Consider the following 102060-nt stretch of genomic DNA (forward strand, 5'->3'; position numbering starts at 1 on the left):
TGGTCTTTGTATCTATCAACTGTAGCTTCTGTGGAAAAAGAAAAAAAAAGAGGCATTACTTTTGGAACAGCCTGCATAGGACAGAACTCTGAGGTCAATGAACACGAGGAGATTGTGTCTCTGAAGAGATAGTGGAGTGGTTGTTCGGTAATTCTGGAAGAGTGGGATAAGTTCATACAAGACAGAACTGATTACGGTAGGTAAATGCTACCTCTGCAAGTTAGAGTATATTACGTAAGAAGGCAAGCACAGCCTCAGACTTCTCTACAATTCTCACAAGAAGAAACAGAAATAGTTGGGAGAAGCCAGTTATCTTCCAATTTTAAATGAGCAGTGACCTTCTTTCTTAACTGATCTGTATTTCTATCAGGCCATCATAAAAATAAGAGTACATCTCACCTTTGTGCTTTTCCAATAAGCTGTTTAGCATGTTAAATTTCAGACAGGTTAGTTTATCTCTTAATGCTGCCAGGATTTTTTCCTAGAAAGTCATTTCACACATTTTGAGGCTCATTTCTTTGTAGCCATTTACTGGCTTTTAGAGAATTTCTGAGAATTTCTACGGCTGCTCTATTAAGAATAGAGAGGAAGGTGGCTGGGAGGAAAAACAAAACAAAGGTAATTTTGAAATAAATAATAAAGTAAAAGCCAGAAGAGGGAGGGAGGACTTTTCCATGTGCACAAATGCATCACACTTTACAGAACTGTCTGCTTACACTGACATCAATACAGTGTTTTGCCTCACTGTTCCCTCAGAACTCTAACTTGTGTGGTAATTGTTTTGCAGTGAAAGAAAAGCTTTTCCAAGCTCAGTAGCGTATCTCTGTGTATTGATTTGAATGCATTAAGCTGCTGTCTCAAAATGAGCATTCTAGAAGGTGAAAATTCTGCTTAGAGTAGCGTGTGCTACTGGAGATTACTGTAAATCTATGGAAAGGATTCCATGTTAATCATTACTTTGCTCCAGTAGTTGCCAGGTGGGGGCTGCAAATTCCCAGGGTATTATGATAAAGCTGTATTTGAATTTCTGAGAGGCTGTTTGCATTTGTTCTATTGATCATCTCATAACCCATGCTCACTTGATTCCCATTGGCAATGGCCTTCATACGCCTACAGAGTTTTAAAAGGTATTTCTTACACTGAAATATTCAATATCCATAAATTCATCTCAAGCGCAGGACCAAAATTGGAATAAAATGAGTTTAGAAGACAAGGTTTTATTTTCCTGTGCTGTTTTTAAAAGTTAATTATCATCCCATGATCAAAGCTGTTGGGCAGCATCAGCTCAGCTATGCTTAAAGCAGTGTATCATCATCCTCATTCCATGGATTTGTCTTTGGCATTGCCAGTAACCAAATATAAAGGATGCAGTAGGAGTAATGTTTTAAACTAAGCTGATATTACTGGATTTTTCTGAGATTTGCTTGATTTTTTCCTCCACCATGCACTAACTTTATCTGGGGGTTCATTTCATTTGTATCAGATTGCAAGGCATGCACTTCATATACACTGTGTTTGTGAATCTGACAGTGTAATTGCTTGTGTCATTTTTCATATCATACTTCTTTCAAAAGAAGAAATTAACTTAATAGTTTTCTCTTCCGCATCCGAGGCGCCAACTCATGCATCAGATCTATTTCTTACAGTGCAAAGGTATTTTTAATTTATCCTTGCTCTTCTCTCAATTTATTTGTTGCTGACTTTATAAGCAGAGGTTATTAATTATATGCCATAAGCACAGATGTTATACATAATCATGCGTTCAGCAGAAATTTTCCTACTTGTAGGTGTACTGTGAAGAAGAAATTACTACTTCAATACAGCAGAACCAATCCCTGGCTAATTCCTCCTGTCATCACTTACAGCAGCAAACCATGTTCTTTTCACACTGCTGCTGCCATCACTGTCTTCAAGATCTGCTGTCTTTCATAATACAGCAGAGATGCAATCGTACAATGATAAAGAAATTGAAGCTTTCACTTTGAAGTTCCCTATTCACAGAATCAGTCCCTTTGGGCTATTTGTGATGTATTTTTGGTTTTTTTTTGTTTTTTTTTTTCTGGAACTCTGGTTTCACTTGGTCCTTTTTTATCACACAGAGTAATTTAACAGACTTTTTAGAACAGAGTTGTCACTTGTGTACATGAGTTATGTGGCTGTTCTTTTGTCAGTCCTTATCCTCACTACCTATAGTGTCAATTCTCTATTTGCAGTACATCTTCATAATTCAGAGTGATTCTCATATTAATGAGGAACACACAGTCTTGTAAATGTCTTTGCCTGGTTTTGGGAGGTTGGGTTTTTTTTTGTTTTTTTGGTTTTTTTTTTTAATCGTTTTTTATGTTTTGCCAAATAAGAATAGTTCAAGGAAGTGTCAAAGGAGTGAGTAGGGGCACTGTTCTTCACCTCTTATTTCTGAGACCTTTGAGAAGAATTCTTGTGGGGTAACTCTCTGAGTTCCAGACCAGTCATTAAGTCATTATTTAACTCATCATTCCACTTTCTTGTGACTAACTTGAATTACTTGCAGATGTTTTGCTTGTTTTCCTATTCATCTTTTCAAATCCCATGCTTACATATCATCTTCTGGTGATGGGTTTCACATGCTTTTGGATTTTCAGAATCCAGATTGAAATGGAAGAGCTGAATTTCATTATGAGAAAGAAAGCTTGGCTTGTTTGAACTACATGGAATCCCACCCACTAACATTTGACAACATTTAGAAAGCTGAAGTGTTAACAGTATGCCTCAAGTCTGTCTAAAATGATTGTTTGTTTGTTTGTTTTTTTATCTGGGGCTGAGTTCAGTGCAGCTTGGTGTTTGTTCAGCCATGGCACAGCCTACTGCCATACCAGACACTACCAAGGCTGCCACGGGAGCTGGCACTGTGCTCAGCAGCACCATGCCAGGGATGAACTGAGCTGGCTGCCTGTCCAAAGAGGCTGCAACTATTTGCTTGTGCTTTTTAAGTGCTTCTTAGCTTTTTGCTCTGGAATTACTGGTACTTACATCAGACAATACAAAATATACCAGCTGCAGTGGTCTGAATATGGTGCCTCTGTATTCTGTGCTTGATTTCCTGTCCTTGCTTAATAAGGTTTGCCAGAAATTGGTAAGTGGAGGTGAACAATAAGCATAAAATGTACGTTTATTACCAAACTTATAGTGATAGTTGGTCAACTGTGAGTCATTTTTATCGCTCCTATTATCTTCCTTTTTTAGGTTTCACTTGCTTATGATCTTTATTGTATGAACGTATTGCTATCCTACAAATGCTGTCTTAGAGCTTTTTATCAGTAGTAGCTAGCAGAGATTTTTTTCCCATAGCTTATCAAACCTAGAAGTAGCGCTATAAAACTATCAGAGAAGTATTACTTAAATCAGAGCTTCATTACAATTACTGAATATTACTTGAACAAAGCATATAAATGAAGATCTCTCGTATTGTTGTATGCTGATACGTGCTGGGTATTGTATAGAATGTCCATTCTACTCACTGAAGAACAGGCTTTCTTTCCTCCATCTGCTGCTTTTTCAAATCGGTGGCTTGTGAAGAAAGAGACAGAAAACAGAAATATATGTTGGCAACTTGAATACAACAACAAAAAAAGTTGATTTCATTTGTATTTTGTTTGTTTTGTTTGTTTTTGTTTGCTTGGGTTTTTTTGGTGGAGTTTCTGTGTGTATGCTGGGTTTATTTGTGTTGGTTGGTATGTTTGTTGGTCATGTTCCCAAGCACAGAATGGCTTTGGTTGAAGCAAACTAGAAAACAAGAACTAAAGGACAATGTTGTAGTTTGTTACCATTCCTTACCTTCAGTATTAGATGCAGCCAGCAGCAGCTATTTAGTTTTAGCAAATGTCTGTTTTTTTCTGCAAGATATACGGATGTACATCAGAAAATGTATTTGATAAAGAGATTATCCATACATTTTATCTGCAGTGTTTTGTATACTTAAAGCTATTCAAAACTATGTCAGTTCTTCCTGATACCTTCGGAATCTACCAGAGATTGTTAGGATGTGTTATGAAGTTACTGATAGAATTGAATGGTTAATATCAGTTAATATCCTTTCACAGAATGATTTGCGAAGAGGAGAGAGTGGTGCTGTGCCTGTCCATTCAACACTCAAGTGGCTGTGGCATTTGCTGGTGATGGGGGAACTGGCATTCAAGTTTCCTGAGGGCAGAACTTGAACTTGGATTGCCTGTCGACCACAAGCTCCTAAATCCAGGGTTTGCAATGGACAGAGAGAGGAATCCTGGGCCTCTCACACTGAAGGTAAGAGAAATGTGAAGCAAAGCCAGCTCGGATCTCTCACTGTTGTGAATGGTGTTTGAGGTCTAGCTTTTAGTTGCTGTGGGTTAAATGTGTTCAAATGGAACACAAGCTTTCTTTCTGCTTCAGAGTGAATCAGAGCCTTCTCTTCCCTCATCTCAAGAAAATAAAGCAATGTATGCTGCACTTTTAGCTGGATTTTATCTCTGTCTTTGTTTTATAAAAATTGTCTAATTGGCTAAACCAAAATACTTACCATGCTCAGTGGTCCTGCCTGAAGCCTTCTCCTTTGCTTGGAAGAGGTGTAACCTAAGCAGAGGGCAGGAGGAGGCTGGAAATGGGAAATCGTTATGCAAATTGTGATAACTCTAATAACTAAAGTACTGTCATTCTTCATGTCTCGGTGTGAAATCCTGCAGAGCAATGTGCAAAAATAAGAAAAACAATGAGCCAGGAAGATACTGCTGGCAGAAAATACAGGGAATGCTATAAAAGTCATCATGGTAAATTGTTCCAGATATTACCTAGCACCAATTTACTTTTTATTACTGGACTCAGAAAATGACATGTGTTCTTTGTAATGTCAATGTAATATTCTTCCAGCTGTGTTTAGCTGCTTATATAGTAACCTAAACCCCAGACAAGGCCTTGTCTGACCTCTGTACCATTAAAGTAATGATTTTCTCCAGGCAAACTACCTTTTCTCTGGGAAGGTCAGTGGCTGACCCACAATCTGGACAGCCCCTAGGTAGAACAAGATGAGAACTTTCAGTATCCCAGACACTATTGCCTTTCCCATCAGGTGTGGAATTTATTTCTTGATGCCCAGTTTATTTGTGAACATCTTGAGTGAGAACAAGAGACTTTATTGCCAATAGTTTACTGCCTCTTTTTGGTATTTCAATCAGCATCCCATCCATAGCAATTTTGTGTGAAGAAACGCAATTTAAGGCACTTGAAAATTTCTGCTTCTATAACATACGGAGAGATTTATAAATGTAATTTTTTTAGTGGGTGTTTGCAGAAGCTGCACAAACCAGTTGATGCTTATGAATGTTTTCTGGGCCATTTCTTCTGAAAACTCATTCTGGCTTGCTTCTAATTACAGAAGGAAGCATAGTTCTCTTTGGTATGTATTTATTGCTTGTTGGGAGAAAAACCTTTGTCCTTCAAGTGCTAGAGGAGGGCATGCCTATGGAATTCTGGAATTATTTTCATCACAAGAACAGAGAATTTTCTTGAAATCATGTACAGTATGAAAGCCAAACTGAATTTCCTGACTCGTGGTTCGCTGTTCTAATTATTAGCTGCTTTTCTCATGCATATAAATGTAATAGAGGCGGCTTTGAAAAGTACTGGGTTAGAAAGAAAGAAAAACCATTTGGAGTCTCTGTGAAATGTAGTATTTTTAACATGCTTTCTTAGCTGAAAGTAACCCATTTTGATTATAAAGCAGCTCTGCAGAGATAGATGTTGAGAACGCTGTGTTGCCTGCATTTTGAAACATAGAGTCCTTTATAAAGCCAAAGAGAAACTGCCATTCATTACAGCAGCCTCTGGATGAGTCCCATATTTGCCAACTTGTAAAAATGCTGTCAATATAGAATTTAAGTTTTGACTGAAGAAATTTCATTTTGACAACTCAATTGGCAAAGTCTTTAATACAACTGTCTGTGCACTTGCTAATTTACAAAATGTGTTCCCCAAACTCAACAATTTGATCATTCGTTACTTATTGATGAAAATCCTAACTTTCTGTATACGACTGTAGTCTGAATGATGAGGTGTTTTCAAGGCTGTAATTCCCAGTATTATTCCCTGTATCAAACTTGAATGTTTTGCAAGCGTTATATCCAAAGCTGGGAGCATGCCAGAAACACAAGAGGCAATTTTGTCTGAATATTCCTAAACTGTCTTGTTAGTAAGTTACTTCTTACAATACCCTTAAAGCAAAAGTACCAAGTTTTAATTGAGGAGCTATTTGTTTTCAGATGCCAGAAGATAAACAGTGTTCTGTGGGATCTTCCCCTTGCCTTTAAGTACTATTAGTATTGTGATTCTTTTTTCAAGGGACCTCTTGTTCTTTAATGAAATGATTTTGTAAACAGAAGTAAAATAGGTGGAAATGCTCTTGTAACTCTCCAGTCTAAGGGTAGAGATAATAGCTTCAGGTACATGGTGGCTCTGTGGAGAAAAATCATGATAATAGGAACAACAACAACAACAACAAAACTATGAGTAACTGTATGTCCATTTCCCCTGGTATTTTTACAGCATGTATTTATTTAATCTGTGCTATTCATTAATAATTGATTGTCCCATTAGATCGCTGCTATAGTTCTATGTTTGGAATCAATTGTGCCTGATCACTCACTTTCTGATTCCACTCATTCCTGGCGAGATTCTCCCTGAGCTGAGTTTGTCCATTTCTAACACCTTCCCTCACTGTCTTCTGTGTAATCCTTCTGAGGATGAGGCTACTGCAGGTTCTAGAAACCTACCCTGGAGGCAACAACATGCATAGGAATAACATCTTCCAGAAGTGTTGACTGCCTCTGGGTCTTTAAAGGTGTTTTTGTTTTTTTTTTTATCAGACAGACTTAGTAAAGTAAGTCAGTGTCCTCTACAGTTTCTGCAAGTATGTGTTTGCACTGGGATCTGGAATCTGCACTGGATCATCATCATTTTGTGAATGCTTCTAAAATTAAAAAAAGAAAAGACTTTTCCACTCTGGGGTGGTTGGTTGGTTTGGATTCTTTTGGTATTTGTTCTAGAATAGTTGCTTTGTTGTCCACTGATCACTTAGTTACTTCCCCTGGTTCTATTTATTTCTTTTATATAGGAGGGAAGGTGATTTTTGAATCGTTGTAGAAATTCTGCTTAACTCTGAGATTTGTGTATTACAAACACTGAACTGCTGATAAAACTTCCCCAAAGTGCACTTGTACCCCTGACACCCCACATACAGGTGGATTTATGCCCATGCACAGGTGGTCAGGTCCATCACAGGAGCTTTCTCCCAGCAGATGGCCATGCCTCCAGTCACTGCCCCACGAGTTGCTCCTTTGGCAGCTCTGCCACATTTCTCAGCACCTTCCCTTCATTCTCTGACCAGGCGGGAGCTGGCTCATGCTCTGGGTGGGATTGGCAGCTGGAGGAAGAACCTCCTGTGCTGGGCATGTCAGCCTGTACTCGGGCTGGATGACCCTAGAGAGATGGGCCAGAGCTGCTTGGCAGTCACAGAGTGTGCTGCAGGCAAGCCGGAGGGCTATTTTGGACTTAACTTGAACACATTTCCAGAGATAATATTCCCACTGTCATGGCTTTATTGCATAAGTTTATCTTAATGGCTTGTGAGGCAGCTTGGAAAATGAATGTGAAGCAAGCCAGTTTTCAGGTTCTTCTTTCTTAAAATATCTAGCTCTGTGAGTTTAGACTTGTGTTAGGCTTGACTGGCAGTGACAGCCCTGAGATTACCATGATTAAAGCACACTTCTCCAAGGCCACTCAGCAGCATTCACATCTTGCAGACACTGAGCTTTGTAATCCCACAGAATCATGGAGGTTTGAAAAGACCACTAAGATCATCAGATCCAAGCATCAAGTATAAGCCAAAGAGGAAGAGAAAGGCAGACAATGTGAAACAGCCTTTTCTCTGTCTGTTCCCAAGTCCTGCGTCATTCCTGGTTCTGCAGCACCCCAAGTGATGACAGGACTCAGCAGAATAAAAAAGCCACGTCATCTGTCAGGTGCTGAGGGAAACAACAGATGTAAAAATTCACCAACTGGAAATAGCCCATCTTCCACATCAGCAGCAGCACATGGTAAGTGCCTGCTCATCCCTCATTTGCTGCTTTATGGATGACGAGTGATGAGTCAGCCCCTTGAGCTGAGGCAGCATTTCATGCAGACTGTAAGGTCTCAGGTAGAGCATTAAGTGTGCAAGATTTCATCAGCAAGGTCTGTCCTATTTTCCTAAGGCCACCCATTGCATCAGGCTTGCTAATCCAGCTGGTCTGACAGCTGTTTGCTTGATGCTGAATTTCTGTTTACTTAGACCTTTTCTAAGCTCCACAAATGTCCTTTATAGCCCAGGCAGGGATCTAATCTCTCTCCTACTTTTTCAGGCTTTCTTCAGGATCAGTGTTAGAAAAATCACATCGTGAGGTAATGAAAATCCATCTTTCTGACATCTGCTCCCATCTGCTCTGGGGGAAAATAAGTTCATGCAGAGACTAAATTCAGAACTGACACATGTGTGATAAGTCAGGATTAAATTATTTGCAAAATGATACCCCACTTCAGATTGAGGATTTGATACCCTTTGCTGTTCTGGGTGAGGAGTGCCCACAGGCTGCTGCCAAGTCCTTCTTTCCAGCAACCACTTGCTGGATGCAGGCATGTCAACTAATGCTGCTAAGGCATCTTACTTAAAACTGACCTAACAGGCCCCTGGTATTTTGGCAGTGACAACTGGTTGTCTCTAATGCTTCCACTAGCAGCTAGCATCTACAGGAACAGAAATACAAATCTGGATTGGAATTTAAGTCCTTTCCCACTATGAGTAAAAAAGCACATTTGTGGGTGCTTTAACAGCCTGACGTATATTCATGCCATATGGAGCTGTTTTGTATCCTTTAAGATTTAAGACATTATTAATAGGCATACATATAAAGACACAAAATTGCATTTGCCACCTTGCAATACTTCACTAAAAAGGGTGAACTAAAACATTCAGTTATAATGAGAACACTGAATTCTGTTGAAGGTGAGCTCTCTCTCATTTGAATATGAAACTCCTAATTTGCAGAAGGCAACAATTTTCCTGATAATGCTTATGTAGGATCCAAATGCTTTCTTAAGCTTTCTGCAGAATTCTATAGCAGGAATATATATGTTCAGATGAAAAGCAGAACTGAAATTCTTAGGGAAAATAATCCATAGACTTTTAGCTATAATTTCTTTGGTGTTTAATTTCTGTTGAATTCTGCAGCCGTGCACAGCCCTGAGGGTGTGGGCAGCAGAGTTCCTGAGACGTGCCTTTGCACAGGGCTCCATGGCTCCTCTCCACTTCCTTCTGTGTTTGGCACCAACAGTTAATTCCCTGAGCTACATCACTTGCTTGTGGCGTTCCTTTTGTAACACCAAACACTGATTTTTACAGTTCTGCTTTGAAAGCTGATAGCTTTGCCCTGAGAATAATGGTATGTTGTCATTTTTTCCCTCAAATGATGCCTGCCTGCAACAAGACCAGAAGTTATCAATCCTAAAGTAAATCAGGCCATCTCTTCAGGGCTTCGGTTTCCCAGTACGAGGCAGTGGGAGCTGTGCAAGGTTTTGGCACAAGCTCTGAACACTGGAGGGCCCCAGCGAGAAGAGAGCTATTGATTATGGAGCGGTTGGGTAACCCCGCTAGAATTTACCTTCCTTAGAAACCTTACTTCTGTCTGTAGATTACAATTGCTATTAGGAAGCATATGTATCTGAAAGGAATGACAGTACTTTGAGCTAAATTAACGGAATTCTGGATTTAGAGCAAATACAGCTGAGCTTTCAGCTAGAGTGAAAGTGTTTCGGTGCCAGAATAAAAACACTCTTGTTTTCCTTCAGCATTTCTTTGCCTGCACACACGTAACTGCCAACTTCTGCTGGCTGCATTCACATACTTCTTACAAATACAGATAGAATTCAGTCAGTGATAATAGACTCTTTATATGGTTGTTGCACGTTTCTCTCCATCTATAGCTCAGTTTACTCCCAACAATTTTCCCTCTTGACAATTGTCACTGAACGTTGCTTTTTTTCTCCTGGGCTAGGACTATCAGAAGCTCAGTGTTTATATTGTCTTTGTCCAGGTCAACAGAGGGAAAGGGAAACAGTCATGGAAAAAGTGGAACAAAGCCAGGTAAGAAAGCATGAGGGAATAGTAGCATAATGTGAGCAGTGCTAGTGGCTGTCACCAGCAGATTCTGCTGGCAGTAATTGGCTCAGTTACTTTCCCCTGACCATATCAGTGTAGTCCCTGCCCAGAATGAATGCAAGCCATGATAAGGTTAAGAAAGATGTATACACGTATCTGCCATTTGTTGGATTTTCTATTTTAACAGATCTAAAGACTACAGAGATTTCCAAAATTAGAATGTGAGCGATTAACTGGTATGATATGCTTTTAATCTTCAAATCTTTTTGACCTGTCTTAGTTACTCTAGAAAAAAAATGTGTTGTTACTTTCCTTTTTCAGGTATATTTCAGATTATTATTATTATGTAAGCTGAATTCCACTGAAAACCTGGACGCGTTCCTGTAGCTCACAATCATTTTCTAAATTCAAGAGAAATTAGTCAGGAAGAGAAAGAAAATAATTTACTGGCCAAAGAAAATAACTAAAATTCTCTGGATTGAGATAACTTCCTTTTGTGGTAAGCTCTACCTTGCCCTGTTTTATTTTGGAGGGTAGAACAAGCAAGTACTTTGTGTGCGTAGTGGGAAAGTGATGTCAATATCTCTATTGTTTTTTGTTGTGGTGGTTTTCTGCTGTAAACCAGATTTATCTCAGGAGATTAATTTGTTTCTCCATAGGAAACATTTGAGGAGAGTTAATAGCATGATGTCCTGAATCTGTAATAGCCAGTATTATAATACTGGAAGTTTTGTAACTAGCTTCAAAGTTTGTTATTCCTGTCAGATCAAGGTGTTGATGTGCCAGTAGTGTTGCTGTCATTTTTACTAATTTGCCTTCTGTCTACTGCTAATTTCTTATTGCAGTAGCCCTTCTTTCTCTTCAGTAACCTCAATAATAGCCAACCTGCCTGGTAAGAGGCAGTCAAGTTTGCATTGTATGACATCCCACTGCTATAGCGCTGGCACTACTGCCAGGATCATTAGCAACACCATAACACCCTGTTCATAATCATGGGATCAGAATTCCCTAAGCAGAGCTTAACAGAGCTGAAAAATGATGCTGGCTGAGGTAGGAGAGGGCAGGCGGGGTTGGGAGTGTCTGGGGGAAAGGTCTTGAAACTGCATCAGCAGAGGATGGCTAAAACCAGGGAAGGCTCTGGCTCTGGGTGCAGCCCCTGCTCAGCTGAGCTCAATAGGATTTTCTCCACTTGCAATGTGCTCTGGCTTTCTGTGCTTTCCAGAGCCTGGTTGGCTAGGGGAAAGGGAGGAGAGAGACAACAGCTTTGACAACCAGAAGTGATGTGTATGCAGGTTGACTTGGGTTTCTCCACCTACTGAAAAACCCCAGAACTCAATGTAGTTGGACACTGAGCTCTGGAGTGGGCAGGGAGGAGCTGAGATAAGAAGGCTGCCCAGCGTACAGGTCATCCAGTCAAAAGGAGGATGATTCCCTCACAGTTTGAAGGTTTTTTCCCCATGGCTGTTTCTGCATCTGCCCAAAATGCCCTGAGCCATTGCTCCTTTCCTGTGGATTATACCTGTAACAGCATCAGGCTTCCTCAGGGAAAGAGAAAAAGTGAAAAGGAGCCACAGCAAGAGTACAGACAGCAAATATCAGCCAAAGGAGTGACGTTTCGACACCACAGGTATGGCACATCCTGGCTGGCTTTTCTGTGACTGAAACAGCTGAATGTGTGTCCCAGCACTGTCCTTCCCTTTCCCTCAGACATATCCATTTATCTCACATCAAAGCATGCAAAATAGCTGATCTAGATAACATAAGCCTCATCAGCTTGTTATCTTTTCAACATGGTAAATTAATTCCAAAGCAGCATTATACCAGATGAGGATTTTGGCCTCTTAAATAAAAGTACCTCATACGGTCTTCTTATTAATAGAATCATAGAATCGTTTGAATTAAAAGGGACCTTTTAAAGATCATCTAGTCCAACTCCCCTGCAATGAACAGGGACACCTGCAGCTCAATCACGTTGTTCAAAGCCCTATCCATTCTGACCTTGAATGACCTTATTGAGCTTTCTCTTCTCCTGGCTGAACAGTCCCAGCTCTCCCAGCCTGTCCTCGTAGGGGAGGTGTTCCATCTCTTGGATCATTTTTGTGGCCCTCCTCTGGATGTGCTCCAACAGGTCCATGTCTCTCCTGTACTAACCCTGCTGACCACACTTTTTTCATTGCAGCCAAGGGTACGGTTGGCTTTTTGGGCTGTGAGGGCACACTGCTGACTCATGTCCAGCTCTCCATCTGCCGGTACCCCCAGGAACTTTTCAACAGGGTTGTGCTCTACCCTTATATCCTTCTGCTTGTACTGATAATAGAGATTTCAATGACCCAGGTGGAAGACCTTGCACTTGAATTTGTTGAACCTTGCGAGGTTCACCTGGTTCCACTGCTCAGCCTGTCTAGGTCTCTCTGAATGGCATCCTGTCCCTTGGGTGTGTTGACTGCACCACACAGCTTGGTTTTGTCTGCAAACTTGCTGAGGGTGCACTGTATCCCACTGTCCATGTCATTGATGAATGTGTTAAAGAGCACCAGTCAGCACTGATCCCTGAGCACTTACTACTCATCACTGGTCTCCGTCTGGACACTGAGCCATTTGACCACCACCCTCTGGTTACAGTCCAGTTTCTCATCCATTGAACAGTCCATCCATCTTCCCATCTTTCATCTGTATCTTCCCAATTTGAAGAGAATGATATTATGGGGGACTGTCAAAGGTCTTACTGAAGACCAGATAGAAAACAGCAGTGGCTCTTCCCATGTCCACAGTTTTACCATAATGAAAAGCAGCAAGATTGTTCAGGCAAGATCTGCCCTTCATGAACCCATGCTGGTCACCCCATATCACCTCTCTTTCTCTTGTATGTGCCTTAGCATAGATTCCAGGAGGATCTGCTCCATGATCTTCCCCAGCACAGAGGTGAGGCTGACAGGTTGGTAGTTCCCTGGGTCATCCTTTCTACCCTTCTTAAAAATGGGTGTGACACTGCCTTTTTCCAGTCAACAGGGACTTCACCTGACTGCCGCAGCATTTCAAGTATCTTTGAGAGTGGAGTGGCTTGGCGACTAAACCAGCCGATTGCTTCAGGACTCTGGGACGCATTTCACTGGGACTCATAGACCCATAGGATGTTCATGTTTCTCAGGTGACTGCAAACACACATATTTGTAAGCAAAATCTCTTTTTCTGTTTTCAGATTGGAAAAACGGCGCAAATTCTCATGAAAAAGAAAGGAGCATGCAGCCTTCTGTAAGTTAATGAGTCCTAGGATATTTTTCATAGTCCTTAGTAGATATGGAGAGAGAATGAAGGCCACAATGCTTTTGACAATCTGCCTTTTGAACAAGTTTAAATATGTGTTCAGAGGTACAACAAAATGCTTGGAGAGGCAGGAGTGCAAGGGAAGGTCTCTGATTCATGTTGCTGTTTTAGCTTATTAAACTGCAGCGTGTTTACATGGTCGCTTGTTAAATGTAAGAATAGCATGACTATCTCAGCTGATAGTGGCATCTGGGAAAATGTATTGAAATACAAAATAAACAAGAAGAGCAAAAGGATGTTTTTTTTATGCTGCTGTGGAAATTTCTTGATATTTTGTGGAAGACATTAGCAGCAGAATATATTTTTAAATTAGATGAAAAAAAAAAGCATAAGGCTGGTGATTGGATACCACCTTTAGTAACAGGTTTTATGTTGTCCATAAGTGACACACAATTTTGGCGGGAGTGGTGCTTCCCACATAACCAGGAAAGTGATCTCTGCTTCTTACTACAGCAATGCTGATGCTGCAGAGGCCACAACGAAGGCTTGTGCTTTTATTACCATTTCCTCACATGCCTACATTACATGTTTAGGAGTCACATTACAAAATCAAAGTTTACACATATTACTGTGCAGGGCAGGTTGAAACAGTATGATTGCTGACATGCTGTTGCAGTTTGGACCATTTTACTGCAAGCAGAGTCTTCTCAGCATTCTGGAAGTGTGCATTGTGGCACCTCAGGAGCAGAAAAAAGAGGCTGAAATCACTGCAATGAAGTGAGCACTTATTTATCCTAAGAAGCACATTGTGGAACCTGCAAATCCGTATACTACATTAAAAAAAAAAAAAAAAAGAAAGAAAGAAAGAAAGAAAAAAAAGTAATAGCAAAGCTATCTGCTGTTGACTGTCCTCTGAATTTAATGATAATTGGATTAAAATGTGGTAATACTTTGCTAATAGGATAGCAGGAGAAATGTGTGTCATGTACAGGGTGTGTGGATCAGGACAGATCTGAAATTAGCACCGGCAACCAGTAACCTTTTACAGTTTTGGCACTGAAAGAAAACCTGCCAGGGGCTTCTATTTCCAGAAGGCTAATCTAAAGCCATATCTTCCTAAAGTGAAGTACAAAACAGCAGTGACATGTCTCAGTTACCCAAGGTGGTCAGAAATTGTGAGGAAAAGTGCAGGACCTCAGTGGCATGCAGCAGAGAACTGCTCATTTCCTTAAGCAGAAGGAGCAGCCTTCACAATTTAGGAAGCCCTGCTACAGCCGAGGAGAAGTGGTTCTCTTGGTCGTCTAGACAAATCCTTCCCTAATCTGTGTGCTGAGACATGCTAAACTGAGTGGATAGAAAAGATTTACCAGGTGTTTGTTTTCACCTTGCTAGCTGTAAAGAAAGTAATGCACAGTGCACAGCCAGGCTCCCATTCAACACAGGACTTCCTAAAGCAGATATCTGCAACTCAGCATGGACTAACATTCTCTGCTGCAGAGTAGTATATGTCTGCCTACATCTGGGCTATGCAGTGCTTTCAGTGTAAGATGCTTATGTGAGCAACTGTACTATTTACTGAGGAGGGCGGGAGAAAAGGGACATGAGCTCCAGTGAGCACATCTGATCATTTTTTGCAAGCAATCTTCATAAGTTTATTGTAAGAGTGCTGGAGCAGTGGTAATAACAAAAAACTGATTTTGGCATGAAGTGCCGACTAAATGAGAGAAGATTCTGCTTTTGATAGCTCCCTTCCGTCCTGAGATCTCCAACTTAGCCCATCAGACAGTTATTCATTAACATCATGCTAGAGTAAATATCTTTATTTAGTAAAACATAAAAAGGCATTAGGCAATCCCTGCTCTATGTCAACACTGTAGACATACCATCGGGGTAGACTTCTGGCTGAAGTTCTGTGAATTTTTTTAAAACAGACAGAAGGACAGAAACATGCAGCGACTCAGATTCAAGAGCCGTATTTCATCACGTTCAAGGCAGACGTTATCAAACAGGATCATTTGTCTTGGCAGTCCTTCAAGGGGTACCTTTTGCCTGTGCTCAAATCAGGTTACTTGCACAGAGAACTCCTACTTTATTTTGGAGTGGCTTCAGGATTTGTAGTAAAACAGGAAAAAAAGGCAGCAATTACATTTTAACTAGTGTTTAAGTTTCTTTCTGCTGTATTAAACTCACTTAACCCATGTTTGGTTTTAGCCACCTGCATGGTAGTAAATTCATTGAGGTTGATCAAGATAGACCCAGTGCTCTGGGTTTTGAGTGCAGCTTTTTCATAGAATAACTAACTAACTAACTAAACTGGAATTATTTCATCTTTGGGCTGTAAGAGGGTTTGTGCCACTGCTCACTAGGAATTTTTCAATTGAGTTTTAACAAATCAGCAAACTTTTGAAATAATTTTTTTCTTCTTTTAGTCCTTAAATTAGCAATTCAGGGGTTGTTCCTGTGGGCATCTGCCCCTTCATGGGGACGGATCTGTCCTGGAAGCCTGTGGTCTGTCTGGGTGCAGGTTTCTGGGCAGCGTGATCAAGTGGAAGGACAGTGTTGGGTATAATACAGGTGTCACCTTCTATATTCTTCAAGAGGAATAATGTGCTGAAGGGAAAAGAAAAAAATTTATTATTGTCATGAAAGACACTTCAACTCAGCTCTAAAATTCTGCTGATACAGTCAAAAGTGCTTGGTGTGTTTAGCCAGTTAATTTTCCTTCATTTTAGAATTATATGGCATGTATTTCATTGAATCAGAATGGTTTGGGTCGAAAGGGACCTTTGAGATCATCTCGTTCCAAACCCCCTGCTGTAGGCAGGGACACCTCCCACAAGACCAGATTGCTCACAGCCCCATCCAGCCTGGCCATGAATGCTTCCAGGGAGGGGAAGAGGTGACTCTGTAAATCTTTCCCTCACATCTCCAGTCTTCCTTCCTTGGCAGTAATTTTCTGAACCATATCACTTTGTTACTAGGGGAAGGTTATTTATTCTAAACATGTTCTCTTTGTGTTGGAAAGGATTTGGGCTGGCTGTGACTATCCTTGGTGTGCCACGTGGCTGCCGCTGCCCCGGTGTGTCACAGGAGATGCTGAGGAGCTGCAGTGCCCTCAGTCCTTAAAACTACCAGACTCAAAGGGAGGAATAGATGGAATATTCATCTTTTTGAAAAACTTGGGCATGCGTGTTCCTGAGCGCTATCATGTATGTGAGTGGCTTCTGCCAGCATGCTCTAGCTGGGAAAAAAAAGGCCACACAGACGTTTAGCAGCCTGTCTTTGTACGATCTACAAAACAAATATTTGAGCCAAAGCAGGTTTCTCAAGGGACTCTGATCATGTGCAGAACGCTGCATGCTCCGACTGCTGTCCCAGTGACACAGTGAGCAAAAAGAATATGTTGTTCAGGTGTACGTGCCTTTGTGTTCTGGGCTGAACACATTCTGAATGTTTTGGTAACCTGCCCATGATAAATGGTCATCCTCTGTAGTCAGAAGGGGTGAGATTTCATGCATATTCTCCATAAATTTACAAGTATTACTGAAGTTTGGCAACCCTGTTATGGTTATACTTGATGAGATTAAATATTTTCTTCATTCTTAAAAAGTTCTTAGAGCCACAACCTAGATGTTGCATCAGCTGAGATCTTTTCCCTGTGAAGAGACGTACTGCAGGGCACCCCAGGGAGAAATATGGGATGCACTGGGCTCTTTTGTAATGCATTTTCATTTTCAAATGTGTGTTCATGTATTAAAAGGCAGGTCTATGGAGCTATTATGTCAGCTGGTCCTTCTCACTGTGACAATGCTATTTAAATATGTTTTTTGTTGTTTTGTTTTTGTTGGGGTTTTTTTGTTTGTTTGTTTGTTTTTTCAGTTTTCTGAGGCCAAAATTATATAAAAACCTAGAAGGTACACCAAGGTACTTCAATTGACCAGATGATAGGCTTCATTCAGCAATATAAACCAAAGACCATTTGTTAAAAGAAACCTAACTTAAAAATATTGCAGCTGAGACTAGAGGCTTTCCTGAATTAGCTCCTACTTCAGTGACATGGTGCTGTTTAGAATATAATCTAATTTCATTTTAAAATTGTTGTTAATGGAGAATTGGCTCTAGCAGATTGTCCCAACAATTCAGATCTTGCTACACAGATAAGGTTATGGTCCTCCTGTTCTCATATTTATGATGTCCATGTGGGCACTGACAGGCTGCAGTCACTGTACCGTGGGATCACAGACAGATGGGGACAGTGGGACCTCACCCAAGTCCTGTGCTCAAAGCAGGGTCACCCCAAGCAGGTTGCCCAGGGCTGTGTCCAGGCTGGGTTTGAATGTCTCCAGGGGTGGAGACTCCAAAATTCTCAGGGCCACTGTTTGATTACTGTATGGTGGAAAAACGTATGTCTCGGATTTTATATATATATATATTTTTAATATTTAAAGGGAATTTTATGTGTTCCAGGATTTGCCCTTTGCTTCTTGTCCTGTCAGTGTCCTGCCACCGCAGAGAGGAGTGTGGCTCATTCTCTTTTGCTCCCCCTGACCACCACCAGGTATCTTTAAACATTCATTTTCATCACTCCTTATGGTCCCATATTATTTATAGAACTCATTTCTTCCCTCTTAAGTGGTTACAAGCTGTCTGCTTCCATTTTGGAAAGCATAATTCCATTTGCAAATATGCATTACATTAATCATTCATCTTGCCAGTTCATATAGGTTAATTCGTAGCAGTAGATTGGACACTTCATCAGTTCTCAGCATTCATTGTGAATTTTCTTAGTAACTTTAGATCACTTGTTTATGTGGAAGACCATAGTGAATTCACTCTTGCTCTGAAGGCAGTAATCCCACACAGTATAACAAGGGAAAACATAGGGGTTGGAAGAGGTAGACAGGAAGGGGTACTGTTTGAATGTCTTAATTGTGTCAGATTTGGAAGTTCATAGCAATTTGCAGCTGATCACTATTCTTATTTTTTACTTCTCTCTCTAACAGAGGCAAGAGTAGATTTTACTTGCAAGATCTGGCAAATGGTTGGTTACTACTTATTAATAGAACTTCCTTATTCATATGAGAGATTAAGATAGAAACAAATTAACAGTCTACCCACAGTTGCACTTTGCAGTTCATAATGTAGTACATGAACAGGAACAATTTATTCTATAGACTTGTTCAGGTTCCGTAGCTCTGTAGATCACGAATAGTCAGGCCAGTGACTCAAAGCAATCCTGCTAAAAGATAGAAGCTGTAGCTGTGGCTCACAAAAGCCCACTAAAGTCATGACCAAAGTATGAATCACTGAAGTGACTCTTCATCCATGTACTGCACCTTCCTGACTGATTTTCTATCAGGCCCTTTAAAGGGCCTCCTATCCCAGGAGAAGTTAGGTATCTCTCATCTACACTGCGAGCTGCTAATATGCAACCATAGGTCGTTGAACTCCACCTGAACCTTATTTATTTTTACTTCTGCAGAGATGACATGAGTTATCCTTCTGACACTGGATCTGAGTAAGTAGATGCACTCCATGTGATCAAATTACTTCTATTGCAGGAGGCAGATGTAGACTTCAGCACTTCCTCTCAGCATATATCAGTCTGTACCTATATATATCACTGCATGGCATGGATAATATCCTTGCAAAGGCCATCATAGTCATGTAAGGAATGGATCATATCACTTGAGAATAAGTGCTTAGAGGTGAATTACCTTCAGAGAGTAGAGAGCCCACACGGATTCACGGTTGAGCAAAGCTTGCAAGTATTACCTGAAAAAATTGTATGAGTTGTATGTGGACTTTTATACATGAATTGCAGCATATGGGGTCCAAAAAAGCCAAATATTTTGATTCAGACATAAACAGAAGGGAGACTTTACAGACAGGAATCTCATTCAGACACAGGTAATGTGCTGATACTGCTTCTAGCCATCCTGTGTGCCTGACTGAGTTTGACTGCCGTTCTAAAGATTCAGGGGTTGGCTTCCTTGGTGCTTCCTTGGTGCCAAGGAGGATCCATTGGTAACTTGAAGCCTGCTCACTGGGGTTTTGAGGCATGCTGTCTGATACTGCAGTTCTGTAGTTGGTGCCTTGTCTTGTGCTTTTAATCCCCAGCAGAATTTGATGGAAAGGAATGGGGCTACTCTTTTTTTCCTGTCCAAAAAGCAGCAGTGTGCAGTTTGTTTTTGTGGTGGCAGCTATATGTTGAGTAAATGAGGGAACTGAAACTTTCTTGGTAGTCAGTATAAAGGCTTCATACAACGTGCTGCAACTGTACTAATTTAGCCAGCTGTCAGGGAAGACCTTATTATCTGCTGTAATGTACTTCAATTAGTAGTGTATCTCAGCAAAGAAGTGTTCTTTAGAGTACAGGGCTGGTTCTCATGACTTAAGGGGCAGCTCTTGTTGCTGTGTTTTAACCAGGCATACATAAATTTTTCTTTGCAGTAATTACTGGAAGGATGGCAGCTCAGAAGGTGACAACAGGGAGGACATTTCAGAGAGTTTTTATGGCTCTGGCCTGGAAGAGGGGCAGCAAACTCATGGTGTATTCACTGTCATTGAACAAGTCCCAGTGTTGTTAGGGGGTGCTCAGTATCTGCATCTTATCTCACTGATTTGTTTCCTCAAAGCCTGCACGACCACTGAGACAGTCAGTTGCTCTATGTAACATCTTTGGTGACTAAGGAACAGGGATAAAATGAAAGAAGAGCAGAAAGAAAATGCACTGTACCCAGAGTAGTAGTGACTGAATATGACTGAGTGCAAGGAAACAGCAAGAATTGATCTCCAGAATACAGAAGGGTCTTATTCAGGCCTGAATGATTTATTTGCCATTTTTACCATTTCCCTGAGTAGCTACTAGCTTTTTGTTTCATAATTGCTTTTGCAATGTCACAGGAGGGAGATTTCAGTCCTGCTCTCAGTGCTGGCCATGGTCAGCTCAGTAACAGCTGCTTCTTAGTTGTGCTTTCTCTGTAGTTGCACAATTTTCTGCTGCGGTTCATAAGAGATTTGCTGATATTTGTCCCACCTTAAGTAAATAATCTGAGCCAGTCCATGTACAAAAAATAAATCCAGAATTCTCCATGTCTTCTGGCAGCTTTGAGACTCGATTCATTTAGTTCTGCTGCGGGCTGCAGAAAAATAAATTGATCTCTGAAAGAAGGCAAAATTGAGCTTTATTTATTTGGTCAAGGTTCAACTTCACCTGCAGCACAATGCAGCCCTTCTCTCCAGGGCTGACTAATATCCACTTAATAACAAGCAGCCTCACAGAGAGCTGTGCAGCAGCACAGTGACACCAGCAATTCTTGGCAGGGTCAACTACTAAGTAAAGAGAAACATATGAAATGCAGTTTGTGGTAAAAGAAGCTGCAAGAAATCAGAGGGAGAAAAGCAGAAGTTTAATATAGTCAGAAACACATGGAAACTGTATGGCAACCCAAATATCCAGCAAGTTAGCAAAGGGTGTACCAAATTAGCTGTGTACATAAAGCCTCTGCCAGAGGAGGAAGAGCAGAATGCAGTGTTCTTTCTGGTCAGATTCAGTCTGGAATGGTATTGCAGCAGCACACGGACAAAGAAATTTGGGCGAGATCCAGTGGCTGCAAAGAGAATACTGAGTGATGAGCAGGAATTCATTTTATCACTGAGGTTTAAGAGGCTCGGCAACATTCTCTGTGCAGTTTGTAATTGCCGTCTGCAGAAAATGGCACAAAGTGAATCTTGGGAACCTGAAGCATGTGGGATTCATTTGGCTTTGATAAAACGGTAACTGATAGCAGACCAGAATCTGGACGGCTGCAGGGTCTTTTATTTATAGTCTAATCATTTGATTTACAGTGTTTGAACTGTAATTAAAGACACACCTTTTACACAACTCCAGCAAAACACACAACTCATTTATCAGTCATTTTGTTAATGGCAATTAGGCTCATAGCTTTTCCAAACATCCTGGAACAAACTTTCTTCAGAAATAATGAGCAGTATACTGAGAAACAGACCTGTGAAACACAGCTGTGCATGTCACCAGTAACGTTTCAAGTGAGCTAAGATCTGCAGTCACTTTCATTACTAATATGACGAGACTAAGAATTAAAATGCCAAAAGTAATTTACTTTTGGGGGGAAAAAAATCCACCAGGCAGAAAGACAAGAAAAGATTTGCCAGGCTAATTTTAGCAATCCTGGATTACTTATTAAGAGATAGGCACTCTGGGCATGGCTGAGCAAAGCATTTTCTATGGCAGCTCTGTGAAGCCCTCACCCTCTCCCATCCAGTCAATGGTTACGGCCACTTCTAGGCAAATTTCAGTTTTTGGGCTGTAGAAACTACAGTGCTTATGTTTGTTACCTGGACGTGCCCTACCCAACATGGCTTAATATACGTAATTTTAAATAATTACAGGGTGCTTTATGAATGTATAGTTAATAAACTGAGAATAAAGAAGGGTGTGTTTCCCATATAGTGAAACTGATGTGCTTACAGACTGCTTACACATAGGCGATGTGATTAAGCAGGGGGGACAGGTGACATTTCTGTGTAATTTTACCACACAAGCACTGAACCGAGTAGTTTGCAAGTGCTGCACACATACAGCAGTAATTCTGTATTTCTGTTTTGACATATTCGTGTGTACGTGTAATCACATCCATAAGGGCATACAAGCTATTGCTGAGTATCTGGAGCATGTTCTTGCCAAGGCATTTAAAAACAGACTAGAAAGAAAAACAAACTATAGTGCTTTTATACATTCTGACATGATCACCTACTAAGTACGGACAATTTCAGGCAGCCTACCATTCTCTGTACAGTGCAGTCTCCTGTCACAAAATTCAGAAAGATTCAAAAACAATGGCATTTTGAAGCAGAGGGAAATGCAAAATGAACTCAGTATCCTTCAGAGAAAACACATGCCCCTCTTTTCCCTGTTAGAGATCTGCTAGAGTTCCTTTTGCCTTACACACACTTGGTGTGTATGGTGCATACCACTAGAAGCAAAGAGCCTATATCAAGGTGTTGTTTGTTAGAGTACATGCAGTAGATGTATGACATGGAAACTTTAATTCCAAGTAAAATGAAGTTCCTGCTTTGTTTTATACCTGCAGTGTTGATTCAAGAACCTTCAACTGGCAGAACAGAAGATGTTATCCCCTTTCACAGCTCTACATTATGCCCAGGAAAAAGTGCCAACAAGTTCAGCTGCAGAAGCACCAGCCTTGCCAGTGGTAAGCAAGTCTAGTCCTAAGTGATGTTATGATCTGTCTCAGGAAAGCTCTGTTTTAAAAACTCTAGAATGATGAATTGTAAGATTTAAAACTGAAAACAAACAAAGTCCCAGACAGTTCTAGAGCTGATCACTGAACTTAAAGAGTGCTCTGTGCAAGAAAGCTGTTTACACCTAAGTGCATTATTTAGTTATTTGTCTGTGTTTTCAGAGACAGCTATGCCATAACAGATGCTCTTTAACTATAATACGTCCTGTGGAAATCTATTGTTTCTCCAAATGTTTTGGAACACTTGCCATATTCATGGTGATGTCTTCCCACTGCAACTGAATGCAAATAGGCAATGTTCAAGAAGCAGATTCAGTATTAAATAAGAACATTTTGCCTTTTGTTTATTAGCCAGCATTGTAGCACTGTTTCAATGGGTTTCAATGTTGCATCTGTTTCCCTTTTAAAAAACAAACCTGAATATTTATCACTGAAGCTCTTGGGAGCTATGTTAAATAATTGTGCAGTTTATATAAATCACTTTTAGCATTAGCATTCTAGTGTTACAATAAGTATTTATACCAGATAGAACATAAAAAGTACCTTAGACACTAGTTTCACTTTATATAAACACATCTTAACTTAGAAAATATTAATTTGATAGACTGAGACAGCCCTAAGCAATAAATACATGTTTGAGAGAACTGCTGTACAGTCTCCCATAATCAAGCTCACAGCTTGGTTATGCATGTGTGTACAGCACACAGCATTTGTTCCTAAATAAATCTGCTTGTAAGTTCCCCCAAACACCAGTATTATTTATCTAACATCTCCTGTCCTGCAGTAGAAGATGCGAATCAGGTTGACTGAAAATCTTGTTAATGAGAATTTACTTTCCATGTAATGTTAAGATGGCAGAACATCTTATACACTTGCATTACTCTTTTTTTTTTTTTTTTTTTTTTGATGGGGGAGGAAATTCCTGATATTTGAAGCAATTTCACAGAGAATTACAAGGCTCAGTGGGAGGAGTAGCAGCTGAGGGCTCTGGATACCCAAATACCAATACTGCATCTAGTTTTATTGACACAGGTTTTGGGAAAGGGCTGCTCTTTTAGAAGGACTTTCACATTTTTTTTGATAAGGGCAGTGACTGATCTACAGTAAGACTGGTATTTTCTTCCTGATATTCTGATATCCAAATTAAGCTGAATTGACCTTGGTCGTGTTCTGTGCCTCTGTATAATAATAGTTTAACAACAGTCTTAGCAAATTTACTTAGTTAGCCCAGATAAACCCAAACTCCTGAGAAAGCATTGGGTTTGTTGGTTCGCTGAATCTGTGTTTTTATCAGAATGTTTATTTTGGTACTTTTCCCATCTGCTAGCCTGCTCCTAATAGTTTTTAACTTCATTGCTCATTTGCTACTGCTCTGCACATAAATCAATGATGGCACTGTATTCTTGAGACTGTGACTTTTCTAAATATATCTGGTCTATATGGGATAAATTCAAGCCAGTACTGCAACCTGTTCACCCCTTCCCTCCGCCTACAAGTGGGACGTGACAATAATGAATTCTTAAGGGAACTACCCAGAGAAATGTTTCTCAAGAAACAAGTCATACCAACACAATTCACTGAATGCTGCTGTCTCACAGGATATTTCTCAAATTTCCAGAGAGTAAATGTTTCTAGTAGAGTAGCATTCACAGGAGTTCATTCCCTTAATAAAAGCAACAAAGCAGAACACCAAAGTGGTACATCTGGGATTCATTGAACTTGGAGATTGGAGATTTGTGTAGTGATGTTAGGGATGCTCAGGGTGTTTTTTCAGAAGAGGAGCATAGAGGAGAACCAGAGCTCACACACTGTCTATGGTGGATTCCAAAATTCTGCCTTCCCACAGAAATTTACTAATGACTTCTATGTGTTACAGTCTCCTGCAAAAAAGGTCTGTGACTTTCACTGACAACTTATTCCCAGACTCAGTCTGCTCAACTGACAGCTTTTTCATCTGAGCTGAGCAACACTAACTTGTGATGATGAGATAGTTACCTAGGGTGGGTAGTCTGTATGCAGCTGGGCTTGATATGGTGAAGAAAGATGGCAGCCTAGTCCATTTAGTGCAGGTTTTGCTCTCTGAGGTCTTCCAGGTAGCACTATCCCAAGGCAGATGGTTTGCAGGTAGAAATCAAGTCACCTGTTAGCCAAACGAAAGGATGCCTGCCAGCACTAGGAATGGGATTGTGAGGTTGAGCTCTGACATGGGATATGTGGAGTCCCGTCTCCTCATGGATGTGAAGCTGAGGACAGAGTGTTTCTAATGCAGCTCCAGCAAGGAAACCTCCCACTGAGCTCAGCTCCTGGGCTGGAGGTAGGCAAGGTGTCTGACACCTCTGATAATTCATCTCAGCTCTTAAACTGTGTTGGTGGTGTTTTTGGGTCAGGTTTGTTGAAAACTCTTCTCAGCAATTCTGAGAGCACAAAGGGCAGGCTGCAAGGCCTCAAGCCCATCGTTTTGACAAGATTTACAGCTAGAAATGTATTTGCCTTCTGACTTTGCAAACTGTAGTTGCTCTTCTTGCTCTTCATATCTCTACTTTCAAACCCACAACCTGACCCCACATATTTTGGATGCTCGTGTTTTTTGTGCTATAAAGGGACCTGGCAAAAGGCCTGCACCCCACTTCCTTCTCTATTTGTGAACTCTGGGCAGCCTTGCATAGCAACGGTGCATAATACTTTCAGCTGATGTGCTCTACTGTGTAAGCCCAGCCTGAGTAAGGCTGGGGTTCTGGCTGAGTTAGGAAAGGTCTAGAGGACAGGCTAGAAGGTCCAAAACATCCCCAGAGTGCTTTATGCACCAACTTCAGAGCAGCCTACTCTGCTGCTCAAAGCAGTTTCTCACCTATCTGAGTTCTTATACCGGGGACAAATCTGGAAGGCACAGTGCTGATATAGTCTATGCCTATCTCTCTTCAGCCCCCCTGAAAACTGCTGGGAAGCTCTGCAGGGTACAGACAGAGATATTTCTTCCTCATAATCTCCAGTTCTTGTAAGCTTGGTGCTCAATTATCCAGCATAAGAATAAGGGGAGGGGATAACATAGAGAAAGTAAAATAATCATAATAAAAAACACTTCCATTAGTCTATAAGAAGATTCTGAGTGTGTTCACCTTTGATATCAGATCCCTATAGAGAAGAGGAAGAGCTTCATGAAAGTAGGTAGAGCTGTCTGAGGTGAGCATAAAACATTTTCTATTGTGAGCTCTATAATATAGGCATTAGAGCTGGGTGAGCTTATATACCTTTTAGATTATGCCCCATTTTTAAATTAGAAAGCAAACACCATTCACTGAAAATGAAGCTGGGACATTGCTTCATAATGAAGTGTAGGGCTCCTGTGGGATCCTCCTGGAAATTTCATAGGTGTGTCCTTATGGTACTACTCAGGGAAGTGAGTTTGTGAATAAGTATTTTGCTACATCAGTATCACCACAATCAGGATAATATATGGCTACGTTTTGCTTCTTATTAGAGAAACTGCTTTTGTAGTATCTTGACTATATTTATAACAAGGTATTTGACTTGAATAAGTGTTAAGCTGTCGATTCTATTCTGGTCACTGTTAAATAGTCGCTGAAATTATACATACTTGAACAAAACATCTTTTTACATTGAACAACTATTTAAGATCTCTGTACTGTTTAAGAACTGTTTAAGGAAATCATCTGTTTGCATTTCAGAGAGCAATTTTGCCATTTTCTCCATGGAAATCAGTATCCTCTGAGTACATACAAGTTATCTATGAATCACCTCTATCTCTTTAGCTGCTACCTCAAGTATTATCTGAGGTATACAGTAATCTTATTATCAATTCACATTTTGAAAATGAAGAGGTCCAACCACAGGTCAAATGACAGATCTCTTGTTGAGATCTATTGGGAGCTTCACTGCACCGAGGTCCAGCTCCAGAAACGAGTTTTAGTATCAAAATCTCTCTGCTCCTAATTTATGTAGCTGCTGCTTAGTTCTGCAGGCAGGTGTAATCCACAGCAACTGCAGCTTCATTGTTAATACTTACCAATTGTTTAAAATTATGGGACTATATGGGTCCAGAAGTACAACAGTTGGGAAAAACTCCAGCAACCATGTACCTACTTCAAACTCATTTCTGTTCCAGTTGAATGGAGGAATACATTAGCCTGGGATTGCTTCAGGAATTACTTCTGCATGTTACCCAGTGACAATTTAATATAGAAATATATGTGCTTATAGGATGAGGCCAGTCAGGTGAATACTTAAAACAAAAGCATAGAGGCATTTGGCAGTGTTGCATTGAGTGATTTTTTTTTAAAGGTTAAATTAAGTAAAGTACTAAATAAGTTACTGAGAGGAGCAAAACATGACACATTTTCACACTGGATAACTTGAACAGTTTCCATAACCATGTAGAATTTACAGAGACAGATTTGAAATGCCTTTAACAAAGCATGAGCTGACTCTCATGACGCAGATATAAGCTCAGGAGGCATCAGATCTGCTGTCCCATTCGACTTCCTCAGCACAGTCACTGCAGGTATTGTGCTCCTTTCTTTCCCTGTTCAGCATTCAGATGGTCTCTTCAGTTTACACTAAAAATCCAACACTTCCTTTTTCACAGGCCTTTACAAAACTGTCAGCATTAAAGAAGGTATTTGCACAATGTATCATCTTTAAACTAAGTAAACAAATAATAAATTGCAATTCTGCAGAATTAGAACATCCATAAAAAATGCTGTCCTTATTAGCTGCTGTGAGTGTTGTTCAGGGTGTTACATCAAACATATTTAGGAGATAAGGAAAGATTATCCACTTGGCCTTATAAAGCAGTGAGAGGACAGTATGTCATTGCTGTAAAATGCTTGATAGGCAAAAGGTGTTGAGCATCTCATTCTTTAAACAGACAACAAACTGGAATGGGTTTCCTGGTTTCATGCTGGCTCTTAACTGATTTGCCCATACAAAATATTGCACAATCAGTAGGCTTTGTTGTGGAAGGTGGGCCAGGTGAGGCATGGGCAGAGCAGGTCAGTGTACCCACGTACAGCAGAACAGCCTCCCTGTGCACACAGTAGTGTTCTGCCCTCAGCCTCATAAATAGCTACCCACCTCCATACCGGTTTAAAAAGAAATTAAAAGCAGTTAAATCTTGGAATAACAGTCTTTGACTTTGGTTTACGTTGCTAATTACTGTAATTTATAACAAACATCAACTAAACCAACCACACAATTAGCTATGCTGGTTCCTTTTACAATACTGGTATCCAGTGCAGTTTTGCTCTTGTTTTAATAGATGTGGCAGCTTTAACCCCACAGTGGACTCGCTTTATATGTTCAGTCTGTTTTGTTCAGATGGCAGATTTTAACTGCAGTTAGACCGACTTCAGCACGGCATGACTCTGATACCTTCTTGGCCATCTGCCTCTGTCTCCTGAGCAAGTAATAAGCCAGAAACACATGAGAACTGGCAGTGATTAGAAATGCAGAACAACTGGAGAATGAGGTTTAATTGCTAGTATCTCAGTGTGCCAGGATAATACTATGAGCACTGACTCATCAGAATAAACTGATTTTTGATTTCAGTGCTGTGTTTTTTGAGAACTGAGAGAAGAATGGTTGACAGGATAGGCAAATGTGAAATTGCTCACAGCATTTAGGCATCAACTTTGCCATTTTTTAGTGTTTTGATTTGCAGTCTGTAAGTATTAAGGGGTAGCATATTTCAGGCTACTACAGAAAGCCTTTAGGGACAGCTCTATTACACTATGGCCTCTGATTGTGCAGCCTGGAGCTGATGACTAAGGTGTGATGACTGCCGGTATGATATTGCTAATGAAGTGTTTTGCTGAATCACCTTCAACTCCATCCCTAGCATCTTTCCAACAGATGGAGTATAATTACTGCTGACTCACAGCAGCACATACAGCCTATGCATTTCAGGCAGGATGTAAGGTGAGAACAGCTCTGCTGCAAGTTCGAGAATTCAGGAAGTGTAAGGGAAATATCGTGCAGTGCTCAAGAATGGAAGCAAGAAAGGTGGCAGAACTGCTATGGTGAATGTCACTGGGTACCATTTTTTCCACTTGGAGGAATTCAGTGACAAACCCTTGTTTCACACACACTTTCATGTCATCTACCATTGTGTCGGACTGCTTGTCTGCTGCCATCTGTCACATGGCAACAACATGTAAAGGAATAGTGTCAGAAAGGTTCACTTCTACTGCCATACCACCAGCATCCACCTCTGACATTGTAGGCCAACATGATAAAATAGGTAGCATTAATTTCAGAGCAGCCTCTGTATTTGGACACATCTGAAGTAAGGTAGGCAATCCAGCTGGTTAGTTCAGGCATGAAAATCAAAAGTGGGTCCTCCTGCTCCAGAAGCAGTCTCTGTACTGAAAACATATTTGCTAATTATGTTTGAAATATTCACCTGGCCTGCAAAAATGTGAGGATGGGTGAAATGGTTTAGGTTGGCCAAACAGTTGTTTTAGATCAGCCAAACCTTCACGTCTCCACCTTCTACTCCATTTCTTGCTAAATTAAATTTAAATCTGATTTGTAGCTCTGGCATTTGCTGAATGAAAGGAGTAAAAACTCTGTGAAAATAGGGAGGGATAAAAATACATGTATTTCTCAGTTATGTTTCCAAATCAGTAAAATTAGCCGGAGGCTTTCAGCACTCATCTCCCCGTCACTGGTCCATCTGTCAAATGTAGGAGTAAAATAGCTGTTTAAGAGGAAGCAGATGCTGTCAGCACAACTATTTCAGTATGTCGTTAGAGCAGAGGAACATTTCCTTTAGCAGACGGGGCTTCAGTACAGCCCTCACTGACCCAGCCATCCCCTAACTCTTGTCTGGTGCTTGGCAGCCAGCGTGGGAAGCAAGGAACTCATGGCAAGTGTTAAGGTCCGGATGGTGGAAGACATCCAGGGACTCCAGTCCACATTCTTTTTCCCTGTTGTACAGCTTGTCACTTAGAGAGGCAGTCACACACAAACCCAGTTTACTGAAGGATGGAGACAATTTGAACTGTTATGTGGAAGGAAACCCATGCTGTCCAGGGAAACCATGTGGGCTTATAGTGTCGAAAAGGAATGCCCTTTGGAGAACAACAGCTTAGGGAAGATGCTTGAACAGAATGGCTGGAGTCCCTCCTGCATGGCTGGCAGTGGTTCAAGAGGAACCACCCTGCAGTGGGCTCTCCAGCAGTGTCAGACCAAGCCTTCTGTGTAGTCCCAGAACAGGCAGACTTACAGCAGCATCAACGATGAGCTGCAGGAGGCTGTGATTTGAAAAAATAATTGAAAAGAATATGTTGCAAACAACTGTGCAAAGGAGCACAGATACACAAAATGCTGCAGAGGATCCCTTGCTGTCATGCACAGACTTGTGACTCAGAGAAGGAAAAGCAAGAAACAGCTCTGACAAAAACTGAAACCATCAATGAAATACAGCCATTGCTGTCTCAAAATTATTTCAAACCTGAGACAAATGTACTTCTGGTACCTAAACCATGGGTTCTGTGCCTGTGAACTACACTGCTCTATTTACCAAGAGAGCGCTATGAAAATAAAGGTAAAATATTAGGAATTCATTCTGGTTTTCAGTCTCGCAGGACAGGTGGTAGCCCTGCTGTCTGAGCAGAGCTCCAAAAGTGGGATGGGAGAGCATTTCTGAAAGTACAGCTTTGCCTGGAGGGTTTAAAAAACACTCGGTAAAAAAAGAGGAAATTGAAAACCGGTAGAATGGTGTCTGGAAAGTATCCATCAGCCATTCAGAAAGTGACAGCAGGAGCTGTTAATGATGTTGCTTTAGGAGCAGAGAAAATGCACTTCCCATTCTCTCAGTAGTTTTTTAGAATCTTAGCTTTGTGCTTCAGAATGATCCAGTGAATACCTGTTATTTTACTTTCTTTTGTCAAACTGTTTTGACTGTTAAGGAGTGCAGTTAACCATCAATCTATAATCTAGTCCTTTTTTTTGGCCAAAAGGACTACAGATAAAAGTACTTTCCCCTTTTCTCTTGAAATGCTCCAGTAGGCTTCTGTGCCAGATAAAACAAGGCAATGAGAATTTTTCATTGTAGCTGGTAGTTCTAGCTGCAACTTGACCAAATTAGGCTCTTTGGTCAAGCTGCATGTGGAACTTGGAATGGAGGCTCTGTTTCCATGCATGGTGCCCCATTGCTCACTTTTCTGACAGAATGTGATCTGTAGGTACATAGGAACACCTCACACCTGCACTGACTCTTGCATTCTCTAACAAGATCTGTGCTGCTCTCAGTGCTGTCCCAGGGATTTCCTACAAGCTCTTGCCCATTAACATCCAAGCTGCCATGAGTGGGAAGTGAATATCACTCTGCCAGTCTCTTGTCTTCTGCAAGCAAAGGTATGAATTAAGCATTTTTTTTAGAGGATGGGTTTTCATCTACCTTGTTCGTTTTCTACAAGCAAGGGCAGCAAGTGCTACTGGGACATCTCTAAGATATCCATCAATCAAAATCAGCATTTTCTCTGCTGATTTCTCCACTGGTGCCTTGGACTTACAGTTTCAATGGTCCCAGTGCAGCTAGAGTGCTGAGATAAGGGCCTATGAAACCTCCCTGTTATTTTTCTCAGCAGAGGAGAGGTTTGATTTGGAGGCCTATAAATGCCATACAGTTATTCAGCAGATAATTACCATGTGTGCCATACAATCAGCATTTGTTACTCCTGTTTTCTCAGCTGCTGCTAATGCAGGACTTAGCACTAACCCATCATTCCCAGGCTGACAGAAGGCCCACAGAAGACTAACTTCAGCAGTAACACCTATCCCTTATGCATCATTTTCATCTACTGGTGGCAGTGGTTTTTTTGGCTCTTGTTCTGAAGACCTACGGGGAGTCCTAATTTCTGTCAGCTTAATTTCTGGGTCTCCTTTCCACCAGCAGATGGTTCCTCTGTGGTGGGATTACACATCTGCCCTACTATCCTTCCTGAGGGAGTTGATGACAGACCTCTGAAAGTGACACAGTCCAGCAATTTGGATGCTCACAGTCCTCCAGAAGACAACACCAGGTAAGAAAGGCTATAGCCTGAAACTCAAGGGCTAGAGAAAATGGCTTGGAAGTTAGTGGTTCCTGACTTTCCTATGCAGAGCAAAACATAAATGGTTTTACCGCTGTGGTTCAGAGGTAGTAGCTAGAGTCAGGGAGATCGTGTGCTGGTCTTGATTATGCATCTTTGAGGGCAAAAGGATGCTGGAATTCTTTCAAGGGAACAATGAAATTGGGCAGAATATTTGACAAGCTTTTGTGTCCCTCACCTTTGCTATGCTAGATGGAGTGTTTGAAGGGTATTGATATTCAGTATCTGATTGTCACCTGAACGCAGAATTACCTTTAGTTGTAACCACTGAACTCTGCAGCTCCTGCCTGTTCTTGCGGTGTGTGTCCTCAACAAATGGGAGGGATGGATCAATCAGTGGCTATGGCTGTTCAGAGCAGTGATGGGCTGAGCCGCTCTCCCAAGATCAGTGGGTTCACTTCAGAGGTCACAGCAAAGTCAAAGAGGTCTGTGTAATGTATCTTGACTTGACCTGACCCAACTGTAATGAGGTATGTAATTAGTTGAGGAATAGAGCTGTTTTTTTGTTTGTTTCAGTTTTGCTGTTTTTGTATTTCTGCATAAATATTTGTTTTCTAACTGTAAAGTAGCTGGATGCTTTCAGAGCCTGTCTCCTGGTTATACATTGAATTAGTTCCAGGCACATTAGCCTGCTCTTCTGAGGCCAAGGAAACTGTAGGGAGATTGAGAGTGGGAAGGCAGGAGACAAAAGGATCTTGCAAAGAAAAAACTTTAAAACTAACATTTAAAAATGAAAAGCCTTTACCCCTGAACTTTCCTTTATTCTGGTTGATGACACTTGCTGTGCGTTATAAATTCTCCCTCTATTTTAAAAGACATTTTCTCAAAGGAGGATCAGTAAGACATGTTATTTTAAAAAAAAAAAAAAGCAGCTATTTGCTCTTGACATTGCTGTGTCCTGGAATTGACCTCGTGGTTAACTATAGCTGTAACTGGGGGAAGAGGAGCTTGCCTATGGCAACAGGTGTGTGGTGTGTAGCAGGAGAGGGGAATTGCCGTGTAGGTTCTATTCCCACTGAGAATGTAGAAGTACCACTGTCGTGTTCCAGTGCAAGGTGCAAAATGCTTCAGGGCTGACAGCATCTGAAACGCTACAGTGGCCTGAACCATGAAGAGAAAGCAAAAGCATTTCTCCAGTAACCCTTTTGAAGTAATTGATTTAGTTTCTCAAAGGGTTTTACTCATCCTCATTTATTGATTTTTTTATAGTATAGTAAACTGTAGACCAACTTTTTCTGTTACAGACTTCTACTTTCTGGTGTTTATTTAAGTACTGGTTACTTTCTCCTGAATCAGCTCTGGTTCCTGACTAACCTCTTGTAACCGTAACCTTCCTGTTAGAAAGCCCTATCCTGAGCCTCATATGTTCCACTGTGATCAAAGTAAGCTGAGGATTTAATGCACGTGCAAGTAGATTACTCTGCTTTCAGTGCTTAGCATATTGCAAAGTTGGACCCCAGTGCTGCACTCCTGCTTTGCCTCAGCATAATTAACCATGGTATTTTATACATTACTCATTGGGCCACTTGCAGCAAACATTGCATAAATAGAAGTCAGTTTACCTATTTGGCATGAACTTTCTCCCGAAAGCAAACAATGCCATTCTTGGCACAGAAAACATGAAGGCTTACCATTTTGGTGACTGATCCAGAAGGGAGATGAGCAGAGAGACTGGAGAGTTAGAAACAGTCTGTAACACAGGGAAGAGGTGCACAAAAAGATGAATGTTTTTAATGGAGATTATGACATCCTTAAATAAAATGCCCAGTCAACTGTATCACTGATTCAATCTGCCCAGCTGTCATAGGCTTCAGGGATGGTCTGTCAAGCGCTGCAGAAGTGATGTATGTTCCCAAGTCTTACTGCACAGGATTTGTGAAGTCAGTTGAGCAATGAATAGATGGGTTCCAGGCAGCACTATATTTTCACTGCTGAAACTGAGGACCACGCAGCCAGACTTTCACCAGAGCTAACTGACAGTGATATTTCTGCCTTAAGGAAGGTCCAAAAGTCAGGCAGGTTCCTATCCAAATGTAGATTATAAAATGAAATACTCAATTTTTTCATGAAATGAAACTTATTCTAGAGAAGGGAAGTGGGGAGAGGAAAGAAAACTGTTACTCATTCTCAAGAACTTACAGGCTACTGCAAAAAGACAGCAGTAGTTTCCTCTTCTTGTCTATGTAGAATACAAGTAATCAGGAGCTCAATTTTAATTAGGCTATGGCCTTAGGAGCCTCTTTTAAGATAAGAAAAGAATAATTAGAAAGATGTGAAGCCTCCATCATTGGAGGGCTGTAAGAGCAGATTAAGCAAATACCAGTCAGGGAATGGCTACAGTACAGCTGATTCTTGAAATAGGAGGAGAGAAATCTCAAGAGAAGATTGAGGGCAGCCTTACCTCATTTTTATTTTGGCCTCACTGAAACCTTTTGCTCTTTACAATGTTTCATTTTAAAGCTTATAACTGTCTGAAAGGGATAACAATTTATGCTTTTTATATATATAATTACCTTAAAATTTACCATATAGCCATTAATTTACCAAATACACCATATAAATTACGGTAATTCATTTAGGTATAATTAAAGAAGATAACATTCATTAATTGCCTGTGTAAATTCTAATTATGTTCTCAGGAAATGTTGAGATGCAGCAAAAGCACTGCCTGTCCGCTGGGCAAATATGATCTCGCAAGGCATCTTTACACAGAAGTTGTTTTAAAGCTAAACCTTGTTTAAAAGAAACTCTTTTCTGGTATTTTACGGTGATTTATGTCTCAGTCAAGAGAAGAACAAGTAAGCATTTTGAGTTGTGACGGCTGGTCACAAAACTGGCTGGAGGACAAGAAGTGCTGCTTTTCCTCATAGCAGAAGGCTTCTGCTCTACCCAGTGGCTTTGCTTTTGTTTTGCTTGAGTGCAGTCCCACATTGAGACAGAGGAGCCTTGGAGCCATTTGTTACAAATCTCTCACTAGTTCACTTTTTATCCAAGAGCAGGGTGGTGCGGTATGTGTCATGGCCCAAGAGCTCCAGCACAGAAAGACGACGAGTTATTTATAAAGCACTATTTTGTTTTAGTAGAGCTTAAGGCTGGTAGATGGACAGAGTTCTGCATCCACTGCAGGCTTTGTAATGTGGAAACCCTATGCTCACTCCCCCCATTCAGAAACTTGCTGTTAAAGCTGTCTCTTGTCTTTTTGGAACTGCTTTTTCATAATTAAAACCAGCTCTCTTGCTGACTTTGTATGAATTGAACTAGATTGCATCTTGTCACTGAATATTCTTAATGAGTTAGGAAATCCCATGTATCTGGTGTATGACCAGTGCTGGCTGGGCTGTTCCAGCTCTGTGCTGGTCTGAATTGGCACCTAGCAGAAGCAGGGATGTGTCAGACTCCTTTGTAGACTTAGGGCACTGGAGTTATTAACTGCTTTCTCCACCATAAATAATTAAAAGTGTGGGTCCACAGAACAGTGTAAAAGGTGAAAGACTAGCTCAAAGACAGACACTTTTCTCCACTGAGTTGTTTGGTACCAATGGCAGTTGAGCTGGCTCCTAGGCATAAGGAGAAACAAAACCTCCCCCTCCCCTGAATAGCAGCAATGGCTTTAGGGACAGCATAATAAGCTAAGTACCAAGTAAAAGTGAGCCAGAATACATTAAGTACTATTGTCTAGGTGCAGCCAGGCACACATCTCATATGCTATAGTTCAGCAGGAAACTGGCCACCAGACTGGGACAGAAGTACCCCTGAAAAAGGAAAAGCCATAGAAGAATGTGTCAAACTAAAATATGGGTGAGACAGAGGGGGGTTTTGTTTGTTTAAGTGACAATTTATGAGGCTAACGCTTAATAACTTCTGATTTAGTGAAGAGATTGGATTTCATTTTCAGGATAACATCAGAAGTGCTGAGATACCATACCATATTCAGCTTTAGCAATAGCTGGTGGCACAGAGCAAACCAGCTATGCCTCATGCTCCTGTTGGAGTTGCAGTTGTTTAAAGAAGGAATGGAATGAGCAGATTGAGTTGACTCAATAAGAACCAGATGTATTAAAATACAATTTATTCTTAAAATAGCTAGTTGACACTTAACAGCATGGGTTACACAGAAAAGAAAAAAAAAAAAGTGCAATTAGTGGAAGAAACTTACTTCATCTTAGCATTTATCTTCTCATTGCATTACAAGTAGCTTCAGATTCAGGCTATTATACAAGTCACATGTATTTTGATGTTAACATCACTTCTGTACAGTTAGAAGGTATGCCAATATTTACACCTGCTGAGTATGTGCTGGACAATTTCCCACAAGTCTTACACAAAACACAGACCATGCTTACAGTTTGACAGCTCAGGAAGCTAAATTACAAGCATATGATATAAAATATACACTAGTTTAAAAAAACAAACAAAACAAACTTCTAAAATGAGGTACAATGAAACTGAGCAGTTTCTGTTTATGTGCAAGCCTATATTCATTCTAGAAAAAACTAGCAGCAATTCTGCTTTTTAAAAGAAGTTGCTTTCACCAACTGCAGCTAATTCACTGTCTTCAATATGAAGGACCTTTCCTATATTATACACTTTTCAAAAGTTATCTCTGACTCTGCAATAGGGAGCAGGATACTTAACCATTAGGTGCTGTAAGACTAGATCAGGCAATGAGTGAAATCACCTAATGCTGCCACAGACCAAGACATTTACAGACCACTCAGTGTAGTCTATACACTAACCTTGGCTTCAGCCTTTACTTTTGGCATGTACAGTGACTTTGTTTTTTTAAAGGCACATTTTTCTTTTAACATTAGAAGGTAACCATCAGCCTGACAAGCGAGTAGAATGATGAAGGCAGAATTCGAGGTTAGATTTGATCTTAATGCAAGATATCCATTTTTCCCGAGGCCAGTGAGGTCAGAGATGCCTTCCCAAAGTCACTTCCACCACTCGCTTTGCATTATTTTCTGTATTCTTTTTAATTTCATAAACTTTTCCTTTATTTAGAAAGCCAGCTTTGAAGACAACATCAACACACTGTCTATCTCCAAGTTAGGCAGCACATCTTACCTCTTCCCCTTCTCCTACTTTTCCATTATCCTCTCCAAATTTCCTAACCTTTATTGAAACCACAAATCTTAGCCATGCAGTCTTACCTGCTACTGCTAAAGCACATAGGTCACTGCAAGCTTTAGTCCTGAGAGCACTGCCTCAGCTCTGCTGCGCTAACAGGCACAAAATGGACTTTGATGTTCTGCTCCTGTGACAGTTCTGTGCACACACACTCACACACAGTTGCTACAGCTTGCTAAAACACTGTCACCTTCCACAGTCTCCTGCCTAATGACTCAGGAGAGACAACAGCAGAAAGCACACAGCATATACTTAAGATACAGGCATGCTATTTCTAGTAGGTGGTATACACACGGGTTTTATCTCGTTTGTCTTTCTTTCCAAGGATAAGTTTTGGCTAAGAACTTCAAGAACATAATATGGCTTAACGAGACTGCTGAGTTTGGAGTTGTAAAGGCAGCCACACCTGCCGGGTGGTTTTGTTATATAGTTCTGTGAACCAGAAAGCTAACACTGGTTTGCTGCCAAGTGGAATAATATTTCCAAGCTAGTGTCTATCACCAATATGGTGATGAATTTTCAATCCCACCTGAGCTCTGCCACTGGGGGAAGAGGCCACTGGACAGCCTTGGGCTGCCGAGCTGATCGGGCTCTCTCTCTTGCCCTTTCCTTGGAGCTGGAACATCAAAACAGTCCTTTGTGGCAGATGGTATCCGAACACCATCAGATTTCCACTCTGCATGGAGAATCTTGTAGTTCTGCCCCTCATTATTGTCCCAGAAGGTACGCTCGCCACTTTGGTAGGAAATGCAGAACTCAATTTTCTCTTGAGAAGGAATGGCAGGAGGCAAGTCAATAGTAAATGAGAAGGTATCATTTTCAGAATCACCATAAACATTGTTCATGTACACACACTCAATGTCCGTGTAAGTCTTCCACGTATCAAAGGTGATTCGAACCTGAACCTTCTTCTCAAAGCTCACATTTTTTACTTTCACAGTGCCTGACAACACCTTCTCTTGTAGGCTGCAGTTCTCCAGGCAGACCAAGTTCCTCTGCAGGCGGTTCCTGAAGTCCAGGTAGTCAGCTGAGGGACGAGGGAAATCCAGAATCAAGTTTTTCTCCTCGTGAAGCTTCAGGTTAGACGTTATGTTTTCGAGACTTATAAGATCAAACTGGAGATCCCAGCCAGGGTGCTCCTGGAACTCTGAGAAGGTGTGTATTGCCGTCAGGGAGAGCCCCTTTGAGTCTGCAAACACAACTCGCTTCTTGGCTCGGGCTGCTGAGTGGTTCCAGTCACTCTTCTGTGCTTCAGAATCACGTTTCACATGGAGACAGGGTCTGAGAGGTTTGAATTTGTTCACAAAGTTATTTCTCTGGCAGCCCTCAAGGGGGCTGAGGAAGCTCTTCAGTGGAGGTGAATGAGCTAAGCAGATTCTCATGGCCACATCCACAGGCATGATGGAATTTGGCAAGGGTCTCGGATCTAAGATCTGAATCATTCTGAAAGGAGCAGAAAGACAGCATATTATTATTTGATACATTGGGGAAAAGCTTGTTAAGAATGCATATGTGCTTCATCTGCTGTCTTAATTATTCACAACCTGGTCTTTGCACAGCTTTAAATAATGCAGCCTAAATTAATATTGACAGTTCAAGAGAGGAAAAAGAATGAACATACTGTCATTTCTTTACAATTCTGCAGTCTTTCAATACGAATGTAATTTGCTTTTTCCAAACCTCTGAAACATGGATTTTAGAAACAGCTAATAAAGCACATCCTAATGTACCAGTACAAACAGATCCACCTGCAGTGAAAGTGCTCATCCACTTCAATTTCTTTCAGTGACTGTGAGCCTAGTCTTAAAAATCTAACAGGGTGGATCAGCTGCTGCACCCGAGCAGACAGCACTAGAGTAATCAAGTTACCTGTCCCAGCTTGGCTTTGGTTAAATCAGTTTTGAGCTATTAACCCAGGTCTAGTTAAAAAAGCTGGTTTGCATTGTGAGCATTGCTGAGTAAGTGGGGGAAAGAATAAAGGAGCTGAAGGAGAATTGTCTTCATCTTGTGTTTTGAGTAACGTATTAAAAACATTCCATTCCTTATATTCCCCAAAGTCCATACCTAATGCAAGCATTTCATAAGAATGCTACAGCTTTCTTTGTTTAGATTTGTTCCTAAACCTGACTCTCAGACGATGAAAACCACGATTATTTTACAAAATGCTCTCAGAAATATGACTGGGGTTTTGGATGGTCCTACAAGGAGCCCACAGTTGGACTCTGTGGTCCTTGCAGTTCACTTCCAACTTGATGTACTCTGTAATTCTATGACTCTGAAACCACGGTCGGTTAGCAGTATTTGCAGAAGGGGCTCCTACTGCAGTGCATCTCTTCTGGTAAAGATCCAATCCTTGCTGGAAATATGGAGTTCTGTTGAGTCATGGGAAGAAAGAGCACTTGCTTTGTCACTTAAATAAATGGCATTCTTCTTCCCAGTGTTCTCACTGGTATTCCAGAGCACTGCCAAAAAAAGCAGAATCTGCACTGACCTCTTCGTTCTTCTTGCTTTTTTTCCCCCCCTTTCTTAAGCTATGGCAGCATTTACCATAATAGGTAGTGGAGTACTGGCATCAAATTTATCAAGTTTTGTTTGGCTTTTAGCAGCATCAGTATTGTATTCTCTCTAGTTTCCATGACGAGCTCCATAGGCTGCTGCTCATAACGTTATACAACATTAAAAACAAAACAAAAATAAAGGGCTACGCTGCTAGGAGAGGCAAAAATCTGCCAGCAAAAGATGATAGAGTTGAGCAGCATTCACAAGGCACTATGCAAGCGCTAAACGCTTCTACAAGCCTGATAAAAATCAAAGTAGCGCAGTGCAAAAGTACATTCCCCCAAAGGATGAAGATTTTATTCCCCCCTCCCCTTTACTTACTTCCTTCTGCGGGGCTGGAAGCGCACGCTAGAACCGAACCGACCCGAGGGAGAGCAGCCGCAGCGCGGGCAGCGGAGCCAGCAGCGCTCACCTGCGGCCGATGGCGAGCAGTGCGGGGCGGTTACTCCGCAGCCCCCTCGCTCCGCTCCCTTTATGCTCCGGGCTCGGTCCTGCCCCGGGGCGCGGCGCGGCGGGGCTGTGCGTGCCGGGGGGCCGCGTGGGGGGGGGGGAGGCCGCTGTTTCTCCACGTGGTCACGGCTGTGGGGCGGGCGGTGCCGAGTGCCGCCCCCTGGGGCTTCGGTGGTTGTTATTGTTCGGTCGGTGCGATGCTCGGCGCGTGGTGCTGCCGTGCCGTTGCTTCCTGCTGCATCCAGGGCTCTCCTCTCCCCATGCCCACCCCTCCCCCCCCCGCACATCCCGCAGAGTCGTTTCCAAAACTGCTGTGCTTTAAATAACTTGGATATTCTTGCCCCTGAGAGCCCGAGCTTTGCTGTGTTGGCTGTACGCGGTCGACAGTGCCGGCTGCTTGTCTCACAGCGGTCTTTGCAATGGGGAGCTCTCCTTTGTCCCGATCAGCCTGTCTGCACCTCTTGCATCCCTTATGGGGGTGACGTGGCCTCGGTACGGCTCGGGGGTGGCTGGAGCTTCAGATGGGGCTCAGAGGTAGTGGGCCTTTGCCAGAGCTAGAAAAGCAAATGGGTTTGCTCTACAAGACTTCCAAGAGAACACTTTAACGTGTCAATGTGGGGCTTCTTCCTGCTGCTGCTTTAGCAGGACACTACCTAACAGAACAAGAGTAACACCAGCTTGAAACTGCAGACTCAGATTTGACTAAAAAGAGCTGGATACTTGTGTTGCCAGGGCCTGAAGTCTGTCATCCTGGGCTATACTTGGCCTTGACTGAACTGACAAAACTGGAGGTTTCTTTTGCATGGTACTATTGGCTGTTCAGCTCCACACACAGCAGTGTGAGGGTACTGGAGGTCCTGCTGTACTTCCCACGTTGTAGCTGTTAGCTATTTCTAGAGCAAAGGGGCAGAAAGCAGTAGCACGCGGTCTCTGCAGTGTGACGACAGTCACACCATCACTGCCTGCCCCCACAACTGTGTGAGCCTGGTGTGGCTGCATGGTTTCACTGTCACCTTCCTGCCCACTCTCTCCCAAGTGCAGCCCTGCACTCATGATACTGAGTATGTGAGCTATTCTGAGCTTTTATCAGTAGATGAGTTCTGTGCACAATGCATGACAGGAAGCACTATGCTCTACATGGAACAAAAGGGACTTATGGTGAAGAAGAATAGAAGATAATAGGATTTCTCTGGCTCATCCAAATTGTTTTTCTTTACATGGTTTGTGAATGAAAGGCTCTATTGCTGTGCATGAGAGGTTGTTAGGAGACAGCACTTAAGCACAGGCCAAGGCATGGCAGGCGAAAAGATGCCTTCCTCTTGGATTAAGGCTGTGTAGTAGCAGAGAAACAAACAGCCCTGAAAGTGCTGGAGGGAGAAGTCTCCTCTAGTGACTGAAGTGTGGCACACAGACCCATACACTGCCTCTGTGTGTATAATGAAGGCATTCATAGGGCAGAAAGGCTTCAATTTCTTAGCAAGACTCTTGGTGACTGAAGTTCCTGCCCTTTCTGCCAGTAGGTGACATTAAACATCACCTAGATGGAGCCTGAAGCACTACCTGGCAGCAAAGGCAAGGACTGGAAAGGTTCTGGCCTGTTCCCTGGTGCTATCAATTCAGGATGACCTTCCCTAATCCTCTGCTCCACATATCACATCTCTCCATTTCCTTATCTTTTTATGACTGCTGGCTCCCTCTCAGTGACAGATGATATTTCCTCATTGTTTGCTTAGGGAATGTACCAAAAAACTGTTCTTCAAGCCCTGCTAGTTGCAGAGTGTGTTTGTGTTGTTGTTTTTTTTTTCTTTTGAGCTACAGATGCTTTTTCCAGGGGTTGAAATTGAGACCCAAGACCCCCAAGGGTCATAAATGAGTGCACGGTTGGCACTTACTAAATATTCTGCATTTTAAAGCATGAGTGAGCAACTCAGGAGAGGTGTTGTGAGCCTGTGCTACTGAAGTTGTGGTCCCATAGAACCACGGGGCCAAGTGGGACCATGTCCACCTGCACCACCCACAGCTGGGCTGTGCTTTCCATGTGCAGGCCACAGATAGGACCTGGGCAGCTGTTTTATTCCAGGCTGATTCACACTTGAAGCCTGCACACGAGCAGTTGTACCAAGTACCCCTTGCTGCACATTTCTACTGCTTGCTGTACTTTTGCCATTTTAAAATGTTTTGTTCCTATTTGGTTTAAATACTCATTTTTTCCTGCCTTATAAAACATTATCAAAGATTATTTAAGGTGATATGCTTAGAAAAAAACAAAGAAGAAAAAACAAACAAACAAACAGAAGAAAAAAAACAGCCAACCCAACAGTAGTGAGATGCAGAACTTTTCATGGACATGCTGTTGCCCAAGTTAGTAAATATGGACTGCACACAGCAGCTCAGTGGCTACTCGGTGACCCTAAGCCCCGTTCATGGCCACAAAGTACTGCCCCAGTTTCTGGTTGTAAGCAGAGAAGGCTGTGCAGAGCCAGAGCTGCTCTTTCCTCACCTGAAGAGATGTCCCTGCTCTAGGCACACAGCTGGGGTTGCCTGAGGTAGTAGAACAGTTTGCACTGCCAGTGATGTTCTTCTGTCTGCACAGAGGACTCAGGTTTCTGGTTATTTTGGTTCAGCGGCTCTCCTGTCATCAGAAGCTTAAAAATGTAGATTTGTCTGCCCATCTCCCCTATCATACAGGGCTGCTAAAATAGGAGCTACTCCAGAGGAAAAAAAAAATCATTGTCTCACTGTGTTGGACGGCACTTGGTGTCATAGCCACTTTCCTGACACTTGTAGGAACACACAGAAGAATAGAGAGAAAAGCACTGCTGGGAGAGGCAAGGGGGTCATGTAAGAGGCAGCTGTACCTCACTGACTCTGTTGCAAGTAAACCAAAACTGACCTCTTGTGCTGCTTCTGTCCCTTTTTCTGAAAAACACTGCATTTTAAGTGTAAAAGCCTAACTGCAATAAATGAACTGTAGTAAATTGTCATTGTAGTTTCAGAAAACTGAAAATGTATGTTTTTTCAAAATCGTTTGCAGTCTGCATTATTCCTAGTCTAGGTAGCATGCAGGCTGGCTCCCCGGTGGGCCCATGGAGGTCACTCTGTGGCAGGCAGGTTTGAGGTATTCTGCTCAACGACCAACAGCATTAGCTCTCTTGTGAATGCTTGTTTATGCAGACAGCAATGCAGGTCTTGCTGTTCTTCTCCTGCCTGAACCAGCCAGCTCCTTTTTCAATGAGTGGCTTTCTAAGCAGGTAATAAATGACTTTGGTTTCTGTCAGCTATCCAACAGCTTGGTCATTCGTTTGTTGGCTCTGGTCATTTCATGGCAGAGGAGAATGAAAGAGCTGCTTCGCTCAATCCGTTTTCCAAAACTGAGTAATTAAGCAAGTTTCAGTGGTTTACTCTTTCGCTTTATTACTTTAGGTTGCAGTTGTGAGTATGGAAGAAGTTGAACGGTCTTAGTGTTTAACTGAAGTCTTCGTAAGCAAAGATAAGAAAGCATTTCCTGAGAGCATATTTTGGTCATAACCACATTTGTAGAATAAACCTCAGAGAGAAGAAATTATACATCTCCATTTACTTGCATAACAATATATCCCTTGAAAAATTGCTGCTGTTTGCAGGGTCAGAGAGTAATGCTAGCTCAGTGCAGTAATACTATACAATTTAACAGGGACGTTCTTGATTTGATTTTAGGCTTGAGGTTAAAATCAATTGCTATTCTGAGGCAAAATACTGTGGTTGCTAGAAAATAGAAAATACCCATCAGATTTTGTCTGGCACATACTTGATTCCCACAGCATCACTCAACACACATTAATAAAGAATAAAGAGTAATAAATACTCTTTTTATGAAAGAGTATCTGTGGTAGCATAGTCATGGCCCATCAGCTCAGGGGACAATGCAGTCACACAAGGCTTCCACCAGCCATTTATTAAATTGAGCTCTTATGTTCAGTATCAGCTCTCATCTACCAAAAATAATCTTTGTAAATGGCTATTATCTATGAAGTTGGGCAGCAGGTTTCTATGACCATGGTTGTGATGCAAGTAATTATTCAGTTATGCACCAAGGCTAGGGAATGAATGAGCCAGGTGGAGAAAATAACTGTGCTGAATATCAATCTTTTGTAAAAAATAAACCCAGCAGGTGAAGCTGTGCTTTGTGCAATTTGGTTTCTGTGTGACTCCGTGTGACTGAGCAAATACTGATTGAATGGACACTGTTTGGCAGTTACATGGGAAGGCTTTTGTTCATCACAGTCTTTCAAGCAGATAGGTGACCTCTTTATCCAGGTGTGAAAAATCCCTTACAACCTTGCGTGAGACATGATTTTTCAGTATGATTCCCATTCTTGTAAGATTTATGTTGAACAACGTTCTGAAAACCCTCATCCTGAGTGAGCATTGCTGTATTTAATAGCAGTCCGGCTGACATCTGCAATATGTTCACACAGTGTTTGGAAGTCTTTGAATAATGCTACTTTTCTTATTCTGCCACTGAAGAGAAATGATCCGTTTCTATATTTTAGGTTCTCTTACAAGGTTTTTTTTGTCTCGTGTATCACAAGGGAAGAGCAGTGCCTGAAAGTTAATACAGTGCAATTCTGTGTTGAGTTTTTCTAGGATTTTCCCTGTTGGGGGAAAAAGCTCCCCTATGCTATAGGTCTGAGGGATGAATGAACCCTTTTTCTTGAAGGTTTAGTCTGACTAATAATCAATTCAGCCTTAAAATAGGAGTTTCCTAGGATGTGACCTAGTTATTTCAGCATTCTTTTTGGATGCATAATACAAACATGCATCTACATATATTTGTTCAGTTTCACAGGGATCAAACTTCATGCAGAGATTAGTTTCATCTTTAGATTTACTGGAAAGAATGAAGCCTCTCAAAGGACTGTAACAGCACCAGTCTTGTTTCATCCCGCAATGGGTTGGGACATTGAGCCCCTCAGTGTAGAACGATCTACAGCCTAAATATCATATTTGCAATAAATTAGCTTCCTCGGGTTATTCTTGGATACTGCTTCCCAGAACACAGAGAGTCTGCTGTCAAAATGTGCTTGCTCCACATATGCAATAATGCTTACAGTATGTTTTGCAATCTTTAAAATTTATTTAATCAGTGAGAAAAATCTTGCATCTTTCCCTGGAGAGCTACAGTCATAGAATGACTGGGACAGACAGGGATCTCTGGAGGTCATCTGTTCCAGTCTTGTCTTCAAAACAAGGCTAGCTTCATAGTTAAATCTGGCTGATTAAGTTACTTGACCAGCTGAACTCAGGTTGCTTGTTCAACTGACCTGCAGGGATTGAGAGTCCACAGCTTCTCTAGACAACTTTTACCAGTACTTAACCACTCTTGTAATATTTTTCCATTTATAACTGGAATGTCTTTGCTGCAACATCTGACTAGCCTTTTTTCTTCTTGCTGCACATCCTTGGTGAAAGGTCTGGCTCCATCTTCTCTATCATACCTCTTTCGGTAGGTGAAGGCTGTGCTGTGATCCATCATTACTCAGCCTTTCCCCCTGCAAAACAACCACAGCAGGGCAGTCTTGCTGCCTGTAGCACATTCCAATCCCCTGACCCTCTTGGTGACCTTCCACTGGTTTCACCCCTCCTTGTTAATCCACAAGGCTCTTTTACTGAGGGAACCAAAACTGGACACAGTACTGCAGGAGCAACTTCAGAAGTACCCAGTGAAGGGGAGTAATCACTTCGCTTAGTATTCATTTCAGGATTTTAAATAAAATTAATGGTGTTCTCAGCAGAACAAAGGCAAAGCTTTGTTTGCTGTGCCAGACTCTAAATTTAAGGTTTGGTACGTTGACATTTGTGTCATTTCTTCAGTGCACTTTGATTTGTTTTGGAAACAGCAGTTATCTGTATTTTGGCATACAATAAGTTACATTTTATTTGTGCTTTGGGAGGCCTCTGAAAATCCTTCTCTTGTATATGATCTCAGTTGTCAGTAGAAAGAGTGGAAGAGGCAATGGAAACAGACTTGCAGCTATTCTCTCAGGCTTTCACAACTTTTGGTTTAACATCTGCCACCATTTCCAAATTACACCTATCCATGCCCATCTACAAAACTGTTGTTCAGCCCTCCCGAATGCTGATATACAAGCTATTTATTTTCCTTTCTGCATCAGTCATGGATATAGGCTCCCTTCAAATCTCTTCAGAAGCTTTTGCTTTGGCACTACATTTTTATTTTCCTGTGAGTTGCTGTCATCTTCTAATCTCCTCTGCTTCCCTTTGGCTGTGTTGTTTCTAGTGCTTTCAGTTTACGTTTCACCTTCTTCTCAGCCCTTCTGGCTCCAAGTCTTCATTGAATTGTTCTACCACACTTCCACTTTCTGTCCCATAAACTTTTACCCAAAGCTTACTGCCCTCTTAGCTTAGCTGAAGCCACTAAAATTTTCAGTACCTCATTTAAACATTCTGGCTGGCAACCTTTCAGGTTTTTCTCTCTGAAGCTCTTTCTGAACCATGCTGCTCCTATGCCAACAAATGTTTGCCTCAGACCACTTAAGGTTGCTCAAATGCTTGTCTAACCCGCACACATCCCTTCTGGCAAGTTCTTTAACCATTCTTTGTTAATGAGTTTTTTAAAAACTTCCCCTCTCTCTTTAGCAAGGAGTTCTACCAAGGATCCTTTCTTAGAGAATGAGGGAGGATATAGAATAAAACACAGTACGGGTGGTATAGAACTCACGTTGTTCTCCTGGACTATAGAAAACCCGTTCTTAAATCTCATTTCACATGTTCCTGTATAGGTGTGTTTCAGTGCAGTGGACAAGAACAGGCTATCCCTGAATGAGCAAGTGCCCAGCCATACAGACCTATTACAGGTGAGGCAGTTGTGATTATGTCCTTTTAGGAGCAAAGATGGAAAGTAAAATATTAAACAGTAAAGCATATGAATTCTGTTTCCAACCAATGCTATCTTTTTAAAACTCTCTGTTCCCAAAGGAAAGGGAACATCATCCCATTCATAGCTTTTTTCTCGTGGTAATCTCATGGTGAGCATGAGAGAAAATAAATTCTCTCTCTATGTAAGAGTGGTAGCGTAGAAATGCTGTATTCATTTTATCACTACCAATATACACTGCATGTTTGGTTTCTCCAGATAATAGCCATAATTCATACTGACTGTATTTGAACATCCCATGAAGAAGGTATTTAAGGAGAAACTTCTCAGCTAGTCATAGCACGCAGTGTTGAGAGCAGGTCAGGGTGTTGGTCATTGGAATGTCTCTGTCTTAGAAAAGACACCTTATCATCCGTGCTGTTACCTCTGAAATCAGGTTGTGAACGCCCTGCAGGTATACCAGAAAATGAAATAGCATGCCTGTCCCTTTTTATGCAACATATCGTAGGTACAGATAGAGGATGAAAAGTGATGATTCATTATCTGTTCATCCAGAAAACAAGATGCTGATTCATGTGCTACATACTAAAATTTCTCAAGTCTAAACGTATTTTTGACTATAGGAAAATCACTTCAGAAAAAATAATGCTATGTACAGGAGTGTGCCTGTGCTTTCTGTTATTAATCTTATTCTAAATCAAAAGATCTAGGTCAGCCTTACACTCATTGATACATGGAGTCTTTTCTAGTCTGCCCTGGTTCCGGTCTCCTTTGTCAAATGTTTTATAGGTAATACTGCATTAGTTTTACTTTTTGTCTTTTTAAATGGCACGTAGAACTTTAAAAATACATGATACATTATAGCTTTGTCAACCACATTCCTTGTTTGTTGCTGTTATTAGTACAGTCATGCACAAAAATGAAGGCAGATGTGTCCCTCTTGAAGGTAAAAGTCATTCTGTCTAAAGCAGGGAACTCTGATTTTTTTACATTAGTTTTGAAACCTGGAACTAGAGGAAGACTTACTAGCAAGAAGAAGGAAAGGAGACTAATAAATATGCTTCTGCATAAATGCCAGACTGCTGTAAACTTCTTTGAGCCACTGCTGTGTAATGTAGTGTTTTAACTATTGAGTCAGCATACTTTCAGCATGGTAAGAGTACCGAAGCACATTGTGACTGCATTGCTGATACACAGCATCATACCTAAAAACAGTTTTCTTCCTTTTAAATTCCTAAGCAGATTAGTCCAATTATGCTCTAAAACTTCATTACTGCAGGTAACTGACTATTCATCCACCTTAAGTTTGTGATAGCCTGGCACAGATGGCAAGTTGCGTATGTCAAGATTTAGAGTGGGTAAAAGAGATATGGGCATATATTCTGAGTGATGCTTAGTTTGCTTTGTTTTTAGTCTGAAAAATGGGTCGCTTTTGAATAAGAATATCTAGAACTATCTATTGAATCAAGTCTAGGAGCAGGAGGAAATGGTGATGGAAAGAACGCCAGGCTAGGAGATGAGTTGAGTTGGAGGCTCCTTGTCCAGAGGCTGCCCCAGAATGGCTGCTGATGCAGCACTTCACTGCACTGCCTTTGGTTTTCTTCAGAGGGGAACTGGAAGACAGTTCCCAGCTTTGACAGTTCACGTCGGTCACTTCCTCCCACTGCATATTTTGCAATTTAAATGTGATATGTGCCAAGAAGGATGTACGCAGAAACCTTTTTATTTAGATTTGGTATCTGAATATGAAGGAAAATTTCATGTGTTCAAGAATTGTGGTTTCGCTACAGCACAGTGTTTTGTAGGCACACTTGGATTATATTCAACTGTCACTACTCTAGCAGAACTCTTGGTTTTCATTAAAAAAGTCATTCTCCTTGAGAATTCTCCTGATCCTAATTCAGAGGTGATGCTAGCTACTTGCCTCACTCCAATCTCTTCAAGCTTGTGCCTAAAGTAATGTAATAGTCATGTTAAGAAAAGGTGAGAGCTAAAATGGTCATGACATTTTAAGAGGCACATTTTCATGCTGTTCTGTTCCTCCTCCTACTGCTCTTTTTTTGGTCCCCAGTTAGAGGAGCTATGCCAGTCATATGTCTAGCTGCTGTGTGTGCCAGTACAGTACTCCTCACTGGGAAAACTTACAACAGGTACTCACCCTGCCATCCTTAGCCTGTGCTCGTGATGGGAAGGGATCAGATCCATTTGTACTTCTCATCTGTTGCTAACTGATCAGTGAATCTTTCTAATTCATTCTAGGTCATGTCAAAGAGTTTTGCTGAAACTGCAGCAGGAGTTCAGATGAACTTCTTTGCCATGAAAACAACTAAAAGCAGTCATGTTCTCAGCTGCAGCTGAGCAGCAGCTGAAAAGTTATTAGCTTGTCAGCACCAAAGCAGTGCCAAACTGCAACTGTGCAATTAGACTCACCATATGCTAACGTCAGATGCAAAAACTAAGTTTGCGTGTCAGTGGGTCTGCTGAGAACGAGCTCCAATTCAGGAGCTCAAATGCACATTTGCAAACATATCTTTAAAAAGAAAGGACCTTGATCAAACTTAGAAGCAATTTAAAAACAGGAGGACGTTATTTTCATATAGACCAATGTGTGAGAGTCATAAAAGATAGTAAAAGACATAACAAAGGAAAAGAACATACAAATAATGCCAGGTGTAAGTCCCTGCAGGTCACCAAGGTCATTCTGAATTCAGCCTAATGTGTCAGTACCCATTTCAAGTTGGTCTGAATTGTGGGTCAGCAGAAACAGCACAGCCTGCCCAACCTAAGCTACAAACAGGAACCAGTTACCAGGAAATTATGAAAGGTCTTTCTCTGCCCTGTGATCACGCCCAGGAAGATGTATTATTGTTTGTCATTTTACAAGCATACTTTTTCCTGTAAGAGAAGCAACATAAATTTTATAATGAAGCACAAAGTACAGATAGTTGTCACAAGCCTGTGAAATATTCCTCCACCTTGACAAAGGTTTTCTTTTCTTTTCCAATATTCACTGTTCTTTTCGTTGTTGTTGTATTTGAGGGGAGAGTAGTTAACGTTTATACTGCTTTAGTATTTATTAATTTGATGTGTTCCAGTGTTTGGCATAAGATACAAAATAACCAGCACAGAGCATTAGAAGATCATTTCTTAACACTATATTTTGGGCCGATGTTATCAAAACAAATACAATTTTGGTGTGAAACTTCAAGGCTTTTCACAGCTTGTGGACACATACTGCACGTAGTGTCTGCGCAGTGTGTCTCTTCACTCAGCTTTGAGCAGTGAATAGAAGGCAGGATTTCCAAGAGGCACAGACAGCTCCAGGAGGAATCGGAATGACTGGCATCAGTAATAAAAAAAAGAGCTGAATTTTCCAGTACTCACAGTAACCATATATCTTAGGTGCTTTACACAATTCCCAGTATAGGCACAGAGGTGCTATTTCAAGCTCTTAACACATTGTGAGTTTGGAAGTTCTGTCTGGGGTGTATGAAGTCACCTAAGCCTTTGCATTTGTGCTGGGATCAGCTGGAGCAGAAGCATGAGTTTAAAAGAGGACACTGGCACTTAGCCTAAGAAAAAACAACTGGCAATAAATCCTTGCTCTAAAGTACTTGGACAACTTGTAGCTCAGAGATTAAAAAAGTCAGTAAAAAACGCAAACACAATCTTGGATTCCCTGTGTGGGTTTTGTTATACTTTAAAGAAGAAATATATTTCTGCAGTAGTTCAGTAACTAAAGGATGTATCTGCCTATTTAGGCTTCTCTGTCCCACAGTTTGAACTTCAGTGGTGTCCAAACCTGACTTGTATGCACATATTGTAGCAGAAATGCTGAAGCAGTGATTGAGCACCTGGTGGGAAGGCAGGGCCAACCCAGGGGAGCTCAGGTGCATGCAATGTAGCTGAGTGACTGTGAGGGATGGAGCCAGGATCCACCCCTTCCCAGATCTTGCTTAAGGGCTGGCATTGGAGGCAAGGGCATCTTTTTCTGGAGATCCCTGTTTACCTGAGGCCTTCTAAAGGTAAGCAGCTTTTTTGTTTTTGTTTTTCCCCATTCATTTCTGCATCTGCTGCATTTGGGCTCATTCTCATTTGCTGTAGCCAAAGACTTTACCACCCTGCTATGAATATGGTGCTTTCCATTGCATTATATCCCATTGCACATATACAAATTTCTGTCCTGATTGACATGGTGAGCTTGTCCTGTGTGGGAGCATGGTTTGGAGTTCCTGAGTTTCTGATGCTCAGACCACCAAGATCTGATTACAAATATTGCAGATTGCATCTCAATATCTGATGCACACTGAAGAGTTTCCATGTATGGACAGAATCAAGAAAGAGAGTAAGAACACTGCTGTATTTGTCCAAGACAACAAAGAAACAATCATTGGCAAAGACATTTCTGATTAAAAAAAAAAGTCTACAGTTACAACTATATTGCACTACTATGTGCTTGCAGAGCATTTATTTTGTATGTTTGCATTTCAGATGTCTGAAGATTTTGGGGTCTTAATTATGCCTACTACTTCCTCAACTTCCTCCAGTGTAGTTTTCCAGCTGTTCACTTTCTAGTTTTGAAATTGTTTGGGTTATGAGGTGCAGGTGTTGTCCATAACTCTGGATGAGTACTGGTGAAGTGAGGTGGAAGATGTTTTCAGCCAGCACCTTTGGACCTCATCTTGAAAGCTAAAGAGCCTGGCCAGTAAGGCAAAGAAACTGGAAGGAAAGGGAGAAGTCCATTTGCTCTCCTGGAGGGACTCCAGATACACTCAGTTTTATCCCTGAGATATATTTAGTTTTATCCCCAAGTTACTTTGCTGTTGAAATGACATCCTGTGTAACTTAACCCTAACAGCAATAGCTGACATTTAGGTAACTGTAAAACGAAAAGGGGCCTGTCTTGTATTTTTGTAGAAACATATTCAATCGCCTCCAAAATTGATAACTTTTGAAATATATTTCCTGAAACATATGTAAAAGCAAACCTACATTTAGGATTACACTATACACTCAAAAGTGTTGTCATTTAAAGAGGAATTTATCAGGTGTTAGGCACTGGGTGTACTGGCCAAGTGTACAGTGGGTACATGCCATGCCAAATAATCAGTCTCAGGTGAAATACAAGCACTATGATTTACTATTTTTAGGCAGCTGGGATATTTCACTGTGTGACCATGATGGTGAGGGCAACCATAAGGCAGCATTTCAACCATCAAAATATGTTCAAGTGGAAAATCAGTGTCACCAGTAAAAAACATTAATAACTACCTAAGGGTTTCCATAACCCGTGCAGGAGAAACTTCTCTGTCACTATGAGGGATCACAGAAATAATCATAGAATAAACTATTTGAATAAAGCCCTCAAAAATTTTCCCTTTCTTGATAGGAACATAAGAATTGCTTTAATAGATTGTTTTTTGGTTTTTTTTTTCCCCAACAAGAATATCCTTCTGGCCACAGTAAGTGATAACATGTCGGGAAAAATCCCAAAGGAGAAGCTTCTTGTTGTTACGTACTGGCTTAATTCCAGGATAACTTAAGCTCAGCAGGACATATAAATAGCTGTGTTAATTTCTCACAGTCCTCCTATCTTAAATAGATTATTTTTTATTGTTGTTGCGTAACTGTCTTCATCACAGGAAGTCTCAGGATTTAAATTTTTCTATATCTGATTTTAATACCACTGTAACCATGTTCCTTCTTTTCATCGCAGTTCCTCTTCTGAACCAGCACCACAGACTAGTTTTCAGTAGAATCCTTTGGATAGAAATGGTGAAATACATTAGATTTAATCATTTTCATTTCATAGTGAAACTGTTGCTACTTCTTGAATCAAGGAACTGCACTGATTCAGCTTATGTCAAGAATAGAATAGCCTTTTTTTTTTTCCCATACTGAGGAGCTACCTGTTCCAAGAAGACATCATTTGAATTCTTGAGAAATTCTCTCTCAGATTTATCCTGAAATGACACTTCACCAGTCTATGTGCAAGTAGTTGGAGCGATAGGTTACCACCTTTTAAAAAATGATTAGACTTAGCTGTTTCTTTGTTTTGCTTCACCCTGAATGTTCTGCATGGTATTTACATTACATACTGTAGGCAAGCAAATTAGGTATCCATATTGAAAGTATAGGCTTCTTATGCCATCAGTGGTAAGAGGTCAAGAGTTTCAGAGAGCAACTAAGAGCCCAAAAGCCAGCTTGCTTTGTTAATTGCATAGAGACCTTGGATGCTTCCTTTAAATACCAAGGATAACTCATGAAGTTGCCTGAACATCCCCAAAGCCTTTTTTTTTTTTTTTTTAAATTGGGACAACAAATTCATATAGAATTAGTTAATCAACATTATTAAATTAATGTCTCTTCACCTGCGGTTTAAATGCATGGAGATTTTCTCAGTAGTTCTTGCTCTTCTGATTTTTTTTTATTTTTTTTTCCTCTGCTAAAATGAATTTTCCCGAAGAATTATTTCCCACCTCATTCATTTCTAGACATATTCTAAGCTAATATGATACATAGGTTCCCTGCCTCTTTCTTTTGGTTAGCTTCAGGATGGCTGAATGTTGTGGTTGGGTAGACATTCTAGTTTGCCCATATACTTTTAGCTTTTTCCTACTGTTGTACTTTAGAGAGTTAAATGGATCTGTTTTGCTATCATTCTTAGCCAATGCCTATCCTTGGCCCTACTGCTCCTCTGCTGCTTGTGGCTTTCCTCCTAAAAGCGAACATAAATCCTCAAGGCCTCTGCCAATGTTCCTGTGCTGGCAGTCCACATAATTTGGTTTTGTGCATGCAGAGCCTAGGCCTTTATAAATGCTCTCTGTGCTCCCAGATACGTTTGTGGCACTGCAGAAAAGCAAACAAAAGCTTCCTTTAAGTCCTCTATGTGTGTGTTTGTCTAGTAGTCTCTAATGGGAAAAAGTGAGTCATTTTAAAGAAATCCCAAAGGTCTGGGATGGAAGGCTTTGTTTCTAAGTAATCCAGTTTTCATTAACTCAATATACTTTTCTGTGCTTTTTGCATGAGGAATGTAACATTCTCCCTATTTGAATCTCTCCTAAACATATTATGTGAACTGTCAGCTTTACAGCTGGTCACCATGTTGCTGAACAGCATTCATGGTTGCTGTATATACAGATACAGCATTTTGATGACTGCATCTTCTACCTTTGCAGCCTGTCAGCACAGCACGGCTGTAGCTTCATCTCCTGTAGGCACCACTTAGTTATGTATCTGCTCCTCTCTGTGATACTCAGTTTCTGTGATGCACTACCTCAAAAATATAAAATATAAAACTACCCTTTTATTTTTTTCCAGAATAAGATTTTATATTTTCCCCTTTACCCCCATCTGCTGGTAAAGCAAAGCTGGCACATACAAACCAGTAACCAGAGACTGACTGGCAGCGCTCCTGCTTGCTTAAGATAAGTTGCTGAAGTGCTTCAGAGATGGGATGAGAAGGGGAAAGTGAGTTCCTTTGAAGCAGTGGCTGCATGCACATCCGCTGTTGTGCAACCTGTTCTGTTTTTATTTTGTGGTATGCTCTTATTTCTTAAAGCTAATGGCCTCTTACTGTGGAAAATTAACTTGGACTGAGGAAATCTGTTTGTAGTTTTAAAAGTTTATTAAAAGGCCACTTCTCTCTCTCTATCAAAAAAAAAAAAAAAAAAGTGTGTTTTCTCTACTGACGTGTTATAATTTCCTGATGTACACTGTTAATTATAGTTGACTGCCCCTACCCAGCCATCCTCTTTTCTTTCCTGCCCTCTAGCGACCAACCAGGCAGGTTTCTAAATAAATTAAGCGCTCTTCAAAAATAATGTCCCAGTTTGGGCAGGTCCTGCCACTAAAATAAATGTGCTGCATAGCTAGAGGCTATTACAGAAATGACCCATGCAGAATGGCCATCACACCATGATGTCTCTGGAGTAGTGCTGATAGCAGTGGGGTCAAGACCCTCTTCCTCTACAAAACCCCCTACTGCGCCCAGTGGGTGAGATCTGGCAAATATATTTCAGCAGAGGTGTTCTAACTCTACTGTATCTTGCAGTTTATCTTACAAAAGAAACAAACATTGAAATGTGATTTAAAAGTAGATTTATTTTACATGATGTGACCCTATAAAAGGCAATCAAGTCTGAAATGCTAAGTCTTTGACTCACTGAATTCAAGGCTAATTGAATCCTGCTCTTAGAGTACATTTAAAAATAATTTCCATTCGGAGTGCCCTGCTGTAGTTCTACTCTCCAGCTGTTGGGAAATTGTACTGGAAGGGGACGTCAGCCTACAGGTAATTTAGTGTAGTGGTGTGAAAAGAAAGGGGAGCTACTTTTAGATCTGAAAGAGCAATACATTTTATAATCAGGGCCTTTTTCTAACTCATTGTTTTTCAGTGGCGTTTCAGAATGGCTTTTGCCAATGAAACATAAGTAGAGTTCATACCGAACTAGTAAAAATGAGTTCCTTCCTTTGAAGGCCTTGGTAACAGGATGCATTTGTGTGGACACGGGTGTTTACACTTCTACAAGCATGTAATTTCTTTGTCTGCTTTGAAACAGAAGCAGTGGTACTAAGGAATGTGGTTTAGTGAGCAATATTGGTAGCAGGTGGACAGTTGGACTAGATGACCTTAGAGGTCTTTTCCAATCCAATGATTCTATAATTCTATGAATTTGAACTTAACACATTTGCTACTTCTGCTGTAGGCTTGAAGAAGCATCTACGAACTCAAAAGCCTGTATATGTTTTCCAGCAGTGTTAGTAACTTTGTGTGTTTTCTCTCTGCAGATCCTGTTTTCTTACACCTTGTACATTGTATTATTATCATGGGTAAAACGAAGAGCAGTTCTCAGAAGTATGCTTTGTGATTTCTGGCTTGCTCATAGACTGCCTGCTCGTTCCAAATGGGATGATGTGACAAATCAATACTTAGGATCTCTGAGAGGTACTCTGCCACGAGTTTCCCCAGCAGAAGACAGGCTCAGGGGGACCTGGCAATGCCCATTCCCCACCTGCACCACCTTGGGGGCTGCCTGAGGTCCACTGGGCCTGACCCACACCACCTCTCTGAACCCCATGATCTGAAGAGGAAAGGCAATGCGGTGCTTCAGGAAGTAACCTAAATTCTAGGTCTAAGCATGAAGGTGCTCTTTTGTTATTTATTCTGTGTTTCTCCAGTATTTTCAGCCCTGTTCGTCTAGCTGGTGTTAAAGGACACAAATCACAGCACTGCAGAGGAGCCATTGGGAAGCTCTGAGATGGTTTCAGGCCCACACACCATATCTGTGACAGTTTGTGCCAGAGCGTTATGGCCGCACGTGTAGCAGCAGATGAATTATGTGTGTGACAAGCTGAGGAGGAACAGTAGCCATGGCCTGACATTTTCCTGCCTACTGAGCACAGCTTGCATGGGGAAGAAAGCCAATGGAATGACACGAGGCTGTTTGTCACAGTGTGTGCTTGCTGTCTCTGTGCTGGCTGCATCCTCTGGTCACAGTTCTGTTGGCTGCGTGCCTATTTCTGGGTTAAATGACACAGCCAGGGGCACTGGACCTTGACCTGTTCCTGCAGCACAGTTGTGGCCTGGGCAGCTGGTACTCTCCCCATAAAAAATCCTAGGTGCAATTTAGACCTTAGCAGGGACAGGCAGTTTGGGCTTAGCTACCTTATTGCAGAGTGGAGTGGTGTTTAACAGAATGGAAGTGACTGAATGGCACAGATTAGCAGCTAGATCCCTTTCCTGGCTCTCGGGCAGTCTAATTTACTGCTGTAACAATAGCCTGCAAGTTCAGTGAGTTTGGAGGCATTTATCCTTCCTGCCTGTGGAACAGGAAGCTCCTGGCCCCTATCAACTACCTTTTCCAAAGTGTTTTTGAAAGATTATAGCACGAGTGGAAAAATACATTTCAAAATTACCAAATTAATCCTATTCTAGTTAGTCCCATCTAAGCTCAGACTTCCCCATCAGGCTTGTTAGGATTAAAAGAAAAAGATTCTCTCCATTCTTCTTCAAATCCTTGAACTGGCAGTCATAGAATCACAGTAATATAATATAATCATATAATTTAATCATATAATAGCTTGAATTGGAAATGACCTCAAAACCCTCGCAGCTCTAACCCCTGCTGTGGGCTGGGTCAGGGCCCCATCCAGCCCATTGCTGGGGCACACACAGCTCGCTGGGCAGCAGTGCCAGGGCCTCACTCCCTCCCTCTTTTTTTTCAGGATAAAGCAAACAGTTTAATTTCTATCATTCCCATTTCCTAAGTATGCAAACACGTATTTTTGAGTAACATGTTTTGATATGTAAATAACTACTTTAGGATTTTTTATTTTAATTGCATCAGGAAGTTCTTAGCACCAGAATGCTTAACGTTTCTGGGGAGGGGGAAAAAAAAAGTCCTTTATTAGCACATCCTAATGGATAATTCATTAAGTAGCACGGGATCGCTTCTACAGCTGTGGAACCACAGACCACCCTCATCCCGCAGCAGCAGCCCGGCCCCGCGGCTCCGCTCCGCCTCCCGACCCCACGTGTGCCGCATGCGCGCCGTGTCCGGCCGACCCCTTCCTGGCTGCATCGAGGCAGCTGCTGGCTGCGGTATCGCGGCCGTTCCGCCTGGATCCCTCCGCCGCGATGCGCCGGGCCCAGCGCCCTGCACAGCGCCCTGCACAGCGGAGCGAGTCCGGGGCTGCCGCCGCGCGGGGCCGCGGGCTGTGAGCGGGTCAGCGAGGGCCGCTCGGCCGGCTCCGTGGGGCTCGGCCCGGCATGGCGGCGCGGCGGTGCGCGGGCGGCGCGGCCGCCTTGGCCGAGGCTCCGGGCTGCGGCGCGGCGGTGGAGCCCGCCCGGGAGCTGTTCGAGGCCTGCAGGAACGGGGACGTGGAGCGGGTCAAGCGGCTGGTGCGGCCCGAGAACGTGAACAGCCGCGACACGGCGGGCAGGAAGTCCAGCCCGCTGCACTTCGCCGCAGGTACGGCCTACGGCCGCGCTGCCGAGTCTGCGGCGCCGGGGGAGGGCCGAGGGTGGCCGGGCCGCGCATCGCCGCCTCCCCGAAGCGCCGAGCACGTTCGGGCCGGGCGGTGGGGCGGCCTAAGGCCGTAGTCGCTGCTGTGGGGGCGAGGCCTTGTCCCCGCTGTCCGGCTGCCGGGCTCGGTGGGGCCGGAGGCCTCTCGCGTTTCACGAGTAAATGAAACGGCCCGGCCGTGGGGCTGCAGCACCGAGTGATGGCTCTGCAGCACCGAGTGATGGCTCTGCAGCACCGAGTGATGGCTCTGCAGCGGCCTGTGGGCTCGGTCAGCTCCGAGTGTCCCCGTAGTGCTCCTAGTCCCTCTGCAGCCCAGCTCGCTGAGCCTTTCTCCCACGGATGGTGCCCGACCGACAGCACGGTTCCGAAGTTGTTTTTTTTTTTTGCATTTGTGTCGTTAACAAATAGACTTTGTTAATTTGGCACTTAGGCAAATAGCTGACATCACAGAACAACTGCTGTCTCTGGTGGCTGGCCGGAAGACTGTATACCACCTTTTCAGACAAAGACACGATTGTGGCTGTTGTTTTCGTGTTGTTTCTCTGGTTGGATTGCAGCCTTAGCGGCAGGGCCCTGGGGTAGGCAAGGGGCAGCAGCTTTCAGCTAGAAAGTGCGTATAACTAATAACGAAGTTTGTTCCCCCAGTGAATTATTTTAGAAGAGGTTTCTAATTAATATGTCATTTTCTCTCATTCAGTAGCTTTAATGGATTTGAGTTCCTGAGAGCTACTTTTTCAGGACAGCTGTGATTTGCAGATTTAGGAAACTCGATCAGCAGGAAAGCCCAGGGGACAACATAAAGCATCCTGTCAGAGGAAGGGAGTTTTGCAGCTATTTTTTCATAAACCCCAGCCCTGCCTCATAGCTCATAAACTTCTAAATAAATGAGACTGTTTAACAGCATTTTGTAGATGTGGGTTGTTAGGTTGCTTGTTGGTTGGTTTTTATTGCTTATTTTTGTTTTGTGCCTGAGGGCATAGGCAGTGACCTAGTTTGCCTCTCTGGACAGGGCTGATCTGTCTTGGCTTTATAAACCAGAACTTCTAACTTACTGAAAACTTCTTTTTTTTTCATTAAATAGGCAAAGAAAGGCAAAAGTGTGAGTAAGTGCTTTTGTCCTTGCTTCTATCCCTTTCAATCTGAATGCAGAGAATTTAAATGTGTTTCTCATAGGACTGTAGGATGTACAAAAAGTTTCTGGCTAAGGCAGGATGTAAAATGCACGTGTAATGTCTTGATGCAATGCGCTTCCACTGCTTCAGATGGGCTGACAGCAAAAAGGGCTCTACCTGCAGTAGGCTCAGCTTGCAAGTTGGCCATAAGCAGCTCCTTGGGTTGGAGGTTAGGAATATTTTTGTTTGTTTTGCTTTTTCCATGTTATTTTCAGTTTGAGTAATACCAGCTTCTTTTGTCTCTGTTGCCTGAAGGAATTACATTCCAGGAAGCAAAAGCAAAAGTCTTGTATTCTGGCTTTGTTTAGCCCAGGTTCATGTTCTTAGAAAAAATGTTACAAAACTTCTCTGACTAGTTTCATTCACTTACGAGGCTTTGTTTTGTGAAGAGGTGGCGCTGAAACATGAAGATCGTTTTTGTGTTGCCATTTTTCTCTTTCAGGGACACTCTGGGTCCTGAACCCGGTTCCTTTTTCTTTTCCTTTAAATATCAATGTAACAGAAAAAGGAAACAAACTAACGCAAATGCTCTTTTTTTTTTTTTTTTTTTTCTTTTCTCTCTGTGTCCTGAGTAGTAGCTCTGCTGCTTTGCAGTAAGAAATGAAGTGTGCTGGTGGGACCAGCTATCTTGCATTGCTTTGAGCTGCAATAATATTTAGTTGGTCTTCTGATGGAAACTTGAGAGCTAAAAAGAAAAGCTTTAGAATAGATGAATATTGAAGCCATTCTTGCAGCAGTGGGCTACTAGCAAAGGGGGAGTCACTGCGGAGTGTGTGCCAGTAAGGGCTGTGTTCCTTGAGCATGCAATAGGAATAAGAAAGGTGATTGCACAGAGCCTGACCCCCTCCTCTGCACACGTACTCCCATAGGAAATGCTTCAGTATGCTGTGCCTTCTGGTAGGGATGCTCCCACAAGGCTGTGGGGAGCCCCTGCAGCACACTTTGTGCTGAAACCAAGTTCCAGAAGCTGGTCTGATGCAGATGATCCTCTGTCTCCACTCTACCATAACGGTGGGTGGTTTGGGGGTGTTGTTATCCCCCCAGTAGGGGCGTATTTCCCAGCTGGGCTGGCTTTGCCCTGAGAGAAGCTGATGTAGGAACTGTGTTTGATTGAACCCACATACTGACTGGAGGGCCACAGAGTGAATTCTCTACACCTATAGTGAGGCTTGCCACAGCTCACTAGCTGTACTGGTATGGATTGACGCTCACATTGGTTTTCTGTGTTCAGAACTGTGAGCACACGGCAAAGTTTTGATGGACAGTGATGCCTTCTATGCAAGAATGAGTGATGTTTATCCATCAGATCCATAACTGAGGCAGAAAGCTGGATCAGAGGCTTTTCTAACACAACTGGTAAAGTAGTTTCTGGAAAACATTTTATGGTACCAAAAGCAGATGCCAAGCAGTCTGCTGTCAAATAGCAGCAGGTTTGATATGTTCACAGGACTGAGGGACTCATGAAAAGTCTCGTTTGAACAGATCCTGTAAGAATTTAGCAAGTCGTGGTTATGCATTCACCCTAGAAGCAGAATTTCTGCAAGTTTTAGAGATGCAAGAAAAAATAAGTGGAAGAATGTGAAATATGCAGGATATGATGTAATATGTAGACAGCGTGGCTCTTCAGGTATATGTTGTACAGGAACTGATTTTTGACATATAGTTCTATAGAGATTGCTCTCGCAAAGGTGCTAGCAAACTAAGGTTTGAATAAACATGTTTGTCCAGGTGGGTATCGAGTATATGCAGGGAAGGAGCATCCACTACTTCTCTGGGCAGCCTGTTGCAGTGCTCTGTCACCCTCACAGTAAGGAGGTTTTTCCTCATGTTCATGCAGAACTTCCTGTGTTCCAATTTGTGCCCATTGCTCCTTGTCACTGGGCACTGCTGGGAAGAGCCCAGCCCCCATTGACTCAACTCCTGCCCTTATGTAATTGTAAGTGTTGATAAGATCTCTGAGTCTTCTCTTGTCCAGGGTGAAGAGCCTCAGGTCTCTCTGCTTTCCTCATGGGGCTCCAGGCTTCTGTTTACTGTCTGTCTGGGAGAAAGAGACACTGAAGTCAGGTTTAGTGAGGAACGTGGTATGAGAAACTTCAGTTGTGATGAAACGAAAACTGAAAAGTTTTGTTGTGAATAAAATGCTGGCGCATCTCGTGCTTCTGCAGTTCTGTCACTGGAACGCTGTGCAGTTGTCAGGAAAAAATACCATTTTAGGTTCAGATTGCCTTGACTCCTGGCTGCCTGCTGAGGCCAGGCAGGTTGGGTTGTAACAAAGATTAAAACCTGCTGGCTCTGAGTGCGCTGCTGTTTGCAATCACACAGTGATCTGGGCTGAGGGAAAGGCTCCCATGTGGAGGCTTCATCCCACACAATTCTCAGTTTTCCCTTGAAAATGGTTTGCACCACGGGTGTTTAACGGAAGGCCAAGCCCTGTGCATAAGGGGTCATTACCGAGCAGGTGCTTGGTACACATACACAAACATACAGCTCTCACCTTTCCTAATAACTGAGATTCAGATGGGTCTTCATGAAGCCTTTGAGGGAATTTTATAGGCTGTGTCCCTTAGTGTGTCTCTGTGTAGGCACAGAAGCAGCAGTCCTCAGTCACTGTGTCCTCATGCAAAAGTCCTAGAGAAAGCATGGACACAATTGGCAGTAGTTTGAGATACTGGTGTTTGTGCCATTACATAAATGTGCAAGATACAGCTGAAGTTAAACAGTAGAAGCTGTAGAATTAGCTTTAAAGAGCCCATCACTTTACTTCTGATGCATTGCTAACCACAGATGGGCACAGGTTTTTGTTGTACACTAACATGAATGACGTGAATGTAAAGTTTCCTTTGAAGGTGTAAGAGCATTTCTGTGCTTCAGACTAAGTTCTTACAGTCACGCAGGGAATCACTGAAAGTAGACTTTCTGGCTATCTTTGAATTATGGCTGTGCATGCTCATCATAAATGCTCTCAGATAAATGTTTTACGTTCCAAAGGTTTTTCTTAAGAGAGAGCTTCAAGGATGTCACAGTGTGCTCATTGTGCTAATGAACCCTTAGAGAGCAGACAGCCATACTTCTTGTTTTAACCTGAGAGTAACGCTGCTTGTTTTAACAATCAAGTTATATGAAATAATTTTCATACTATGCTATATGATTTGTTTATTTTTACTTAATATAACTTGTGCATGCCCTGGTTTATAGTCGCTCACCACTCCTGCTCCCTGAGCTCATCTGTTGGTCCTCCTGTAGCAGAGTATCATGCAAGATAGTGTTAGTTTAATGGCCACATAAAATGACTGAAAAAGAGGATTTGTTGTTGGTAGTCTGTCCTTTTGTTATGTGTTCAAGAAGCTGTTGATCGTGGGAGCCCTACCAAGATATTCATTGTTTTAGTGATCTTGAATATTACTTTCCTACTGATTTTAATATAATAATTGTGGGTATTTTTGAAAATAACCTTCCTTTAGTAAGGAACACCAGCTGAGATTTTTATTCTGACTGATTGCTGTCATTTAAATGTCTTGTTCCAGTATGAGTATGAGGGTCAGATATTTGTCTTCCCCTACACCTTTCTTTCATCCCCTGCACATGAGACAAAGCTGTTTCTCTTCCAGGTTTTGGTCGGAAGGATGTAGTCGAATACTTACTGCAGAGCGGTGCCAATGTCCACGCACGAGATGATGGAGGCCTTATCCCACTTCACAATGCTTGCTCTTTTGGTCATGCCGAAGTTGTCAATCTCCTCCTGCGGCACGGTGCAGATCCTAATGCTCGCGACAATTGGAATTACACTCCCCTTCATGAAGCAGCCATTAAGGGCAAGACAGATGTCTGCATTGGTAATTTTCTTGCACTTCTACTGTGACTAGTCATAGTGCACTAGAAATAACAAAACTTTCTAATAATAAATTATTTCTGTGTTTTCATGGCAGTCATGTTAAATTAGCTGAGGATATAAAGTAAGTTTTAGTAAGTTGAGCATGTCAATATAGTTACATATATTGACTATGCAATTCTTAAGAGAGAGGAGGGGCTAAGAGAGGTTGAGGTTTGGCTATAGGTGGCTTCCTCCACTTTATTCAAGAGCACATCTGGAGAGCAGTAAATATAAACATGGCCAGTTTGGCCCCGGTATCAGTGCAAGGTCTGTGAAGATACATGGCTTGCTACCACTGTGTACCATTTAGAGGACAGTCAGCTGTAGTTTTGAGGCAGTGTGCTCTGGACCAGTTGAGAAGGAGCCGCTGGTTTTAGGGCATATGTCAGTCTCAGGTTTTCACTGCAATTGCTGCCTGCTTGTTTCTGATTGTTCCACTTCTGTTTGGTTTTGTTTTTTTTTCCTCATGTGTTTCACTAGATCACAGGTGCCATTCAGGAATTCTGACATCAAAAGATTGAAAGGGGAAGTTGGGAACAGTAATAGCTTTTTGTTGTTGCTTGCTGCTTACATTGTCTCATAAGTCTTGTCTTGTCCAATTGTTTTCTCATGAAATACTCTTGCGTTTTGAAGTATTGCTGCAGCATGGTGCTGAACCGACCATCCGGAACACAGATGGAAGAACAGCTTTGGATTTAGCAGATCCATCTGCAAAAGCAGTGCTGACTGGTATGTGATGATCTTTAGATTACATTAGCTAATAACACTCCTATTATTGTAATACAGCATTTGTGTGGTGTTTTTTTTTTCCCCCTCAGTTACTTTAACTCATTTCTGTTTTAGAATTCAAGGTAGAAATTCACTGTATGGCTTTATTGTGTCATTGACAGGATGTGTTTTGGATAAATACTTTGTTATAACAGTTTGAAAATAACTTGTCAAATTTTTAGTGCTTAGCTCCCTGCAGCTTTGAAAGAGGATGATAAATTGCAAGCTTTAACTCATGAACTTAAATATATGCATATTTATTTAATAACTTTAGAAACTCTCTTTTATCTTCCAGGTGAATACAAGAAAGATGAGCTCTTAGAAAGTGCCAGGTATGCGTTTTTAAGAACACATCTGGAACTTAGCTACATTTTTAGAACTCTACAGGGGTTTTCTGTGTAATGAAAATATACATCCGTGGGCTGACATTCCATCTAGGTAGTAAGCTTTGGCTGTTTCTGTAAATAAAACAACAAAATATAACTACATAAACACTTTTTTGTTTGCTTTGACTTTAGTGTTGAAATAAATGAATAAACAAACATATAACTTCAGAACAGATTTCCAGAACGTCATAGCAAGGGAAAGTATGAGACCATAAGCCGCTAATAGAAGAGTTCTGCCTATTTCATATCTTATTTTACAGGAGTGGAAATGAAGAAAAGATGATGTCTCTTCTTACACCATTGAATGTTAACTGTCATGCAAGTGACGGCAGAAAGGTATTTTTCTTTAAAAATCCAATTTAAACTCTTTGTTGTTTGTCATAAGCTATTTATAATTTAGCAGTCATAGCTTGTGCTGGCTGTCTTGGTTCCCCTTTTGCAAGCAGCTTGTTTGTCCTGGCAAAGTTATTAGAGATATGGCAGTCTAAAATACAGAAATGAATTGCAGAACTCAAAAAATCTGTCAAGAGGTCCTTCATCCCAGAACTTATTAGAAATAAAGCAGATTCAGGATTTGTGTTAATTATGTCTGTAAAAGTAGCCAGTAAGAGATAAATTTAGTTATTGTGCATCTGATTCAAACTCTCTGGGTTTTGTTTAGTGTTACAGGTGTTTTGAGTACTTCAGTAATTAGTTCTGTTAACAAGTTTTTTGGGGGGGAAAAAAAAGAATAAGGCTAAATGCTGGTTTTGTGTTGCTGATTTCTGCTATGTTCTGTCATTTCAGTCCACTCCTCTACATTTAGCAGCTGGGTACAACCGTGTAAAAATAGTACAGCTGTTACTGCAACATGGTGCTGATGTGCACGCTAAGGATAAGGGGTAGGTTCATTTTTCTTTTGTTCAGAAGAAATGGAAAATGTTCAAAGTTGAGGTGAGGGATAGTAAGACTGTTTTAATTATTAAGATTTTCTGAGCTGAGACAACAAATCTTTCTGTCATGACAAAAATACTATGCAGACAGTCTTAAATATTGTGAAGCAGAAGAATCCAGAACTTACCATAAAATACGTCGCCTTTCAGGTATCGCTAGCCAACTTGTTTTTGTTTAAGAAAGTACTTCAGTAAGTCTCTGGGGAGTCAGTAAATATAGTAATGGCCTAGTCTTAATTTTATTTCTACTTGTAAGTTTCTCGACTTTTTTGGAAAGTGATGAAAAATTGAAGATCTGTTCTTCAGAGTTATCTGAGGACCATGTGTTTAAGCATTTGGTTGTTATATCAGAACATGTACTGAAATATGAATGTGCTGAGTTTTTTTATGGTTGCATAGAATATTTTTAAAATATGCTTTTCATTATATGTATACTTTCTATATTAAAGATTATGGAAAGCAAACCCTTGTCCATCCTTTTATCACTGCTATGTAGATAGCTGTCTGATCAGGCAACTTTGTCCATTCAGTGTTGAAATCCACTTTTGTCATTTCTCCCTTACTAGCCCACAGCTCAAGAGCATGCTTCAGATAATTTCTCACTGGCTCCTAAGACCATTCAGCTTGGTAGAATATGAAACAGGCTATAGAACTAGCTCTGCTGTTACTGTGGAATAATGTACAGTTACTTAAATAGTACCAGTAAAACTCCTCTGGTATCCAAGGGAGAAGATAATTTTATACCAATGTTCTTGTGAAAAAGGAAGTAATGACTGTCATCCTAGACAGTTATTGCTTTTACTTCTTCCTGATTAAGGTTCCAAGTCTTAGAGAAGCACTTCAATTACATTAAGACAGTGCTATTCATTTCTCACCTTCTTGTTAACTTATATGTTTGTTGTTCTGAAAAAAGCTGATCAGTTTATATGGGCTCCAGCTTCTCATTTCCCCTCATTTTCATTTGAACAGCTCAGATACTGATGTTGGTTGTTGTTTTGTTGGTTTTTTTTAATGTTTAAGGTGCAGCTTAGTATTATAAGCAATTTTTTAGATTTTAGGAGCACTAACATAATTTCTCTCTTCTCTCTTGTGTAGAGATCTGGTGCCGCTTCACAATGCCTGTTCCTATGGTCATTATGAAGTAACAGAGCTTCTAGTAAAGGTTAGTCTTTGAAGAAAATAAATTAGATTGGATAATATTAATTAACCACAGTTTAGACTAATAGACTGATTACATTTGCAAATTTTTCGTTCTTTTTAGAAACTTAAAAGTTGATAGATTGTACTTGCTGTATGTTAGCTATCGAGTTGAAGTTGCAGAATTTTCTGCTTGCAAGGAAGCTTTCCTCTCATAAATGTGCTTTCTGTTTTTAACTCTTGTTTTAGAAGCTAAATGGTTTTATACCATCAAGTAAGTACTGCTGCTCTCAATTGAATATTACAGCATAAATTGTGGCCCAGAATCATAGCCTGCACCCCAGAGAAAAAGTATGTGAACTTTTAAAATGTTAACTGAATTGCCTTATTTGAATTGTGTTAATCTTGAAGATAACATATGATACACGTTAAACCAAGGGCTTCAATATGTTCCCTGCAAGAGTCTGTGCCACAGTAGGACTTCTGAACTATGTTCATTCTCATCTGTCACAGTAAATAATGAACATTAAAGCAGCTGAGTGGGTGCTGTTAGATGCTGCTCAGGTTTTCTACCTGGTGATCTCAGTCTCCACCAATCTCAGGTTTAGAAGAAAATAAGTTTAAAATTATTGAAAGAATCATATATTGTAGTAAATATAAACAGACAATTTTTATTGTTTGTTTCTACTTCACAGGCCAGTCGTAAAGTGAATCTTTACTTATGGTACTAGACAAAAGATGTGCTTAGCCACTCATTGAGTCTTAACTGCCAAGCTGCAATTGTATTTCCTGTTGGGTATCTGGTCCAATGAACTGTTTTCTGTGAGCACTACAGTGTTAACAGGAGCAGTAGGAATGAGGATGTCCAATCAGACCTCCTTATGGTTAGAACTGAAGTTGTCTGGAGAAGAATTTCATAGATGTTAAAGTCCAAGAATATTACTTATAGAACTTTGTAGTTAATGTTTTGAATCGAGATTGACTTTGCTTCTTTCTTTTTGGACATCTTGGCTGTCATTACTTGGGGGCATTTACAGAAAGTATATTGATGTTAGTGCAGCTGTTCACTGTAGACTTTTTCTAGAGCAACAAGAAATAGGAGCTTGTCCAGAAGTGACTTGATGTAGTTGAATTAGGCTCTTTATCTGATTTGTCCTGTAGATGAGCTGTTTGATTTTCAGAGAAGAAAGCCTGATGAGACAAGACTGCCTTTGGCTTCTGTAGATTTAACTTTGAGACACCAGAGGATTAAAAACTGCAATATTGAAATATGCTGTAATATTGAATGTGAAAATTTGGAGAATGACTTGGATGCCATTTCCATACTAGCTTTAATTTTTATTTGAACAGTCTACTGCATTGGCAAGCCCTTTTCTAGAAATCTGGTTTTGATATTGTATCCTTTTTCCTCCTTTTCAAGCATGGAGCGTGTGTGAATGCAATGGATCTGTGGCAGTTCACTCCTCTGCACGAAGCAGCTTCTAAGAACAGGGTGGAAGTATGTTCTCTTTTGTTAAGTTATGGTGCTGACCCAACACTGTTGAACTGTCACAACAAAAGCACCATTGATTTGGCTCCAACGCCCCAATTAAAAGAACGATTAGCATGTGAGTATAAAATGAGATCAGTTCTTCAGTTTTAGATCACACTGTATGTTTAGGTTACCTGGACAGTGACCCAGTGGAAGTTGAATGCACCTGTGACTCTAGCAGGGGAAGAAGCCCCTTGAATTTCCTATCAGGAAATAAAATGATTGCTTTCCTCTAACTGAAAGAATCAATCTTATCGATCCTTCTAGTGCTAAAGAATGTAAAGTTCTCGTATGTCTTTCTCTTTAAAGATGAATTCAAAGGTCACTCACTGCTACAAGCTGCAAGAGAATCAGATGTTGCTCGTATAAAGAAACATCTTTCTTTGGAGACAGTTAACTTCAAGCATCCTCAAACACACGAGACTGCACTGGTAACATTTCTGAATTTCTTAAATGTGACTGACTAAATGTAGTAGGCAATAGTTGAGGACTCAGTTGCATTGTTAAACAGCATAGTTGTGTAATTCAGATCAGTGTTAAGCATAAAAAAAATAAATTGTTTAAGAGTAATGTTCAGACCAATACAAATTACCTCTTTTACTTAGGTTGTGTAAATTCTCTTCTATAGAATGCACTAATTTTGAGTATTAGCAAGTTACGTGTGTTAGCTTTGTAAAGCGTAGAATCTTCTGAGAGAATTTGGGAAAATACCAGAATGAATCTGAAGAGTTCATCTGGAACTTCTTAAGTTAATACGTTTTTTTGTGTATTTCTTTTTATGCTGACTCTGCACACGACCAGCTCTTAATAAGTAATAAAACCTTGTGTTGCTAACTGGTTATTAATGCTAATGGTTGTTAATGTTTTTTCTAGCACTGTGCTGCTGCATCTCCTTATCCTAAGAGAAAACAAGTATGTGAGTTGCTGCTGAGGAAAGGTGCTAACATTAACGAAAAGACAAAAGAGTGAGTTGCAAGTGAATCCTCCTAAATGTTTGTTCAGAAGATTTTGCAAAATGCCTTCTAAACTATATATATTTTTTTCTTTAAAGCTTCTTGACTCCTCTGCACGTGGCATCAGAAAAAGCTCATAATGATGTTGTTGAAGTAGTTGTGAAACATGAAGCTAAGGTATGAGCTAATATTTGTACTTTTCTTGTTGTTTAATTTCTGTTCTCTTTTCTTGTCACATGAATGGAGAGCAGAGTAAACACTTGGCTAAATTTGTTTTGGAAGTTATAGACATATACTCTTAAGACAGAGTGTCAATCCAGCAGTACACTTACAACTTTAAGACGTTGTCTTTGGTTGGTTTTATAGAGTGTGCAGTCATAATTCTTTATAGTGATAATTAAAAATGTGGAAGATCTTATTACGTGCTGTATTATCAAGAAGGATTTATACTCTGTTTAAAAAAAAGAAAAGATAGGAGGTGCATGAAGAAGAGGTTAGTCTGAATTGTGAAGCAGGTATACTGTTGTGTGCAGTAAAAATTACAGTGAAAGCAGAATGTTAAATCAGTACAGTGCTTTGACCCAAATTTCCAGAGAAAGAGAACGTAGAAAGAAGATGCTCTGTAATTTTGGGCTTGGGTTGCTCCAAAATGGTATTTTAAGTTCTTCATTGTGGAAACTTGGAAGTGGCCTTTGGATGTGGACTGCTGTAAAGTTTACAAAGTGATAATCAAAGCCAGTGGAACAGTAGGAAGTACAGATAACCTTTGGGTACAGAATTTTGAATGTTGGTTGCCTTGACTGAAACGTTATAAAGCCCTAAATCTGAAAGACTACAATAAGCCAATATAGATGCAAGTGACTTTACACACTGGCACAAAAGTTGCTTGCTTCATAGTGAAAATTACAGACTACTTCTATGTGTGGTAAAACTGCTGTAACTATTTGTTCACACGTGTTCATGCACGTGGGATTATTCCGGTAATTCTAACAGGAGTCTATTCTTCCTCTATAAATGCAGTTCTAACCTTATGAACAGCTATTGTTCATCTTATCTTTTGAAATGCCGTGACCTTTGAAAATATGCTGAATGTTATTCTAATCAGTGTAGAAAGAATACTTGTGAAACACTCCCAGCCAGCAGTGAAAATAGCTTTAAGTGTTTTGATGTTTTTATTTCTTTTAAGATTATATTCTAAAGATTCTGTTTTATCTTTAGGTTAATGCATTGGATAACCTTGGCCAGACTTCTCTTCACAGAGCAGCACATTGTGGTCACCTCCAGACTTGCAGGTTGCTGTTGAGTTCTGGATGTGATCCTTCCATCGTGTCTCTGCAGGGCTTTACAGCCTTACAAATGGGGAATGAAAGTGTGCAACAGCTACTGCAAGGTACAGCTGATTTATTCAAGATGGATTTAGGAAGTAACGTGATAGCAAATTTTACTTGGTATTTTCAGTTCTGTCAAAGAATAATAGTAAGCACAAACAACAACAAAAAAGTACATCTTACAAAAGGTAAAAGCTGTCTTCAGTTATTCAATTCTTATTCCATAACCAAATGCACATGGAAAGGTCCTGCTTATAGATACGGTTAAATCTCTAGTATTGGTATGCAGACTGTTGGAGCTGCTCAGAATGTTAAATGGTATAACCACCTGGAACCATTTTGTGTAAGTCCTGATATACAGAAGGGAGGGTACAGACTTGTAAGTGGAAAATGGGTTTAAAAAGAAAAAATGTAGAATTTATTGAGTAAGGTTTAGATACTATATGTGTAAGTAAGATTCTTCAGACTAGTCTGATTCTGAAACTTTGATTGGTTTCACAGCACTTTAAAATTGGTAGGAATCATGTTCCTGTAGGCAACTTTTTAAACACTTGTTGAGCTAATAGCTACAGCTGTACATAAAAAAAATACAAAACCTGTCTGTTATTGCTTTTTCCATTAAATCCTTGACTTCCTTTAAATTCCTGAAATACAGAAATTATTTCCTATCCTAAATTATTTCAGCTGTGTACAATTAATCATCTGCCATACAATGTCATTTCTTTTGCAGAAGGAATCCCTCTAGGTAATTCAGATGCTGATAGACAATTGTTGGAGGCTGCGAAGGCTGGTGATGTGGATACTGTAAAAGTAAGCTTAATCCTGTCCCAAAAATAAGTGGGAATTACATGCCAGACTGTCATTTCTCAGAAAAGACAAACAAATGAATAGCTTTTCTCACTGCTTTCTGTGAAGTTATGATTTGCTCTAATACCTTTCTATTGTGCAAAAACTATGGATAACAAAATTTGATGTCCACCACCTCTTCAATTTGCATTCAGTTCTTAGATTAAAAACATACATATGTCACAGATGTGGGATTGGGAAGAGAAGGCAATTTTTTTTTCAGGGGATACAACCTATAAAAAGTGAAAGTTCTATTTAAAAACCAGTTTTTAAAATGAAAGAAAAATTTCAAAATTGGGTACATATAAGACCATTTTATGACTAAATTTACCATGTTTCTACACTATATATATACTATGTGTAGTGATGCATATTTTCTCTGTTGGGTTTCATAGAAACTGTGTACGGTTCAAAGTGTGAACTGCAGAGATATTGAAGGGCGTCAGTCTACACCACTTCATTTTGCAGCTGGATACAATAGGGTGTCTGTTGTTGAATATCTTCTTCAGCATGGAGCTGATGTGCATGCAAAAGATAAGGGGTAAGTAATCAAACTTGTATATTTTCGTGGCTGTTGTAACTTCTTATGTTCGTGAGCTTTTGTCTTTTGATAGCCGACAGCATCCCATCTTTTTTCAGTCAGCCATTTATTTCCGTGGGCGCTTCAGTTACAATGGAACTGTCAAAATATCCAGAAAACATTTTGCAGTGCTTGAGATTAGCATCATTTTTTTGTTAAATTCTGTTTATACTTCTATGCAGTGCTGATGGTGTTCATACTACTTTGGTAGCAGATATTTCTACTGCTTTAGTCTACTGTGGACAATGTATTTTTCTTAAAAGGGTTTTTGTTACAATTTAATTGTTTAATGTATGTTGTGCTGTAGGTTCATATCTGTGTGTGAAAAGGGATTCTATTTATCATTTTTAAGATAGCCTTTTAATTATTTGTTTTCCAGAGGTCTTGTTCCTTTACATAATGCTTGTTCATATGGTCACTATGAGGTTGCAGAGCTGCTTGTTAAACATGGTGCAGTTGTCAATGTAGCTGACTTGTGGAAGTTTACCCCCTTACATGAAGCTGCAGCAAAAGGAAAATATGAGATCTGCAAACTCCTATTGCAGGTATTACGCATGTTTGAGGGAGGTTACTTTCTATTCTTTCTTATTCAACCTGAAATGTTGTTGTACTTCTCAATATTTATTCTGCATACGTGTGTACTCAGCACCTGTTTTTTTGTGTGCACAGCATGGAGCTGACCCCACAAAGAAAAACAGAGATGGAAATACTCCTTTAGACCTTGTTAAAGATGGTGATACTGATATTCAAGACCTACTTAGAGGAGATGCAGCTCTACTAGATGCTGCTAAGAAAGGTTGTTTGGCCCGGGTTAAAAAGCTGTGTTCACCTGACAATGTCAACTGTCGGGACACACAAGGACGGCATTCGACACCACTGCATTTAGCAGGTCAGTGTTCAGTTTAACTGGTATGGGTTAGTAGTAAGTTGTTGTAGCTTTATTTGCTATCTCTAAGTAAGTTTGATGTTAGCCTCAATCTTAAGCCCTTAATATAGAATTCTATGCATATCAGTGTTCTGTTCCTCCACTCTTCTAAACTGTTCAATTTCTTGTTCTGTCTGGCCCAAGAGGGTCTTTTATTGGGCATATATTGACAGAGGTTTTAAAATCTGTTAGCCTTAAGTATGATGAAGCTGTCTTCTCTAACAGATAACGTGCTGTCTTCTCTGGAAGGGACATATTCACTTCCAAATAATTTAAGTGAATTAGCATTCTCTGCAGCTTGTTGAGGTGTTCTTTAAAGGTACGTTGTATTTATTCTGTTCTTTTGTACCCTTCCAGCCGGTTACAACAATTTGGAAGTTGCCGAGTACCTGTTACAGCATGGAGCAGATGTGAATGCTCAGGATAAAGGAGGTTTGATCCCTCTGCATAACGCTGCATCTTACGGGGTAAATATATTGGACTTTGGAGATATATTACTTTTAAAAATGCAGTGCATTTCAGTGACAGCATTATGAGCCAATACACTCTAGAAAGCTTTAGCTGTTGAGTCGTAATGCAGTCTTATTATTAAAAAAGAGAAGTAATTCAATTGTGTAGTAAGCTTATTGTCATATGCAAGGACTTCTTTGAATTTGTACAACAGCTGTATGAATTGACAGAGCTCAGTTTTCTGAATGTGAACACATTCAGAACGCATTCAGCAACTGAAGAGGTGTTCCACAAAATTCATTTCCATGCCTGTGCCAATTTGGTTTTATCAACAGAATCTCCAGGTGTTGAGATACTGGTTGTTTGTAGCTCAGGATCTGGGTGCTTGGATCAAGTCTTTAATTCTCCTGGCTTTGAATTCTGTTGTAATCTTTTTTTCTCACCCCTACAATTCTCCAAAGAGAATTGTAGCCTTTTACCAGTATGTAATAGGTCAGGAAGAAAACAGCTTTTCTTAAAACTTACTTTTATAGTATTTGCAAAGTAAATGCATTATAAGGAAAATCAGAATGAGTATTACAGAGAAGTTATCAGCAGTAGTTGCAAGTTAACCTAATATTTGATAGTACACTGGGATATACCTGATGTTTTTATTTTTCCAGCATGTAGATGTGGCAGCTTTACTTATTAAGTATAATGCGTGTGTGAATGCTACGGACAAATGGGCTTTCACACCTTTGCATGAAGCAGCCCAGAAAGGAAGGACGCAGCTTTGTGCCTTGTTGCTGGCACACGGGGCTGATCCTACTCTGAAAAACCAGGAAGGACAAACACCTTTAGACCTGGTCACTGTAAGTGCTGGGGTTCTTGGGAAATTTGTTCTTACCTTCTGCTTGTGGCAGCTCATCTTAAACAGTTCTAAAAGAGTTCTAATAGGGCAACTCCTGTGGAGTTGAAAATGCTATGGGTTTTCTTGTTTGTATGTGTCTGACAGGGAATGTCAGCAGAGCATTTTTAAGCCTTTAAACATTTTCTTGCTCGAGGCTTATTTCAAAATTGAGTGAGGAAAAAAGCACCAAAAGAATTTATGCTTATAAATTAATGCCTTTAATTCAATACTTACATGTTAACAAATAAAAATACTGTAGCAATCAAATGTAAGCAAACTTTTTAGCAACATGAATTTGGGACATTGCCTGGCAGTTAAGGTTTTGATGGCTTATATCTCCCTACAAGTTTTATAATACAATAATATAATATAATTTATAATATTTCATAAAATCTGTGGGGGAAAAAAAAAAAAAGAAAAAAAACCAGAAGCTTTTGGTAGTATTTCCTGCAAGCTGAATTTTATTAAACTGTTTCTTAAGCTTTTAGGAAATATCAAAGTCAAAACTTTTTTGTCTTAATACCATTTGTATTTGTAAGCATTTTACATAATCATCTGTGCTATTCACATAAAAGGCTTCTGTTAAATTGCATTGTAAAGTAGATCTGTTTTCCAATATGCATTTGTTTGTATTCCAGTATACTTAGGAATAACTGTGGAATAATGATGATGCATTCAGGATAAACAACTCTGTGGAAATGTTCCTCTGTTTTAATAAATTGTCTTCTGATATTTAGGCAGATGATGTCAGCGCATTATTGACAGCAGCAATGCCTCCTTCTGCCTTACCGTCTTGCTACAAACCTCAGGTTATAAATGTATCTCAGACAGCAGGTTCTACAGCTGATCCCCTGTCATCTGTTCCATCCAGTCCATCCAGTCTATCTGCTGCAAGTAGTCTTGACAATTTGTCTGGTAGCTTTTCTGAACTTCCATCAGTTGTTGGTGCAAGCAGTGCAGAGGGAGCTACTGTTCTGGAGAAAAAAGAAGGTGAGACTTTCTCAATTCAGAATGTGGAGCAGTTTCCATTGTATTATGGAAGATGTGTGTGAAGTTTCCCACTGAATGTGTGCAGTTTCTGTGACTTAGAACATACACAATATCCCTATTCATTACAACTCATTACATTGTCATTAATGAAGAGCAGAAGTCTAAAAATCTTGTAGTACAAGATTTAAAGATACTCTGTGAGGAGAAAACAAACAAAAAAAATCCCTTTCTTCTGTATGAGTGATGAACTGTGTCTTAAAAGAGAAATCAAATGACATTTGACTCCATACCAGGCACTGTTCTACAACTAACTTTTTCCAGTTTCTAAAAGCTTAGACCAGATGTTCTGAACAAGTTACTTCTATAATGATAGTTCTCAAAATATTTCCTGTTCAAACACCCATTTCTATTAGGTAGGTAGTTGCTTATCTCTCAGAGGCAAGAAGACCACTTCTGTGTGTGTGTGCACATGAGCACAGATGTTGGAGTCTTAGGGTTGACTGATTGTTGTCACTTTTTTGTTGACACAGATATTTATTTTCTATTTTTGCAAGGCCAGGAATTTCTTTATTTCCCATCACTGCCACTGACAGTGTAAGATTGTGTATAATTTATGTAGTACCTACATGAATGTTTTTTCTGAGGTCTTTCTTTTTATCCAGTCTCAGGTGTAGATTTCAGCATTAATCAGTTTGTGCGGAACCTTGGCCTTGAACATCTGATTGACATATTTGAGAGAGAACAGGTGAGTGTGCACACTTATTTCCAGATACTCTGCTAGAAAGCAAGGAAATAAGTGCTGACTGGTTAGAATGGTGTAGTTAGGTATATTTAAAATAAGTCAGTGTTTCCAACTTGGGGTGGAATGAAGGAAAGGTTTATACTTGTGGAATTTTTAATATATGTTAATATAGATGTGTTTTTTATATATATGAATATTTATATGCATATAAGTAAAACATGCAAGCGAGACTGTCTGTACCAGTTTGAGAGTATTGCCATGTTTCCTTTCAGTGGTATACATGGTGAATAGTAGTGCATACTGATGAGCAATTTCTGTGTTTATTTCTCAGTCAGAAACTTGCTTGCTTGTGTGTTGCCTGCAAATTAATATGCTATGAAAAGGGCTGGAGAAAACAGTTGAGTCAGAGCCAAGGACAAGAATAATATCCTAAGTCATGTATATTTTCCAGCTCACTTTTTGCCTCAGCAGTTGTGATGTGTGTTTCTGCTGTCATTGGCAGTTGTGCTGTTCTGTTTATGCTGTTGTACAAAAAAGTAATCTGTCTCCCATTCTAGATAACACTTGATGTGTTGGTTGAAATGGGACATAAAGAACTGAAGGAAATTGGAATTAATGCTTATGGCCATAGGCACAAAATCATTAAAGGAGTTGAAAGACTGATTTCTGGACAGCAAGGTATGTACTTGTTTCACGTTATTATCTAATACTGCTTTTATAGAATCTGTTTCATTAACAGTTCAGATTTTCCCAGACGGTGGCATTGTTGTCTGCCCGTGGTTTTGTTAATTTTCTGTATCTTGCTCCTGTGCTCATATACTGCAGTGTGTTTGTGTTGTAAGCACTACAGGCTGATTGTTTGCTATGATGGCGTTATCAGCAGTTCCAGACTCTGGGGCTCTGCAAAAGGACAAGCTGCCTGCTTTTCCACTGCCTAATGTTGAAATAAACTCTGAAGCAGGCAGCGGCTTATGAGTCCTTGCCCTGTCATGTATGTTGGAAATACCAAGTTAAGCACAGTCACATGGATGGAATGAATGATCAGCATCCTCAGATAAAGAAATGATTTTAATCTGTATACAAACACAGCTGCTATGCTTTAATGGCATTTATATTTCCATAGTAATGTATGGGGAAGGATTATGGAAGGAAATACAGAAAAAGTTTGATTGAAACCAGTGAAGTAGTTTGAGGGATTTTTGACATCCTCAAAAATATATGTTGCTGATGGGAGACAGCGTAAATCATTGCAAATGTTTGCTGCCTTATTTTTGGCAAAACTCTTCATCCTGTAAAATGTGTTTTCAGAAAATGGATCTCTTAAAACTCTGTTACTGGTGATCATTCCAAACTGGCAGTTTTAAAGCAGTTTGTGAAACTGCTGTCATGTTTTGTTGTATTCACAGGACTTAACCCATACCTGACTCTAAACACCTCCAGCAGCGGAACTCTTCTCATAGATCTTTCCTCTGAAGATAAGGAGTTTCAGTCAGTAGAAGAGGAGGTATGCCCTTCTTTGTAGCTTCTCAGTATTTTTTGTTAGTTCTGCTGCAGATGTGGCCAAAAAAGCATTGCTAGACAATTTCAATGTGATTAACGTCTGTAAGTGTAGTAGTAAACCTGCATTAAGGATACTTCAAGTTTCTATCTTAATTATACCACTTTTACAGTCCATGCTCATGAGATTTCTGTTTTTTTCTTAGTAACATCGTTATTGCTAGTCGCGTTTTTAAAACCCTACAATATAGATCTCTTGCATATAACACAAATTCTATGCTACCAATTGCCTGCCTGTTAAGGCACATGTTTAAGTCACTTCCTTCTAAAGTGCAGTAATTATACAAGACATTTATGAAGAAACAATAGCCCAAACAGAATAAAGGCAATCTTTCTCAATCTTCAGATGCAGAGTACTGTCCGAGAGCACAGAGATGGAGGACATGCTGGGGGAGTCTTCAATAGATACAACATTTTAAAGGTAACTGTCATGTTGTCATGTCTAATGGTTACACCCTCAGTGTTCTGGCTGAAATTACCCTAACTTGACCATAAAATGTTCTGCATTTGTTTGTTGAATTCCAGAAGAGGTGCATCATTCTGAGACATGCACAGGGAAAAGATGGTCCTCCAGGGAAATTCAAATAATAGGGTGACACAGGAAAAACTACTTACAGGTCAATAAATATTAAAAAAAGAGTGAAAGAGAAATTGACATAAAAGGACCTCACAGAAAATTACAGAATATCTGAAGAAAAATATAGAAGGTTTCATAGTAAACAGGTTTACTTCTTTTTAGGAGATGTCAGGGAAAAGCAGGAAGCAAGAAGCAAGAACAAAACTTTTGAGGCATGGAAGTAAAGGGACCTAATATGGCTTGATTTAAAACCAAAGCAGCTTAAAACAACAGGAAGTAGACAACCTTCCTTTAAATAATTTCTTAGAATTTCAGTTTGCATTTTGTCCTAGGGAAATTGTTGTTTTGTTTAAAATTATAAGCTGTTAATTTCTTAAATATAAACTTTATGCTAACCTAATATTACACTTCTCTGGTAGAATAGATGCATTATCTACACACACAAGGCTTTGTTAGTGCTCAGTGTACCTCTGCTTAGGGTACCTTACTTACTTGCTTTGACAAGTATTTTTCCACGGGAACTCTACTTTATATAGGTGGCTTTATCAATCTGCTCTTGGAAGGATACCGAGGTATAATTGTGATTAGACCTGCTAAATGTAAAAAAGGTTTAAGATGTTTAATTAAGAATCAATTACTTTTAAACATATAGTTACAATTTACTCAGTACCAAACTGGAATAATACTTGTGAGGATAAATTAGAGAATTCCAGTGTTTTCTTGAGTTTTAAGGAAAGAAATAATTAAATATTCCTTAAGCATTTTAAAGTGTTGAAGTATAATTAATGTATGTTAAAAATCTGTCACGTCAACACATGTTTTGAGTTTGGAGGTGAAACTTAAGTTTTTACTGTTTCAGATTCAGAAAGTCTGCAACAAAAAGCTGTGGGAAAGATACACTCACAGGAGGAAAGAAGTCTCTGAAGAGAATCATAACCATGCTAATGAAAGGATGCTGTTTCATGGTGAGATGCTGGGATGTGTCTTTGATACTCATTTAACCATCAGTACTCTTTAGTGGAGGGTTTCTGTTGGTTATTCTTGAGGTCTAAATTTTATGACCGTTAATTGCAAGTAAATAAGTGGTGAAAAAGAACATTGGAGAGACAAACAGAAGAATGCTTTAGACAGCTGCTGCACAGTTTTGTTTGGAGTGTATTTTTTAACTTCTTTTTTAAATACCACTTAGTGTCAAGAATGGGATTTATGTAGCGGTGAAATCCAGAATCTATGATATGAAGCCATGCTGAAGGGAATCCAGGTTCACTGAGCCTTCTCCTATAGCAAGAGTTGTTTGAGATAGTAACCTTTGTAAATATATGATAAGCTGACATGTTTCAGCTCCTATCCCTTGCATAAGATCTTCAGCAATCTTGTCATGTAAATTGGAGCTCACAGTTGCTGGAGATTGATTTCCTTCTGTGTGTGTGTGGAAATGGTATGCCAAAAAGAAAAAAAGTTGGGGGATGATAGTAAAATTGTTATAAATTTCCAAGTGCTGTACTTAAATATTTATACTTCCCTTCTTTTAGGCTCCCCGTTTGTGAACGCAATCATTCACAAAGGCTTTGATGAAAGACACGCTTATATAGGTGGCATGTTTGGAGCTGGAATTTATTTTGCTGAAAATTCTTCCAAAAGCAATCAGTATGTGTATGGGATTGGAGGTGGCACTGGATGTCCAATTCACAAAGATAGATCTTGTTATGTTTGCCATAGGTAAGTTATGAAGGAATAACATAAAGGAATCTAATTTTGATTTGCTGGTCTGCAACACAGTGTGTAAGTTAGCAGATTCTGTGAGAAAAGATTTCCTTGGTAACCAGGCCTTGCTATACACTGAGCCTAGCAGAGATGATCAAAGAACTTTGGTATTTGTATTACAGAGCGTTCAACCATCTTCAGTGTATATAAATAAGCCTTTGCCCTTAAAAATCAGACTTAGGTAGAGAACAAGGAGGATCTGCTAGCTGCTTGTGTTTAAAATGTAGCAGTGTCAGTGTGCTGTCCACTTGATTGCCTGTTTATAGAGACATGGAAAAACTTAGTGATGCTCAGATGCTGTGTTGAGGAGAATGCACTTTGGAAGAGTTCATCTCTACCATGTCACTGCTGCTTCAAGCGCTAAAGTATAGACATGGATTTATGCAATCCCTGCCACTACCTACATTTTTACATCCTTGAGTCCGTGTGCCTGTATTTATACTGTTGCCATCTTCTGGTACTCTCAAATAAAAAGAAGAATCTTCTTGAGGTCTAGAGAATGTCAGACTGAAATCTAATGTTAGAGCATTAGTGCACTATGATGTTAGCATGAATAGTTAGGGAGTGGGGACCCATAGAAAATTAAAAGGGAAATAAAATTTCAGAGTTTTGCAAACTACCAACGCCATCCAAAGTGTCCACAAAGTGCCGCAGTTCTCAAGCAGCAGTTTAAAATTATGAAGACTGTCTTTCTAGTGCTGTACAAGCATTCTGTAGTCATGATTCTTTTTCCCCTTTTAACACAGACAGTTGTTGTTCTGTCGTGTAACGCTGGGCAAGTCTTTCCTGCAGTTCAGTGCTATGAAAATGGCCCATTCTCCCCCTGGACATCACTCAGTTACTGGGAGACCCAGTGTCAATGGACTGGCATTGGCAGAATATGTCATCTACAGAGGGGAGCAGGTAAGTTGCTCTTCTGGTTTGCATTTTCAGACTTTTATTATTTTAGGGTGATGTAGTGTCTTGCCTTTTGTGAGGGTTTGTTGTGGTTGTTTTGTTTTCACCTTACATTCCATGTGCTAGGAGTAGCTTTTGTCTTAATCTCCAGCTGTGGCCGAACATGAGTTTTCTTTGTTGCCTGAGTACTCGAGGCATTCTACCATTTGACATTTTGTCCTTTTCTTTGACATAAACATGTTGGTTTTTTTCCTCTCTAACAAACATTCTGAATGTATCCAGAAAACGTAAACTTAATAAAGAATGTGTGTGTCACTCTTTCAGGCTTATCCAGAATACTTGATTACTTACCAGATCATGAAACCTGAAGCCACCACTGAAGCTTAAGATAAATTTTGTGTGAGAAACCATCAGACTTGGATGTGAAGATACCGATGGCTGCCATCCTGTTAACTGCAATGAGTTGTTGAGAAAAAAATCTTCCATCCACAGGTGGTGTTGGTAGCAAATGTGAATAAAATCTGCCGTTTTTGACTTGATGAAGCTTTAATAATGTATAGTATGTTTTTCTAAAATTTCAGAATTGTCTTTTTTCAGCACTTTAACGGATACCATTCCAGGCGTAAACTGCAGTTTGCCTGTACTAAATTATAAACAAAAATTAACTTGAAGCGATGGTTTTATACAATACTGCATTGAAATATAACAGAAATTATGATGCTCTATACAGGAAATTGTTTTACTAATATTGTGTTCTTTAAAACACTGCATTTACACTGAAAATGTTTTCATTTGTAAAACTGTAAATAAGAGCTTTTGTACTAGCTTGGTATTTATTTACATTGCTTTGTAATATACGTGTTTTAGAACTGCAACCTTGTACAAAATGGTTTTTTCCAGATGTTGGTTTGTTCACCTGTTTGCTCATGCGCAATAGATTTGAAAAGCCAATTATTTCAGGGTTTATCATTTGTTTGGGAGGGAGAAAACGAATTTTATCTGGAGAAGTTTAGAAATAGCCAACTTTAGATTGAATATTCAAATTTTTGTTCCGTAGTTTTATTTATGAAATATACATTCCTGAGAGTGATAGGCTATGAAAATATTCCAGCTGAATGCTTGGGTGCTTTTCCACCTCTTTATAGAGTCTCGTCTTCTAATTTCTGTAAAATGTCTTCTGAAGTTTTTATTTAACTGTAGCTATAGTTGAACCGTATCCTCCCTTCAAGGCTAGTAGACCTTGCAAGTTAGTTTTAATAAATTATTTTTCTTGAATGTAGTTGGCAAATTAACCTCAAGGAGGTCTGTCTTGAGTTCCTCTTGCTTCCATTTAAGCCAGGAAGTTAAATGCTTCATTCCTAATGTGAAGGCGGGCAGCTTGGCCTTCTCCATATGATTATTTTGCTGAATGCATCTCCTTGTCAGTGCCCTCAAGATGTGAGTCTTGCGAGGTGGAAATGTTAAAACCATCCTGTCATCTCTTGTGTTTCTTCCATGTTAATGTTCAAGCTGCATTTGAAGTGCTTGCCTAGCAGCGTGCTTACCTGTAGTGCTTCTGGCTGAGTGGAGCTGACGGGGGCACAGCTCAGGGCCCTCGTGCCCAGGCCGCTGGATGAGCAGTGCAGAAGTGGGACCAGCAGTTCTGCCGTGGTGATCGCTGTCCACAGTGCTCTGCTGAGGCCACTGCTGTGGAAAAGGAGTGCCAAAGGTATCGCCCCCTGCCAAGTCGCATTCAGGATCATTGAATGCGCTGATGGGTTCAGTCGGCCCTGTCATAGCTTTCATGTGTATTCTACTTCCGTCTGCAGTTTTTGTCTACATATTTCAAAAATATGTAAATACCAATTAGAGTTCATTTGGGTTTGAAGTGGTTGAGAGTATATTTGAGTTGTTTTATATTTCTACATGCAGCGCAGTGTCCCGGAAGGCAGTTTGGTTGCTGGCCATGTTATCATGCCATGGTTTTAAATGTAGTAACTGGTCAAGATAATGAAAACGTCTTGCTGATGTGGTGGTTATGTGATTATGCTCTATGTAAAAATGTATTGAACCTTACCCAGTTATGTGGGGAATCTGAGTAATAAGATTGCATAACTTATCTCTTGCACAAAGTAATATTGGCTATGAATAAAAAAGGCTTTGATTTTTAGGTACTTTTCCCAGCATGTTGCCTGTTCCTTTGGTGTAGTAACGCTGGAATTGGTGTTCATGCAAAACCTGTTAAGTATGTTTAAAACTTCTTTGTTATTGCAAAAATGCTTCATTCTCTATGAATGATCACCTAATGTCTTGTAAAATATTGTGGTATGATAGATTTAAGTGGTACCACAACACTGGTTTTGTCTGTTTGGGGATTTTTTGAGCTGTTTTTTTGCATGACATACCTTGCACTCTGAAGATGGAAGCTGTAATGATTTGATAATATTGACTATTGAGGTGAATCTTTAATCTTGTGTGCAATTAGTTCTGCTTTACTCATCCTAAAGTGTCTTTACATGTACTGTATAACATTCCATATTCATTTAACACTAAATAAACTTGATTCACTGGTTTTCTGGTAGCATGAGTAATTACAGATGTAGTGTGTCAAGCCGTTGTTTTGAATGTTAGCATGCAAGATATAACAAACTACATTAGCAGAGGGGAAATCAATTGCATTAGAGAAGTGTGGACAAAAACTTGTCAACTCTGTGGAAACTTGCGGTTTGGTGTATCGCTAACTAACTGCATTAGCTGACAGTGTTTAACAGATGTTCTAGTAAGGTGAAACTTCCGTCTGGATTTGTTATGCATCTAAAACCAAATCATCTGGTCTTAAGCTGGAAGAAAATGGCCTTGAGTTGCTTCTGTAAAATGAAGAGCAGCCTGAGAATTTGGACCTTTCAGGTTAGTGCATCAGTAGCAGTGCGATAGGCAACTTAATGGTAGTAACAAGTAAATAGTTCTCTTGATAGGAGTGTTTGTGTGATAGGTTTCCAAAACCGAACTTGAACAGAGGATGTAAACAGAGACGGTCGCTAGAGGGCAGGAGAGTAAATCTGTAGTCAGACAGAAGGTGATCTTAGGAGTGTAATTACAAAGAAAATCGTTTTTGAAAACTTTGCCTCTCTAGGTTGTTACCAGAAACACGAAAAAGTAAATTCAGCTTTCCATTCTGCATTCTGTAAAGTAATTGGTGTAAAAACAATTGCTTCAACTAAAGAAGTTGAAAATGTTAGGTTTTTTTTGAGACTATACTCATAGTAAGACTTCAGTTCTCAGAAATAACTTGGCAAGACTTCTGCTGTGTGTAACTTCTGCTGTGTGTAATCTAAGATTTATCTGTGCAGTGCATGTCCAGTGTTCAAGAGATGTGGTGGCACTGATTTTGAATGGAGACAATTGTATAAAAGGAGTTACTTCTGTCTTTTCTACCCTGAACATTCCCATTAAGCATCATGCTGTGTGTCTGTACATGTATATTTATCAGTCCATACACACACGCTTCTTCCCTTACCTCATTCACTACAGAGGAGCAATAACACTGGAGCTGCAGTGGCTGAGCAGGGGCAGTGCTGTAGCTGAAGGGGTGCAGGGAGGCACCTGCCTGGAGCTGCCCCTCGCCAGCAGTGCTGGGGAATGGTGCTCTGGAGCACAGGGAGTTTTTCACTCTGCCTGTGTGCCTCCCCCAGGTGACCAGGGGGAGCTGGAGGCGGCCAGAACAGGGAGCGAGACTAAAAGCACGTAGATGACTGGTTTGGAGTTAATGTGTTCTGCTCTGAAAAGGGGAAGGTTGATAACTGAGAGAAGACAGGAGGGGGGAGGGACGCTATTCACCTTTGAAGAAAGAAATGCAAATTGTAAGGGTACTGTAAAGTTATGGTTATTTCTGTCTCATTTTTTGAGTTAAAATGGGAAACAAATGTTGGTGTATAGACATTACAGGGAGTTCAGAATAGCTGCCCTCATTAAGAGCTCAAATGGTTGTAAGGAGAAAATTGCAGCCCATTCAAAACCATCACTTTAGACCTGGAAAATAACGTGTGCAAGCAAAAGAAATAGGATTCAAAACCTGAAGGCAAACATCCTAAGCAGTAGTTCTTAGAAGGATTGTTTGGGAAGTGCTATCAGAGACAAGTGCCAATCAAAACAACGCAGCAGCTCATACCTTAAATGAATGTACCACATTAAATCGCCTGTGCAGATGCTGTCAAGGGGTAGGACGTATGCAGGTGGTGTCGGGGACTTCAGTGCAGCCAGAAAATTGGAAGAAGGAAGTGGAGATTAGATGTTTCTTTCCATCTCTCCTGTAATCGTGAGAAAATTGCTGAATAAGTTCAGCTGACTTGAGGAACAAGTGCAACTGAAGTAAGTTTCAGCTCAGGTGTCCATGGATGGGAACACAGAGTACAGGAAATGTCCTGGTTTAGCAAGGCCCTGGGCAATGTAGGTCACACAGAGAGCTGTAGATTTGCTAACCTGGTAAAGTAACGGGTAAATACTGGGTAAGCAGGAAGATGAGACTGATGTAGGAAGAACTGAAATAGTGTCAATGGAGGAAAAAATGGATTTTGTTGCAAAAATAAGGGTAAATCAATTAGTGTATATAATAATTATGAAACAACTGAGGAGAGTGTTTCATTTAGTAGCTTGTAATTATCATACTAAAACTGGAAGCTACTAATTACAGTTACTGTAATTATTGTTTTAATTAATGATAGAATGAACTACCAAGCAGTCTGAAAGAGTCATATTTGGATAGGCAAATCTGTGTGATTAGCAATGCCTGATGAACAGTGCTTCCCTGATTGAAGTGTTTTACTGATGCATTGCAATCGTGTATGATAGAACTGCTGCTCATTAAGCTGGGGAAGAATAAGTCATATTGCTAACTTCTGAAATTGAAAAAATACAACTTTATAGTGAGCCTTCTCTGCAAAGTCCTATTTAGATCTGCCTCGTAAGTGTTCCAGCTATCTCTAAAACCTCTTTGTGTAAGCTTTTGTATCATCAGACCTGCAAACAGCACCAAAAGTGTGCGTGCCAGCACATGGCAACTAGTCCAAGGGTGGAGTTCTAATGGGAGTCATATATTATGGATGGGACTGCTCTTAAAAGTTCACTGTGTCAATGATAACAGGAAGCAAGATGCTTGTATAATGACAGAAAGGAAAATTATAAGATATTTCATACTTGGAACGACTAAACAGAATTTTACATTTAATATAAATGGCAAGATTTATACAGAGACAGGCTTTAAAGCCAGTTCTGGATAGCTTTATGTGTCAAAACACCTGGTGTGCCGCTGGATGGAAGCAGTCCGGGAGACATCATGAAATCATGAGAACAATTTGCAAGAGACACAAGAGTCTGACATTACACACACAGCAGCTTTTAATAGCCAAGAACCTTCAGGGAGTGGTCTGCAAGCAAAGCATTACGTGTTAGGTGTGCCCACTGCCTGCTACCTGAGCCCTCCCCTATCCCAGAACAGCCAGCTTTTCAGAAGGGAACTTTAAATCAGTGTGTGACTTAAATGCCTCCTGTGTCAAGTTTGGGTTGTGTTTGCTTTTGTAGGAAGAATAAGTAATGATGCAATGTTGTACAATTAATAGCTTAAATGTTATCGGTTGTGTAATAGGGTGAATCGTTATGTATTACAGATGCTTTATTGTAATACCAATAAATAACATATTTTCCTTTAAAAACCATTTTTAAAATAATGTTTAAAATGTCTACTTGGCTGGACTGATTCTGCAGTACAGAGGACAGGTTTGGGGGATTTGGTGGCTCACTGTCTTTACTCGACTGGAACACTGCTAAGGCAGCAGGGTTGGACTCACTGAGCAGATTCCTGGTTTTATGTTAAGCAATGTTCTCATGTCAGTAAAGGGGATAAAATCCCATCTGTTTGTCTGAGAATTTCAGTATTTTCAGAAAAATTCATCAGAACTGCCTTTGTTAATTCAGCAGTTCAGATACTATTAAGTTACGAACTGGAACAAACAGGCACAATTTACTTGTCCTACTGGATCTAGTTCTGAAGGTAAAATGTAACCGGGATTCCCCAAGCAAATCAATGATGTGTCTCATATAGCTTAAAAAATTTATTCTGATTTCTTCATTTTCATAGCATTTATCTCTTTCAACCTGGTAGAATTCCTACATCTATTTGTACTCAGTCTTGGTAGATTCAACTGAACTAGTTCTAATTTCACATTGCTACCTGAAGAGGAAAAACAAGCGTTGCTGTGTTGTCATTACTACATGGAGGTCAGACCAGGATTCAGAGCGTGGCCTTGCAGAGAAAAGGCTGTGCACACAGCTTGGCTGCAATGGCACTTCCCAAGCAGAGCCCCGGGGGCTCAGCAGGCCATCTCACAGCATGTGGCGGGGATGTATAAGTCCTACATAAAATGTAATTTCCGTTAGGATCTCTGGGCCTATAGATAGCAGTCAGCCTGTAATTGTCTGTTTTGATCGTCCTGTCTTTCCACTCCTTTCTCTGCAGCTTTCTCTGTAACTGTGCCTGGTTTCTTTTTCCAGCTGAGCTGGACTCTGCTTCAGTCCAGAGCTCAGAGAGCTGCAAGATCCAGCAAGAAGCTGAAAGGCATTCCAGTTTGGATGGAAGGAAGATCTCTCCAGGTTACTGCTAGGTAAGACCTTCACACACACGCTGTTGTTCTTTATCATACACGCCTGTGAAAGCAAAATAAATTGATCTGGGTTGATAATAAAGAACCTAAACTGCACTGGGCAATTTTCAACCTTATATTTGAGTAGGATAAATGTGTGTATGTATTTCTTTGATTTTGAGAACTGTACCCGCTTTGAAGTAGGAAATTTCTATTCTTGATGTTAAAATCATGAGAGTAAGATCATGCAGAAGATGTTTGATGTTTTCAGCAGTTTCAGAATAAGGATTATTTGATACCAAGAAGGGAACTGCACCCACTTGTATTTATAGTTTAGAATTCAAGAAATTAAGTTGAGAAGCATATACCACTAATTGTTAAGAATAAGATAAGAGTAATCTGCTTATTAACACTGTAAAATGAATGGGAAATCTATAGCTCTGTATGTGGAAAGTAGCATAAGGGAGACCACCAGTTCTGACAATCAGTCATTCACATTTCCCACTGTTTTCCCCTATTGTAGCAAAATGTGAGAAGCTGCTCTCAAGGCCATGCATACAATGCTCCCTATTGGTCTTTACTGAGGCATGATCAGCATCTGTGCTGAAAGTGCCAGCATCAAAGAAGTGCTGCTTGATGACATCTGGCAGCCTGGCTTTGCTACAGATAGATTTATGAGCTGTGAAAGATGGTCAAATTAACATCTTCTGCATTCTTGATAGGATTAGGGTTTCTGGGACATGCGGGCATTTGCATATCCCCCTGACTTTCCACATTGGCATTGTGTTTGTGGCTCATTTTAATAGATATTTGTGGGGGGCTTTCTCCCTTCAGCATCCTGCCATTTTTCAGTCGCTGTTGGCAGTGACGTGGATTTGTTGGTTTAAGAGAGCTGGCAGAAATCATACCTCTTGGTCTGACCTCTTCCACTTAAAATCTTAATCAAGAGCAGCAGCAGCAGTTGCAGTAAACTCTTAATTTCACTTGAGGAAAGTTGTGCTTCACTGGGATGAGCTTGCACGTGTGCGTGCACACATACACATCAACTTGAGTGACCTTCCATTGGAGCCCACAGAAGTTGCACTAGTAGCTAAAGAGAGATCTGACCCAAGCCGAGCCCAGAAAATGCAATTCAGAGCATTTACAGATAGGATGTGAACAGAACTGCAATCAGTTCTCTGTAACAAAGATTTCAAATGTTTGGTGATCTTTAGAACCAGAGGTCAAAACCAGATGATTGTGCCCCTTTGCTGCAATGAAGGAGTGGGAATGCTCCAAAACTTGGAGCCTTGCTCCACTAAATGGTCAGCGCTGCTGGGAGCAGCCCAGGAACAGCTGCTAGAAGTATCTGCCAGAGTTAATTACAGGTATTAAAGAAAAGAGTAGAAGGCTGTGTCTCTGTGTGCAGTTTAATGCACAGTCATTTCATCTTGCTGTTAAGTATGATTGTATCTGTTTCGCCTTTTACATAGCACTTGTATTTCATTTGGCAGCATGTATGGTGAACTGAGTGTTTTTGCTGCCTGTCTACAATGACAGCTTTTGACACTTTTCACTGCAGCCTCCTGTGGGTTTTCTTGACAAAAAAAGTACCAGATGATGCAGTTGGAGTAGCAATCCCACTTTATTTTCTAGGAGCCTCTCTTCAGCTCCAAGTAGTCACCATTTTGTTTTCCTGATCATAGACTGCCTTGTCCAAGCCTGTCTCAGAGGAGCTGAGTTCCGTCAGAACTCAACCCAAGTTCTGTTTCTCTGATGGCTGTGGCATCAGTCTTTTTGAGGTGCTGCTGGGGACAGCCTTGCATCTTCTGCAGACACTAGGAAATGTGTGTGCAGAATTTGGAAGCAATCTTGGGTCACCTTGATTGTTCTGCCTGATTCCCTGTCCATGATGCTAAGGGACATGCTTCTGTTAGCTTGTTTTAAATCATCCCTTCTTCAGACCAGGTTTAGGGAACCTAATTGCCTTCAGTTGTAAGACATGAACAGCTTTTATGCTGTAGACTTACAGCTTTTTTCAGTGAGATTTCAGCAGTCCTGTTGCTGAAAGCCACGCGTGCTTGCCTGGCTTTGGACCCTCAATTCATCTCCTGTATGATGACCTCCCTGCTGAAAGCTCACTTACCGTGCAGCTCTTTCAGTTGGCTTGGATCCCTCATTTTATTTGTAATAGAGCTACATAAACACTTGCACTGACATAAAAAATTAAAAAACAAAACGGGGAAGAGAGAAAAAGACAGGAGAAGGACAAGGCTGGCTCTTTCGGCTGCAGGGCCAGCTTCTGCACACAGAAGCTGATGGCGTAAGCAATGTTCCTCAGCCTTGGCTTGCCAGAAAGAGAGAGCTGAGTTCATTGCATGAGCATGTGGTGAAAGGGATTTGCAAGGTGCACAGAAAAGAGATGGTGTGCAGCGTATCACTTTTTAAAGGTTACAGATAATAATTTGATGTACTTAGCCCTTACCTGGAACGTCTAACACTAAAAAATGAATTAGCTTTTCATGTTCAGGAAATAATGACTTTTTCTTGTACCATCTTCTGATCCCCCACTCCAGCTTTGGACCTCACTTCCATTCTGATTTAAAGTTCAATGATGTCTGTTCTCCAGAGCTGGCTAGCATGGCTTGGCCACAGAGGATGCTCATGTACTGCTGGAAGCAGCACAAGGCAATTTGGGCTACTCCTGCCATCCTGGTGCTTGCAGAGTCAGCCCAAGGTGGCCCAGTGCTGTGTTGTCCCCATATGTGTGTCCTGCACACAGCTGGCCCTCGCTTTGGAGCTGCTTCCATCTCCCACAGATGAAAATAAGAGACATTGTCTCCCTTAGATGTACAATAACTTCTTAAACCAAAGCATTTTTTTGTTTGCTGGTGCTGTTCTGCTGCATGACTATGGCACTGTCAAGTTGTTGGCTATGGGTCCATTGCAACAAACCGTCACATTGCCTCTGCTGTTTACCATGAGCTAATAAAGATTTCAAAAGCCCCCAGAAGCTATTAAGATGCCGTTGATATGCACATCTCCGGCTGTCTGTGTCGGCTGCAGGAACGCGCCCATTGGCCCCTCGCTGGGTGGGATGACATCAGGCCCGGCTCTCAATAGGGCCTTCAGTTTGCCTCAGTGTCTGCTGAGGACTGCGAGAGAATAGAGCGGAGGGGAGAAAGCGTCCCCGCTACATGGCCTTGGAACCAATGAAAACACAGGCAGCTTCAGCTGGGGATAATAGAACTTAGGAAAAAAGAAAAAAAAAAAGAGCGAGACCGTAGTCTTGGAGCTGCTATTAACAGGGGATGAATCGCGAGAGACCATTTCATGCCAAGGTACTTTAGAGAGCAGAATCCCAAAGAGCCATTAGCTCTCAGTGAGAGTCCTGTCCAAGCCCTTTGCTGTCAGGACAGAAGCATGCATATAAATTTTAAACCATTTGTCTTTGAGCAGAGACAAAAGATCAGCTCTAAAGCCTCAACATCTTGTCTCAACTAACATGAAATAATACTCTCTTGTGTGGCTGTCTTGTTACCTTTTTCCCATCAAAGGAAAACGTGATAAATTTATTCACAATTTTGGAAGGTTTTGCTCTTAAAATTAAAAAAGAAGATGAAAATGCGAGGAGAGTTGAGGCTAGATGTATTCCTGTTAGCACAAATCAAATTGCTGCTAACAGAGGTGACTTTGGAAGGAAACAGCACTTTGTTTAGTTGAAAAGAAAAACGGCTTCAAAGTCAGCCTCTAGGGTTTCATCCCCAGCTTTTTGCTAGCTAAACTCAGAGGGTGATGTCTCTTATATTTTCTAGTTCCAAACACCTTAAGAAAAAAAAGTATTTCTCTCAGATATTTTGTTCTTTCTCAACAATTTAAATCATACAGAAGTTTTGGGACCTGAGACCTTCACTTAGTCCTGCCATAGAAGATGCTGACTGCAGTAGGTCTGCTCAGACTAAGCAGTGCCTCTGGTTATGATTTACAGAAAAGGACCCTTTAAGACCTTTTGCTTTATACTCAGATTACTGTGTGTGCTGAAATGCATCAATTCTGTTTTAGGATTTTGATATCTTTTGTTGGAAAAAAAAAACAAACAAACTTTCCTATATATGTTCTGTCTTAAAGAGGTATCGTATTCCCCTTGATAAAGTAAGTATCTTCAGCACTTTGTCACCGTGTGATAAGAAATGATGTGTGGCACTGAGGAACATGGTTAATGGGCATGGCAGTGATGGACTGAGGGTTGGACTGGACGGTTTTTTCCAACCTTAATAATTCTACAGCGTAATTCTGAGTTCACCATGATCCTTTCAGCAAACATTTTCTCATTTTATGACAGTTTAAATAGAGAATAGTGGAATATTAGAGTCCGAAATCAGTCAATTCTGTACTTTACAAGGAATAATTATTCTTATGTTTCCTCTGAGAGATGAACATGAAACAACTTCTATTGATCCAATAGCTCTGTGGTGGGTGTAAAACTGTAACATCAGAATTACTCAGTGTGGTTCATTTATAACAGAATGCTTCTGAATGGCACAAGACAAAACTGAACAGGTGAGCTCTACGTTCTCAATAGTTTTACACATTTGTTCTATCACGTTTCCTAGAGCGAAGTGTGAGACAGCTGCTCACACAGCAGTGGTGCTGGCCCCAGGTAGCAGAGCTCTCTTCCCAATGCACACACTGGCAGAGAGCAGTCAGAAACATGAGCATCCAAGCAGGGTGTGAGGGCCAGCAGTGAGGTCAGAGCTCTGGAACACACCGATACATCGCTTTGTTACTGTCAAATAGGCATCTGTGTGTTTCCACGGTGCTTCAAGACTACACGGGCGGGCCCACAGCACTTGTCACAGGGAGTGTGGGGCTCTGCCAGTGTGAAGGCTGGAGCCAGGAGTGGGATTGAAGCATGGCAGGCAGGCCTGGCTGCTATTCAGCATGGGAATGTAGACGGGGCTGCTGCCTCTTGCTGTCCCTCTCACGCCCTCATCCCCCTCAGGGAAACATAGCAGCATTAACCTCCAGATGCCTCAAATAAACTGGGCAAAATATTTGCCTTTGCAGCAGCTGACATGAAGCGCATGCACTGCGCAAAGCATGGCATGTACTAAGCAAGGTTAAGCCCCAAAACTCGGAACTGTTTCCAAAGCTGCAGATATTTTATGTGTGATTGTACTCAGATCCCACCCACTTAACGAAACGCTGTGAGGGCTGGGAGAGTTAATCTGAGCTCTGTAATACTGTATGGGTAAAAGCCTCTTTCATGTAACCACATTAATGTACTGAGCTTGGAATTCTTATAAATCCAAATTATTACAAAGGAAAGGGTTTGGTGTTTGGCAAAACCACAAAGCCTGCCATTCACTTGCATTGCTTTGCTTTACAGTGGGCTTCAGAAAAGAGCTCAAGGCACAAGGGAGAGCCTGGAATACATTGAAGTAACTTAAAGAGAAATTCCCAGAGATTTAAGGTTCCTTTATCCAACCCGCTCTCACTTGCTTTTTTGTTCCTCTGTCTAACTATTTGTTAATGGTTGTTTCTAAGTTGCACCACAAGTCTCCACAGGCACATCATCCTTCTATGGGATCCCTCCCAGAGCAGGTTGTGCTCAAACCCAGGTAGAAAACAACAATGTCAAATAACCAGAGGTGTCACATGAGCCCAACAGCAGCCTCATCTCCTTTTCTAAAACCTGATTTCCCTGAAGCAACTAAAATTAGACTTCTGCAGGCAGATGAGGTTTTAGCAGGCCTGGAGGAGGAAAACTGATATTGTAGTCCTGCTATAAACTCCAGACACTGAGCTACATGTTTGTTTGTATAGCCTCACTGAACACATGTGAATTCAGACTGCTTGTCATCTTTACTGAGCAACCAAAGGCAAGAAAACAATTTTGACTGCATTCCGTATGGGGCAAAGATGAGAAGAGGAGAGCAGAGGTAAGGCTGGCTGCGGTGTGGACCTGCGCAGGCTTGGGTGTAGGGGGCTGATTCTGGTAGAGGTGAATATCTTGGGTATAAATCCTTCCTGTGCTTGGTTGGCTTAATAGTCAGCTACCACCTAATCATACGGGAAGGATGAAAATACTATTGATTGAGGAGGTGCAAATCTATGCTCCTTAAAAACAGCTCTATGGATCTGACTGGTTTTTTGCCCTTTGGGATCCACAATACCCAAGGTACAAAAACTCCATATTTGTTGCTATTCAATTCTGGACATTAGTATCGTTAGCCACAGTCAATTAAATGAATATGGTCTCTCGGATTGTTATATTTCATTATTTTGTGCTGTGTAGGAAAGGCTTTGTGCCCTTTCAGAGAGCAGAGGGAATAATGCAGTGAAGGATCCTCTTCTTTCTCTTCCTCCTGGGGTAAAACATTGTGTTTGTTCAGAATTCCTAGTTGGTTTGTAAATGGAGCGTGATGTGGATTAGCAGATCAGTTGCCATGGTGTTGCACCTTTGGGTCTGATAGTATGAAACACAAGCTCTAAAGGCACTGCACAAAGCTGCTGTGCCAGTGCCATGGAAGTAAAACAAAGCTGCATATTATTGCAAGAAAGCAGGCAGTGCTAGGGCTGCTAGTTTGCTATGCGGCTGGTTGTATATTATAAGGGAAAGTGAGATGGAATTTTTACAAACAGTACACGTTATGCATTGACAGCCTTTTGCATAGCGCTGCTGAGCAGTATCCAAGCTACTTGCTGTAAAGAAAAATGCCTTGGTACAAAGGGATGTATGCAATGGCCTCTTGTGGGAGCCACTGGGCAGATCCTTACTGCCTCGTGGTGGTCTCCTCCCAGCTGCCCTTAAAACCTCACAGAGCTTACAGATGCTCCCACTTATGGCTGTGTAGGAGCACAGGTACCTAAAGGTGCCTGCAGGCAGCTGAGGAGGGCTGGCTTGTTGAAAGTCTATTCTAACTCAGTTGCATCGTGTGTGTAGACTGTTGTGCTTACCTGTGAGGTGGGATCACACTTCATCCTAACACTCTTAGCTGTGAGAATCAAACCTCTGTGATATGTTACTTCCCCTGTATGAAAAGGTGGAAAATCCTATCGCCCACTGTAGTAAATAATGCAGGGCAGGCATGTGTTGTAGGAACTGCTGTTCCTTTTCTTGTAGGATGAGAGCGGGATGTCTAAATGAAAAAGCAGGACTGAGGAAAACCTGAACTATCTCCATCAAAGTATACCACGGAGTTCTGCTTCAGTAAGTGGATGAAATGCCTAATATCTCAAACCCCTCCTCCTCCTTCGTAAAGCAATTTGTCTGTGTCAAAGAAAAGATGCTTATATGGCGTAACGATGTGTCTGAACGGAGACAACTAGAAAGTCAGCCTAATTCCTTCTGTTTTGCTCATGTGCTGAGTGTAGGCTTATATGGCGTAACGATGTGTCTGAACGGAGACAACTAGAAAGTCAGCCTAATTCCTTCTGTTTTGCTCATGTGCTGAGTGTAGGAAAATAGATAGTTGGAAAAGTCTTGCAAGGTTCCTGCAGGACGCAGGGTGCTGTGGTGCCTTTGGCCCCCAGTGGGCAATGTGAGCAGGCAGGGGCTGCGCCTGTGGTCTGGGCAGCAGATGGATGGTGCAGCTGGGATGTCGCTGTGTTCCTACTGAAATGCTGTAGCCACTGGCAAGCATTTGTTATCTTATTGGCCGTGGGTAGATAATGTTTTCTAATTAAGTGACAAGAATATAGGTCCCTATGCTGGAGACGTTGGTACTTTTAGTTGTTAGCAAGTGGAGAACTTTAGAAAAAACAACCCAAAAAAAGGCCTGTTCAGTGCATGTCTCTTGATATTCTGTATAATCCAGATGCAAAATGAGAAGAGTATCTCACTGTAAATGGGGATGCAGCTTTGGTGATAGCTCATTAGCTCAGTAGAACATCACTCATTTCCAAAGCATCCTTTGGGAGAAACTCGGCTGCTCTGAGTCTCTTCACAGTTCTCACCTCATGTCTGTCCGTGTTTGACCTGATCTGCTCTGTGGGAATGTGACTGGGCTTGTTCTGCGTGTGATCAATTTGTGTGAGCAAGGCAGCTTTGCTAGGGCAATGCAGCGAAGTCTTTGGGTTGTATTCTGGTACCCAAGGCTTTTAGCTGGGCAGTTTCACTGTACCTTGAACCTGCTACATAAATCTGTGGTTATTTATTTCCTGCACTGCCCCGGTCCCAGCACCTCTCCAGCTCTTGGCAGCCACTCGCTGCCGTGCTGTGGGCTCTGGGGAGAAAGGAGTTAGGCGAGTTTCCAAGTATTATTAAAGTTGGCACTTTATTGGGGGGTAAAAGGCTAAAAATGAAAAACTGACAAAGCGGAGGGTCGAGGGGCTACGAGGGCCGAGGCTGCGGCGGGGCGGCTCGGCTCAGCCCTGCCAGAAGCCGGCGAAGAAGGTGCACAGCGAGTGCCAGCGCTGGGCGCAGTAGGTCTCGGCCAGTTGCTCGGGGGAGGGCTCGGCGGAGGTCGGGCCGGGCGGGATGGGGCCGGGCGGCACCAGACGCAGCTGAGCCTCGGGCGGCGCTCGGCCCGGGCCGCAGAAGCGGGCGCTGAGCGGACCGGACTCGGCACAAGGCCGGCGGCGACGGCGGAGCCGGGCGACGATCTGCCGCCAGAACTGCCGGCTGCGAGCGCCGTAGGCGGGGCAGCGCCGAGGTTCCCCGCGGTACGCGCAGCGCTGCTCCGCCCCGCGTCCCGCCGGCGGCCGGCAGCTCAGCCGCAGCTCGCTCCCCAACGCGTCTCGGCGCACCTCCCAGCGGCACCGGTGCTGCTCCGGCGTGGAGAACTGCCCCGACGGCGCAGCCTCCGGACCCGGCCCGTCGCCCGCGGCTCCGAGCGCGGCCAGCGCCAGCAGGACCAAGGGCAGCCTCATCTCTCAGCGCCGCGGATGCCTCCTCCGGTGCCTCGGCGACGGCGCGGACCGGCAGGGGACTGGCTGCATGCCCCGCGCGCTGCGGAGACACGCGGCTGTCGGGGGGCGGCCGTCCCGCTGCTGGGGACCGCGGTCCCGGTCTCCCCTCGCCTCCCCTTCCCCCCCCTTTCTCTGGCAGCTCGAGTCCGGCCGGCCGGGAGCTCTCAGCATCAGGGCTGCCAACCCAGCTGGGGAATGAGCCGCTCTCCTCGCGTCTCCCATCGCACCGCTGCCCCCCCTTCCCCCGCCGTGGCGCTGCTGATCCCCAGCCTCCCCGGGAACTCACGGTGCGCGGCGGGCAGCTACAGGTGCGGGGAAGGCGAGACGACCGCTGGCGGCGGCGGGGTGTGTGCGAGGGTTATCAAGGGCCGGGGGCTGCTCCCCCTGCTCCCACTTCCCCCCACCCGCCTCCCTGGACACCCCTCCCCAACCACCGCCCCCGGGGACACGCGGGGCTGCCCGGCAGTGCCCGCCCCCTTCGCTCGGGGTTCCTGGCGCTCCGGCGGTCAGGTCCCGTTCGGCGGGCACCTCTCTCGGAAATGGTTTTGCCTTTGGACTGAGTGGGTTTAGAACAAGAAACGAGTTACCGCTTCAGAAGAAGTATCGAAGTGGGGAATTCTAGGACGGTTGTTTTCCTTAACGTGGGAATTTTATATGCGCGCATCCCGGCGTACACCTGCACCATCTTCTCTCCGCCGGTGGGGCGGTCCGTGAGGCTGCCGGCGGAGCTCAGCCCGGCTGTGTCCTCGCGGCTGCGGGTAGCGATAGCCGTGCGCGGCCCGAGGGGGACACCTAGTGACACACCTGGGCTGTCGCGTCTGTGGGAGAGACGTGAGGCTGCAGCCGGAGGAAGCGGTGCCCTTGGGAGCCACCTGAACGCAAGGCACGCAGGTATCGGCTTTCACACATCGGTTATAGGGCCTCGTGTGGCTGTTTGGGTTCGTTCCCTCCCTGTCTCTCCTGGGCAATCTATGTCTATACCAGCTGGATCCAAGGGAGCTTTGGTTGTCTCCAAGCCTGCCTTGCGGGCAGCTGCCCTGGTGGCTGAGAGCAGGGACCTGGCTTGGAGCAGCAACGCTGGCAAAAGCACGCTGTAGTTACCCCGGGTCTTCAGGGGTACCAGCATCCTCTAATTCTTCCTAATAGAGCTGTTCTACTTTGAACAAGTGCTGTCCAGCAGGATTCGATGGGGGAAGACTGATACTGACTCTTTTAAGTCCTAAAAAAAAAACCCACCTTTCTGCAGAGATTGAGCACAGCTGCCCAAGGTGTAGGGTGTGGAGTCCTTTCTCCAGTTCAGGGGAAGACTAGGGATGGGGGTTGCATTTCTCAGCAGCGTTTAATACTTAAAGCATGGTGACATTGCTCTCCCTATTTGATTGTTTTGGCAGTAGGAAACAGCAGGGGACAGAGGGTCTTGATAAAGAAATCCAATGACAGTAAACCATAGGAGAGGCTTTACAACAAAAAATCTCAAGTAGAAGCCAATAGCTCCTTCTTTCCTGGAATTGTGTCCTGCAGAGGTAGGTATGTACAGGACTTAGCTGCTGTTAGCTGAGCACAGTGCTCTGCTCAGCATGCTGGGTGGTATAAATCCCTTTCATGGGCACTAAAGGACCTCCCATGGACTGCAGGTGAAATCTTGGCATTCAACCTAGGGATATGGGTACCATGAGGCACCATAATGCACTGCATTGTGATAATTTAAGATCCTGTGTGGCTCCAGTGAGCATGAGGCACATCATGTGCCTTAGCTTATTTGACCACCAAACCATAGTGCTGCATTCAGATTAAGGTCTGACCACCTATAAATGTTATATTATATTACACTGAGCTCCTTGTCCATTTTCCACGTTCTTACTATCACTTATGCAATGTGAAATGGAGTTCTCTCACATTTGAGATCACTTTTAAAGCAGGTGATCTTAAGTATATCAGATTTGGAAAGAAATAACTGATTTAATGAACACTTTACTGTTGCTCTTTGCTTTGGACAGCTTTAAGTCATGTACAAGTTATTAGTGATCAGGAATTGAGGAAATAAAAGGAAACAATGAAAAACTGCTTAAACTTCCCACATGGTAATTTTATCTTCCCTGATGTTTTTTGCTGTGTTCTCCTGGTACATGTTTGCACACTGTCCTCCATTTCAGAAGCTCAGTCCGTAGCTTTAATCACAGTTATTTTACCAGTGGGTAAATTATCCTGTTTTGTTGTTGCTCTTAACTCTTTGGACAAAAAAAAAAAAACAACAACCCGGTTCTTCCATTTATAAGTGCTTCTCTGAGGTCAGAGTGGAGGCTTTGTCTGGGTTTTCTGCCTGTCTGTAGGACGATTCTTTTCTTCCTCACCAATAAGATTCCAATAAGTTCAGCCTTTCATTAAAGAAGCCTTAAATATGCTCCTCTTTCAGACGTGTTAAGCTTGCCATGCTTATTCTTCTCTTGTCTTGGAAAGGAAAACTTAGGAGTTTTTGTTTTTTCAGATGCGTGTCAAAGATTTATTGTCACCTTTCAGAGAAACAACACAACCACTATTTCGTATCTTCATTCCATAATTAATGGACTGACCCAGGCATTGACATTGCCCCTTGTTGAGCTTGCTGTTCTGAAATACCTTCACCACTCCAGGCGTTCTTATTAGCTGATCAAAATGCATCTCAAGACACTTTCTCTGTCTGCTTTCACAGTGTGGTGGTGATTTTCATTTCATGATTTAAATGAGAAGAGTCAGCTCAGAGTAAGAGAGAGGGCTAAATGATGCAGATCAGCCATTAAAAAGGTAATGCAGAATATTTGTGTCAGATGGTGTGTGAGAGCAGTTTTATTCCAGACACAGCAGGCTTAGTGTGAGGATAGCAGGCGGCTGTTAGTGTAAACCCTGGTGTGCGGCATGAGCTCCCCGTTCTCCCTCTGTGGGAGGAAACACGCACGGGCTGCCAAGAAAGCTCAGGGGTGGGATTTCTTATTATTCTTTGTGTGAAATGTGAGGAATTTACACATGCTGAAGATGTTGGTTTAGAGGGTTTCGTGAAAAGAAAAAGAAAAAAAAAAGAAATCTATCATAAAGCCCTTTGCACTGATGCTTTTCAGTGTCAGCACCAGCCCAATGGTATCAGTGGACAATAACCATCCTTTAAACTATGCTACTTAAGCAAAAAAAGAGGGTACAGAGATGGCACATCCAGCAGGAAGGCTTGCTAAAATGAAGTATGTATTGAACTTTTAAATCAAGGATGTGTTGATGGGCAGCAACCAGTAGCCCTCACTTCATTTTAGTTAACAGGGAAAGAGTGAAAAGTCATGGAAAAAATATGATAATATTAAAGAATTTGGAATCAGGTTAATGGGAAGGCCCATTCCTGCTGATAACTTGGAGGAGAGGAAGAATGCTTAGGATAAACTGTATAGGTTATTGTCACTGTCTTTGTGATTGTTAGATGTTTATGGTATGTGAAAGTATAAATGCAAATGGTAAATGGAAATGTTAATGCTATAGGGATGTGGATTATTAATGCTATATGGAAGTGGAATTATTAATGTTATGTGCAACTGTAATTCAGGGTACACTTGTTGAACTTCCTATATTTTTACCCACAAAAGATGGAAGAAATTACTTGAAATGGAGACATTTTGCATTTGATAGGGAAGAGAACATACATTCTCCATTGGCAGATTCACACAGATGTCGAGTGGCTGAAGATATTTCCACTATCCTCCGTACGTTCGAGTGAATAAAGAAATCAGACCACAAGAAATTCAGCATCCTTCCTATCCTGCACTTACCTTGTAGATTTTCTTGGTTTCAAAGCTTATTTGATGATTTAATGACAAGCAATCAAACTGTCATTCAAATCAGCATGATGGAATGTAAATTTCACTGCAGGCAAGAGCAAGGTTACACAATGGGAGAGACAATCCTGCTAAACAGGCACTTATTGATGGGTTCCAAAAACAAACTATACAGAAGAACAAGATAGGGGTCAGGATGAGCAGCTGGCTGAACTTCTGCTGAATGTGGAACAAGGCAGACAAAACTCCAGGAAAGGCAAAGAAGAAATATGCTAAGTACAGCCCATTGTTTAAGACTGTGCCACGACTTTCACCTTGTGTACTTATTATGCTTCCAGCAATGACACTTGTTTAAAATGCAGAAACACCCACCTATCACCTAAGTGTCATCAGTGATGCGCTCTTCTCCAGCCATGAAAGAAGTCAACTCTAGTCCTGAAAAAGGTCATTCTAGGCTGATAACTAAACCACACGTAGGAGAAAACAGAACATCTGGCCAGAAGGATGAAAGACCTCAAAGTGTAAAACTGCCTATGAAAACCTTAAACAAAATCTCCTGACAAATGCATTTATTTCTACTTAGGAAAGAAAGCCAAATTTGAGAGATGGTCAGATTATTCTATGTAGCATTTGAATGAAGAGGTGAGAAAGAGGATGGCAGTGTCAAGCATGAGCTGATGAGAAGGATTAATTCTCATTCAGGAATATAAAAATGCAGCAGACACTGATGATGCTGTTGGATCAGGGAGCAATGGAAGAGCTGCATAATTTGATAGTCAGGCTTGATTGCCATTTGAAAGTAGGTGGAAGATACTACTTTACTCCAGAAAGGATATAATAACAGAAGAATATAAGGGCTACAACTCTTCTCAAGTCTGGAAACTAGAGAAGCAACTTGGAATGAGAATTTGATCTTACAATTCAGGATGTATGGAACTGAACCGTGCACGTTCCTCTTTTTGTGTTTTTAATGAACAACATAAAAATAAAAGTTTTGTTAATTATCTATAAAATAGATTGTTATTACTGCACAATGGGTAAATAGCAATCAGTCCCTAGAGATAATGTTCCTGTACAGGGGAGGCAAGACAAAAATAAATAAACCCTTAACCACAATAAAATCCAAACCCAGTTTAAGAAAGCTTGTATTTATTTCAGCCTCAATGGAGTCAGTTTGAAACTGTCAGAGAGACACTGTACACCTATATACAAATTCAAGAACATGGAGTAACTGTTACTTTTTATTAACAACCAGTTTAAATAATATGATAGAAGTATGTCCCTGACAAAGGGGGAACAAACGTGCTTCTTCAAGGTTTTTTAGCTGTTTTGGATCTCAGCCGTCGCTTGATGATCAGATGATCACTTTCCTTCTTTTGTTCCTCAGATTCCTGAAGAAAACATTTCAAAAGTTACTCATCTTTTTACACAAGTCTGACAAGCTCTTCTTGACCCACGCAAACATATTTCTTCCCCTAAATGGATTTCAGAATGGAATTTGCTTATTATACTTGTTTTGTGAAACATGAAGCGTTCAGAAAACATTTTTAGCCTCAATCCCTGTAGCTATGACTTGCCCAGAATTTTCAGTTCTCGGGTTCAGTTCCATGTTCTCAGAACTACAGTGAGAGAAGAAATTGTCTCATCTTCTTCATCCTCTAACAAAAAAAATAACATTTTGGTTTCTGCCCCTATCATTCGTCAAATCATCAAAAAATTCAGAGGGATATTACAGTATGGGCAAATGATCACTATGCTGAACAGAAAAAGGACTCTAATATAATTAAAAGATGCAGTTCCAACAGAGCAAGAATGTTCTTAGCACAATAGCTGCCGACAGAGTCATGAAACTGGCACATCAGATCCTTTGCAAGTTGGCTTAGACAGGAGATCATAGTTTAAGCATACCTAAAAAGCTGTCTAAGTTGTGCTCTAGAAAAGCGTGTAGTAGAATAATCCCACTCCAACACACTGAAATTATCTATGATTCCAAATTAGAAGACATCTCCGTGATTGCTACATCACCTACTTAGTAAACTGTAAGCCAGCCAAACACAGAGATCTTTGAGGACAAAATAAAACAGAACAGCAGGAAGACCAACAAGAATGACTTGGTAGAATAAAGAAATACCTCAGTACTTTCAACCTCCTCCTGCAAATAGATGAAACCTCCAGTCTGTTTGGACTCCTTAGTAGTTTATTTTAAGCCAAGACTACAGTATAATCGCTTACCGAAGAAGCAGGTATATCTAGAGGGCCAGAAACGACAGTGGAATACAGCTTCCTTTTGCATCGTTTTGGCTTGGTCTCTCCTTCTTCGAGACTTTCAGGTTCGTTTGATTTAGGAGAACTTACTGCTGACATCAGCTTCTTGGCTAGAAGAAATTTGTTTTGATACATAAACCAATCAACTTACTGGTTTTGTGAGTCTTTAAATCACTGAATGCAAAAAAAGCTTCGTAACAAACTTGGTTTATAAATGACACGTAAAATTTAAGTGAAAATACTCAGAAATTGTATTTGTTCATCGAGGTTCTTTATTGCTTCTATAGCTGAAACAGTTTTA

General features: G+C 41.3%; 3 protein-coding genes and 4 long non-coding RNA genes across 11 annotated transcripts; 3 read left to right on the forward strand and 4 right to left on the reverse strand.

The window, feature by feature from the left end:
• Nucleotides 1-15267: 15267 nt before the first annotated feature.
• LOC116653587 lies at nucleotides 15268-33798 on the reverse strand. Its single transcript, XR_004307691.1, has 2 exons — nucleotides 33491-33798; nucleotides 15268-16072 (listed from the first exon to the last, which is right to left on the reverse strand). It is a non-coding gene; the product is annotated as an uncharacterized LOC116653587 (long non-coding RNA).
• On the forward strand, nucleotides 17930-23095 carry LOC107315929. Its single transcript, XR_004307690.1, has 3 exons — nucleotides 17930-18020; nucleotides 18945-18980; nucleotides 22579-23095. It is a non-coding gene; the product is annotated as an uncharacterized LOC107315929 (long non-coding RNA).
• On the forward strand, nucleotides 31745-82757 carry TNKS2 (tankyrase 2). Of its 2 annotated transcripts, none has more exons than XM_032445282.1 (27): nucleotides 31745-31790; nucleotides 62683-62907; nucleotides 63579-63674; nucleotides 64009-64045; nucleotides 64360-64435; nucleotides 64886-64980; nucleotides 66127-66193; nucleotides 67589-67775; nucleotides 68009-68130; nucleotides 68573-68664; nucleotides 68751-68829; nucleotides 69871-70042; nucleotides 70711-70790; nucleotides 71222-71367; nucleotides 71786-71951; nucleotides 72076-72295; nucleotides 72689-72798; nucleotides 73444-73632; nucleotides 74408-74660; nucleotides 75323-75405; nucleotides 75960-76080; nucleotides 76809-76906; nucleotides 77306-77380; nucleotides 78396-78501; nucleotides 79069-79255; nucleotides 80047-80203; nucleotides 80522-82757. In XM_032445282.1, the coding sequence occupies exons 1-27, from the start codon at nucleotides 31760-31762 to the stop codon at nucleotides 80582-80584; spliced, it is 3333 nt and encodes a 1110-aa protein (XP_032301173.1). In that variant the 5' UTR covers nucleotides 31745-31759; the 3' UTR covers nucleotides 80585-82757. The 2 variants fall into 2 exon arrangements, with proteins under 2 accessions (XP_032301173.1, XP_015722377.1); XM_015866891.1 differs by lacking the exon at nucleotides 31745-31790 and adding an exon at nucleotides 57436-57848.
• On the reverse strand, nucleotides 35916-40034 carry PPP1R3C (protein phosphatase 1 regulatory subunit 3C). Of its 4 annotated transcripts, XM_032445283.1 has the most exons (3): nucleotides 39870-40034; nucleotides 39310-39451; nucleotides 35916-38432 (listed from the first exon to the last, which is right to left on the reverse strand). In XM_032445283.1, coding segments are annotated over exons 1-3 (1089 nt in total). In that variant the 5' UTR covers nucleotides 39871-40034; the 3' UTR covers nucleotides 35916-37486. The 4 variants fall into 4 exon arrangements, with proteins under 4 accessions (XP_032301174.1, XP_015722378.1, XP_032301176.1 ...); XM_015866892.2 differs by lacking the exon at nucleotides 39310-39451 and having other exon boundaries at nucleotides 39870-40025; XM_032445285.1 differs by lacking the exon at nucleotides 39310-39451 and having other exon boundaries at nucleotides 39961-39979.
• A 12293-nt stretch (nucleotides 82758-95050) lies between the features above and the next one.
• Nucleotides 95051-95689, reverse strand: FGFBP3 (fibroblast growth factor binding protein 3). Its single transcript, XM_032445517.1, has one exon. The coding sequence runs from the start codon at nucleotides 95662-95664 to the stop codon at nucleotides 95161-95163; it is 504 nt and encodes a 167-aa protein (XP_032301408.1). The 5' UTR covers nucleotides 95665-95689; the 3' UTR covers nucleotides 95051-95160.
• Nucleotides 95690-96052: 363 nt separating this feature from the next.
• On the forward strand, nucleotides 96053-101441 carry LOC116653616. Its single transcript, XR_004307776.1, has 2 exons — nucleotides 96053-96594; nucleotides 99378-101441. It is a non-coding gene; the product is annotated as an uncharacterized LOC116653616 (long non-coding RNA).
• LOC107315943 lies at nucleotides 100627-102052 on the reverse strand. Its single transcript, XR_001556125.2, has 2 exons — nucleotides 101727-102052; nucleotides 100627-100885 (listed from the first exon to the last, which is right to left on the reverse strand). It is a non-coding gene; the product is annotated as an uncharacterized LOC107315943 (long non-coding RNA).
• Between the last annotated feature and the right edge of the window lie 8 nt (nucleotides 102053-102060).

This window comes from Coturnix japonica, chromosome 6 (genome assembly GCF_001577835.2).
Source record: "Coturnix japonica isolate 7356 chromosome 6, Coturnix japonica 2.1, whole genome shotgun sequence".
In the NCBI taxonomy this organism is placed as follows: domain Eukaryota; kingdom Metazoa; phylum Chordata; class Aves; order Galliformes; family Phasianidae; genus Coturnix; species Coturnix japonica.

Coding starts and splice junctions, on each gene's coding strand:
- PPP1R3C (XM_032445283.1), bottom strand. Junction 38,433..39,309: donor ACCAGAAGAGATGCACTGCA/GTAGGAGCCCCT, acceptor TGCTCCTTTCAG/AATGATTCAGATCTTAGATC.
- TNKS2 (XM_015866891.1), top strand. CDS start 57,647: ATGGCGGCGCGGCGGTGCGCGGGCGGCGCGGCCGCCTTGGCCGAGGCT. Junction 64,046..64,359: donor GAGCTCTTAGAAAGTGCCAG/GTATGCGTTTTT, acceptor CTTATTTTACAG/GAGTGGAAATGAAGAAAAGA. Junction 66,194..67,588: donor TAACAGAGCTTCTAGTAAAG/GTTAGTCTTTGA, acceptor CTCCTTTTCAAG/CATGGAGCGTGTGTGAATGC.
- FGFBP3 (XM_032445517.1), bottom strand. CDS start 95,664: ATGAGGCTGCCCTTGGTCCTGCTGGCGCTGGCCGCGCTCGGAGCCGCG.